The 144179-nt window shown below is 39.7% G+C and overlaps 2 protein-coding genes and 1 long non-coding RNA gene across 8 annotated transcripts; 1 reads left to right on the top strand and 2 right to left on the bottom strand.

Moving 5' to 3' along the window:
• Positions 1–22843: 22843 nt before the first annotated feature.
• On the bottom strand, positions 22844–63779 carry SEC11A (SEC11 homolog A, signal peptidase complex subunit). 3 transcript variants are annotated; one of them, XM_072619896.1, is made up of 6 exons: positions 63568–63779; positions 49923–50032; positions 38807–38956; positions 29846–29965; positions 23649–23706; positions 22844–23379 (listed from the first exon to the last, which is right to left on the bottom strand). In XM_072619896.1, the coding sequence occupies exons 1-6, from the start codon at positions 63616–63618 to the stop codon at positions 23329–23331; spliced, it is 540 nt and encodes a 179-aa protein (XP_072475997.1). In that variant the 5' UTR covers positions 63619–63779; the 3' UTR covers positions 22844–23328. The 3 variants fall into 3 exon arrangements, with proteins under 3 accessions (XP_072475997.1, XP_072476011.1, XP_072476003.1); XM_072619910.1 differs by lacking the exon at positions 38807–38956 and having other exon boundaries at positions 63568–63717; XM_072619902.1 differs by lacking the exons at positions 22844–23379; positions 23649–23706 and adding an exon at positions 27874–29740 and having other exon boundaries at positions 63568–63758.
• Positions 63780–66326: 2547 nt separating this feature from the next.
• ZNF592 (zinc finger protein 592) lies at positions 66327–131676 on the top strand. Of its 4 annotated transcripts, none has more exons than XM_072619850.1 (9): positions 66327–66425; positions 106429–108758; positions 112978–113156; positions 128162–128338; positions 128671–128830; positions 128936–129238; positions 129764–129876; positions 130418–130553; positions 131099–131676. In XM_072619850.1, exons 1-9 carry the CDS (start codon positions 66419–66421, stop codon positions 131585–131587), a joined length of 3894 nt encoding a protein of 1297 aa, XP_072475951.1. In that variant the 5' UTR covers positions 66327–66418; the 3' UTR covers positions 131588–131676. The 4 variants fall into 4 exon arrangements, with proteins under 4 accessions (XP_072475951.1, XP_072475977.1, XP_072475971.1 ...); XM_072619870.1 differs by lacking the exon at positions 66327–66425 and adding an exon at positions 72556–72693; XM_072619860.1 differs by lacking the exon at positions 66327–66425 and adding an exon at positions 72835–73230.
• A 1366-nt stretch (positions 131677–133042) lies between these two features.
• Positions 133043–140060, bottom strand: LOC140510938 (uncharacterized). Its single transcript, XR_011969402.1, has 2 exons — positions 139974–140060; positions 133043–133187 (listed from the first exon to the last, which is right to left on the bottom strand). It is a non-coding gene; the product is annotated as an uncharacterized lncRNA (long non-coding RNA).
• Between the last annotated feature and the right edge of the window lie 4119 nt (positions 140061–144179).

The raw sequence follows: 144179 nt of genomic DNA, 5'->3' as shown, positions 1-144179 counted from the left end.
AGAGGGCAAAATAAATATTGAAAGAATCCACCAATCACCTCCTGAAAGATATCCAAAAAGAGAAACTCCTAGGAATATTGTAGCCAAATTCCAGCATTCTCAGGTCAAGGAGAAAATATTGCAAGCAGATAAAAAGAAACAATTTGAGTATTGTGGAAACACAATCAGGATAACACAAGATCTAGCAGCTACTACATTAAGGTACTGAAGGGCTTGGAATATGACATTCCAGAAGCCAAAGGAACTAGGATTAAAACCAAGAATCACCTACCCAGCAAAACTGAGTATAATACTTCAGGGGGAAAAATAGTCATCCAATGAAATAGAGGACTTTCAAGCATTCTTGATGAAAAGACCAGAGCTGAAAAGAAAATTTGACTTTCCAACACAAGAATCAAAAGAATCATGAAAAGGTAAACAGGAAAGGAAAGTCTCAATGGACTTACTCAAGTTGAACTATTTACATTCCTACATGGAAAAATAATATTTGTAACTCTTGAAACTTTTCTCAGTATCTGGGTAGTTGGAGGGATTATACACACACACATACACACACACACACACACACACACACACACACACACATATATATATACAGAGAGACAGAGACAGAGAACACAGGGTGAGTTGAATAGGAAGGGATTATATCTAAAAAAATAAAATTAAGGAATGAGAGAAGAATATATTGAGAAAAGAAAGGGAGAATGGAATGGGGCAAATTATCTCTCATAGAAGAGACAAGAAAAAGCTTTTCCAATGGAGGGGAAAAGGGGGGAGGTGAGAGGGGAAAAAGTGAAACTTACTCTCATCACATTTGGCTCAAGGAAGGAATAACATGCACACTCAATTTGTTATCTTACACTACAGGAAAGTAGGGGAGAAGAGGTGGGGGGGATGATGGAAGGGAGGGCAAATAGAAGGAGGTAGCAATTAGAAGTAAACATTATTGGGGAGGGATAAGGTCAAAAGAGAGAATAGATTACATGGGGGGCAGGATAGGATGGAGGGAAATATAGTTAGTCTTATATAACATGACTATTATGGAAGTCATTTGCAAAACTACACATATATAGCTATATTGAATTGCTTGCCTTCTCAGTGGGGATGTGTGGGGAGGGAGGAAGGAAGAGAAGTTGGAACTCAAAGTTTTAGAAACAACTGTTAAGAATTGTTTTTGCATATAACTGGGAAATAAGAAATACAGGTAATGGGGTACAGAAATTTATCTTGCCCTACAGGGGAAGACAGAAGATGGGGATAAGGGAAAGGAAGGTGTTAGAAGGAAGGACACATTGGTGGAAGGGGCAATCAGAATGCAAGGCATTTTGGGGTGGGAGAAGGGGAGAGATGGGGAGAAAATTTGGAACTCAAAATTTTGTGGAAATGAATGTTGAAAACTTAAAATAAATTTTAAAAAAGCAAGACATACTCTTGGAGGATTCTAGAGTCAGCAGGAGTGTGACTTTTGGCATCAGAGAAGAGAGATGGCTATGGAAGAGGGGATCTATGGATCTAAAGGGAATGGCTTCTACCTCAGGGTTGTGGGGAAAGGATTTCTCTCTCTTCTCTCACCTTCCAATTAGTCGTGGTACTTTGCAACAAAACCACTCTCCCAAAAGAGGATGATATGTCTAGAAAGGCATAGGCCTAGTGAATCAAGATCTGACACAGGAAGAACTTGGAGTTCAGCTGTGTAGAGGAATGGGCCCAGGGGAACCAGATGAGTAACTTGTGTGGGAGAGTAAGTATAGTAAGAACATCACAAGAAAATAAAGCACATTGGGGAATGACTTGTATGGTTATTCTAGAAATGAGGCCTTTATCCCTGAGCTTAGGCCTCATTTCTAGAATAACCATACAAGTCATTCCCCAATTGATAAATAATCAAAGGATATGAACAGGCAATTTTCAAAGGAAGAAATTAAAGATATCTATAATCATATGAAAAAATGCTCTAAATCACTATTGATTAGAGAGATGCAAATCAAAACAACTCTGAGGTACCACATCACACCTATAAGATTGGCAAACATGACAGAACAAGAAAATGATAAATGCTGGAAAGGATGTGGGAGAGTTGGAACACTAATTCATTGTTGATGGAGCTGCGAGCTCATTCAACCATTCTGGAGAGCAATTTGGAACTATGCCCAAAGGGCTACAAAAATGTGCATACCCTTTGACCCAGCAATATCGCTGCTAGGACTGTATCCCCAAGAGATCATAAAAATGGGAAAGGGTCCCACATGTACAAAAATATTTATAGCAGCACTCTATGTAGTTGCCAAAAACTGGAAGTCAAGGGGATGCCCATCAATTGGGGAATGGCTGAATAAATTATGGTATATGAATGTAATGGAGTACTATTGTGCCATAAGAAATGATGAACAAGAAGACTTCAGAGAGGCCTGGAAGGACTTATATGATCTGATGCTGAGTGAAAGGAACAGAACCAGGAGAACTTTGTGCACAGCAATGACCACAGTGTGCGAGAGTTTTTTCTGGTAGACTTGGAATTTTGTAATAACGCAAGAACTTATTAAAAAAAAAAATCCCAATGGTGGTTTCCTAAGGCAAAATGCCTTCCACACTCAGAGAAAGAAATATGGAAGTCATTCGTAAAATGTAGTAGATCATGTTTGTGTGTGTGTGTGTTTTGGTGTATTAAGTTTTGATTTGTTATATGATTTCTTCCATTTATTTTAGTTCGACTACATAGCATGACTATAGTGAAAACGTACTCAGTAGGAAAGTATATGTAGAATCTATACAGAATTGTATGCTGTCGTGGGGAGGGAGGGGGGTAGAGGGGGGTAAGTACGGGGAGGATAAAATCTTAATTTTATGGCAGTGATTGTAAAACATTAAAAAATAATAATAATTAAATTAAATTTAAAAAAATAAAAATTAATATTGCACCTTTAAAGAAAAGAAAAGAAAAGAAAGCACATTGGGACCCTGTAGTGTATGTATGAATTGTCTGAGCCACATATGTTCCCTTGAATGTATGCCTTTCTACCTACATACTTGAAGTATATGTCCTCTCTCCCTACTAAAGCAATATGTAGTAGTGAAAAGATATGCCTCAGGTTGGGTGGGGGGGGGCAAGGCGGAAATGTTTTGTTATTATTGTTCTTAAAATGCCATCTCAGTAGCTCAACTTGCTTTGATCTAACTGTGTCTCTTGATCAACTATTAAAGGTAAGGGCATGAGTAGGGTTTCTAAAAGGAAAAGATCACATCTTTGAAAGCAACCCAGGCCCTGAATTTTCCCACACATTTCAGCTGCCCAGATCACTGGGTCTCACCCAAGGCATTTGGCCCAGCCCAGCCCACCTAGATACTTGACTGTCCTTTGACAGTGCTCTCCACCTATCCCAGATTACTTTACTCCTTTCATTATTGCACTTGGCCCATTGCAGACTCTTTACCACTCCTCAATCCCACCAAGATTTTTCACTGTCCCTTTTTTTGTATATGAGTATCAGTCTCACTCCAAGTAAGTTTCAGATTCCCTAAGAATTTCACCAGCTCCTGTTCCACTTTGACTAGAAGAAGGTTTGAGTGCATGAATTCATTCCAGGCAGAATGAAACCCCAAACCACCTCGCATCCATGGTTTGTCACGATTAGACATCCATGACTTTGATAAAGATCCAGAAAAGAAGACTGAGAAGTATTGATCAGACAGGTTAGAAAAAAACTGAGAGAAAACAGGGTCAAGAAAATCTTAAATGACTTGCCCTTGGTCACACATCCAATACGTGTCAGATCTGGAACATGAGCCCAGATGTTCCTAGTTTCAAGGCCACCACGCTGCCTCGCACATATAAACTAAACACAGTATAATCTCAAGAGTGTAGGTATGGGTTACCTGGGGAGATCAAGAAAGACCTCTTGTACATTATACTTTAGTTTGATTATACCATCATTATTTTTTGTCTGGAAGGTCATCTACATCTCACTTGTTTACTTTCACTAAATAGAATCTCAGAGCTGGAAAGTACTAAGAGAACATCCAGCCCAATCCATACCTGTACAGGAATTTGCCCTACCAAGGATGATATACCCATTTCTTGAAGACTTCCAGTGGTGGGGGAGACCACAATTTGCAGACACTGTTAATTCAACATTGAGGTGGCTCTGTTAAAGAAGTTTACTCCTTACAGCAATCTTAAATCTGTTTTTCTGAAGCTTCCCTCCACCTCCTTTCTCAGTGCTCAGATTTCTTCCCTCTGGGGCCAAGCAGAAATCTAAGCTCTGTTGGAGTTTTCTCTCCTTTTGTCCTGACTGTGTTTCCATCTCTTAACAGACCATCTTCTAGAACAGAAGGGAAGCATGTTTGATTATCTGTTGTATTTGTGTATGTTTATGGTCCCCCTTTGTAATTTTAAAAACTTGACCTCTTTCAATTTCCCTCTCCCTTTAAAACAATCAACATCACCCTAAGCTAGTATAGTTAATTTAGTTTCTTTTTTATTAAAAGGGGGAAAGACAGATACAGATATTTATTAGAAAACAACATTGAGAATCAATAGAAATAACAGTACTTGTTAAAAACTATTTACATCAAAACCAATCAGATGCAGCAAATCTTCTGTAAAGCTAATGGTCATATAGGATTAATCTCTGTGAAGTGTGTATATAGATTTTTTCAGCTAGTGAGTTTGCTTAAAAATGGAACCCATCTATTCCCACCGCAAGACCAAAAAGGTACATCAGTCTCCTACTTCTACAAAGGGTCCCTTTCTTGTCTACAGCTAACACTGAGCATGGACAGGACCTGGGAAGAAAGGAAGAAACATTTGCCAATGGTCTTTGTGCTGATTTTGAAGCTCAACCACCCTGCTCTTTGTGTATACCATGACACAGAGGACCAAGGCTGGAGTTGGAGTCAAGAAGACATGAGTTCTAATCCTTCCTCAGACAATAACTGTAATAGCCTTCTAATCAGTCTTCCTGCTTCAAGTTTCTCCCTACTCCAATCCATCCTTCCCTCAGATACTAAGATGGTTTTCTTAACATTGGTCTGATCTCCATAGCTCAATGAATGGCAGAGGTCCTCTATTGATTTGATTTGATATGATATGATATGATACAACATAATATTTACTATATTATAATATAAACTACTCAGTTTGGCATTTAATGATCTTTATAACTTGGTTTCTTCCCATCTTTGCAGTATTCTTACACTTTACTCCCTTTCACGCACTTTCTGTATTGACATTGATATCGACATTGGACAAATTATAGTTTCTATAACACAACATTCCATTTTCTATTTCCCAGCCTTTGTACTGGCAGTGCGCCATACCTGGAATGGTCTCCCTTCTCATCTTTGCCTCTTAGTTTCTTTAAATCCCATATTATGCAGGAAACCTTTCCTGGTCTCCCCAGTAGCTCATGCCTTCTCTTCTCATATTACCTTCCATTCACTTTGTTTATATTTGGTATGACCATTCAATATGTTGCATGATGAATATGTGCAGAAGAAGACATGAAGATTATTTCAACTAGGCCCCAACATCCTTTGCAAAGAATGTTAATGGAGGGAACTTATGTTAGGAACCTGATAAGACCCTCCAAATAAAATTTTATTTATAATAAATAAAATAAAAATGTTTATTTTTTTAAAAAATATTTTACTCCCCCCTTCCCACCCTGCAATAACATGTTAAAACAATTTTTTTAGTATTTGGGTTTTTTTTTTTAAGTTTTGAGTTCCAAATTCTACCCCTTTCTCTTCCCCTCCCTCCCTGTTCCCTCAGATGGTAAGCAATTAGATATAGGTTATTACAGTCATGTAAAACATTTCCATATCATTCATTTTATACAAGAAGTCTTGAATAAAGGAAAAAGAATGAAAGAAAGAAAGTGAAAAACAGCATGATTCAGTCCGTATTCAAACAATATCTGTTCTTTCTCTGGAGGCAGATAGTATATGCTTCATCATTAGTCCTTGGGGATTCTCTTGGATCATAGTATTGCTGAGAATAGCTAAATCATTCACAATTCTTCATCAAATAATATTGTTGTTACTGTGTACAACATTCTCCTGGTTCTCTTTACTTCACTTTGCATCAGTTCATATAAGTCTTTCCAGATTTTTCTGAAATCATCCTGCTTATGATTTCTTAGTAATGGTAATTTAAATGGGAAGCTCCTTCCCATCCATTAATAGGCCCCCGTCACTTGCCTGGGTCATATGGAAATTTGAGTCACATGGAGCCTGTGGTGGGAGGAGCTTACTGAATAGATAGAACAGGAAGAGGGGGAGCTAAAGCAGAGCTAAGAGAAAATTGGTCAGAGAGTTGTCAGAACTGAAGGATGCAGGCAAGCAGGCATCTGGCTAATGTGAGTGAGAGAGCTTGTTTGTGATTTTGTTTAAGGGAGCTGACTTGTGGGAAGGCTTGGGGTTGGTGTTACCCTCTGCATTGTTATTGTGTATAGATTATGCTGGATTTGGCTTTCTGGTGTTTGAATAAATCTTTTGATTCTATTTCCAGGTGGAGAGTCTGTTGTATTTTACAATTCAGAATTGTGCCAGCACATTCATGGCTGCTGTAGATGCTATGAATATCATGTTGGCCCTACATTCTTATAGCATAGTAATACTCCATTACAATCATATACTATAACTTGTTTATCCATTTCCCAATTGATGGGCATCCCTTCAATTTCCAATTCTTAGCCACCACAAAAAGAGCTGCACTAAATATTTTTGTACAAATAGGTCCTTCCTCTCCCCTCTTTTTTTGATGTCTTTGGGATATAGACCTAGCAGTGGTATTGTTGGATCAAAGGATATGCACAGTTTTGAGCATAGTTCCAAATTGCTCTCTAGAATAGTTGGATCAGTTCACAGCTCCACCAACAATGCAAGCCAACATATGTGTTAATATCCAGTGACTTCAGTGAAATAGTGGGAATAAAATTATATTGGAAAATGTGGTTCAGGAGTAAAAAATGAAGGTGGTGAAAGGCTTATTGACTACACATGGAGAAAGTTTAGTACAGAGTCCAAATACTATAGTTTTTATTTAGGTAACATTTTTCACTCCCCTCCCTCTCAGTTCATTATCCTCTAAATCACACTTGCATTTGAAAGTTGGAACTCCCAAAGGGGTAGCTATTATCTAGGATTCTAAGGGATAATGTTTCTAACACTAATTTCTCAGCTTCCTCTGGCATGCTTCCCACTAATATTCAGCCTGTAGACTTAATTCTTAGCAAAGTCATTTTACTTCTCTCATAAACCTTCTATGTGTTCAACACAGAGTCCAAATAGGGGTTCCTACAAAGAAAATCTGAAGAATCTCACCATTTGTAAGGAAAAATAGCCAAAAAAGTGGATGAAGAATGTTTACTGTCCAGACAGCAGTTGAATTAATAGCCCACAGCTCCTGTCCATCAGTATGTATTCTTGCACAGACATCGCAGATAGATAATAAGTTAGTCCCAGAATTGAACAGAAGTCTCATCTTTTTAACAACCATGTGCTTCCAGTGATGCTGTGTGGTTGGGAATCCCAGAATATCATGGTTTCTGGAGTATTAAAATTGCTGTTTACCCAAGGAGCAATGGGAAGATACATGATTGGAAGACTGCAGAATATTACCAACTAAGAATTGATGGGAATCCCCACATCAAGAACACAGATCTGTTGAAGTATTAAAGTCTCTGATTATTTATCTTTGTTCATTGTTAATAGGCTTATGTTGGTAAAACAGACCTGTTGGCCCAGGCACTGTTTCTCACTAAGTCTTAACCCTGGACTTAAGTGGACTGGATTCAGTCCCAAACTCTTCTCACACTTTCTGGCCCATTAGACTCCCACCTCAGAGATCCTAGGGAAAACTTCTTAAAGCTTACTTTTGAGTCTCCTTAAAATTAGGGATTAAAAGAATCAGTTATAGAAAGATACTCAATGTGCAAAGTAGATCAGGTATGGGACAGTCAATTTATTTCTTCCACCAAAAAAGGACTCATAATTATGATCTGGCAAATACTTAGAGCATGATACAGTAACCTTAACTACAAACTTGACACTTAAAAAACTTGAAATATATCAAACTAGAATATGAGTACCTCAGATATGCACTGTTTGAGCAACTCATTCAAGATCCATCCTTCTGGGAAGCCAAGGCATGGCATAAGCACATCCTCCTAGTAGGGATCACTTTCTCCTTAGAGAAGCACATATGTGAAGAAAGTATCTCTTGCTGCCAGTCACTTGGACCTTTCAATGACTTCAGAGTTCTTTAGGTAACAAGGTAGTTACCAAGGATGGAAAAAACTATTCTGGGATCTATGTTAAATTACCTATACTTAAGGAAAGAAACATAATGTACATGGGACAGATGGAACCCTGAGGTCCAAGCTCAGCTCTATCTGGGCAAATTGTTCTCTTACTGCCAAGAATAAGCACCTGCCATTGTGCTGGTGGGGTGGCATCTCTTCCTGCTTCTTCTTGATGGAAATCTGAAGGACAGTCCCATAAACTTAATATATGGAAAGATGGAGAGACTGAAAAGATGGATTCACTCCTTTTAAAATCTTCTGAATGTGAAGCTCTTCCTGACTCAGTGGCCAATCCATTTTGATGCAACCCTCAGTTTTGGAATATGGCAAACATGAAGACTAACCAGAAACCTCTGGTTGCACATGTCTAATATCCTTGTCCCATCTCCCAGTAAGCTAAAGCGTATGCTGCAACAGGGTTGGTTAACTGCTACATACTTTTAAAATTTTTTAAAAATTTAAAAAGGTACCTATGGACATTCTAGGATAAAAATGAAACAGAAACAACCCAAACTTTAAGGGATAGGAAGTAATTCTGAAACTAAAACACCTCAAATGTTGACCTCTGTTTTAAAATAGATTCTATCCCCTCTCACTTTTTTTTTTTGAAGAAATGATCTATATTTAATAAGGAAATGATGAAACCAAGGAATAGCAACTGCTATGAAAATTGAGAAACATCACAAAGCTTTAGACTCTGTACAGCTAAACATAAACTAGCTTTTAAGGAAGTTATGGAAGGACTCCAGAAGTCAGCCACTGTGGGGACTGGGAGGAAAGGGCTCTGATCGTCAAGGGAGAGTAAACTGTGACTACTGAGACCATGTCACAAAATAGTCAATGAGACACCGATTGTTAAACTCCAAAGAGCAATGAATGAGGGAAGGGGGGAGGAAATGCCCACTAGCATAAGCAGCTTTCCCTGATCCTTACATGTGTGTGCACATATGGGTATATGTAAACACATATATTCACATATACACATGTATATTGTGTATGTATGTATGTGCTTGTGTATATGTATGTATATATGTACATATATAATTTTTGGTTTTATGTCTCTTTTATTTCAAAATATATCCCTTCTTCCTCTCCTATCTTGAGTCAGACTTTCAATGCAGCCTGAAATGATCAATCAGACTTTGACAACACTTACAATCACTGGCATCACTGAGTGTGTACCTTAAGTGAAACAAATCAAAGATTGTAGAACCTGTTCCTGTCACAGAAATCTGGTCCTGTGACCCACAAATTAACTGTCCCAAAGACCTGAACAATGCTGTTCCCACAGAACTTCAGGACACCTGCACCTTAGTATTGTGGGATTTGTGGGCTGTTCGTGGGAAACCACTCTGACTCTAGAAATGATTATAATCCACCTTCCCCCTCTTTTCCCACTTGTGATTTATGTATATAATCTCTGTTTTCACTTCAGCAATTCAGTGGAATTCTGAACAGAAGAATTCCTGATTTACAAATCTGTTCCTCATAATAAAACTAATTAATTAAACAGCTACCTGATTGCTGACGCTTTGTCTCTGGCTCGCTGTTTCATCATCCTCAGGTTAGAGACTGGCTCAGTAAAATCCTGTTAACATGAGATTGTTGTGAAGATCAAATGAGTGGACATTTGCAAAACGCTTTGTAAACCTTAAAGCCTCACAGAAATGTTAGCTACTTATATTAAGTGGGAAATGGAGTGACTCCCTGTGTAGTGGATTGCCAAGGAAGTGGTATACTCAGGGGAGAGCTAGATTTCTGTTTAAGTGAGGGAATGGGAAAAATGTTGGCCAAAAAGATTAAGATTAATGAGAGTTGAGTGAGGGTTCCTAAGAGCACAGTGGAATTAGCCAGGGGTGGATAAATTGAGCTGGAGTATGTCTGGAGCAGTATTGATTAATATAGGGATAAGGAATTGGGAAGAGGTAGAGTAGGCATTGCTAGATCTAGGGTAGTGTGACTGGATGGAGGAGTATAGTATACCACAGCAGCAAAACTTCAGAGTTGACTTGTCTCCAAACTCAATGCAGTCTGGAGTTCTGATATTTGGGAATGATTGTGCCACACCTGATAGCACTTGCGAGGCTTCTAGTACTGGATTATGGGAGGGAAGTGCTTGGTTAGTAGGAGTCATGAGAGCTTTGCCTCTGGACTCTGTGCTGGGAACTGGTTGGAAAAGTATAACCTCCATCTTGGTTATGATTGGATCTGTGATAGAATTCCTTCCCTGTCCCCCCTCTTCACTCCTCTATTCCAACATGGGTAGGACCAGGATAGAGCTGTCTCTGGGACTAGATTGGCCCTAATTTTTTCTGACATAGCCTCCTGATCATTTAGGGGAATGAAACAATTCCAGCTGCAAGGAGTCTGGGCCTTTTAAATTTGGTGGGTGCCTAAGACCATGCAAATCACCATACCCTGATGACTCAATGGACCAGACACATTTCCAGATGGAGATAGGGAGGGCCATGACCAGAGAAGCTAAGGGCCATTCTCTTGTTGTATGTCCTCACTATATTAAGGCCAATTAAATCTTTTAAAATGTTCAATGACTTTTGAGTGCCTCATTTTGCCCCAACATAAACCTGACCTAAGTGCATGCTGGCATTAGATAGAGCTGGCCTATAACACTGGCCAAAGGTGGTCAGAGTAATTTGTAGATCCTAGCCTGTCAACTCATGCCAAAAAAAAAAAAAAAGACACTTTTATTCCATCTCCTGACCTGCCGTTTTTTGTACTTAATCTTATTTTGTTTTTTATCAGTCATTAGCCCATTTTTGATTTCCCCACCCCAAGTCCAGATTGCAAACTCCCTGAGAGTCTGTGTCGTATCTATCCTTGCATCCCCAGTTCTTAGCACAGCACCTTGCATGCAGTAGGGACTTAATAAATGTCCTTTGATTTGAATCGAACCTGAACAAATATTAGGAAAGAAAACTCACAACCTCTGGAGAAGAAAGAAATTCCAGAGACTCTGAAACTTTGAGGGTTTATGCTAAAGACAGCACTCCAGCCAAACTTGGCAGCAGTAAAAGGATAATGGACAATACACCAAAATTTCCATGAAGATTACCTTTCGTCTCCTACCAACTTCCCAAGGATCTGACTTCGCAGTTCCACTACTGATGAGAACCAGAGGATGATTGTCAGGAACCTCAGTACTGGGTCTTTTCCATTCAATGAAAGGAAAAACTTCCTAACAACTGGAACCATGGCAAAGTGTAATGAGCTGCTTCAGTGAGCAGCGTAATCCCCATCATTAGAAGTTATCAGAGAGGATGAATAAGTACTTATTTAGGGATGTTGTAGCAAGGATTCCTGTTCAGGAGTGGTTTGGACTAGATGACTTTTGAGGTCTGTCCTACTCTGACACTGATCATTTGGACAAGGACTGCACCAGGGCCAATACCACTTCCTCTGTCATCTGTTTCTGCTATCCCATCAGCTGGTAGCCATTTCTCTTTTTGATAAACTTTCTTCCCCACTCCCCTTTTCTTTCCTTTTATTGAATTATTTGATCTATTCATGTAAAATAATGATGGTTAAATCTGTGTTTTACTCTCCATATTTATTTCATATTGCTTTTTACTCCCTTCTTTAAGCCCCAACTAAAATTCCACCTTCCACAGGAAGCTTTTCTTGATTCCTATTAACTACAATGCTAGGCACATTAATAATACATTACTGATGGAGCTGTGAAATGGTACAGCCATTTTGGAAAGCAATTTAGAATTATACAAGTAAAATGACTAAAATGTCCATGTCCTTTGAACCAGAGACCATTGCTGAGTTTATATGTTAAGGAGGTCATTGAAAAGAATAAAGGCTCCATATACTTCAAAATAATTATAGTAACACTTTTTACTAATAGCTAATAACTGGAAACAAAGTAGATGCCCATCAACTGGGAAATGTCTACCCAAATTGTGTTACATGACTAAATGGTATATTACTATGTGTGATGGATACAGAAAAACATGGAAAGATCTAAGAGGTAAGCAGAAGCAAGAAAATAATATACACAATGACTATAACCATGTAAATGGAAAGAAAGAACAACACACCAAAAATTCAAGTCAATGTTACAAAATTAGAAAGATCAGGCAGTTTTCAAATGAAAAGATACGAGAAGAAACCCCCAAACTACCACCTCATGGAAGTGGGAGGTCCACAGGTATTACACATTGCACATTTTCAGATTTTGCAAATGTATTGTTCCATTTTGCTGAATTTTTCCTCTTTAAAAATTCTATTTGTCATATGGGATGACTTTCTGGGAGGAAGGATATTAGGAATAACTGTGGTGATGTTAAAAAAAACAGAAAATACCAAGAAAAACTTATTTTAAAAATTTTAGTGCTTTCCTTGTTAATTATTTTCTATTTATCTAGTATATAGCTTGTTTGTATTTGTTTGTTGTCTCCCTCATTAGATCCTGAGCTCCTTGAGGGCAGGGACTGTCTTTTGCCTCTTTTTGTATCTCTAGCATTTAGGCACATAGGTGGCACTTAATAAATTAAGTCAATATTTTGTCCCTGATACTAATTTTGCTTACACGACTTTGATGCTAAGTCTGTTTGTACAGGCTCTTGGACACTTGAGTTCAACATTGTGATTTAGTTTATTTGTGTACATCTTTTCTTCTTTGTTAAACTATAAACTTGTTCTAGATTATGCTAATTAGACTTATAAGATTGAAGTGATTAAGGCAGTGATTGCCTTAATAATCCTTATGTAATGAGACTCTGGACTTACTCTCCCAGCCTACACATGTACTACTAATAGGTTGGATCCCTAGAAATTAGCTGGCTACATCTCTGCCTCAAGGGTATGGGGGTAACCCTGAGAGAGAGTGGTATTCTTCTAATGTTGTCACCTAAAACTCCAATTCCATGTGTTCTCCCCAATATCACTGTTAGTGATTGGCCTACAACACTAATATCATTTAGCCTCTTCGTATTATTAACTTTTACAAGGGAGTAATTAATGAAAAGATATAGCAAGAACTAAAGTATAACCACCTTAAAAAATGAAGAACCCTCTTCCTTCAATATACTCCTTATTCCCTGGGGAGATCAGGCTCAAACTAAAAGTGATTTGTAGAAAAAATGTCAGTTCTGGTTGCAGCATAGCCAGGGGATAAATTGCTTCCTTGTTTACAGGACATTGTGTCTTGGCTATGGAGCCAATCCACTGCTGGGCTGAGTGAAGCAGGTTATTCCTCCTCAGGGCTGGTTCCTTTACAGACCACTGAATCTCTCATGGTTTTTTGGACCTTCTAAAGTTCACAACAGTACAACCTAGTCTAACGTCTCTGATATTCATTCACCTAAAAGCAGCAAAGAAGAAACACAACAGGGAGGGAAAAAACAATAAGACCATGCGTTGAAGGTCACACATTAGCCAGGATTAGTAAAGTAGGCTGCTGGTCCACTTCCCTCTCTTTCCCCACTCAGAGGCCTACCACTAGTGGTTTTACCTTCTAGTTCTACCAAAGAAGAGACAGATGGAGTTTCTGTTTTGAACCTTTTATATTCACTCGCAGTTTGGGTTCATTATCCAATTAAAAGGCTTTTTCTATGCCACACAGCAAGGGGCAGGAAATGGTCACAATATACTTGCACATGCTTTGAATTGAGGGCAAAGTCTTTCTGTTACAGGTCATCACACTTTCAGAAGCTGGCTCATTAAACTCCTCACAGGGGTGAGCAGCAGACAAAATCTCCTGTGCATGCTCTAAGACCTGGACCCTCATTGATCAGTTCTCAACCCCCTCCCCCCAATTTACATGTTCCCTCAAAACCTAGCACTGTGCTTTGCACATAATTGATGCTTAATAACTCTGTGGATGATCAAATACCCAGCCTTGTTAGGTGCCCTAGAAGACACAGGAGATGAAATGGTCCTTGATCTCAAAAAAATTACAATTCAGGAGAAGATGTGACATTTATGCAAATGAAACCATTAGAAAACAATTTAAGATAGTATATAAGCAAAGGGCTAACATGTGAAATTAACTCTACTTACTAGGGGTTAATGTTAAATTAAGGGGTATTAGGAACAATGGGAAAGACATAAATAACATCAAATGGACCAAAAAGAGGAAAAATATGAAGAAGAAAATGTGAAATGGAGGCAGAGGAGGGATATGAAGAAATATCTAGATTAAAAGCAGAGAATAAAGTTTCTGGTTGCAAATGAAAAGAGGGATGAGGAAGCAGACAGTTTTAGAAAGGTGGGAGGAACATGAGGTGGGCAAGGGGAAGGAGGAATATATCTAGAAATGAGAGGCTCAGAGGCAGACAGACGGAAAGAAGCCTGCAAGGAATATGCTTTCCTAAGAGGGAGTGTGCATGGACCCCGATTACAGTGAGGGGAGAAAAAACATGGCAGGACCGGGTTTAGGACTAAGTCTATAGTCTGGGAAAGCAAGAATCCTGAAGGAAAATTTTAGGAATACAGTATTCAGAATATAGTGAGTATTCAATAAATATTCATGTCTGATGAAGAAATACAAGCTGATTAGGAAGACAAAGGAATCAGGAAGAGAAAACTAAAGGGCCAGATGAAAAATCAAGGGAAAGAAATCAGAAAATGAATCTTTCATGAATAGAAAAGAGATGAGGAAGAAGAAAGTAAACAGTGAGTTAGAAATGGATTTCCAAGATTTGAGGAAAAAAACGCCCCACAAAGAAAACATTCCCCAAACAAGAGGAGATAAGAATAAAGAAGAGGAAGAAGTGAATATTTCACTAATAGAAAAATAACTTCCTCTTCCTGGGTTAGTTTTCTCATCTGTAAAATGAAGGAAGTGAACTAGATGATCTCTAAGGTTCCTTCTCTTCCACTTTCTAATATTCAATGATGAGATCATAAGATTACAGATTTTAGAGTTTGAAGTGGCCCTAGAGACCACTGAGCCTAACTTGTCTCATTTTACAAATGAGTAATTGAGGCACAGAGAGGTTAAATGACCTGACTAGCAGCACCATCTGAGGCAGGATTTGAACCCATGTCATCCTGATTCAGTGGTTAGAACTGTGGACTTAGAAACAGAGAAGCAAAAATTTAAGGAGGAAAATAATTTCTTGCCAACTAGAATTGGACAAAGGCAATTGCTTGAGTTCTCCTTTCCAGAAATGGTAATACTGATTTGATTACTGTTCCCATAGAGATACAAAGAAATGTGTCACCGACCAACCACAACTTGAGACCACATGATGAAACATGCCATCTACCTCCTGATAAGAGAAGCAATAGACTGAACACTGCAATTTAAGACAGAAATTTTTTTGGATGTGGCCAGTAAAGGAATTTATTTAGCTTTAATATCCACATTTGTAAAACAGATTATGTTTTTCTTGCTTTCTTACTTGAGGGGAGTGGAAAGAGGAAGGGAGAAAAGACAGATCTTTGTGAAAATGAAATTTAATTTAAAAAAAAAGGAAGAGAGGAGGGAGGCATTTGAGTCACAACATGGCAGGAAGATGAGCCTGAGCAGCATGGTGGGTCTGAGGCAGGCTAGATTTAGTGAACCTTTACCAATCAATCCTTAATTTCCTTCCACCTGATATTTCTCTCTCTCCTCCCTCTGCCCAAATCCTGTCTTTGTTTCATCTGTTATCCACAATCCATACCTTTAGCGAAACCCCTCTGCCTAGCTCCCTTCCCTCAGTCACATTTCTATCCATATACTAACCTTCCTAAGCCTCATAGGACATCTTACCATCATCCCCTTCCACTGCATCCTTTACAACCTTTCCTACTGCGCACCAACTCTCCACTGTCCTTCAGTTTTCCCACTTCTTTTCCTTTCCCCACTTCCCTTTTCATCTGAAGTGAAGTCTCATTTTCCTTAGATGGTGCCACTTTCTTTACAACCCTCACTTATGAAAGCTGCCATTTTTCCCGCTCCCTTTGACTCTGTGTGAGAGAGAAGCTGGAGTGAGGGGTAGGGACATACTTACTCTCTGCTGCTCCTTCTAGAGTATATCTACCATCTTGCAATAACTTATTCTCTTTTGAGGCCCACACTATCCGCTTTTATCATTCTCCTTCCATCTGGAAGTTTCCCATCTTCTTCAATAAGGAGGTATGAGTTTGAGTTTATTTTATCCTGAAGAATGATAGGTTCCTGGAGATCATGAAAACCAGGAGAACATCTGGGTGAGAAATGATGAGATGAATTTCCTGGGTGCCCTCACTGAATGGTGGAAGATCGGAGAAGACCTCTGATGTCACTCCTTCATCCTCTCCAATAGGAGGGAGGAGTCTCACAGACAATGTGAACAAACATTGCTAATATTTTTCGGTTTTCAATTCTGATCTGGGGTATTTTAATACGGTACTTCCAATTCTCCTAAGCACACAAAAATCGAGACACTAGAGCAAAGTTCTTCCTGTCCAGGCATCATTCAGTCTCTGAGAGCAGCATCAAGGGATGGGTTCTGGAGTATCATTGCTGCCCTCCAAATATACCTCAAAAACTTTAGGGGACGCAGTCTTAAACGTCCTTGTTTCTTTTAATAACCAGTTGTGGCCAGATATGGCGGTGCAGGCCTATGATTTCCTCCTACTGGGGGGTGGAAGGCTAAGGCCAGTGGACTACTTGAATTGGAACTTGTTTCTAAGTTGAAGTAGGGCTTCACACTAAGTCTGGTAAAAATATGGTAAACTGCTGAGAAAAAAAGGCCACTAGGTTTAAAAAAATGGAGGTATAACCTTCAATGTCAATCAGTATTGGGATTGGGCCTGTAAGCAGTTGCTGCATTTCTAGTGTGAGCTAGATAGTGAGGCCTAGTCTCCACCCTCAGATCTTCCCCCTACACCCCCAAAGAGATTATGGCATTGGATAGCCATGGTATTTAAGAATCTAGCACTTGTATCAGCCGTTGGAGCTATCAGGTCTCCCTATAGGCTACGTTGTAGAAACATCTGACTTGCAGTCAGGTCTGGGTTTGAGTTCTGACTCTAACCCTTGGGGGTGGTAGTAGCAAGGAGGGGGATGATGGGAATACATGGGAAGAAAGATCTGTTATGTTGTGTCCTGCAGGGCAGAAATAGGTATTATGAATGAAAAAGAAATGCCAAGATTTCAGCCCAGTGTAAAATTAAGATGTTTTGACACTTAGAATTGTTCATAACTGGAAAGGGCTGTCTCAAGAGTACTGAGTTCTAAAGTCACTGGAGGTTGTCAAGTGGATAGATGGCCACTTGCGAGAACATACACAGGATCCATGCTTTGTGGATGGGCCAGACTCCATAGCCTGAGGCATATTCCTTTTGTTTAATTTACCTAACTAATGCTCTCATCCTAGAATTTGGTGAACTAAGTGGTTTGGTTTTATTTTTAACCTCACTTAACGATTCAAGGCATGTGTTAACACACAAGGGCACTGGACTTGTGAGTCAGATGTCCTGAGTTTGGGTCTCAACTTTGAAAAAGTTATGTCACTTTACTCTAGGCTTCAGGTTCCCCATCTATAAAATGGGGATAACATCTGCTCTAACCACCTCATGCAAAATGTTGACCGGATCAAAGAAGAGAATGTAGTGCTTTGTACATTGTAATATTACTTGTATGTTCTCACCTTCTCTTTCCTCCTTTTCTCAGCCTTCATCTTTCCAGACTTGAGGGAAGAAGCTCCTCATGTTTTTGGTATGCCCTTACTTCTGAAGCCCTCTCTGTACTTCCCTGGACTTTTTCTATGGCCATTACAATTTTTTTTTTAAGAGTTTTGGTAATCAGACCTGCACACAGCATACCATTGCCTAGAGACAACGTGGAGAGGATTAGTGCTTCCCATTTTGTTTCCTGCAGCCCAACAATGCCTGGTATTTTGTGGATCTTTACTGGAAAATGCCATCAAGGGCAAAAGAAAAGGAAGAGAGATATTTATGACATTCAAGCAACACCTAAGAGGATTATATAATTAACCTTTAAAAAGGGACCAAATTAGTATACAGGTTTCCTTTTCTTTTTCTAAATCAAGAACAGCAAATAAAAGTTGTAAGTTTAAATAAGACTTCAAGGAAGGAAGGAAACTAGTGTTTAGTATCAGGAAATGGAAAGGACACAGAGTATAGAGTGGGCTATGTAAATGGAACCAGTAAACAAACACACACGCAGAGTTCGAGTTTAGATTTGTGAGGATGAGTAAACATTATGCTTGAATATTTCAAAATATTCATGACTTCACTGATGTAGCTTTTCCTTTCACCAAAATAGACCCATGTCTTAGTAGACAGTTTTTATCATGAGTTGCTGTGGCCAAAAAACAATTCTTATTAATGCTTGTGGCTCAGGTGACACACAGTCCTGTTGGTACAGCACTATACTCAAAGCCTTCTCAGTCTGCACCTGAGCCTGGGTCTGCCAAGGTTCACACTTATTTGACATAGCTTTTGAGAGCCCATGATCATCTCTATGTCACACTGAAATCATATCAGATGATGAACAGTTAAGATAATTTTGATGACTTGCAGGGACTGGTTCCAGATTTGCTAATTGTTAAATTCGTTTTTAATGATTCTCATCTCTAACAAACACTTAATGAACACTTATATGGGAGGCCTATGCTATAGGCTGTGATGCAGAGGGACTTACAACCTAAGAGGGAAAGCAGGACATATACATGAAAAGTGGACGATATAAGGCTAATGATGGTATATACAATAAAGGGGAATTCTGAGGAAGGAGGGTCACAAGAACTGACTAGTTGGGGGAATTGGGTTTGATATGAGCTTTGAAAAATGGAGTAAAATAGACAAGCAAAGATGAAGAAGGAAGGAAAGAAGGCATTCTTAGATGAGAGATAGAAATGTACACAACTCATTCAGAAGAACAGGAGTGGGAGAGGGTTTGTTCTGGGAAATAATGGCAGCTAAATTTGGAGAGGTAGGGAGAGCCCAGATAATTGAGAGTCTTAAATGCTAAGGACTTTTATCTTGGGCATGGGAGGCAGAGCAGAATGAACAACACAAAGTTTCAAGCTTTGGTTACTGAATTAATAGCACCATGGGTATAAATGGGAGTTCCTGGTTTTTGGAGGGGAGTGGTAGTGATGGAATTTTTTGTTTTAGACATTGAGCTTGAGGCAGAGAAGTGGAGATGAAATGAAGAGCTTACTAGGCTGGACTGCAGATGGAAATTTGGATGTCTGCTTTATGGAGGTTACGGATGAAGGATGGAGGGTGGATACTGCTGAGGAATAGCAGTGTGGCATTGTAAGAAGAGCCCTGGTTCTAGAGTCAGAGCACCAGGATTTAACTCCTGTTAAACGGAGGGATGGGACTAGACGGCCCTGAGCTCCCTCTGTTCTATCTTGAGATCCATGAACACCCAAGGGATATGCAGTCATCAAAATGGCTCTCTCAAGTTATCAGTGATTTCTTCATTGCCAAATCCAATGGCCTTTTCTCAACCCTCATTCTCCTTGACCTCTCGGTGGCCTTTGACTCTGCTGACCACCTTCTCATTAACACTCTCTTTCCTTTAGGTTTTCAGGACACCCCTCTCTCCTGGTTCTTCTCCTTCCTATATTGACTGTTCCTTCTTTGTCTCCTTTGCTGGATCTTCATCCAGATCATGGCCTCTAACAGTCTGTGTCCCATGGGTCCTGAGCCCTCTTCTCTTCTCTCTCTGTACCACTTCACCTAGTGATCTTATCGGCTCCTAAGTTTTTAATTACCATCTCTATGCTGCTGGTTCTTAAAATGACCTATCCTGCCCTAACTTCTCAGCTGACCTCCAGACTTGCATCTCCAATTATTTTTCAGGTATCTCCAACTGGAAGACCATTAGACATCCTGAACTCAATATGTCCAAAACTGAAATCACCATCTTTCCCCCAAATACTGTTTCAGCCAAATTCCTATGACCACAGAGGGCAACATCATCTTCCCAGTCCCTCAGGCTTGCAACCTGGATGTCATCATCAACTCACTCTCTCTCATCCCCCAAATCCCATCTCTTGATTTCACCTTTGCAACATCTCTCAAATACCACCCTGCCCCCCTTCTCTCCTGTGATACTGCCACTACTCTGGTGCCTGGACCACTACTGGGTCTGCCTGCCTCAAATCTCTCCCCACTCCAAACCATTCTTCAATCAGCCGCTAAAGAGATTTTCTTAAAGTGAAGGTCCTGACTATTCTACCCTCAACAAAATCCAGTGATTCCCTTTTGCCTCCAGGATCAATACAAAATCCCCAGCTTATGTTCAAAGCCATTGATAACCCAGCCCCCTCCTACCTTCCCAGTGTTCCATAAATAAGACACACCTAGGCTCTGAGCTTTTTCTCCTGGCAATCCCCCAAGCTTGGAATGCTCTCCCTCCTCCCATTTAGAAAGCATTTACTTTATGCTAGGCACCTTGCTAAGCACTCTACAAAGATTAAATCTCATTTGATCCTTGCAACAACCCTGGGAGATAGGTATTGTCATCACCTCCATTTTAGGGATGAGGAAAGTGAGGCAAACAGCTTAAGTGACTTGCCCAGGGCTTCACAAGCTAGCAAGTGTCTGAGGCAGGATCTGAACTGAGGTCTTACTAACTCCAAGCCCAGCCCTCTATCCATTGCACCACCTAGCTAAAAGACCACCTTAAATCTGTAATGTATTCTTCAAGAGTTTTTTTTATATCTGTATTTACTCATATAATCCTCTCTTCCTTCACCTTCTACCCCTTTCAACAGTATTTATTTAGTACTTCTACCAGAAAAAGAGAAAAGGGGAAATTATGCAACTAAGCTGCTCTTGGAAGGAATTATACCCACAAGACTGCTGTATTTGCCTAGAACCTGATTCTCCCGCCAAAAAACCTCTTCTTATCAGCGGACTGGGTCATGGTGCCTCTTTGTCTCCCCTGACCACACCAGCTGTTCTACTGCTGCTAACTAGATCAAGGGAAGAAAACAGATGGAGCAAGTCAATGAAAGATTTTCTCTATAAAAGTGAGGTGGACGGTGGAGAGATATGCAAGGGTGGGAAATAATGCCTACTATAGAAATTTTATCCTTGCAGCATCTTTGTGAGGTAGGTGCTTCATTTTTCTCATTTTACAAGTAAGGAATAAAATGCAGAGACATTAAATGTTTCATCCAGGGTCAATGAGGCCAGAACTCAGCATATTCATGGCACCACAATGGCACAACCCAAAGCACTGATGGATTATATGGGATTCCTAAGTAGCTTTGGTTAGCTAGGAGCTTTGATTCACTGGAAGGAGCAAGACGTTCTTCTACTTGGGGAAGGATGGACCTTCTTAGCTCTAACAATTGACCCAGGGGCTCATGGGAGGTTGTGTCTAGTACCTGTTTAAGATTCACAGTAAAGTTCAAAAATGCATTTGTCGGCAACCATCTGCCAAGTACAACTTCCAAACTCTGCTGATGCCCTTAAAAGCCCATACCCAAGGGTTGGAAGGCTAGCCTCTTGTTAATGGACTTCCAGTGGTATGGTTCCCTGTAACTGCAGTACTTCAAGAGGATGGATTAGATCACCCCTCCCATTCTCACTCCACTGCAGTTACAGCACAGATGGCCTTTTCCCTACCAGCACTGAACTTCTTGGACCAATGATCCAAAGCATTTTTGAGATGAGATATATAATACTGATCCACTGCTTTCAAATTTCTCACTAAAAAAAAAAGCGTTTTATTCCCTACTTGTAAAATGAGAAAAATGAAGCACCTACCTCACAAAGATGCTGCAAGGATAAAATTTCTATAGTTGGCATTATTTCCCACCCTTGCATATCTCTCCACCGTCAGCCTCACTTTTATGGAGAAAATCTTTCATTGACTTGATCCACCTGTTTTTGATGATGTTTTGCCCTAGAATCACACTGATTCAAATGACCAGAATTTAAAGACTGGTTCTACTTACTATTTATGATGCATGACAACCTCGGGCAAATTTCACCTCTGGATCTCAGTTTCCTTATCTGTAAAAGGAGGGACTAATATCAGATGATCTCTAAAGTCCCTTTCAACTCCAAAATCTGTGATCTTTTGCCTTCTCAAGTTTCCTCCCCACTCCTAAATCCCTCCATCTGTCACAACGTATTAGAAAGTGTCTCTGCTCTGGATATACTCATGTGTATCTTACCATCTTGCAGATGAACTGAGGAAGGCAAAGGCCAGGAGCTTTGAGTAAGTAAAAGCAGGCAGCTCCCCAGCAGCACTGGCACTACCTGCCTCCAGGCCTCTAATGCTTTGATGAGAGTCCAAAGGACTAATACGAATATGTGTAAGCTAGTGGGCAGTTCTGAGCCTCTCAGGGTAGCCTGCTATATGTACACTGGAAGATGATATAGTGAACAAGTAATTGTATTTGTATGATGTTTTCTTTAGAGCTAAGTGGATCCTTTTGGTTCACAAAGGGGAGCAGTAAAAAATACAGCCGCTAAACTTTGGGAGAAATGCTTTAACCAAGGAATTGTTTATAACCAAACTTCCAATCTCTTGAAAATTTCATAAAACAGCACAAGAATGCAAACTCGAACAGCTTTCCCGACAAACACAAGTCAGGGATAAGGGGTTCAATGTGCAAAGTCTTTTATTCAAAGTTTTGTAAAGTTAAGATTTATGATGACCTCAATATATACCATTCCTATTATCAAGAGGAATAGCAGTTGTAAACTCATCCAGAGCTATAGCATTATTTACAGAGTTCTGTAGGCACTTTAGAAGTGAAGCTTAGCTTCAAAATACAAACACTGAGGGCTTTGGCTCAACCTTTTAATATAAAAAAATTCATTGATGTACAAAAACGCTAAAATGTGACATGAGAACATATGAAAACCTGTGGCTGAAATTCCCTATGTGTGTGCACACAGGCACACATGCACCCACCCACACAGTCACCCACACTCTGCAGTGGAAACATAAACTAATCCAAATCGATTCGACCAAGAAGCATTGAAATCTGCATTTTTTGCTTCCACTTTCACAGACCAGGATCTGCTCCAAACATTTTGTAACAAAAAGCATAGCATCTTCCTCAGGAGCTATAAGGCAGACATCTTACTCCCGATGGACCAGCACAAATAAACCCAATAAAAAGAGGACTGCATACTAGAAAACAAACAGACAAAGGAACAAAAATTAGACTATTTGTAGATCCACATTTAGTTTTTCCCCCCTGCCAAGAAACTTAAACTAATAAATAGAGATCAATTTTTGTTCGCATGTAATAAATTCAATTTGTCAATTATTTTTCTTTCTTAATTTTGATTATTTTTCATATGTATGTACGTGTGTATGTGTATGTACGTACATACATATATCCCCCAAACTGGACCAAGGTATTAATTTTCTAAGCAAATAGTGAAGCACTTTCTTACCTTAAATTTAGGATAGTCATTCATAAGAATCGTCACAATTCCAATATATGGAACAAATCTAAGAGAAAACATATTTTATCACAACACATCCTACATAAAACAATCAACAAAGAAAATATTTGCTAAGCATCTCTGTGTCAGGAATTCAGAATACACACCCAGGCCCTAAGAAGCTTCCCAGTCCAGTGGGGTAACAGGACATGTACAAGGTTTGTAGGGCAAGGAGGCGTGTGCTGAATCCCAAATGAACTCCCACAGCCTTGAAAACCTCCTTTAGTGACAAAGAAAAGTTAAGCAACCCACCTAACAAATCAGCACCTTACAGCATATGCAACATCCTGCTGCTGTAATCCTTAGTTCTTTACTAATAGCAGGGGAAGGTATTTCCTCCTCTCTTCTCTGGGACCAACACAGTTCCCTAAAATTGCTCTCAGTTTAGCTCTTTTTCATTTACATTATTTTAATATTGTGCATATAGCCTAGCTCTGCTGGTTTCACTCTGCATCAATCCATACCAGTACTCTCATGTTTCTCTGAATTCCTTATGTTTGTCATTTCTTATGGTATAATAGCATTCCGTTATGGTCGTATTCCACAATTTGTTCAGCCATTCACCAATCAATGGGTACTGATTTCAGGTTTTTTTTGTTTGTTTCCAGTTTTTTTGCTACTACGAAAAGTTCTATTACAAATAGACCTTTCTGGGAGAAATGGAATGGGGCAAATTATCACTCATAAAAGAAGCAAGAAAAAGTTTTTTCAATGAAGGAGAAAAGTGGGGAGGTGAGAGGGAAAAAGTGAAGCTTACTCTCATCACATTTGGCTTAAGAAGGGAATAACATGCTCACTAAATTTGGTATGAAAATCTGTGTTACAGTACAGGAAAGTAGGGGAGAAGCAGACAAGTAGGGTGAGGAGATGATAGAAGGAAGGGAAAATGGGAGGAGGGAGTAATAAGAAGTAAACACTTTTGGGAAGGGACAAGGTCCAAGAATGGAAGAAATGGGGGGCAAGAAAGGATGGAGGGAAATATAGTTAGTCTTTCACAACATGACTATTATGGAAGTCATTTGCAAAACTGCACATGTATAACCTATACTGAATTGCTTGTCTTCTCAGTGGGGATGGGTGGAGAGGGAGAAAGGGAGAGATGTTGGAATGCAAAGTATTAGAAACGAATGTTGAGAATTGTTTTTGCAAGTAACAGAGAAATAAGAAATACAGGTAATGGGGTATAGAAACCTATCTTGCCCTACAAGAAAAGAGAGAAGATGGGGATAAAGGAAGGGTGAGGTGTGATAGAAGGGAGGGCACATTGAGGGAAAGGGTAATCAGAGTGCAAGGTGTTATGGTGGAGGGGAGAGATGGGGAGAAAATTTGAAACTCAAAATTTTGTGGAAATGAATGTTGAAAACTAAAAATAAATAAACATAAAAATAAACAGAAATTTTGCCCACTGAAAAGCATAAAAATAAAGCCACCATGACTTAAAAATTTTTTTTTAAAAAAGTTAGATTCTTTTTCTTTCCTGTTAAATTAACTGGCTAATAAATCAATATTGATAAAATTAAAGAAAAACAACAACAACAAAAACCAAATAGACCTTTCTTTACGTTTGATCCTTTTGTGGTATATGCCCATGGTTGGGTTACAGGGTCAAAAAGTATAACAGTTTAGGAATTCTTCTTGCATAATTCCAAATTATTTTCCAGAATGGTTGGTCCAATTTGCAGTTCTAATAATTATACTAGTATATCTGCTTTCTTACAATTCCTCCACCATTGGACTATTCAATATTTTATCAACTTGAGCAGGGGTTTTACAATTTTATCTATGCCAGTGACTCCCAGATCTATATATTGAGCCACATTCTCTCCCTTGAGCTTCAATCTCATATGACTGATTGCCTTTTAAGCATTTCAAAATGGACTTCTCAGAACTCAATTATGCCTAAAACTGAACTTATTATCTTTCCCCCTAAAATTTCCCCTTTTTCAAATTTCCCTGTTTCTATCCCACGCAGTCCCATGCTTCTAGTGTCTCAGGTTTATAAATCTGACATTATCCTGGACTCCTTACTCTCCCTCATCCCAAATGGACAATCAGTTACCAAATCTTGTCCTTTCCACCGCCATATTATCTTTTGCACTGGACTCTTTGCTCAAACAGCAACCATCTTAATTTCGACCCCCCAGTCCCTCTCAACTAGATTATTGTAATAGCCTCCTAACTGGTCTTCCTGCCTCAAGTTTCCACTACAAACTGCTACCAAAGTAATTTTCTTTAAGCATCGATCTGACCATGTGATGTGTTGCTTCCTATTGCCTTGACAATAAAATATAAAACCCTTCTGTTTAGTTTTTAAAGCCTTGCAAAACTGAGCCCCAACCCATCTTTCCAGCCTCATTGGATGTTACCCTCCATCTTTTGCTCCCTGAATTCTGCAATCCAGCTAAACAAACCTTCTCTCTGGTTCCTCACAGATGATACTCTATCCCATCTCCAATCTGAGAATATGTATTTCTATACATGTCTGGCATGTATTCCTTCCCTCCCTCTACTCAAGAGTCCCTCTCTTAACACACACACACACACACACACACACACACACACACACACAAACATATACATATGTATACATTGGTGTATATATGTACTTGTCTCCTCCATTAGGATGTAAACTGATGAGTAGGAATTGTTTTCCTCTTCATACTTGTATCACCAACATTTAGCACCTACTAAATAATTATTAATTTTTGATCATTGTACAAAGCACTGTTTTAGGAAGATTAATCTGGCCACAGTATGCAGCATGGAGTGGAAAGGACAAATAGGAAAAGAGAGGAGAAAGAAAGGAAAGGAGAAACTGAAACACTTGGAAGATTACTGTCCATTCTGTCACGAGTAGAGTCAGTCATGACAAACCTGGACCAGGGTGACGATAATGGCAAAAGGAAAGCATCTAAGTGTTCAAGAAGGTTGTCTCAGCTTGGCCTGCAAAGCACAGGCAGGGCAGAGAACATTGTGAACTCTTTCCAGCAGACCAATTGATTTCCACTGCTTTCACTTCTAGGCATTCATACTACACTTTGTGCTTTTATTTGAAAAAATATGTGCATCTAAAGACAGAAAAGGAAAGAGATTTAAAATCACAGCAGGGGTAACAGGGGAATATTTCCATGTGAAAGACACTAGAACAAGTTAATGAGGGAAAGAAGGATCCTTCTCTGGGCTCAAAGTGGGGTCATGTTATTCTACCTGAAACCAGGGAATAAGACAATAAAAAAAAAGTCATTTCAAGGCAAACAAAGGGGGAAATTAACAACAAACTCTGTGTTAAAAAAACATGAGATAAACTTTAAAACAAGAAGAGACCTTAGAAATCCTATACCAGCCTCACTTCTTGACTAATGAAGCTTTCTCCCTTTTCTCCTCCCATCCAAGGCAAGTGTAGGTGAGGGAAACATTCCGTAAAACTGGAGACTGGCCAGGAATTGGGTACAGACAGAGACTGAACTTGGGATGTCACTGGGATAGGGAACTATGCCAATTATGAATGAGAGAACTCCCTCTACCAAGGACATGTCAGCCCACCTACCAAGTGCATCCTTAGGGAACTGCCTAGAACACAGGCATCACACATTCTCAGTGGAATCAGATTAAAATGTAATTAGGAAATATTTAACAAAATAAGTAAAAAGGTAACAGTACATGTGGTGTTCTAAGTCCAGATGCCACCTTTAGTGTCTCCCTTTCAATTTGAGTCTGACACTACTGGCCTAAAGCACCAAAGAATTCAGTGTCTTGTCCAGTATCATACAAGCCATATGTGTCAGAAGTAAAACTTGCAGCCAGGTCTTCTTGGCTGTGAAGCCACATTTGGAATGGGGATAATGGGCTGAATTTGGGGAACTGGAGGTCCTCAATTTTCCAAACTAATCCTGAAGTATTAACTCACACATCCTAAAGAAGGTACCAAAGGCATAATTATCTGTGATACACTAACTGCTGCCAGGTCACTATATGTCCTGTCATCTTTACCTTTCCTAGATTCCTCAAGGTATCACTAATGGCCTCAGGTTACACAGTCTTCCCAATACCAGGCCTTAGCTGCCTTGCTCACCCCACTTCAATAGAAACTCTTATTGTAAGAGAGTCAGGGATCTTGGTAAGGTAAATTTATCTGATTAATCTACAATAACTTGTATATGAATGACAGATTTAATTATTTTTAAATATATATTTTATTTTTTCCCCAATTACATGTAAAACTATTTTCGAACTTTTTCAAAAAAAGTTTGAGTTCCAAATTGACAGCCTTAATTCTTAATGGGATTTCTGTACTTTAAAGGAGAAACTTAATAACACAAAAAACCTTTTTAATTGTTAGAATACATGGGTCAGAGATTTTTTGAGGTGTAGTGACTCACCAATTTCAGCTCTGCCTTCAATTTTTCTTCTTGACTTAACCACTTCATCAGGGAGCAAAATACAAGGAACAAGCATTGTGGCAACACATCATCTGTTTCCCCTTAACGCCCACCTTCTGTAAAGGGCTTGGAGGGGTTCAGGCAAACACAGTGATATTTGGGGAGAGAGCTGGCTGGCATAGCTCCTCACTGGGAATGTTAGAAATTCATGACTCCGAGGAGAGGGGCTACTGTGTTTTTAACACTTACTCTTTGTAATTCAATTACACCACTGGCATCTTACTGCACTTCTGCTTCATTTCAACACCCACATAAAAGCAACAGCTTTGAGAAACCCTCTAATTTAAGGATAGGGAAGATTTCAGCTTGGCACCAAATGCTTCAGTGTATAATGGAGACTAAGAACTACATCGTCAATACGAAGACTGACATTAGATTGTCCCTTGTGCTCTTTTCTTAACACCTTGGTGGTCACCTAACGCAATCTGGGGAAAGGCTTTCTCTGCTTGATCCATGCAGTGACCCCTCTGCCCAAAGATTTACATCCATGAACGTCTATAAAGATGGAATCATCTTCTCTGGCTTTTTTGAGTTGCCATGACTAATCAATTCACCAAGTGGCAGCAGTGAGGAGGCAACAATACATGACTAATTAAAAAATTGCATAAATGAAGTGGTATAAAGCATGTCACCTGAGTCTTGACTGAAGAGGGGATGCTGATCATGTCACCAGAGCAAGAGACAACCCACCAATAGCTGCCTGTTCTACTAGTATGCAGAGGCATCAAAAGAGCTAGAGGAAGGCCCCTCTAGTGAGCTCAGTGGGCATCCCCTGTGACAGTTAAACATAAGCCAATGAGAAGCCAGTAAGACTGGATGGGCTATGAGTTTAATCACTGGAGGTAGTGTCCACACCAATGAAGTAAAAGATCCAAAGTATCCAAAAAGTGCTATAAATAGTAAGAATTTAATGCAAGGTTGGCCTTTCCTTTCTATCCCACAGATTTAGATTTCTGAGCCATTTCCTACTATCACAGGGTGTGTAGGGAAATTTTAACATTAATATTAGCAAATACAAGGTAATCTTGCTGCTGGAAAACTGGTAAAAACTGACAATGAACATAGTCTCCACCCCACTGCTTCCCTGTAGGAGCAGAAACCTTCAAGAGTCACATGCTGTGTGACCCCATCTGATTAGGTCATGCAGGTACTCACTTTTAGGTGTGTGATGCTAGTAACTTTCTAACTAAATAGTTAAAACAGTTAGGTCATGGTTAGGAATGTGATAGCTCACTGCACTTGGATGGCTTACAACGCCTGTCTGTCTCTAGTACTCTTCTCCTGACATGACTTGAGATAAACTGGCTTCATGTCATCTCACTGTCTTTTCCAGTCTTCTACAGAATAAAACTAGCTGATCTATCACTAGCAAGGTAAAATGATCTGGAGGGAAAATCAAAGAGAAATGCTTTTTAAACAAAGAGCCAGTGATCAAAAGATTAACCCTTCAGTAGCTGAGAGCATATTCTGGAAAGGGAGAGCACACTTGGCCACCTTGGGGATTCTTTGTTCTATCATTCTTGGTATCTCTCTCTTCATTCTAGTTTCCTTGTATTGCAAAGTGGGATGAAATTCTTGAGTTCTCCAGGAGGCACAGCTTTCCTAAAGTCACCAAGGGGTGGGGCAAGGAAGAGACCATTCTTAGGATAATATTTTGCACTCTACGAAATATTTTAAGTAACCTGATAAACTCAAATTGTTACTTACCCTCTTGCTCGTCCTACTACATCCTTTTTCTCTAGCCAGAGCTGCCCTTGCTTATATAGCCCTCGATCATCAACAGCATTATTGTCTCCTTTGGTCAAAAACTTGACGTGTCCATCTTGCCTTATAAATAAAAGGAAAATCTCAAATCACCAGATTGTAAGCATGCTTGAAAACACAAAATTTGTGATTTGAAAACAAAAAACTGTCATTGTTATTTGTTCCTATGGATTTTAATAATTTCCTAATATCAAAACTAGATTTTAAATATATTAAAATGAAGTTGTTTAGGGGTTTTTCTAAAATGACTACTTGTTTGCAGTCAGGAGCACTAAAAGTTATTTCACAATCTGAAAACTGATTGCTTTAATACTGTTAAAGATATGATAGGCTTCTAATAATTTTTAAATTCAATAGAAAATAAAAGGATCTATTGTCTTCTATTAAAGTTTTACTCAATTTTTTTCAAGGAAGTTTGGAAAACCTGTTATATCGGGGAGAAGAAAGATGATTTCAGACTTGTGTATTCTACTACTCACCTTAGAGATTCCACCAAAGCTAGCTCTCTCTGGGAGGAGTTAAAATTGCAGACAAAACAAAACTGGAAGGTGTTGCAAACACTAAAGACAGAAAAAGTGCAAACAGGCACAGAAAGGAAAAGTGATGTCACTTATAAAAATGCAAATAAAAACAGAGAAAAATCATCCAGAGGTAGTTATTCAAAGGAGGTGATAAAAAGAACATCTGAAAATACATAGGGGGTGAAGGCAGACAGATGCCAAGAAAGGGCTGGCTCCAACAGAGACAACTAAGGTTGCTGTAACAATAAAAATATCACCAACCCCAAAGAGGCAGGAAATAAGGTGAGGCACAGGAAGGCAAAAACTGGGTGATGGAAAGGGGTTGGGGCTTTTCAAAGCAGGGAGGGGAGTTTTTACAGTGGAGCTCTCCTTAGTAGAATATGCAGTGTATAGGATGCACATAGAACATTAAAAGAAACAAGAACAGCAGCATTCACCTTATGAGTTTGGTTCTTCAGTCTGACACTGGCAGAACAGCTTTCTCTGACTTACTCTGTGTAACTGAAGTGAGTAATGATTCTCCCAGGGCAAACTTCACACTTTATGGGAGGTCGATTATGGATGGATGACGATGCATTTACACAGAGCTTTGTCAAAGACTCTACTGACATAACTACTAAACATTTAATATCAAATTCTGAGGAACTCAAAGCACTTATGATTAGCGCTTCACCTTCCAGTGATGGTGGGTCAGAGGAAGGAGGCAGAGAACATCACTCTCTATAGCAGGGAAAACAAGATGCAGAAAAACCAAGTGATTAAGTCTCTTCCACTAGACTGCTTTCAGTCTAAGGCAGCAGAAGAGCCCAAACTAGAACCGAAAATGTGTGATCACTAGATCATCACATCTCCTGTAAACTTAAGTTTTTTAATAAAGTTTCTGCTTTGGATTAAAAACTAGATGCAAAAATGTGCTTAAGTTGTATTTGTGAAAGCTCAGAACAAAAAGGCCAGAAACGCCAAACTGAGTCAAGGGATTATCAATGAGAATATGGCTGAGGACAGATCTCAATGGCTTATTATACTGCATACATTTCACAAGTAATTTTCTATGACAGAACACATCTTTAAATTAAATTTTTTTCAATCAACAGGCATTTATTTTTTTCTCCCACCCATCCCCTCCATCCCCACTAGAGAAAAAAAAGACAAACAAAAAGCTTTGTAACAGATAGAAAGAACACATCCTCAGTCATACAACTGACTAAAAAAGCATAGAGAAAACAAAATCCCACTGTTCGCTGACTATAAAAAAGCATTTATACAACAAAATGCAGCCTTACAGGCTCTCCTCCAACAAGATGCAAATGTTAAATTCATATCTATCAACCCATATGCATTTACTGAGCGGTTCCTAAGTGCCAGGCACTGTGCTAAGTAAGAAAAAGTAAAAATAGTTTAAAAAAAAGCCTTGAGCTCCTACCTTCAAGGAACTTACATTCTAACAGAGAAGACAACATATAAAAATCAGAAAAACAAGATAAATAGAGGGTAGATAGTACCCAGGGAATGGTAGGAACAAATGGTAGGGAAAGATCAGGAAAGTCCCCTTGAGAAAGGCTGGGATTAGAGGAAGCCAGGAATTCTTTGAGAGATGCCACAGAGCAAGCTTTGTTCAACAATCATCTATCAATCGTTAAGAAAAGCATAAAACAGGGAGATACATATAGTATGCTGTATACTGATATAGGTGATGTCCTGCACAGAGTCCCAATGGAAAATAGATTGGGAGGATCCCATTCGGACAATAAGTGACAGTGTACCGACAAGAACAAGTCCCAGAGTACTACATGACTGCCTCAGACCACTCAAAAAAAGCCCAAAAAATCCGCACAGGAAAACCAAATCATAGGAGAAAGTCCATTGAGTTTACACACTGATACATATACTTCAGACAGGCACTACAGAAATGGCTTAGTAAGAAAAAGGGGAAAAGCTTGACAGTAAAAACTGTAACATTAAGATAGGTTGTCAGTTAACTTGAGACATCCTTCACAGAATGCTGAAACGTGGACTGGGCGGTTTTTTTTCTTTTAAAATTAATCCATTTCTAACTCTTAGAGTAGACAAGAGTCTTTCTGGAACAACAGATAAAGTCTAAGAAAGGCTTCATGATAAAGGACAGAACACAATGAATATGAAATAATATAATATGTCAGAAGACTGACTCTTGGCACAGAGAAAACTCTGTGGTTTTGGCCAACTTAGAACCTCCCTGAGCCTCAGCTGACCTACCTGTAAATTGAGGATAATATGATTTATCTATCTCATCGGATTACTGTGAGATTCAAATGAGATAAAAATACATAAAGTACTTTATGATGGAAAAGCACTACATGAGATTGTTAGTACTGACAGTCATTCAACTATAGCCTGTTGAATCTCTGCTATGTAAAAAATATCATAACAAGTAAAAACTAAGACATAGTCAGTCCCAGCACGCATGAGGCTAACAATATGATGAAGAGGTAGAAGAGATAACGCATACAACTCTAGACGACAAATTTAATGCAAAACTGACTTACTGGGATGAACAAAATGCTAATCCAGGGTCCCAGGAAAAAGAAGGGGATAGACTCAGGGGAGGGGAGGGGAGGATTCAGTTAAAAGGGTTACTAGCTTTGGCATCAATCTGGACCACTCATTTCTTCATCTGAGAACTAAGAGCAATAAAGAGTAGAGAACAGGTAAAGAACTGAGGTGTGTGGAGGTGGGAAACTGAGAAAACTCATGATGCATGCGTAGTCTTAATCTTAGTGAAATAGAAGAGGCAAGGTATTCTGCAGATGAATATAGAGAACAGGAGAAGGGCTTAAGGGGAGAAGAAAAGTTATTTTGGGAAATGAAAGTATGATTTGATAAAAGAATGAAAGCATGGCTTAGTAGTAGTAAAAGCCCAGCAAAGACTATGAAATACAAATTTAAAGGGAATGAAATCAGTTCAATTTCATTATTTTCACCAGCAATATTAGACTAGTGCTTAACTTTTTCCTGGGAGACCTAAGTACCAGGTTTCCAACATTTAATCCTTCTAAAAAATTTCTTCCACTCAGCTCTTCCCAATTTGCTTTTCTTCTCTGACATTTACCCAGCTCCATTCTAGGGCAGGAGTATAAGAACAGAGGTTAGTCTGTTATGTGCAGATAAGAGCACCAGGTTCCTCCTTCTTCTGTCGCCCAATCAGGAAGCTTTTTTGTGCCTATCTCAATCTCATATAGAGGAGAGTCTGCAAAACTACACTGTTAACTGGGCTAGGCACACAAGGATGCTCCTTCACAACTCCAAGTTACAATTGTAGCAGAAGCTGACAAGCAGATGACTTCTTTCTTTTGGCTCAAAGATGATGTGGTGATGAGCTGTGTATTTCTCCAAATAGCTTTTAAAATTACTAACCACAACAACTTTGTAATATATAGCACTATACAAAATTATAAGTGACCAAAACCTAGGGGTGGAATGAATTAAGGTATGGAGGCCTTAAGCTGTATGATAGGCTGCCATGGAAAAATGAATAATAAGCACAAATAGGTTATGGCATATTTCCAATGATGATTTGTTTGCATTAAGTGTCATAAAAGACATCATATATTTCCTGGAAGACTGGAAAAAGTGGATCTGCTAAGGTGAGACTAAGCGATAATGGATACACAGTCCAAATGTACAGATATTCACAAAATGTTAAACAACCTAAAGCAGAAGTTCTTATCTTGGGGTCCAGAAACTTAGATGTAAATTTTTTAAATTTTGTTTTTATTTTTTCTAATTTCTAACATTCAATTTTTGAAAATTTTGAGTTCCAAATCTCTTCCTCCCTCTAGATCCTTCCCCACTTGCTGAGAAGACAAGCAATGTATCAATTATACACGTTGTCAAGCAACACATATTTCCATATTAGCCATGTTGAAAAAAAAAAGCAAGAAAAATAAATAAGTGAAAAAAGTATGCTTAAATCTATTCCAAGTTCATCAGCTCTCTCGCTGGAGGTAGATAGCACTTCTCCGTGTGAATCCTTTGTAAAGTCATCTTTACAATACTGCTGTTATTGTGTACAATGTTCTCCTGGTTCTGTACACTTCACTCTCCATCACTTCATGCAAGTCTTCCCAGGTTTTTCTGAAACCATCACCTTTTGTCATTTCTTATAGCACAAAATCACAACATATACTATAATTTGTCTAGCCATTCCCCAATTGATGGATACTCCCTCAATATCAAATTCTTAGTCACCATAAAATGAGCTGCTATAATAATTTTTTCTTTTTTCTTTTATCTATTTGGGATACAGACCTAGTACCAGTATCACTGGGTCAAAGGGTATGCGGTTTTATAGCCCTTTGGGCACAGTTCCAAATTGTTCTCTAGAATGGCTGGACATGAACTTGAAAAAATATTTTGATACCAATATGACTGATTTCCTCTGTAATCCTATGTTATATTTTATGCATTTAAAAACATTTTTATGAGACGAGGTCAAAAGGCCTCATCAGACTGCCGGAAGGGTTCATGATACCAAAAAAGGTTAATAAATCCTAATTTAAAGGAAGGCTTCTAACATACTAGGGGAATCTTCTGCATGAGATTCATGGGAGGATATAGTTGAGAATCATAAAGATTGAGAAAATATGGAAACATATGCCATTTGAACACCTGAGGGGAATATCCACATAGATGATATGAATGTAACAGTTCATTTACAAATGGGTTAACATAAAAGAATAAAACTCTATTTATTATTTGCATATATAAAAAGGCATTTTACATTAAAAGAAAAGGGAAGAAAGTAGGAGAGTTGAAGAAAGGGCAAAGGAATCAAGAATGGAAGAATTCTTCCTTAGCACCTTGTTCCCCATCCTTATTCCTAACCTGACAACTTCATCTCTGTTCTAAAGTAGCCCCTACCACTACCTTCTTTTATTCTGCCTAGTCTACTGCTTAAAGGAGATAATTTAATATCAAAATAAATGGCTATACTACTAAAAGTAACTCATAGGAATTTAGGAGAGCCAAAATCACAGCTCTTTAATTAGACCCCTCAAGATTTACAAAGTAAATCACTAAAAGACCAAGCTTTTTGCTACATACCAGTGTGAAACTTTCAGAATTCCACCAGAATTTAAAAAATACATTGTGGTGCTGTCTTTCTTAAGCTCATCAAATTTTGAAAAGTTTGTAAAAACATATCTCTGATACCAGGAAATAGAGTGATACCAGGATATAGAGAACTTCTGACCAGGCCAGATCAAGGCCCTGACAATTTTATAGCGTAAATTAATGCCATTTTATCCACAGTAATGGAACCCAGAGAATACTGGTAACAGATAAGATAAGCTGGCAGCTTTTGAATGTCAAGGGGACCTTTTGACTATTGTAAAAACTGTAGATTGTAATAGTTCCAAAGATAATTCATAAAAATCTAAGTTACCCCTTAATTAATATTCAAATCCTTCAGAAGTCTATGGAACAATAAATCTTTACTTCTAATATTCAAGGTTTATTTTTGAAATAAAGACAAAGAAGTTATTTCTCAGTAGAAAAAGAAATGCTCTAAATTACCAAAGAGTTAAAAAAGAATTTCCAAGTGTGGTGATAACAACTGGACACTCACTGAACAAGTAAAGAGTTGGGTGCCAAAAAGTTACAAGTTTGAAATTTACCCTCATTCAAAATTAAAAATAGGCAAAACAAAATTCCAACAGATTGAAAAAAAATTATATAGGCTTCAATACATATTATATTCTAATTAATGGTCAAGAGGAAGGAACTGGTGAAATGGAGAAAATGGGAAGGAGAGCGATAGGAGAAGGAGGAACAACATAGGTGACACAGAAGACAAGGAAAGACAGAAAGAGATGCAGAGGTGAGCATGTCGATCTAAAGGAGTCCAAGTGATCAACTATTCTTACTATTTTAAAAATTCTAATCAGGTTTCCAGAAGCATAGAACAATCTTTTCTATGATGAAAAAAACTTTATTTACTTAAAATTTCTCTTTGAAATAAAAGTTTATTTCCCCATTAATATTCTAAATGTTTTGCACAGAGCTCAGTATTCAAATGATAGGACTGTGTAAAGTAGAATGATTAGATGTGTAAAACTGATTTAGGCTTTAGAAACTCTCTCTGAACTTACACAAACTGATGGAAGCAGAGTCAGGAAACCAATATACATGACCACACAAATATCCAAAATAAATGATGTGAAATTACAAAGAACAAGCCTGGCCCCAAAGAAGAGATCACTCTTTCCCTTGGATGTGGAACATTGAAGAGAACATTAGATATTTTGGATGTTCTGTTTTGTTTTTTTCTTCTTCCTCTTAAAAAAATAATTCTGTTATAAGGAATAACTCTCTATGAAGGAGGAGGAGGAAAAGGAGGAAAGAAAGGATACAGGAAGAAATCTAAGCAATGTAAAAACAAAAGATGTCAATCTTAAATCAAGGAAATTCTACAAAATCCTAAGAAATTATCATTAATTGAATAGCTATTCTTTTGTCAGTGTAACAGGGAGGATGTGTTGTCACACATAGAGGCAGGGAAAGGACCAAATCGACTTTATACAACACACAGGACACTCCCCTGGGATGTTGCTTTGGTGTTAGGGCTACAGCTATGGGAAATCAAATGCCCTGGAGCAGACAGGCAGCAAAAGAAGCTACTTCTGGAGCAACCATGCCACCATATCCAAAGTACAGAGGTGGCAATTAGCCAGGGTATTTAAGGAGAAGAGAGGGCAGTTACTATTCCAGAAGCCAATAAGACTGGCCTTAACTGCTGCCTTTGGGCTGAATAAGATTAACAGTAAGGGAAGAATTGACCCTTGCAAGCTTTCAGCAAGGGAAAGAAAGACACAGCTGCAGAAGTGTGGGTGGGTGTTGTTTTACTCCACCTGTGTGTTGACTAACTTGGGGAGAGGGTGCCAAAATCCCTGGAAGGGGAAGTCTGATGACACAGTAATTCATATTCAGCTTGGGCTGAGAGTTGAGAATGCACCCCACCCTATCCTTCTAGGGGCCTACTGGAGAACATTTCCCCTCAATTATCTAAAAGGTAGGACAGCCTCAACCCACAATATCTGAAGGCTATATCTCACTTGGCAGAACTTTTACCTCCTCCCTTCCATCCTCCTAATCAAATCCAGTTTTTTGGAGCAGTTCAGGGGTCAGTAACTAAGTACATATCCAAGGCTCTCTTAGCCAAAATAAATGAGGAGTCTGAACTTGTGTGGTGATTCATCTCATTATTACTCAAACATATTACATACTATGAAGGGCAACTTTGGAAGCAAGTGAACTCAGGATCCTCCCCTCACCGTACCAATGAGCTCAAGGCCAGGCCCCCCTCCCCTACCCTGGGGATGCCACATTTGAAAATCCTTTACTTAGTTGCTCCCCCTCCCCCACCCCACTGTTACATTTCTATGACTAACTCACATATCTTACCCTCCCAGAGTTAGGTTTCCCTGCTTCCCATTTCCAATATGATACAGTAAGTAAACTCATGTTACTGAAATGTTCAAGGGGCAAGGCTGAAATGCAGCTACGTTTAAGAACACATATTCATACCCCTGCTCTTCCAAGAGCTATAGGCCAAGAATATGACCAAATATGGCTCTTCTCTTTATAATTCACATTTGAAAAGCACCTCCTATGTACAAAGCACTGTGCTAGGAACTGGAAAGGCTGCTGAACCCTTATGTAGCCAGACTCTGGTGTACTTGTGGAAATCAGCAAGCAGGGAGGTGAAGAGATAACCTGTCTGAAAAAATGGCTGGGGGTTCAGTGGAGTGCAGCTCAGCAAGCACACAGTGACATGACCATCAGAAAGCTAACATGAGCTGAGGCTTCAGTAAGAGAAGTGTCCAGGATGAGGGATGTTAAGTATCATCTCTGACCTAATCACGTCACATCTGGAATACTATGCTCAATTCTAGACTTCATATTTTAGGACAGGCACTGACGACCTGGGGAGAGAGTCCTCAAGAGGAAGGCCTCCAGAATGGTGAAGGGCTGGCTGCTAGACCCTGTGAACTGGGGCAGGAGGAGGAAGGTGGTACAGAAAACCACCAGATGAAAGGAGGTATGTGATTTATTCTCTTGGACCTTAGCAAAACTAAGGTGTGAACAGAATTGTGGAAAGGCAGAACAATGCTTAATGCAAGAGAAACATAGTAATGAGCACTACCCAAAAGGGATGGGTAGTGGACTTCCTGAAAATTCCTCGAGAGGTGGATAAGGTGGGTTAGGATGTGGGTTCTTGCTTCAGTTTGACAGGGTGGCCTTTGTAGTACCTTCCAATTTTGAGATTCTAGGAAAATAAAATCCAACACCACAAGACACTGAAAATACTTTAAAAAAACCCCAAGCATCCATGCTCTGCACATACCTTTCATGAATTTTCAAGACTCGGTGAACAATTGGAATTTCCCTTCCTTCTATCTTAAAGACAACAATCTCTCCTACTCTTATGGGATCTTCAATTCGATTGGTTAAAAAGAGAAGATCCCCTCTGTGAAATGCAGGTTCCATGCTTCCACTGGGGAAAAAAAGAGCAATATCATTAGCAAAAAGAAATACTTAGTTGAGCTTAAACATATTTCAAAATTAGATGACTTAAAATTCAGCAGAACATCTTTGGAATATTCATCTATAATTATAACTGTAATAATTTGATTAAACAGAGTTTGGGCTTAAAATGTAGCTTCCTTTGGCTTCCACCTAATGAGTTTTACATTAAAGGTTTGTCACATTATTAGTCCTCATTCGAACTAGCCTACTTCAAGCACTATTATTTGGAGCTTTCTTTTATCTTGAAAATGGCACAATGTTACTAATTTCTTAACCTTTCTAAATTTCAAATGAGTAACACAGTAGGAAAAGAAAGAATGAACTTTAAAAACAATGCCCTTATTACATCTGAAAATCACTAGATATATTCTGGTATTCAAATAAGCACTGGATCATCTTTTACTGCCAATTAGGAAGATATGGCTAAGATGACCTTATGGGTTTAACTCAAGTGCTCATCAAGGCAAAAGAGCAGCTCACTTAAGAAATCACATCTTTATTATCTCTTTGTCCCTGTTTTGCAAAGAAGCACAACGGTGGGAGAAAATGAATAAGGGCTGAAGAACAGAGAAAGTGGAAAAAGACAGATTAATAAGAGAAGGAGCTGGATTTTAGGTTACTCCATGCAAATGACTCTTATCGGTTATTCAAGACATTCAACAAATTTGTCTATGAATTATGGTGACAGGAGTGGATTTCATTACAAACGTACTTCAAAGGGCAATGTTAGATATTAACATAATTCAATTCCATAAAGAGAACATCTGCTTGTTCACCATTCCCTTAACCTAAATTTCTAGGTAAAATTTCTAATATTCTTAGTTTTCCTCAGTACTGATAAATAAAATCTCTTTTATACTCACCCTATGGATTGGTATCACATAAACAAAAATTTTTTAAAGTTCCTAAATCTTCCCTCTAGTACCTTAAGGTCAAAGTTGAAGTGACAATAGATTTGTCCAGGAGGGAGGATCAGGAATTTAGAAAGGGAACCAAATTCATGAGGAAGTTTGACATGCCCCCAAATAGAAGCCCTGGCCTCTTCATTTGCTGTGTATAACTTTCCACATTACCACGTAAGAGGGAAATGGTTTTGCCTCTTGAAGATGTGACACCCTACTTCCTCTTTCACTTCCATTTGGTCCCTCTTTTCCTTCACTGCAGTGACTTCCCTGCAGAATACTAGCTCGGTTAAGTGCTTACACTGAACAAACTAATTCACTCCATCAAAGAAATTTCTGGTTTAAGCTAAAGGAATATTATGGTCTCTTTAAATGTGTTTGTTACAGTTTTTCTGGCTCATTGATCAGGCTCTGGACAAGCTGCACTTTACACCCCAAATGGTCTGGTCTACACTTTTAGATCAGATCTTGGAGACTTTTAGTTCTGCTTTATTGGTTTTCACTTCTTATTTCTAACCCCTAGAGCTAAAAAGACTTGAGGGGAAAAACACTAGAAAAGTAGGAGAAAATAACTGTTTTTACCTGAAAAATGAAAACATTTTAGATTATAAAGCTTTTAAAAAATTATGCATTAAAAAAGTATGCATTTAAAATACTGAAGAGATTTCTATATGGCTATTAATTCAGGAGCAAGCAAATGGACAGGTATCTTTAAATATCTCACTATATGATTTCTGGATTTGATTGTGGGAGTGGAAAAATGGGGGGGAAGGGTGTCTTTTCCATAGAAGATAAGCCCCTCACAGATAGAAACAGATGTAGGATTGCACAAAGTAAGCACTTACGGTTTTCTGAATTAAACGTTGGCACCTAGTATGTTACAGGATGTGGAAGCTGAACTGAAGGTAGATAATGTGAGCATCTGAGAAGGGCTGGTGGAACAGGCTTGTCTATAAGAGCAGTCTATGAGCAGCAAGCACATATTATGGGGGGGAAGCAGTTGTAGGAATCTTCAGAAGATCCACAGAGGATGCAGACTATTTTCTTTAGTGTAATATTTTGTTTTATGGTTTCTCCCATTCATTTTAATTCTTCTATTCAACATGACTATGGTGAAATTGTATTTAATAGGAATGTATGTGTAGAACCTATATAAGATTGCAAGTAGTCTCAGAGAGGGAGTGGGGAGGGATAGGGGAAGGAAGCGGAGGAAGGAGAAAAAATGTAAGATATGTGGAAGTGATTATAGAATACTGAAAACAAATAAAATAATAATTAAAAAAAAAAGATCCACAGAGGATGTAAGTCCACTAGAGAACTTGGACTCAGGCCCTATCGCAGGGTGTTATTTTAGGTCCTTTGTTGTGATTGTACTCTATGTGTATTCCTGCTGGAGACAATCACCAACTCTATATGTATTTTAAATGCACTTTGGTGTCCCTGCTAAAGGAAAAAGCAAAAGGGTTTGAGGAATGTGACACTTTATTCTTACCTAATAGAAAAAATGAAAAATTTCTAGACTGCACGGAAGAAATAATGAAAAAACTAAACAAACCAGGAAGCTATTCCTACACAGGAGGTGGAAGGAAATTAAACCAATGTCATTTAGTTGTAGGATAGAAGAATGTGTCACAGAGGAAAGATGTAGATGCTAGAAAAGCTGAAACTTTGAAGAGTACCACTGTATAAAGTCATGAGATTCTTCCCAAAGGAGGTGGACCTGGACCTTCTGAGGAAAAGGCATTCCATGCTCCAAAGAACAATAAGGAATATTCACTGGAACCAACAGCTACAAACCCAGGACTGGGCCACAAGGGAAATTAGTAGTGAAAGTTTTTAGGAAATCCAAAGATGGAGTGATATTTGTCTGCTACAGAGTACAGAGAGAGCCATATAACACAACAAAAGATATGCCTTCTTCTGAGAAGATACAGCCTAGATGTAACTAAGATGTATCAAATCTGCCAACGACTACTTCTTCAATACATATTAATGAGGATAGCATCGGAAAGCCAGAAAGAATATTTAGGGATTATAAAGTTCTTGGTAAAAAAACTGGGGGGAGGGGAGGCGGGAAGCAGGGGAGGGTGCCAGAGTTGGAGCATTAATCAACTTTTCTCTTTGAAAAGAAAAAGAAGCATATTGGAAAAAAAAAATAGCTGTTAAACAAAAGAAAAGCATTTCATTTTCTCATCTATGTGTTAAAACAACAGAGTGATGGAATCTTGGCCAGGGTCAAAGAAACCTATATTTGATGGAGACTTGCTGATCTCATCAAGAAAGGTTGAAACTGAAAAGAAAGATAAATCTCTCTCTATAACTGATATCATATAGAAGACAAATACCTCTACATAACTATAATTATTGAATGGCAATAGGTATGACAAAGAAAACAGAATAATGGTAGAGAATATGCCCCAGTAATTTACAGAAGGTACTGGATAAAGTACTGAACTTGGAATTAGGAAAACCCAAGTTCAAATCCTAACTTAGTAACTTACTAGCTGTATGACTCTGGACAAGTCACTTAACCTCTGCTAGTCTCAGTTCCCTTGCTGGTAAAATGAAATAATAGTACCTCCCTTACAAGTTTGTTATGAGGATCAAATGAAATAATAAATGTAAAGCTCATTGCAAACTTTAAGGCCTTAGATGTACCAAAATATATCAGATGAATACTTTTAAAAAGTGAACAGGAAATTTTAGTACAAGCAGAAAAATATAATCTTGGATGACTAAGACTTAATGGGATAAGACTTACAACCAGAGCATGGCAATAGAGTGGCATATCTTATTTAAAAGAAACAGATCTGATAGAAAAAAAAGAATGTAGGATTATATGACAAAAATATATACATATTCTTGGATGGAAACCTATGAACCTGAAATAGGGAAGGATATTTAAATGCAGATAAAATGAGAACTACAGAATACACTACCTACCTCATGACCACAAGGGAGAAATGGATGATGAGTTCTCAATTTATGACAGATGCAAGATTTAGGTCTTATTGGGAGCTTTCATTCCCTAGATATCTAATGAAAGCTGACCATTCAATTATCCAATGACCTTCTCTATTGACAATTTCATTTTTCAAAAGGAAGAAACTGCAGTGAGAAGAACTGCTGACTGGATGTAATTCTCACCTACAAGAAAGAACTAGTTGATTTCAGGAATTAATGGGAATTGAGGGAGAAAGTGACCCTGTTGAATCAGAATTGTGATTACCAAGGAGGGCAGCTCTAGACATGGTCCAAATTATACCTTAAAGTTTAAGAAAGCAGATTTCAAAAAGTTCCCGGCAAAATCAGGTCTGGTATGATGGCCTGACTCTAAAACAGGAATTCTATATCAACTTCTAGGTCTGTATCCCAAAGAAATAGTAAAAATGGGAAAAGAACCCACATGAACAAAAATATGTATAGCAGCTCTATTTGTGGGGGTCAAGAACTGGACATAGAGGGGATGTCCATCAATTGGGGAATGGCTGAATAAGTTGTGGTGTATGAATGTAGAAGAATACTAAAGAAATGATGAGCAGGCAGATTTTAGAAAAATCTGGAAAGACCTACATGAACTGATGGTGAGCGAAGTGAGCAGAACCAGGAGAATGTTGTACACAGTAACAGCAACATTGTGCAATGACTGATTTTGATAGACTTAGCTCTTCTCAGTCATTCAAGGATCTAAGACAACTCCAAAAGACTCATGATGGAAAATGCTGTCCTCATAAAAAGAACTATGGAGTCTGAATGCAGATCAAAGCATACTATTTGCTCTCTATTTTTTTGTTTTTTCTTTCTCACATTTCTCCCATTGGTTCTAATTTTTCTTTACAACATGACTAATGTGAAAATATGTTTAATATGAATGTATATATAGAGCCTCTATCAGATTGCATGCTATCTTGGGAAGGGGGAGAAAATTTAGAACTCAGAATCTTATGGAAGTAAGTGTTGAAAACTAAAAATGAATTATTTTTAAAAAAACGCAGAAATTCTTAACCTTTTATCTCAAGAACACCTTTGGTAATCTGGTGAAACCAATAGATTCCTTTTCAGAATAACAATTTCAAATGCATAAAATAACATACACAGGATTACAAAGGAAAGCAATAGATTTAAATATATATATATATGTATATGTGTGTATAGAGGTATGTATATGTGTGTATTTATTTCATGGACCCCAGTTTAAGAACTCCAGTTTTAAAAGAAAAAACCACTGCCCAAGGGGGATAGGAAAAGGAGTCTGATAACAAAACTGATGGCACGATCCCAACGAGGAAGGAATGGGGGAGGGGAGGCAGAAAAAGAGAGAGATGTGGTTGCACAGGGACTGTTCTCTGGAGCCCAGATCTTAAAACCACATATATACATTATGGAAGCAATTTACATAACCCAGGACAACTACAAATGACTAACACCAAGCAAAGGCATTTGAATCATGTCAAGAAGACCAAAGACAAGAATGAGTTAAGACTTACAGAAAATGTTAAGAACAAAAAGGGCTTTGTAAAAGCAATGTCTGAAGAAAAAAAAACAAGGAAAGCCTAAGTCCAATTCATCAATGAGAAAGAATTAATTCTACTCCTCAAGGAGAATGATCTACTGATTTTTTTAAAAGAAATTAAAACTCAAGATAAATGAAGCAACAGAGCTGAATTACATTAAAGGATGCTGAAAAAACTGCAGAAGTAATCCATGTACCAACACTAGCAATCTTTAACAAATGATGAAAAGAGGGGATGGACCAATGTCCCAATCTTCAAAATTGATTAGAAGACAGATTTTACACACTATAGGCTGGTGAGTTTAATATTTATTCTCAAAAAATTCCATACCTAAATGTTAAAAGTGAAGTAGTCACAAGAAAACAGTATGGGTTCATTAAGAACAAGTAATGTCAATCTAACCTCCTTTCGCCTTCTGACAGGGTTATTAGACTGGCAGAACAGGAAAATCTGTTAAGACACAGTATATCTAAATTTCAGCAAGTTAAACTTAACAAAATCTCTTGAGATCTCCTTATAGGAAAAATGGAGAAACATGGGCTGGATGGCAATGTTGGAATGATGGAATCATAACAGGTTGAATTAACGAACTCAAAGAACGGACAAGTGAGCTACCTGGCTGTTTTGTTTGACATTTTTGGCAGTGCCTTGGGAAGATCTATTTGGCATGCAGATCAAAGTTACAGATGACAAAGCTGAAAGGGACAGCTAACATGGACAAAAGATTCAAGAGATAAAAGACTCAGCTGACTTAATAGACTGTCTCTAACAAGAGCTCATTTAATAAGGATAAATATAAAGACTGGCACTTAAAATTTAAAAACCATTTGCAAAAAGATATGGCTAGATAGCAGTTCATGTGCAAAAGACTTAGGAGTTCTTATCAACTCCCTGCTAAATTAGAGTCAATAGAGAGACAGATCTGCCAAAAAAAGCTAATTTGATCTTAGGCTAGCTACATTAGTAGAAGTATATTGTCCAGAACAAGAGCATTTATGTTCTGATTAAATGATATCTAGATATTGTGTTCAGTTCTGAGTACCAAATAAGGGACATTAACAAACTATAACATGTCTAGTGGAGGATAACCAAGATTCCAAGGGGACCAAAAACCATGCTACATAAGGCAAATAAGTTGAAAGAAATAAAGATGCTTGACTTGAGGAAAGAATGATTTAACAGGGAAATATATCTGAAGAACCATGAAATGAAAGAAAAATTAAATTATTCTCTGTGGTTCCAGAATGCAGACATAGAACCTAAGAGGTGGAAGTTACAGAAGCATATTTCAGCTCAACTGACTAAGGAAGAACTTCCTAAGAATAAGAATTATTCAAAAACAGAATGTGCTACCTCATAAGGTAGATAGGGCCCTGTATGTAGAAGTGTTTAAGCAGAGACTGGATAAGCATTTGCTCAAGATCTTGTAGAATGAAGGAGTCAGACATAGCCTGCAGGCTGCATGCAGCCCACAATACTTCCAAGTGTGTTTCAAATCAGATTAAAATGTAGTTCCTATCTGACTTTAATATGCTGATATAGTAATAAAAAAGTAAACATGCATGGTTTTTTAAGTCCATATGTGGCTTCTGTATGGTTCAGAAGTAGCCCCCATTTCCATTTAAGTTTGACACCATTGATACAGGTCAAATTAAACTTGTAGGAATCATTCCAAATCTGGCTTACACCTAACTTAGAAGAAAAGTTGGATAGGATCATCACAGGTTTCCCCCAAATAATTTCTAAAAACAACAAAGGAAGAAAACTAGCTATGGTATTAGATTTTTATATTTCTTCTACATTAATGACAAATAGACCATTGTAAGTCCAAAATACAAAACAAAGATATAGCTCAGTCCACCACTGTTATAGTTCACTCAATAAACCTTAACTGTACTATGTGTATTTTTATGTGCAATATGCTCTGCAAAAAAATACCAAACCAAACATGACATAGTACCTGCTTCCAATAAACTTCTATTCTACTGGCAGGGTCTACCATATACACATATGAATAAATACGAGACAGTCTAATGAGTGGGGACGTCAGGGAAGACTTCATGAAAGAGGTGGAGCTTTTGATGAGCCTTGATAGAAGATAAGGATTCCAAGAGGCAGAGATGAGATCAGCCAAGGCAGGGGTGGAGATGGTCTGAGGGAAATCATGGAGATGAGAGATGGAATCTTGAGCTGGGGAACAGCTAGCACGCTAGTTTGGTGGTAATGTGGAGTAAATGAAGGGGAATAATATTAATCAGTCAACAAGCACTTGTTAAGTAAGTGCCTTACTGGGATACAAAAACAAGTGACATAAAATAAGTCTAGAGAGACAGGCTGGAGAGCTAAACTCTGAAGTATGTTAAATGCCAGGTTGAAGATTCAAAAAAAAAAAAATCCTAGTACAGACAATCTGGGAACCATTAAAGACTTTTCAAGGTAGAGAGTAGTAACGGTAAGAATTGTGCCTTATGAAGACTATTCTGGCAGCTCTGTGAAGGATAGATTAGAAGAGGGAGAGACTAGTAGCAGGGAAACCAATTAGGAAACTATTACAATAATCCAGATAAGATGTAATAAAAGTCTAGACTAGGATAGTATCATGGGACAGATATTTGAGATGTTGTGGAGGTAGAATCAACAAACTTGGTAATTAATTAGGATGGAGAATGAGAGATGGAAGAGTGAACCACGAATATATATGTAGATTTAGCAACAGGGAGACAGAATTGAGTGAAGCAGAAGGATTAAGTCTGTAAACAGTACATACTCTGGAAATGAGAAGAAAAAGGGGAGAAGACACAGAAACTTTTTCATAGAGAGGTAACCCCAGATTTTGTGGCTTCTACAACCATTTCAGGCATGGTCCCTGCTGTGAAACTCTCACATCTTCCATTGTCTCTCATTTTTCTGCAAATGTATGTCACCCTGAGAGTAATTCTTTTTGACTGATTTTGGATTAAATATTGTTTGTCAAGAGAGTTAGGGGATGAACTAGTCAGCAGAGACCAGAACACATGAACAGAAATGGAGAAAAGGAAGGTTTTCTGAGATCATACTGTATCATATAAATTCTTAAATCTTTAGTCATTCTATCCAATTTTACTTCAAATCAGTATAGATCACAAATAAGAAGGCAGAACTCCAATGGACAACTAAGAACCTAGGAATTTATTGGAAATTTCTGCTTCCTAGTAGCCATGAGTGCCAACTTTGTAGTATACTACATGGATAAAATAAAAAACTTCATTCTAAAAATATGGATTATCCTCATACACCAAGGAGGTCACTGACAAAAGAAAGCCTCCACAAACAGTAAAGTATTTATAGTAGCACTCTTTGTGGTAGCAAAGAACTGGAAATGAAACAGGAGTCCATCAACTGGGGAATGGCTCAACAAAGTATGGGATGTGAAAGTAATTGAATATTACTATGCTCTAATAAACAACACATATGATGAATATGGAGAAGTATAGGAAGACTTCACAAATTTACATAAAGTGAAGTAGCCAGAGGCAGGAAAACAATACTGTATACACCATGAGTACAACAATGTAAATGGAAAGAACAATTACCAAAAAACAATCAAAACCAAATATTTCAAAATTACAAAGGACAACCTTTGCTGTAAAGAGACATAAGAAGACAAATCTTCTCACCACTTCCTTGACAGGGTGACGTATCCATAAGTGTGGATAACTGCATATAATGTCAGATTTCTTTTCAATATGTAATTGGTTTTGTTGAATTTTTTTTCTCTTCTTCCCCCCCTTTAAAAAAAATTCTTTATTATAAGCATTGGCTCTCTAGTAGGAACTAGAAGTAAGGATATAGGAAGAAATTTAGGCAATACAAAAACAAAAAAATATCAGTAATGTGTTATACACATATATAAGATTTTTATTGATATCTTTTGTTTTTACCTTGACTAATCAAAGGATGTGTGATTAAGATCACAAAGTAAATGATCTAGAGGAAAAATTCTGAATAAACAGCAGACTTGGGTCCACATCCAGTAATGTAGAGTAGTAAAGGGTATAGATTTTGAGTCAGAAGATGCAAGTTCAAATCTTGCCTCTGCCACTTACTACCTGTGTGACCTCAGAGAGATCAGGTATACTTCAGTTTCCTCATTTGTAAAATAAGAGGTTTGTACTAAATGACTTCTAAGGTACCTTTCAATTCTAAATCTGTCATCCTATGATCCCTACGTAACCATTTCAATGCAGTGTTGGGTTCAACAAAGAACATGGATTATTGTTGAAATCATTATCACTGAAAATGGAAATGGACTAACCAAAAGCTCTTAATTCACAAAGATCTAAATAAGATTTCCTAGTCCAATCCATTAGAGAGCCCGAGGGAGCTGGGGACAGATATAATATTAATTTTTAAACAAGAAAAATAGGAAGAAGAGAGTCTATTGACAATAAAGCATTATGAAACATTTTAATTAAGAGTTCCATAAAAATAGTAGTTTTAGGAGACACAGTAATTAAAAATGGAGAGGAATAATCTGAAATAATAAACTAAGAGGCACTTCAAAGTCCTACCTTTGTTACATAGCCTCTTGGAGACTGTTCTTAAAGGCTAACTTTACTCTTTGACCCAGAAATATCCCCAAAGAGATCATAAAAATGGGAAAAGGAATACCACAAACAAAAACATTTCTAGCAGATCTTTTTGTGGTAGCCAAGAACAGGAAATTGAAGGAATGCTTATCAACTGGGCAATGGCTGAACAAGCTGTGGTACATGAATGTAATGTAACGTAATGAATGTAATGGCAGAACAAGTTGTGCTATAAAAAATTATGAGCAGGCAGATTTCAGAAAAACCAGATTTATTATGAACTGATGGTGAGTGAAGTGAGCAGAACCAGGAGAATGTTGTATGCAGTAACAGCCACATTGTGTGATGACTGACTTTGACAGACTTAGCTCTTCTCAGTAATGCAAGGATCTAAAACAACTCCAAAACTCATGATAGAAAATGCTGTCTACATCCAGAGAAAGAACTATGGGGTCGGAATGCAGATCGAAGCAGACTATTTGCTCTCTTCTTTTGTTTTGTTTTTCTTTCTCATGGTTCCTCCCATTCATTCGAATTTTTCTGTACAACATGACTAATGTGAAAATATGTTTAATAAGGATGTCTATGTAGAGCCTATCTATATCAGACTGCGCACCGTCTTGGAGAAGAGAGGGAGGTGAAGAAAATTTAAAACTTATGGAAAGGAATGTTGAAAACTAAAAATAAATAAATATATATTATTATTTTTTTTTTTTAAAAAGATACAGGGCCTCTGGGGCTCTGGAGAGGACAGCTATCAAGGCTGCAATTTCTAACAAGTCATTACTAGCTATTAACTTTCAGCTAGGCTCTCTGAAGGAAACAGAGGCAGGCTCCCAAAGGAGTGAAATATATATTAGTTATTTAAAACCTTTGGTTTTTTTCCCCACTAAGATTATTAGTTCAGTGCAATTCTAGACTTTAAAAAAAGAAAGAAAAAGAACTTTTACCTGAGTACCACTACAATTGGGCTTTCACTTCCAGTTACTACCATGAGTCCTTTCCAGATCATTAAAGCTGAGGAGACAATCATCCCAAAGTTGAGGACTTGATAATATAGCTGTAAAAAAAAAAAAAGATGAGATTAGTCATAGCTGTGCCTATGAAAGAAGATTATCCAGTATCCACGATACAATTTCAAAGAGTTCCCAAGCAGTTGCCTTCTGTAGGCCATTGAAGTTAAAAGATTTCCCTAAAAATGGCTAGTATCATGTGTTTTTTTGGCCTAGTTTTTCTCCCTGAAGATTCTTTCTTTCTAGTCTTACATACTCTCCTCCACTTTTTATCATCCATTTAAAACAGTAGCTCCCTAATCCAGTCTCTCTGCTTCCAATCTTTGCTAATTCCAAATTTTTACTGCCAGATTAAACTTTCATCAGGTCACTAATGGATTCCAGGACAAAGCATAAGGTTCAGCATTCACAACCCTCCTGAACCCTACCATTTCGACCTTTATCTCCTACCAGTACTCTATATGAATTTTTTTAGGTGACTCAGTGGATATGGCATTGAACCTAGAGAATGGAACTGATTTCAACCTAGCCTTAGACACTTACTAGATGTGTGACCCCGGGCAAGTTACTTAACCTCTCTCAGCCTTAGTTTCTTCATCCGTAAGATGGGAATAATAATAGCACCTCACTCCCCCTTTGTTGTGATGACAAAATAAGAATACTTATCAAAAAAATACAAAACTGTAAAATTTTATAAACCTTAAAGTCCTTTACAAATGCTATTATTACTTCAAGCAGACTGAGTTTCCTATGCCCCAAGCACACCCCAAGTATATAGCTCAAACTTTGTGCTAATTATCCTCTAAAGTTGGAATACTCTGTGTCCCATATGGCTTACGTCAATAATACCTGACACTTTCACAATGCTTTACAGTTTTCTAGGTATGTTCAGATGCATCATCTCATTTGACTCTCACGACAATCAGTTACTTCTGGGAAGCCTTTTCAGAACATCCCAGGTCAACAATCTTTCCTCTCTTGGTCATTTAATGTCTAACACTTCTTTCACACTTAATCCTAGAACTCAGGAGCTGGAAGGGATCTTAGTGATTACCTAATTCCCTTAGATAACTAGTCCCTGTCCAATTCCCTTAATTTTATAAATAAGGAAACTGAGGTTCAGCAAGTTAAATAATTTGCCCACAATCCACAAAGTTTTTTAGTAGTAGATTTTGAAATAGCGTCCTGACTTCCAGAGTGGTACTTTTCCTTACTCATTGCATCACATACACAACTGTTTGATTTTGTATATTTAGAAGGTGCAGGAAGCACATGTGACTGGCTTCTTATAGGGCCCAGGCAAACACCATGCAGGTCCAGGCAGTAAATGCACTGTTTATAATGATGATTATTAATTATAGGTTATGGATGATATATACACCATTGGTGTTCCCATAAATGTTAATGATTACAAAATACCAGCTAAATTTCATCTGTTTTCAGTAATACAACTATTTTCCTAAAGAGGTGTTGAATAAATGAACTGAACAACATGTAAGAATCCCAAATTTATAATGTTGCCAATTAAAAAAAAAATCCTGGCTTGCTAAGGTTGGTTCTCAAAAAGAAGCTCTTGTAAAATCATAGATGCCCTCTTATAAGATCTCTTGCATGACTGTTTTTTAATTGTCATTTAATTTTTCATGAACATATGTGTAATCTCAACTGAACCCCAGAGCCAAGTAGAAACTGCATTTTCATTCTCTATAACTCCTCCTACAGCATGTGACACTAGTACAAACACAGCCTGTACTCAAGTGGTATTGGAACTCCACTGCTCAGGAGCTGGAAGTAACTGTAAGGACAATCTTGTCTAATCCCCTTACGTTGCAGGTGAAGAAACTGAGACTCATGAGTTAAGAGACTTGCTTATGGAAGGAAGGATGATAATGAGAATTGGCAACAAGTGGCAAGGAGGTCAGGTGGTTTCTGGATGATTACCATTATGGTACCATTAGGTCACTTTTCAGCTTAGATCACTTTTCTTCGCCTTTCAGGCCAGCCCACCTATGAATTCCAGGCATTATATGTGTAGTCTGTTTAACATTAATAATTAATCTATTAACAAGTATTTATTAGCCCCTATCCTAGTAAGATGTAAATTATGCATAAAAGGGATAACCTACCCACAAAGAGCTTACTAACTAGTTGGGGAGACCAGATATATGTCATGAAATAATTAGGGGAAAAAAGACCACATAAAGGCATATAGTACAGTCATTAAGTATAAGTCAATTGGAGATGGAAGAAATCAACATACGCTAGGCAATCGGAGTGAGAGTTGGGACTTGAACTGGGGCCTAAAGAACTAGCAGACTTTTCAGATTGCTTTATGCTCTAAACTGTTGATTCTGTGACATGTGCACAGGTAGAGAAAAAGATAGAGGGCATTTCTGTATGCTACTGGATGAGTACACTGGAGGAGTGGGGTAAGAAGAAAGGACAATAAGACAAGCCTTATTGGAGTAGAAGGTTTATGCTGGGTAGCAATGGCAGACAGATTTGGCTAGGTAAGATAGGGCCATAATACACAAATGACTTTAAGTGCTTGATCAAACTTAGATTTTACTTAAAGGGTAAATTAGGAAGCCATTGTAGGTTTCTTTCTTTCTTTTTTTTTTTTAATTTTTTTGAAATTAAATTATTTCATTTGTTTTCAGTGTTCTACAATCACTTCCACATATCTTAGATTTTTTTTCTTCCTCCTTCCTCCCTACTTCCTCCCTGAGATGGTGTACAATCTTATATAGGTTCTACACATACATTCCTATCAAATACATTTTCACCTTAGTCATGTTGCGTAGAAGAATTAAAATAAATGGAGAAATCATGAAAACAAAACAAAACACAAAAGAAAATGGTTTGCTTCATTCTGCAATTCAATTCCATAATTCTTTCTCCGGATGTGGAAGGCATTTTGCCTCAAGAGTCCATTGGGAATTTTTTAAGTCCTTGCATTGCAATGAAGTACTAAATCTATACTGTGGTTGTTGCTGAACAAAGTTCTCCTGGTTCTGCTCCTTTCACTCAGCATCAGATCATATAAGTCATTCCAGGCCTCTCTGAAGTCTTCTTGTTCATCATTTCCTATAGCACAATAGTATTTCATTACATTCATATACCACAATTTATTCAGCCATTCCCCAATTGATGGGCATCCCCTCAATTTCCAGTTTTTGGCCAGCACAAAGAGAGCTACTACAAATATTTTTGTACATGTGGGACCTTTTCCCATATCTATGATCTCTTTGGGATAGAGTCCTAGAAGCAACATAGCTGGGTCAGAGGATATGTACATTTTTGTAGCCCTTTGGACATAGTTCCAAATTGCTCTCCAGGATGGTTGGATCAGCTCACAGCTCCAACAATGAATTAGTGTTTTAAGTCTCCACATTTTCTCCAATATTACATGTTTCTGAATAAGGGAATAATGGAATGAAAGTGACTTTTTATATAGGTAGGACAGATTTGAATAGGATGTATTAGAGGCAGGAAAACCAGGTAAAAAGCAATCTTAGTAATGCAGGGGGTGACAAGATGAGGGACTGGGCAGAGATGGTGGCTATGAGAAAGAGAAGGAACAAATTCAGTTTAAGAAAGAGACAGATGGGAATAGGCCAAATAAATGCAATTAGGAATGTGTTAAGTTTTCAAGAAAAGCAAAACATTTGAGCAGCAAAGTTCGATAAGCAGCTAGAGCTCAAGTTCATTTATTCATTCATTCAGCATTTATTAAGATGGTTCAGGAGGAGAAGTGAGGCTGGTGACCTGCACAGCCCTCCCTCACTCAAAACAAAGTCAAGTGTAAGTCATGTCATCATTTCTGTGATGGCATAGTCTTCTTCGGCAACGAAGGATGAACATGATTAAGTGACTAATATGTGACAATCATTACGCTAGGACCTTGTCCTTGTCAAGGAGATGACATTCAGCTGAAGAGATCTTAGTTGAGAAAATGTGTGTGTGTTGTTCGTTCTTTTTTTCAAAGAAGACCAATGACATCTTGACTTGGGTGCTATCTTGACTTGCTTCTGAACTGGATTTTAAGTGAGGCAGCATTGCACAAAGTCATCAATCTTACTTTCTCTTTCAAAGTCACTGAAGTCCAGTGGCAAGACAAAAGCCAAGATGATCGGTGATGGCCCGGGGTGCAGTGGGGATGACCTTGGTGTCTTCCATGTCTGACCAAGCTCTAAGCGCTCCACATCATTAGCTTCAGTTGGAACAAACTATTCTCATTTGCCCATTCTGCCAGAGGAAGTCTTCACGTGTTTGGGATAAATACCCCCTTAACACACTGATGGGTCTGAGGCCCTCAACCTAAGTTAGCTGGTCTGCCAAGACAGTGTTGCCAGGGTGTGGCTGCTGCACAGCTTCTTGAAGCCACAGGTGAGTCAGGTAACAGGTGGACACCAAAGGTGGAAAGTAGCCCTGAAAAGCCCTCCCACCACAGGTGCTAATCCTCCCTGAACTACCTATCTGCTAATATATATACATATATATGTGTGTGTATACATATGTTATGTATGCATATACATATATACACACATATGCATATGTTACTATATATTTGGCATCAGGATTGAGATAATAAGTAGTTCAAGTTGAGCCCATGGGAGAGGGCAATTTTTCTCACGGGTATGCAGAACGCAGGGTAAGGGGGTGAAAGAAAGAAGAGGGAGAGAGGAAGGGAAGGGGGAAGAGAAAAAGAAAAAGAAGTAAGGAAAAAAGAGATGAAGATTAAAAATTCTATCACACAGTACACTTTATAGTCATTTAAAGTACAGAAGTGGGTCACTTCTCTATCTCTAGGATGACCCTAACCATCTGTAATCAGGGAAGAGCCCAAGAACCCTGTATTCTACAAATGTGATTTATTTTGTGTAGTAGGTGCTTTGAAAAAGTTGCACATAAACCATAGCCTGAACAAAACACATTACCCTGAAGAACCAGTCTTTTTTTAATGGTTTATTTCTTCCTTCCTTAATATTCTCTTCCTTTTCCTCAAAGGAGTCATAGGATACTCTAGTTCTAGAAGGCACCATAACAGATCATCTAAACTTCTTAGCTTAGAAATAAGGAAACTGGTTGGGGGGATGCTCATCAGTTGGGGAATGGTTGAAGAAATTATGGTATATGAATGTAATGGAATACTATTGCGCTATAGGAAATGATGAACAGGAAGACTTCAGAGAGGCCTGGAAAGACTTATAGGATCTGACGCTGAGTGAAAGGAGCAGAACCAGGAGAACTTTGTGTACAGCAATGACCACAGTGTGCGAGAGTTTTTTCTGGTAGACTTGGAACTTCATAGCAATGCAAGAACTTAAAAAAAATTCCCAATGGTCTTCTAAGGCAAAATGCTTTCCACATCCAGAGAAAAAACTATGGAATTCAATCGCAGAATGTAGCAGGTCATTTTTTTGTGTGTATATTACGTTTTGGTTAGTTATATGATTTCTCCCATTCAATTTAATTCTTCTACACAGCATGACTATAGTGAAAATGTATTTAATAAGAATGTTTGAGTAGAATCTAACTAAAATTGTATGCAACCTTGGGGAGGGAGGGGAGAGGTACGGGGGAGGGAGGGAAAAATAATAATCTAAGTTATATGGTAGTGATAGTAGAACACTAAAAATAAATAAAATTAATTTAAAAAAAAGAAGTAAGGAAACTGAGGTCCAGGTCTCCTGGTTCTACTTCTCCCCCTTTTCTCTCTTCATTACAATCATAAAAGATATACTTAGCCACTATCCTTCCTTACTTGCTGGTTGGATTAGCATGGCTGGTCAGCTGCCATATTATATAACATATATGAGCAATGTTTATCAGTCTATATTATGCTGGGAGATGCCTTATTTACTATTTCTGGGGTTAGTGGAAAAGAACCAGAGTAGAGAGTAGATAGCCTTTCACAAACAGTTACAAGTTTAATTTGGTATCATTAGCTTATGGAAGCAGTGAGGATACAGAATTGAAGAGGTAGCATGGTGTGGTGAAATATGAGCTGACATTTACATAGTTTTAAGGTTTATGATGCACTATATATTACTTATATTCCAGAAGGCAGGCAATGAAGCACTATCCAATTTTAATGATGCTCAAAGAACCTCAGTAATCAAGAGGGCCAGGAAGCAGCTTGAGACAGTGGAGAACAGTAGATCTGGAAGAAGACAGCAGCTCCAGTCCTAGCTGCTTCTTTCTGGCTCTCTGATCCAGGGCAAGTCAGCCTTGAACCCAGGGTTCTGGGTCCAATTAGCTCACCTATGACATGAAAGGCTAGACTTGATAGCCTCTGAGATCACCAGTCAATTCTACATCCAGGATCCTAGACTTCCGATAATCACACAACTAAGAAACATCAAAGATTTAAACAAATCTCTCCTAAATTTCAAGGCCAGCCCTTTTTTCACTATAACATACCAGCTCTCTTTGCACTGGGCATAGAGAATGTCTGAGTTAATGACTCAATTTCACTAGAAATTAGCTGTGACTTTGAATGAGTTATTTAACGTCTATAAGCTTCAGTTTTCTCATCAGTAAAATGGAGATAATATTTGCACTACTTCCTTAAAGCTGTTGTGAGGATCAAATGAAAATGTGGAGGTAAAGTACTTTTTTTTGTAGTCATAAACCACTAAGAAATTACAAGTTAAATATGTAAATACTTGAAGGATATGATTTGATTTTGTAGGGGCAGGTATTCCTTCCACAGATCATAAGCATTCTATAGCCAACTTGGTGTTGAGGGTTCTAAATGTAGCTGAAGTGGTCCCTGGACAAATTTGTTCCTATTACTATGATAAGACCTGAGAGGGGACCTGTGGTGAAGTTTAAGCTATGCAACAGCGTACAAACTCTAACAATGTTGAATGGAAGCAATTCTATTGTGTTTCTTTGTGCTTTCTTGATACTAGATCAGCCTAAGCAGCATTCCTAAGCACCAGGAAAGAATGTGTTTGTTGCACCAGTAAACAGGAGTGTGTTAACAAATACTACCACATAAGGCTCCTTTGGAATGTATATTTCAGGTTTTTCTGTATATTATTTTTCTTAGTCTCCTTCTATCCCTTGTCCTAGAGTAGAACAACAAACAGTTGTTTGTCCATTCCACAAATGGAATATTTCACATATTCACTAAGTGACAAATCCACTACAAATATTTATAAATGCAAACCGGGGTTTAACAGTTCTTATCAATATGCACTAAAACTATTCATACTAATTTAGAATGACAATATAATTATCTGTAACATGGAAAAAAATCACCTTACATGCTTCATCTACTGTGATTACTGAATCACCAAATCCAATGGCCTTTTCTCAATCCTCACTCTCCTTGACCTCTCGGTGGCCTTTGACACTGCTGACCACCTTCTCATCAACACTCTCTTTCCTCTAGGTTTTCAGGACACCCCTCTCTCCTGGTTCTCCTCCCTCCTATCTTGATTGTTCCTTCTTTGTCTTCTTTGCTGGATCTTCATCCAGATCATGGCCTCTAACAGTCTGTGTCCCATGGGTCCTGAGCCCTCTTCTCTTCTCTCTCTGTACCACTTCACCTAGTGATCTTATCGGCTCCTAAGTTTTTAATTACCATCTCTAGGCTGCTGATTCGTAAACTGACCAATCCTGCCTTAACCTCTCAGCTGACCTCCAGACTTGCATCTCCAATTATTTTTCAGGTATCTCCAACTGGAAGACCATTAGACATCCTGAACTCAACATGTCCAAAACTGAAATCACTATCTTTCCCCCAAATACTGTTCCAGCCAAATTCCTATGACCACAGAGGGCAACATCATCTTCCCAGTCCCTCAGGCTTGCAACCTGGATGTCATCATCAACTCACTCTCTCTCACCCCCCAAATCCAATCTCTTGATTTCACCTTTGCAACATCTCTCAAATACCCCCCCCCCCCTTCTCTCTTGTGATACTGCCACTGCTCTGGTGCACAGACCACTCCTAGGTCTGCCTGCCTCAAGTCTCTCCCCACTCCAATCCATCCTTCAATCAGCCAACAAGGGATTTTCCTAAAGCTAAGGTCTTGACTATTCTACTCTCTCTCTCTCAAATCAGCAAAATCCGGTGGCTCCCTATTGCTGCTAGGATCAAATACTAAATCCTGTGCTTATATGTAAAGCCACTGATAATCCAGACCCCTCCTACCTTTCCAGTCTTTATATTTATTTCCTGCCACCTACTCTTCAATCCAGGGACACTGGCCTCTTTGGTGTTCCATGAACAAGACAGCCCATCTCCAGGCTCTGGGCATCTTCTCTTGGCAATCCCCAATGCTTGGAATGCTCTCCCTACTTAATTCTGCCTATTGTCTACCTTGATTTCCCAAATAAACCCTTATCTTCTACAGGAAACCTTTCTTAACCCTTCTAAATTTCAATGCCCTCCATTTGTTAATTATCTCCTATCTATCCTGTATATAGCTTCTTTGGACATACTTGTGTGGTTGCTTATTGTCTCTCCCATTAGACTGTGAACTCCCTGAGGCCACACACTGTCTTTTGCCTCTTTTTTAAAGTCCTCAGCAAAGGTTCTGGGGGAGAAAGTGAGGCTGGTGACCTTGCACATCCCTCCCTCACTCAAATCAAAGTCAACTGCAAGTCATGTCATCCTCTCCTTGATGTCATGGTCCTCTTCAAGAATGAAGGGCAAATATAACTATAAGTATCCCCAGTGCTTAGTACAGTGACTGATACATAGTAGGAGCCTAAAAAATGCTTACTGACTGACTAAATAAAAGATCATGTTTCCTGTTCATAAGTGAAACCTGAAATATACTATACAGAAGTAAAGATCTTGAAGCACTCTCAAATGACCACCACTATGAACCCAGAAGTGGGTGAAAAGGGCGTCTAACACCAATAAAATAGCTGTCCATGAACTTTGCTTCTATATAAGGCCCTCAGTTAGAGACTTACTTTTATTTAAGACATGATTCTAAATCATTATGTGGTTTATATTAGAAGGGGTAAATTAGTATGGGGGGTAGGAAAGGGAAAGATACGACGAGAGACAAACTAAACAAAGCAGGAAAATGAACTCAAGATGGTTGTCTGTAGCTGTTTGAAAAAGCAGCCAACTCTACCAACATGGAAAGTCCTGAAGTCACCATAGTACAATAATTAAAAGCTTATAACAAAGAGAGCCTGAGACTTCAAGAAAAAGATATCTTATTTCATGAACAATAAAAATATTTTTGAAAAATTTCCATCACAAGTGGTTCATTAATGAGTTTTATTTTTTGTGAGAATTTTAAAATTTAAAAATACAACAAACTTTTGATGCTTAAGGCGGTAAATATTACTTATTGAAGCATAAGAAAAACCAGAACATTACAATATATTTCAAAGTAAACTTCATTTTATTCCAATATATTCAATTGATGTATGTATGTATGTATGTAAGTATCCTATACTTTAAAGGAATCCTTTGGGAAAAGGGGAAAAAAAACAAATGCAACAAAGGTTTAAATGAGTACAGGTCTGCAGCTTTTTTTTCTTTAAATAAAAAAAATAAGATTTCCTTGCAGAAGAAAAAGACACAGCCACTGGCTTGTTTCACAGAGAATTGGAGTAAGGGATGGACAGAGTCTGGAGCTACTGTATCAGCACAGGCAATTCCCACTGTGGAAACTTCCTCCAGGTATGCAGACGAGCATCTATTAATTCATAGTTCCACTACTTGCTCAGGGTCACTAGGCTGGAAAGGATTTAGAGCTGGTCCTCTAATTACTGCAGCACCAAATTTCCTCTCTTCTATGAGACACTGAGATATAATATTTAGAAACTACTTTAAACTCTTCACCCAAAGGCACTAGAATATGTCCTCAGAAATGTTTTGCTTTATAACTAACAATTTTTTTTTTTACCATCCATGAAAATGTAAAACTTAAAGCCAGTATTAGTTATAGTCAAGCATTAATTCAAAACTTTTAAAGCGTATACACATTGTCACAAATCAGCATGTTACAGTGGATAAAGTCCACCTCTGGCATTTAGGGTTAGGGAAAGGGTTAGCTGTTTTTAACCCTAAACAGTGCCCTAGGTAATTCTCAGACTATTTAAGTCAAAGTACACAGTAATCTGCATGGGTAAAAGTTTCTAACTGGTGAAACTGCAGGTCCTGTCCTCAAAAGCATACACATTAAGACAAAAAAAAATTCAACAATATTTCAATTCATCCAGTAGAAAACAGGAAGAGCAACTGGAATGTCAGTGCTTTTGTAAAAGAAAGATCACAGAATCCAATTAAAATCAATATTTGGAACTGTATTTCTATTAATTTGTAGATGAAATTCAAAATAACTCCTTCATAGCCACCTGGCAAGGGCAAATAAAAACCAAGAAGTAGTTTATTAAAGGGTGTTTGAAGTTTTTAGCGGTGTGGTAACAAAAGTACAGCCAGGGCTTAATTCTGTAGGAGATTCCATTTTGCCATCATGTATCACTAATCACCCACAGTGCAGAGCTGGGAAACAGCTACTGCCCAAACCACCACACCCTATTTTACTCCCTGCTGCTAGCAGAATAGTGGTTACAAAGTGAGGAGTATGTAAGAGATGGCCCCTGTAACTTTAAGGGGATCAGGGAAATAGAGAATATCTGGTAGGATAGCTGCTTCTCATACGTTTAAAAAATGGCCTAGATAGAATAAAGAGGGTTGGAAAAATTATGGGCTGGGGAATTCTGAATATTACAATGCTGATTTTAGAATATGTTGCCTAAGTTTCTGAGGATTTCCTGGCCAGTTTTTCAGAAAACTTCAAATGCGATCACCATATTTAAAGTTGGAAGGAACTTAAGTAATCATAGATAATATCTATGAAAGCACATGATATTCTTAGGAGTAAAACTACAAGGTAGAGAGCATACTACAGAAAAAAGAAAAAAGTCTGGGAAAGAAATGAGCAAAATACTTTTCTAAACTGATTCCTTTACAAAAACTAACCAATAAATATTTATTGAACATCTACTCTTTAATGCACTGAATTCAGAGAGGTAGAAGATCTGACCTCTACCTTTAAAGGAGCTAGACTAAGAGATAAAATTAATGAAATAACATGGTAAAAATAAATCTCACAGATACTAAGTGTTAGAAGAAAAGATCATTTGGAGCTGAGGTAGTCATGAAAAGTCTTTGAATAATAGGTGAGGAAGAGCAGAGAAGGCTTCTCAGAGATTATCACATAAGAAACTACAGAGAACAGAGAAAGCACAAGAGATAATGTGATAGTAAGTATACTGTTTTGGCTGTAATAGGAGGTTCATTTAACAGGAGATAAAGTTAGAAAATTAGTATGAAGACATTATAGAAAGCCACCAGTACCAGACTCCTTACTCCCCCACTCCTCGATGTGATGGGGAGGTCAATATACCTTGTACACTGGCACTACAACCAGATTAATGACCATATTTCCTTTTCATCTGAGTAGTAAGCTGACAATTATGCTATATAAACAAAGTGTAAGAGCTGAGAATAGTTTAATGTTGTAATAAAAAAAATCTTACATATGCTAATGTGCATATTTAATATGTATACTGAATTGATTTATATTTATATCTAATATTTAAATTAATGATTTAATTATATATATTTATATTTATTATATGTGTATTTATATGATTTATAAATATTTAATGATATGTAAGTAATTCAGGGTAATCAGGCAAAAGTTAAACTGTCCATGTAATTTACATTATGCAAAGTTCTTTAATTTTTCCTCTTCTCATTTAGTTAGTTCTTCAATATCTACCATCAGAGTCTATGTTAACATTTTCTTTTGACTTCATATAAAAATGTCTTCATTTTTCAGGTACTCACAAAAGTCCTGAATACAACCCTGATAATCAAGATGCTGTTTGCTCCTTTCCCTATGATGTCCTTCCCCTTTTGAGGGGTCCCTTTAGTAGTTAGCAGAATCAGCTGTTCCTTTGTAGAGTGTCCCTGGGTGCAACTGAAACTTTAAGCCAGGAGTCTATGGATGGCCTGGCTGAAAGCAACTACACAATCATTACAGTGTGACAGGAGGCAAAGGAAACCTAATCATGGGGTGGGATCACCAGGGAGAAGAAATAACTAAAAATAGGCCTTGGATTCCTAGCAACTGAAGTCTTAGATCAGAGAAAAGAGCAGGAGATAGGACTGGAATCTCTCCTAGACAGATCTGTGGTCAAGCCAGGTGAGCTTCTTCCCCCACTCCCCAAATCCAAGGAGATTAAGAAAAGTGTGTTCCTACTCCTATAAACTGTGATAGTAGTAGAAACAAGAAAGCAGAAATGATTTCATTAATAGTGATGAATCAGAGTACCTCAATGTGAAGTTCTAGAACACAACCAAATGATGTATGAATAGGTTTTCGGGGAACAAGAGTCTACACTATTATAACCTGATGACTGTGTGCTTAAGACACTAACATTAATCTTCTTTGTTAGCTGCAACTAGTAAATGTCTACCAGACTCAACAATGAATAAAGTCTTATTATTTAGACAAAAAGGAAGAGTTTAAGCTTATCATTTAGAAACCAAAGGTCAAGATTCTTGGAAGCTAACACAGAACCTAAGGACTCTTTAAAGGGCTGTATCTTTTATCTCTAAGCGAATACAAGGTCACACTTGTGCGTGATAGTGCTCCAACTCTGAATCTTAAAAGCAGCTTAGATACATGTATAAATAACTGTAGCACGTTCCAAATACTGTATCACGCACAGAACCAGTATCGAATAAAGGTCTGCTACTTTGTCCCAGAGGAAGGGTTTAAGTTTGCAGCTTTTGCTGCTCGCAGGACCCACAGAAGCATGCTCTGAATCCTGCAGCTGACACAGCAGAAGGGATGCTGCGAAGCTGTTGGGCTTCGGGCCAGCAGTCCTAAAGGCCTGACAAAATAACTAGAAGCTCCTTCTATCCAACGACTCCGTGATCCTCTTGGGAAGGGGATTTGGAGACGGTCCAGACTGGCACATCCTGCAGCTCGCCACCCACTTGGAGGAATCTCTGGGCCAGCCCACCTCAACTCAAACTTTACTGGTCGAACTGACCCTCACAGGCCCTGAGCAAGCAGGGGAAGTTGGGTCTGGGGTAGGATAATCTGACCTCAGAAACCAAAACAGAAGCGTGTAATGTCAGAGGAACCTTAGAGGTCACCTGGTTCAGCCCTCTCATTTTACAGAGGAGGAAACTGAGACCCACAGAGGCGAAATGACTTGCTCAAGGTCACACAGGAGCAAATCCAAGATTTGAACCCAGGTCCTCTGCTGCCATGTTCGTGACCCTATTCCACATTACAGGGTGCCTCTTAACAGGGAGCCCGGGGGCGGCGGAGAGCGGCCTCCCTCCCCCATCCCTTGGCAGTACTGGGCCAGGCCGGGGGGAGCCCTGTCCCAGCCTCGGGGGGCTCCAGGCTGCCTCTCACCCTCAGGGGGCCAGGCCGAAGATCGGCCCGGCCCCAGGTGACCCAAGGGGAGGGGAGAGAGCGGGGAGAAGACAGGCGGCACGGCTGGAGCAGACGAGGGGCGGGAAGAAGGGGAAGGCGGGCCCCGGGATGTGGGACCCGGCCGGCCTCACCTGCCGCTTGTTCATCCGCCGCACATCGTCCAAGAAGTCCAGGGACAGCATGGCGCGGGCGGGACGGAAAAGAGGGCAGCGGCCGGACCGGCGTGTAGGCGGTACACACTCTGGACCGCCCCCTCCCCCCGGTACCTCACACTTCCGCTTCCGGGCTGCCGGGGCCCACCCCGCCCTGCAGGACGAGGGAGGAAGACAAAGGGAAACGGAGAGAACGTGCGACCTAGCCCTATGCAGGCCACGCCCACCCTGGCCCCGAACCCACAGCCCCACCTTCCATTGCGATACAGCCGACTGGGAAAAGGAGGGTGCGGGAAGTCTGCCCACCTTCTATGGCTCCGCCAATTAGGAGGACGCATTCTTGCCTCGGCTCTCCTCGGATTGGCTGAGGGCTGGGACGTTCCCCGCCCAGCCTGGGGCCACACATTCTTCGTCCCTTACCTCCGGCTTTGGGTCTAGATAGCCCTGGCCGGGTCTGATTGAAGTTGGCACGCACGGTCTTTGGGGTGGCGGGGTGGGGGTGGAGGAGGGATCCAAAGGGTGGTTCTCTGCGCTCGTGAGACTAAAGTCTAACTGGGAAGAGGGAATATAGGCAGACAAGAACTCCGATGCAGTACTGAGGCTTGCTGAACTGGGTCTGCAGGGCGCTTTACCAAGCGGACTTGGGCTCAGCTTCCTTCCCCGCGCGAGTGGGCGGTGCAAACCCCCTCCCGCAGATGTCAATCATCTTCATGGAGTGGAAGTTGTCCTCGGCCCCAGTGCAGACGAAGATCATTTATGGTCTCCTAGGAGTAACTGTAGCCAAAAAGTTCATCCCCTGCGGCCAAGCTGGTGACGAGCCACTCCCTAAACTCTGCATGGACGTTGCGTCCATCGCCAGTCAGTGGCCGCAGCCTCTCCAGCCTTATGGACGGACCTACCGGAGCAAGCTCTGTGGGGACAGTGGTGCGCCGTGGCCAAGAGGGCGGGACTCGGAGTCAGCAAGATCTGGGAAGCAGGGAGACCTGTTTCTCAATCTTGCTTCTCAGAGATATACTAGATGTGAGACTCTGCTCAAGTCACGTAACATTTCTCAATGTTTCCTCATCTGTGAAACAGGGATCATTATTATGATAATATAATTACATTATATAATTAGATAATATTTACATAGAATCGAATTTAGAATGATTATATAATTATGGTAATATGGGCATCTACCTCAGGCCTGTGGTAAGGCTTCAGTGAGATATATATTTCATGCATATTTGTACTATGTGTAAATAATAAATGAATAATAATTATGAATAATGAATATGTATGTATAATTTATACTTATGTATCTATAATACAACACTTTGCAAGCATTCAAGCCCCGTAAAAATATGAAATGTTTTAACCTTCCTCTGGATCTATTTCTTCCGTAGGGTCCCGGCCTTTCCCCAGTAAATTGGGACTAAAGTTATGCCCTTCTAACTTTTTAAATTGACCTTGCTATTGGTAAAAATAAAATAAAATTGAACACCCCTCCCAACATGTGTTTATTTATCACTTGCAAATCACATGCATGAATTGGTAAATATGTACATTACAAAACACAAAAATGGATATTATAAAAGGATAAGATAAAGATGAAATAACATTTGATTGTAGAGCCACTAGAGTTTACTAGGTAGGGGAGTGATGTGATTAGATCTGCCCCTTAGGAAAATTGCTTTGATATCTGTGGGTGGGTTGGAGAGGTGAGTCTGACATAAGGAAATCAATTGAGAGTCTATTGCAGTGGTCCATGGGAGAGGTAATGAAGGACTAAACTGAGATATTGAAGAGATACAAGGGACATTTTGGCCATTGATTGGATACGTGGGATGAGGGAAAAGGAAGAGTCCAGTATAATTGCAAGGCTGTGTGATTGTAAGGGTGATAGTACCCTCAAAAGACATAGGGAGTTCGGAAGAGGAGTGTATTTGGAGGAAAGATAATGAAATGGGAAATATAATTTATGGCTCATCCCGGCCATAAAGAGTGAAATAGAGGGCTCACTCACTGGTAACACTCTCAGAAGCAAAGAATCCTTCATTGAGGGGTACCAGCTGTAGCTACAAGGTGCCAGCTTGAGTAGCAAAGTGTGGGAACCGTGAGAAGATGAAGGGACCAGAGGAATTTTGCCTGCCGTCGTAGGTATTTAGATTTCCAGTGAGTCAACTAATATTTATTAGATTAGGGTTTAGCGTGTGTTTAATGATAAGGATACCAAAAAAAGAAAAAAAAAATGACGGTCTCAGCTCTCAAGTTCACAGTCAAATGGGAAAAACAACATGAAAACCTCTATGCACAAACAAGACACAGAATAAATTAGAGATGACCTACAGAGGAACGACCCTGGCGGTAAGGTGCATATTGAAAGGAGATTTGCAGGAGGTAGGACTTGGAATCGAAATTTGAAGGGTTCTTATCCTGCTTAGAAAAATTGGTTTTCTGAATTTAAAAACTTTGTTCTGAGAAAGGGCTCATAGGCTTCACCATACAGCCAAAAGGGTCCTTGACACAGCCTCTACGGTAGATTACAACTGCCCTGAGGAGCCCACGCCCCAAGAAGCCAGGAATGTCTGTGGTTGGAGGGGGGGTGGGGTGGAGTGGGGAATTATTTAAGAGGATGGCGTGGTCATGTGTGCCTAGCTCAATATCTTCTAAGAGGTGTAGGGAGGCTGGGATTTGAATCATCTTCCTACCCTCTCATTGGTTGATTACAGACCCCTGGGGGCGGTGTCAATCCAGGCACTTCTGAATTTAATCCACCACCTCCCACATTGGAAACCACTGGACCATAAGACTCCAAGGTTCCTTCCATATTCATATCTCTGAGACTTGGATGCCAGGTATGTGATTACTTACTGGCCTCACTGTAATGAAATGCCAAACTTTACGGTATAACACTTATTTGACTTATTTTGACTTAAATTATGTCAAAAGAAGCCAATATCGGATAGTAGTAAAAGAAATAATAAATCCAAGGGACAACGTTGGTACTACTTTTACAAAAGTTAATGTGTACGATATCCGTGACTTTTATTCAATAATAAATAGCAGAAAGATACGGTTGCAGTCTTTTTTTAAGGTTGTGCTTATTTGTTTTGGGGCTTTGGAATGTTTGTTTTACATTGTTTGTAATTAGTTTTGTTGGAGGAAAAGGTAGTAAAATTTTAAAAAAATGTATGGCATGTATGGTATAATGGAAACTACCCTGGCTCTGGGCTCTTAGGTCAGCTGTTCAATTAAACATTTACCAGCAAACCCTTCCTCCCATTCCTGAATTCCTCATTCCCCTTTTATTTGCATTCTGCTTCACAGGTAGTAGATGCTGAATAAATAGTTGTTGAATCATTAGTACTGGCTGGGGAATATTAGGAAAGATTATATTGAGGCAGAGGTGGGGTTTCCTTATAGATTGGAAGACAGGTAAGGTTTGGATAGCCACAAAGGAGGAAGGTCACAGAAGAAGCAAAAATGAGCACTCCATATAGAGGAGTCAAGAGAAAAAAATATTGGGGAGTAGAAGAAAATAAGTTTAGATAGGTAAGATTCAGGTTGCAGAGAGCCTTGAATGTCAGTCCATGGGGTGTCATTTTGGATTCTTGAGAGGGTTGGGGTAATATGCTTTCAATTTAGTATAGGCTATTTTGAATTTGACCATTATAAAATAATGAATATACATGGATAAGAAAAGTTTTCAGCAGCTAGGTGAAGAAGTGGATAGAGCACCTGTCCTGGAATCAGAAAAACCTGTGTTCAAATCCAGTCTCAGACACATCAGACCCTGGGTAAGCCACTTAACCACTGTTTGCCTCAGTTTCCTTATGTGTAAAATGGGGGTAATAATAGCACCTATCTCCCACAGTTGTTGTGAGGACCAACTTAGCACAGGACCAACTTAGCACAGTGCCTAGCACATAGTAAGTGCTATGCAAATATTAACTATTATCATTATAAGTGAGGTTGACAGGTAAATTATGAGAAAAAATGTCCCCTTCATTAGTATTAGTTATCAAAGTGTTGACTGTATTAAGCAACCATAGAGCAAGCACAGAGCTTTGAAAATCAATTAAATGGGCATTCTGACCCATAACTGATAGGCTAGATGCTCTTGAGAAAGTCACCTACTTCTCTGGGCCTCAGTTTCCTCACCTATAAAATAAAAAGACTGAAGTAGATGATCTCTCTTAGCTCTAGTGTTCTATGTAAATGGAAAGAAAAAAGCAGAAAATCATATAAAATCTAGAATTCGAGGCAGTTATATGACATGCTTTAATATATCATTACAACATATAATATGTATTATAATAAAATGTTATATGTTATTATTCTCACAATATGGTATTCAGCAGTATGGTAGAAAGAACACTGTCTTCTTTATTATATTATTATATTATCCCTTGAATCATAAATATTATCATCAAAGTGAAAAAATTTCTTCATTAAATGCTGGAGTGGGGGGACACTCGTAGTTTCAGTCAGTTAAGTTTAGAAAAATAAAAGGAAGTAAAATTATATTATTTGATGTTAGTCAAAATTTATACAACCAGGGCAAAAGGCTATGGAATATTTGTATTTCTAACTGGGCTAGAGCAGGCTCTTGGTCTTTTTCAGTACCAAGCAAACCAATAAATTAGCCTCTGATTCTGAATCTGATGGAATTTAGAATCCTTTCCTTTTTTATTTCTCTCAAAATTTAAATTCTTCTGTTTGGGCATTCAAAGCCCTTTATAACCTGCCCTCCCTCTTTCCAGTCTCCTTATATCTAACACCCTACTACATACTCTTTGATTCAGTGATACTGGCCGCTTTGCTGTTCCTTAAACAAGACACTGGTTTGCTCAATTCTTTGCATTTTTACTGGCTGGCTATTTCCCATGCTTAGAACTTTCTTCCTCCTCATCTCCATCTCTTGGCTTTCCTGACTTCCTTCGAGTTCTGGCTAAAATCTCCTTTTCTATGGGAAGTCTTTCTTGATCCTCACTAATGCTAGAGACTTCCTTGTGTTGATCATCTCCAGTTTATTTTGTGTCATTTTGTTTGTACATCATTGCCTGCTTGGGTTTCCTTAGACTGTGAGCCCCTTGTGAGCAGGTACTGTCTTTTGCCTTGTATCTCTCAGTGCTGTGGTTCAATTGTGTCCAACTCTTCCTGTTGGTGTCTTCTTGGTGAAGATAATGGAGTGATTTTCCATTTCCTTCTCCAGCTCATTCTTACAGATAAGGAAACTGAGGCAAACAGGGTTAAGTGACTTGCTCAGGATCACAGAACTATCAAATGTCTGAGGCCAGATTTGAACTCAGGAAGATGAGTCTTCCTTACTCCAGGCTCTGCACTCTGTCTACTTTGCTACCTAGCTGTTCATACCTAGCACATAGTAGGCTCTTAATAAATGCTTATTGACTGACCAACAAAGCACATTTTTGCCATACCATGGGAATCCTTCAGGATAAATTTATTGATCTGAGCTTCAGCCACTTGGGAATGCATTTGTGGCAGTGAAACAGGGACTGGACACGCCCTTGCCCTACCATGCAGGCAACTAATGATGTTGGTCATACCGTGAAAGAGGCCTTAAAACAGGGGCTCTTGACATTGCTTGTATCTTTGAAATTTGACTTTTGGCAGCAAAACAAAACTTTAGGTAAAAACCATGGATCCTCTTCTCAGGCAGGCAATAAGTATTTCTTAAGTGCTTACTAAATGTTATGCACATATTAGAGGCAATTAGGTAGTCCAGTGGATTGAGCACTGGGCCAGGAGTCAGGAGGGCCTGAGTTCAAATCCACTCTCAGACTCAGTCTAGGTATGTGACTCTGGCCAAGTCTCTTAATCTCTGTCTGCTTCAGTTTCCCCAACTGTAAAATGGGGATTATAACAATAAAGTGTTTTGCATAGCCTGGTACACTGTAGGCACTATAAAATGCTTATCCCTTTTCTGACCATCTCTCTTTCCCCCTCTGGCCCCCCAAGTGTTGGGGACACAAAGAAAGGCAAAAACATGATCCCTGCCCTCAAGGAACTCACATTCTAATTCTCAGAATAGTGTTTGTTGCCTACTTTCATAATGAAAGGAAATGCATATTTCAGCTGGAGGTTAGTAAAAAATGAAGATGTGGTTTTTTTTCCCATCCAAGTGCATTGACTTCAGGTTAAATAACTCTGCCTCATTGTTACAGTCAAGAAAATTTTCTTGATGCCATTACTGTATTAGCTATTGAATTTTTTTTTTGTCTTCCTTGATTCATTATCTTTTTTTGTTCATTCCTATAAAAAGACTTTTAATCTGCAGCCAGAGGTCACTTACATTCCCTTTCAAGGCTAGTCACACATTTGATCTCAGGTAAATTATCAGACCTCTGTGTCTTATCTTCACTTGAAAGTCCCACAATCACCTCAAGCTACATGTATAGACTCTTCTGCTAGCTAACTTTAGATTCCAAAATGTCCCTGAAATCAGGGCTTTGTTTTTGATGGAAGCTTGTCCATGGTTCCTAGTGCTATTGATAGGGGTGGGAAGGTCTGCTAATGTAAATTATCTCAGTAGTGTGGATGGCTGGGGTTGAGGAAAGGGAACCAAGTACAGCCTTGTACTGGGATCAAGAATAATAGCTAATAATCTGTCACTCAACTAGAATTTATTAAACAATTACTGTGTTAACTGGCACCATGGTAAACCCTGGGGATACAAAGCAAAGCAAACCAAAGAAAAATACCTGAACCAAAACAACACAATAACCCCGACCAGACCACTCAGTCCTTCCTACCCATACATATAGCCTTTAAGCTTTGCAAATTGCTTTATATATCCTATCCCATTCCATCATTACTACAACCCAGTGAGGTGCTATTATTATCATTATGGTTTTACCATGGAGGTACCTGAGGCTGAAAGCTATTAAGTGACTTGCTCTGGGTCACAGAGTTAGTAAAATCAAGGTCTTCCTAACTCCAAATTCTGAGCTGTAGTCACTATTCTATCTACTGATCTAAGTACTAACTTGGTTTTAAAGCACTCCTTTTATTTATTTATTCTTGGACTTCGTGGGGGGAAGGGAAGAGGGGGAATGATTTCAAACCCAGGTAAGAACATTTTTACTCTTTTTATTAGTAATTTAAACTGACTTCTCCATGCTGCAGGGCAGTTCCTAGGTTTATCTTTATGGTCCTCTTTGCATTCCTCAAAAGCTTCTTTCAATTTTTTCCCCCCTAAACTTCCAATCTAATCTCTAGGCTTCTACTAGGAGACTTGCACACAGTAGATAGTTAAAAATGTTTGACTCATATTTTGATTAGTCGGACGTCTAGCACATTCTCACTTCCATTATCTTTCTTTACCTTTGTGATTGTCCTACTTGGAATGTCCTTTCCCGCTGCACTCTCATAAATCCCATTTTCCTAGGCCCATTTCAGGGCTTATCTCCTTCATAAAGCCTCATTTAATTACTCAGCGATGCGGTGGTCTGTCCTTCCCCTAAATTCCAAGGAAACTTATTGTATGCTCACGTGGTATGTGTTGCATGCTACCTGATTTTCCAATATATTGTTTTACCTACATCCTGGTTTGCCAAATGTATTGTAATCTCCTTGAGGGCAGGTACAATAAATAAGTTAATTCTTTCGGGTTCCACAGTCCCCAGAAAATCGTCCCTGTCCAATAAACATTTGTTTTTAGGGTCATCGGCTGAACACGTTCTTAAAGATCCATTAAACAGAGTAAACAGGAGGTGAAGGAGAGGGGCCCCTTACCACGGTAAAGTACTACAGATAGGTAGGATTCCAAGGATGGAGGCCCTTTAGTCCTAATAGTTAAACTCCGTAACTAAACTGAATAGCTTTTGCTTTTCAGAGCCACACCCAGACTGCGACCCCCTTCCGAAAGGGGGAGGCGTGTGTCACCAGAGACCGGTAGAAGAGCTCTAACTACCGTCTGCCCCCAAGAAATAAGAAGGCCCTGTGGGCGCTAGGACCTAGCGGGCTGGCCTGCTTTTGGAGAATGGCAGCATACTCCTTAGGCACTTTTATGCATGCTTGTTTTAATGTGCTCATCGGCCCTCTTAGGTAAGCTTATTCTAAAGTACATTCAATTTACAAGTGTCTAGTTTATTCGCTCCCACCTCCCACTCTCAGTTGCAGGCCTCTAGAAGATAGGAACCTATCCTAATTTAGTTTTGTATCTTCCCAGGGTCCATCCCTTCGAGATGCTTTATATCCGTTTGGTACTAGAACGAAAAGTTTTCTCCTTGAAGCGTCGCTGTCTAGAGGCTGAAACGCACAGGTTCTGGTCCTGAAGTCTGTCACTAACGTTGGTCTCACTTTCCCCAGCTGTCAAGTGAGGGCTTGGATTCTGACCTCCACTGAGCAGTTTGCTAGGCTTAGCTCATTAGGGCCCCTTCCAGGCTCTCCTCCAAAAGTGACCCCGGGACCCAGAAGGGAGGAATCAGGGAAGACGGGAGACGGGGTGTCGGGCTCCTCCGGGAAAACGCGTCCCGTCCCGAGGAGCTGCAGGTTGGTGCCTCGGCAGGGTCCCGGGGGGCGCGCGTGTGCGCGTGTGCACGAGTGCCTGGGTCCGTGTCCGGAGGGGCGGGGGGCTGGCTCGCGGCCCGGGAGTGAGTGCGCGCGGCCGTCGGAGTGTGCGCAGCCGGGCCTGGCTCCCCAGCGTCCCCGGCGGCGGCGGCGGCTGCGGGCCGGGGCCGGGGCCGGGCGGAGCAGGGCGCGGCGCGGTGCAGCGCGGCGGGGCCGGGCCCCAGCGGGCAGGGCAGGGCCGGGCCGGGCCGCGGCATGGGGAGGCCGGGGCCCAGATCGGGGGCTGCCCCTGCGCGGCCGAGCAGACGCGGGGTGGCCGGGAGCCCCGGTCGGGAGTGGGCGGCCCACCCGCCCGCCGGCCTGCCTCCCTGCTGCCCTTCCTCTCCCCTCCTCCCGCTCGACGTCCCTCCCCGCCGGGCCGCCCCAGCCAGGGCCCGCCGCCCGTCCGGCTCCCGCCCCCGCTCCGCCCCCGGAGCCGCAGCCCCGCCCGCCACCGCCGTCGCCATGTTGTGGCTCCCGCTGCCGGCGCTGGGGACTTAGTGAGCGGCCGAGCCTGGGCCTGACGCCGCCGCCACCGCCGCCGCCAGGGTAAGTGACCCGGGCCGGGGGGCTGGGCGCGGGGAGGGAGAGAGGAGCATGCCGCCACCGTCACCGCCGCCCCGGCTCCGGCCCCGCGGGGGAGCCCGCCGAGGCGCGGCGCTGCGCCGCGGCCCGCCCGCCAGCAGGACCGATCCCGCCCGGTCGTCTTCCCTGCCGGCGGGCCTGACTGCCCGACCGAGCCGCCCCGAGTCCGGCGGCGGCCCCGGGCTGCCCCAGAGCTGGCGCGCCGCAGCTGCGGGCATGCCCGCCGACCCACTCATCCCCTAGCCCCCACTGCACCTCTGTGGGCGCCCCGAGGGCGGCGCGGAGCGATCGCCGACAGACCCTGCCCACATGGACCCCAGGGGCCCCCAGCCGGGCAGCATGCGTCCGGGGCCCGCGGGCATCGGAGGGGCCCCGAGGGGTGCGCAGGCCTGCTGAGCTGGGAGGAAGTCACCTCCTCCGGGGGCTCTTCTGCTAGACGCGGGATAGACCGACAGATAGACTGCTCTTAAGGTGACTTCGGGAAAGGCAGAGCTATGTCAGGTAAATCACATCCTGGTTCCAGATGCCAGTGCTGCCCAGATCCGGGTGGGCCCAGGAGTGGGGAAGTGAGTGGTGGTGGGGAGCCAGGAAGGGGGCGGTGCACGTCTGTCAGCCTGTCTGTCCGACCATCTGTCGAGGGGGAACTCTTTCAGTTTGGAGTATTGGCTGCAGACCCAACCTGACCTGACGGAGGTCATCGCTGCTCAGGAAGGCTCCTCTTCACACACAGATTTGGCCGTTTCTGGGACCGCTTCTGGGGTTTGGAACAATTCTTGGGTAGGCCAGAGGGGGCACCAGAATTCTGGACAAAAAACCGAAACCTCCAACTACCTAAGCAAGGGAACCAGACCAGCCTTAGGGCCAGGCCCGAAGGTCATGGTCTTTGGGCATTGGGGCTTTTGATTTTTGTCCCAATTTGCACTCACTTCTGTCTGGGGCTTTTGTGGGCTAGAAATGCTGTTTCCTGTTCCTCATATCAGTCCACTTAAGCACATTCCATATAGTGTGTCAGGGTAGCTGGAGTTTCATCACAATTCTTTACCAACCTTTCACAAGAAAGTAGAGGTTTGAAGTAAAGGTGAAGGGCTTGTTTCGATGTCTAAAATGTGGGCCATATATGGTCATAACTACAAGCTCATGGCAACATCTTGGATTGGAAGAGGTAAGATAAATGACCACCAAATCTACCTTATCTCTTGTGGACTTGTTTCCTCACCCAACTCTTAGGATACAAACCCTCTTGGTAGAGTGTCCATCTTTAGTGGGTTTTTTGACTGATCTGATTATTTAGATTGTCTTGTTGCCCCTCCCTAAGGTGACAATGTGCAGTACATGTATATTTGGGGGGAGTGGACCTTGATCTTATAGCAGGACAGCCAAGGTTTAGGGAATTTTAGGATGAACTCTTTCTAGGAACTAGTGTACATTAAGGCCCATTGACTTTTAGCTGGAATTGGACTGGGCAGGTGCAGGTCAGTGTTGAGAGGAGGTATTTAGAGCTTTGAGAGCTTGGGTCAGTAGCTGAGTGAGTTAGAATTTAAAGGGGCTATCCATTTCTACAGACATAGAAATCGTGGTTTTGTGGAGGTGTTTTTTGTTGGGGAAGGGAGGATTTGGTCTCTTTTTTTGGCTCATGTTGTGAGCCATATCTCCAGAGGATATGAAATGTTTGGAGGGTACATTTGTCAAGGGTTTGATAGTGTAATTAGTAGTAATGTAGAAGGGGATTGTACTTTATTAAAATCAACAAATATTTATTTAGAGGCTTTTCTATGCAAGACTCTATAAGATTGAGTTGATGCAAATATTTGAAAAGTTTGGGTTTTGGAATGTGATTTTAGGTGATTGGCTGATTGTGTGTGTGCTCATCCTTTGTTGCCAAAGAAGACCATGCCATCATAGAAATGATGACATGACTTGCACTTGACTTTTTGTTTTGAGTGAGGGAGGGCTGTGCGGGTCACCAGCCTCACTTCTCCTCCAGAGCCATCTGAATCCAGTGACCAGACATTCATCAGGATGACTGCAGATGACCCAGGATGAGGCAGTTGGGTTCAAGTGAGCTGCCCAAGGTCACACAGCTAGTGAGTGTCAAGTGTCTGAGGTGAGATTTGAACATAGGTCCTCCTGATTCCTGTACTGGTGCTCTATCCACTGCACTACGTAGCTGCCCCTGATTTAGGTGATAGCCATAATTGAAGGACCAGCCTTGCTAAGTCTTCAGAGGCTTATTAGTAGAAAGTTAAGGGGCAACTAGATGGTGCTGTGGATAGAGCACCAGTGCAGTAGTCAGGAGGACCTGAGTTCAAATCTCACCTCAGACACTTGACACTCACTAGCTGTGTGACCTTGGGCAGCTCACTTGACCCCAACTGCCTCATCCTGGGTCATCTGCAGTCATCCTGATGAATGTCTGGTCACTGGATTCAGATGGCTCTGGAGAAGAAGTGAGGCTGGTGACCCGCACAGTCCTCCCTCACTCAAAAACAAAGTCAAGTGCAAGTCATGTCATTATTTCTCTGCTGGCGTGGTCTTCTTCGGCAATGAAGGACAAACACAAAGTAGAAAGTTAACCGCTACATAAGTAATTCATTTTGGCAACAGTGACTTCTTTCTGGGATTCTGTATAGGTTTCTATAATACTACTTTCCTTGTTTTCCTCCTGCCTAAGTGACCCTTCCCAGTTTCCTTTGTGCTAGATCTTTGTCCAGCCTCACAGCAGGTGCCCCCAGGCCTCTGTCCTGGGACCTCTTCTCTTCTCCCTCTATACCATTTCACTTGGTGATCTTCTTAGCTTCAGGGGATTCAATTTTCATCCCCAAGCTGATGATGCTCAAATCTACATATCCATCCCTAATGTCCAGACTCACATCTCAGACTTTCTCTCTATTTATTGGACTTCTGGAACTGGATGTCCTGTAGAGGGGAAGTGCTGGCATCAAATATTGATCTGATTAAAGCACAAGTCTGATCATGTCACCACCTTATTTAATTAACTTCAATAGATCCTTATCACCTACAGCAGCTAATAAAAAATTCTCTTGGTGTTCATATGCCTTCATAACTTGGTTCCCTCTTGCAGTTCTAGTCTTACATCTTAATTCTCTCACATGCCCCATCCCCAGTTATCTTTGATCCAATGATACTGGCTTTGCTGTTCCTCCCATAAGGTATTCCATCTCTTGGCTTCATACATTGCCCCTGTGCCTGGAATTCTCTCCCTCTTCATCTCCATCTCCTGGCTTCCCTTAAATTTTCAGCTAAAACTCCACATTCTACAAGAAGCCTTTTCTGATCCTCTTAATCCTAGTGTCTTCCCTCTGTGATTATTTCCAGTTTTCCTGTATTTATCTTATTTGTGAATAGTTGTTTTCATTTTGTCTTCCCTATCAGACCTTGAGCTGCTTGGGGGCAGGGTTTGTCTTCTGTCTTTCTTGTATCTCCATCGATTGGCAGCGTGCCTACCACATAGTTGGTGTCTAGTAAATGCTTTTTGACTGACTTATCAGAGAATTTTAGGATTGGAAAAGATTTAAAATATTTCAACCTTTTTTGGATCATGGACCCCTTTGACAATCTGGTGAAGTTTGCAGACCCCCTTATTGGAATTATGTTTTTAAATACATAAAAATACAAAGGAAACCAATTATATTGAACTAAAGATAGGCTTTTTTTCCCAGTCTAATTATGTGAACTCCCTGGGATCTGTCCACAGACTTATTAGGGCATTAAGGACCTTATACAAATGAGATCCAGATTTGTCCAAGGTCTTAGAGAGACTTGACCAGGGTCAAAAAGGAGACGAGAGATAGAGACGAAGCCAAAGATCCAGACATGTTGATTCTTAGTCACTACTCTGTTTTCTGTACCAAACTGTAATGATACTGTTTGGGATTGAAATAAGTGAATGATTAAGTGACTGTGAGTACATGTGTTGGGGAAGAGGCTGTTAAAAGATCAATGACTTTGGGAACAACTGGAGAAACTTAGAGATGGACCTTGGGAGAAAAGATTAGTTTGAAGCAGGTATAAATCATTCAGAAGATCTATGATCTACTGATGGCAAAAGTACCACTCTTCCATGCCTTAGTGCATTATAGACTACAACTTAGAAATGAATTGCTTTGGCTGCAAAAATTACCAGACAGGGAAACATCTGGTAATAAGCTATTCTCCTTGGTTGACAGCTCCTCATCAGGCCCATATTGGAAGTCTTTCTAGTTCGGTAACACCTGGAATAGCTTCTTCTCTGCTGGCACAATGTTTGATTCCTCACTGTGGTATGGAGGTGAACCCAGGTTCTTATAGTGAGATAGTAGAAGCATAAATAAGCACAAAATATTTTCCTTCTGGAGAGACTGGAGGAATCTAATCCGTGGCATGAGTGTACATTTTTACTCACTCTTGGCAACTGGTCTCGGCAAGACCTTGATAACTGCATGGAGCTTGAAACCAGGAGGTAAGAATTGGATTGTGTGGGTGACAGTGCCTGGGGAACCTGGTGGAGCTAAGCTGGAGAGAAAAAACTTAGGTTTGAATGGGGCCTGAGAAGCTATAGCATCTGGGTAAGTCCTAGGTAGAGATCTTGTTAATGTTAATCTGTATTCCTTGAAGTGAATTAAACATTGTAACCCTTTAGATGAAGTATTCCAGTTTCATTTTTTCTATATTAACAAGTAATTCATCATGATGTTTTCATATATAGTCATTTTAGAATCATGTAATTTGCCATTATTTGAGGATTTAAAAAAAATCTTTTGCTTTCCTCTTATTGTCCTACATGTTTTCATTATTCTTCTACTCTGTCTCTGTAGTATAGTGGAAAGAGTAGTGGGCCAAGATTCAGAATTCAGGTACTATTCTAAGCTCTATCACAGAATAGCTGTGTAATTCTGAGCAAGTTGGTTTCCTTTTTGATGTCTGTTTCTTCCTGTATAGATGATCTCTCGGGTTCCTTTCCAGATCTTAAGTTCTGAACCTTGCTTAAGAAGAAGGTTTTTGTTTTTTTTTTTTGAATAGAATCCTCTTTTGCATGTAGGCAGGCAGTACGTGGCCTTCTGAAGTGTGTGCTTTCAGAACTTTTGACTGGGCATTATTTGTATTGGAGTTTAATCCTATTCTGCCTTTAGATTCTTTGGATTAGATCTGTTGTGATGTCCTTAATAAAATAGTACCTTTTGTGTTCTAGGCACTGTGTCTCATTTGTCATGTAGGGTTTGGAGTTTGTATCTTTTTATAGCAAAAAGAAAAGTTCAGACCAATTTTTGACAGATACATGAATGTTGATGTTTCCCTTTGTGTGTGATATATGAAGTACAGCATTTGAGAAGGCCACTTGTTCCATATGGTTTCTCTTTGAGGGCATCTTGTCCATTGTATTGCCATGCTGCTTGCAATAAATACGTGTTTTGTGATATTAACTAATTTCTTTTGAGAAATATTTTCAGCAGAACGGAGTAGTATCACTCAGCCATATGTTCACTTTATTTGATAATGGGGAAGTAATATTTGTGAGGCAGGGAAAATAGATTTCAGAATTTCTGTGAGCAAATAAGTAGAATACCATAGACAGTGGTCAGGTTAGAGGAGTCGTACTCCCATGCCAGCTTGACTCTTCCATTGACTCTCCTAGATGTAAAGATAGAGGCAGTTTTGTTGTAGATTTAAGGGGTTCAGGGACCCCTCAAGTACTGAGGTATAGTACAGTGTCATCTGGAATGAATTCAAGGACCCAAGCATTCTTCAAGTCAAGGTGGCAAAGGTTTATTGTAACGCCAATATGGCAGGCAGAGCTCTTTAAGGAACTTAACTGGAATGCAACTTAACTGGAATGATGCTAAAGCTTATTTAGGAAAAGTAGTAGATTATCTGGCATATGTGATAATTTGCAGCCTTTGTCACTGGCTCCATTCGCTACTGGGAACCAGGGGAAGAGGTTTCTCAGGGGTATATTTTGATCTATTATGTCTGCAGCAAGATAGCTTTGAGAGTTGGTGACTATAGCTTGACCTCTGGATTGTATACAGTAACTGTGAGAATCAATACTAGATAATTCTGTGGTTACAAGATAGTCTCATTTTTACAAGAGAATTTCTTCAGAGGTCAGCTTGTTCTTGTGATGGGAAAAGATAGTTTGTTTTACTGGGGCCCACTTATGAGTAATTGGGGGGAAAGGTAGTTTGTCTCACTAGGGCCCACTTGTGAGTTTTTGCTAGGCATAGTGTCCTTGGGCTTGGGAGAAACTGTCAGGGGTAGTGTTTTGAAGCTAGAGAGAAATGTGATCTTGGAATTGGGGTCAAGCACAAGCACCCCATCAGTTTCATTTGTTATTTGGATATCAGTTGTCTGGAATTTAAAAATAACATAAAATAAGAGCTTATTTGCCTAAGACAAGCTGGGAATAAGGATACCCCTTGACTCTTAGATGATCTACTTGTTTAAAGTTGCAATATTTGGGAATGCCCAAAGATACCCACGATTTTAGAATATGTGACTTTGTTGTGATGTTTCTGTTTAGCTGGTATTTGTTTAGTTGGTGAATTTAGTAGTCTTTGGGAAATAAGGGTTCCCATTCAAAGGCCATATAATTTTTTCTGTGATTTCCTTGATTGGTGACTAGTCAGGAAGAATACTTTAGTTTACTTTAGGAAGGAGTCACCATTTTATAATACTTTGTTCCCTTGACACCTGAATCCTCTTGGACTAGACATGGCTTTTCAACTAGTGTGTGGATACAGGGTCAAAGTTTTTTCTGGACTGGTTAAGTGATTCTGAGATCCTCTTTCTTTCTTTTTCTACTTTGCAGCTGAGAATCTATCATCCAACTTCTGTCTACTCTGTCTGAAGGTACTTTCTGAGAAAACCTTTCTTCGTAGTTGACATTGATTGCCGCCAAAAGTTAGATTTTAAGGTTTGAGAAAGAGGGTACACCATCAACTGCAAGCCATCCTCCCTGGGGTGCATGCTGACTCATGGGAGCCTTGCTGGACAGGATTTGATCATCTTTAAAGAAGAAAAGGAAATGGGGATGATATGAAGTACTTTGGCCCATGTTGAGATATCTCATTTCAAAGCTTCTTGGAGTTTTAGCAGGACCAGGCACCAGCTTTCTCTGGTTTAGGTATACTCTGCATTCTTACCTTGCCATATATACCTTCCAGACTTAACTAAGCTAAGTTTGGTCATCAGAGTTGTTTCATTGCCTAAATACATCATTAAGGCTATAAATCTTCAAGCCCTAAAAATATGTAATTAGTATAGTTATCATTAGTTAGAAGCCTTAAGTATGTTAAAAATCACTCATAGCACAACTACTTGGAACTGCTACTTATCAATCAGTTATTTATTTGAGTACTTGCTACATATAGATGCTGAGCTTTGTGCTGATAGATATTAGAAAAAAGAAGCTTTATAGGATGAGGGATCTTGCCCTTAAGGACCTTATTTAGGGAAACAAAATTAACTCCTAGGAGCCAGAGAGCAATTAAGTGCTAAACTGGGGTTTTCTTCATTTTTTAAACTTCTTAATTGTGTGTGTCTGTGTGTGCGTGTGTGCATGTGTTTATGTATATAGTGTGCAGTGAGTGGGATGGTAGTCATAGCACCTACTCATAAATTTATACCTGACTCTCTCTTCACCAAACCGCTCCTTTCACTCCTTACTTTTGAGGTTTGAGGCAGCTTCCTTGGATTGTGTTCCCCAGTTCTTCTTTCTTTGGCATAGTTTCATGATCCTGCTGGTCGATCCCCCAGTCTCCAAAAGGGATTTGTAGTACTTTCAGAACGACATGGGAGAAATTCACCCCAGAAATTAGTTGACAGCGGGCTAAGGACATGCTTGGGATTCGGTGTAGGCCCTTTCTGTGGTGGTTTTGGTGGCAGTTGGGGCAACGGCAGGAGAGAGGAAAGTAGTTTTAATTGGGGGAGGTTGGGAGGCACTAAAGACAAACTTCACCTATTTAATAATTTTGCCTAGAGCCTACCCTGGCTGTACTAACTTATTTCAAAGATGATATACTTTGTAGCTGCCAAATTCTGGTACTAACTAAAAGTGCTAAGAGGCTCTTTACTGGTGCTGTGAGTTGAGCAACAGGCCACTGTAACATTCAGAAGGCAAACAAGTACAACTTAGTGCTATGATCTTTCCTCAATTCTATTATTTTTAAAACCTAGTTGAGCTGTGTGTTTTTCAGCTTCATAAGGTTAAATGAGTTTTCTTTGTAACAGACTTGAAAATAAGCAGTGCTTGTTGATGATTCTTTTGTTTGGCATTCTGATCTCTCTCAAACAAGGTGAAACATAGTAGCTTAAATTAGGGATACTTTCTTCTTGGCCTGCAATGAGTTTTTTTCCTACCCTATGTGAGTGACTCTGCACAATTGTCAGAACCCTCTGGAATTCTTTTGAATAGAAACATACCAAGTTTAATACCTGAGATGTATTGCTTGAGATCACTATAGAATTTTATACTTTTTATTTCTCTCTCATTTTATCTACAACAGAAGAGTTCCTTAGCATCACATGCCTACCTGTAATTTGATTTACTGACAATAAGTATTTTCTCTAATGGTTGCTGTTTCATTAGCTCGGTTCTGAAAGGGGTTTTTGCCAAGACAGAATTGAAGAAGTGTCTTTAATATAGTCAGCAACTTTTTTTTTATAGGATACTTTGGCTAGTTTCTCTTTGAATTTTTCTATGTATGTTGTTGAAAGAAGAGAAATATTTTTCAGCCCCAAGAAGTCTGAAGTTTCTGGGACAGAGAGGAGAATAATTGGAAGGAGCCAGTCCTGATGTCTTATTTGCCTGGTAGTTGTGCTTAGGACAATCATTAAAACTTCTGCAGTGTACCCTAAGTTTTTGTGTTTCTGCTGCCCTGCAACTTCCTCTATGTTGAGAGACAAAAGGTTTATGAAGGTTTCAAACTCCCTGATTTCTTCAGCAGCTCAGAAGGGAGAGCATGAACAGAGATTGGTCTCCATAGCGGGAGATGGGGAGATAGTGATTTGTGATCATAGTGAAAATTCAGGGAGAGAGAAGCCAATGAAAAGGTGGTTAACTTCTCTTCCTGCCCTGGGAAAGATGTTGTGTCTGCTCTAGTTTATACCTTGTGGGCCACCTGGTTGGTATTATCATGCTGTTCTTAATTAAGCCATTTTTCTTATTATGAATATAAAGTAAGGAGCCAAAGAAGTTAATGAATATATGTTGAACACCACTGTAACTTGCACTGTGCTCTATTTTGTGGGAGAAACAAGGAAGCAATGGTTATTTTCAAAAAGGAGCTTAGTTGGGGGTATGAAAAACAAGCATACTAAGAACTAAATACTGACATGGTGTTTGGAGGCTGCATGTGTGTCTGCCTGTGAGCAAATGTGGTTTCTAAAGCCTAGGGAAGATCACCAATGCATATTTGAACCCTGGAGTAGAGGTGTGACCTAAAATGCTCAAATCCGAGGTCCTTATGTGAGCAGATTTATTTACGGGCTAAAGGTTATTTTATTTTATTCCCCCCACATAATATTATTTTATTTTTTACACGTAAAGATAATTTTCAACATTGACTTTTATAAGATTTTGAGTTTCAGTTTTTTTCCTCCTTTTTTCCTTTCCCCCTCCCCAAGCCAGCAAGCAATCTGATATAGGTTATATATGTACAATCATATTAAACATATTTCTACATTAGTCATATTATGAAAGAAGAATCAGAACAAAACAGAAAAGTTGATGAGAAAGAGAAAAACAACAACAAAAAAAGAGAAAATAGTGTGCTTCAATCTACATTCAGACTCCATAGTTCTTTCTTTGACTGTGGCTAGCATTTTCCGTCATGAATCTTTTGGAATTGTCTTAGATCGTTATATTGCTGAGAAGAGCTAAGTTTATCATAGTTAATCATCTCACAATGTTACTGTTACTGTGTACAGTGCTCTCCTGGTTCCACTCACTTCACTCAGTATCAGTTTATGTAAGTCTTTACAGGTTTTTCTGAAATCTGCCTGCTCATCATTTCATGTGGCACAGTAGTATTCCATTCCATTCACATACCACTACTTGTTCAACCATTCTCAAATTGATGGACATTCCTTCAATTTTCAGTTCTTTGCTACCACAAAAAGAGATCCTATAAATGTCTTTGTATATGTGGGTGCGTTTTACTTTTTTATGATCTCTTTAGAATAGAGACCTAGTATTGGTATTGCTGTATTGAAGGGTATGCATAGTTGTATAGCCCTTTGGGTATAGTTCCAAATTGTTCCTTTATGAGGGTGGGATCAGTTTACAACTCCACCAACTATTCATTAATGTCCCAATTTTCCCCACATTTTCTCCAGTATTTATCATTTCCCTTTTCTGTCATATTAGCCAATTTGATGGGTGTGAGGTGGTATCTAAGAATTGTTTTAATTTGCATCTCTAATCAGTAGTGATTTAGAACATTTTTTCATATGACTATATAGATAGTTTTAATTTCTTCATCTGAAAACTGCCTGTTCATATCTTTTGACCATTTATTTGGGTAATGACTTGTATTCTTATAAATTTCACTGAGTTCTCTATATATTTTAGAAATGCAGTTTTCCCCTCCACTTAACTGTTTCCCTTCTTATTTTAACTATGTTACATTTGTTTGTGCAAAAATTTTTAAATTTTATATCATCAGAATTGTCCAGTTTATTGTTTGTGATGCTGTGTCTATCCTTTGGTCATCAACTCGTCTCTTATTTATAAATCTGAAAGGTAATTTCTTCCTTGCACCTGTTTGTTTTCACTCTCATGTATCCATTTGGAACTTATCTTGATATGCTGTGTGAAATACTGGTCAATATTTAACTTTTGCCAAAAAGCTTTCCAGTTTTCTTAGCAGTTTTTATCTAGTTACTGGGGTTTTTTGGATTTTCAGACACCATCCTTCTTTATGTTGTGTACCTAATCTGTTCTCCTGATTGATCTCTTTTTAAAACAATATCAAATTATTTTTAAAGATTATTACTTTGTTGTATAGTTAGATATATGTTACAGATAGACACCTTTCCTCTCTTAACTTTTTTCTTTATTACCTTTGCAATTTTTGACTTTTTGTTCCTTGGTATAAATTTTATTATTTTTTTATAGTTCTGTAAGAAATAATCTTTTGGTAGTTTACTGTGATTTTGAGTAAACTGACTTAGATAATCTGTTTTATCATGTTTTATATTGGTTCTATACCCTAAGCAACTAATATTGCATAATTATTTAGGTTTGTACTTCTGCAAAGAATGTATTTATTGTTGAATTAATAAAATTTCTGAGTGTATCCAAATATTTTATTGCTTCTCTAGTTACTCTGAATGGAATTTCTTTTCCTAGCTTTTCCTATTGGACTTTGTTAGTAATATACAGAAATACTGAAGATTTCTGAGGATTTATTTTATATCTTGCAACTTCACTAAACATTATTTAATTTCTTATTTAAATAATCGTTATCATCTGTAAAAAAGCAAGAATTTTTGTATCCTTTTTGCTTTTGTTTATTCCTTTGATTTTTTTCCTCCCTATATTATTGCTGTAATTTATATTTCTACAGTTTGTGTTTACGCTAGTCCACTATTCTACTACTGCTATTGCTGCTAAAATACAGTTTCTAGGACTGTGCTAAATAGTATTAGTGATAATGAGCATCATTGCTTTAACCAGGATCTTACTGGAATGGCCTCTAATGTTTCTCCATTACATATAATGTTTGCTCGTGGTTTTATACAGACATTATTTACTATATTAAGGAAAAGTCCATTTGCTTTCTAGAGTTTTTAACAGAAATGAATGATAGGTTTAAAAAAAATCTTTTCAGCATCTACTGATATAATTGTACCATTTAAAAAATTTATATTATTTACCCCATTCATGTAAAAACTGGGGAAAAAAGGAAATTACACAACAAATTAAAACTAAGTAAAAGGTAATTATCAGAAACTATTTTGACCCAATTAAATAAATAGATAAATACAGCTAGGTCCTGATTAGCAAATAAGAATTCTGTGACAGTTTTCATGTTTTTTGAAAGCAGATGAACTTTCAATTAAACAACAACAAAACCCATTTCCTAGTTTTATTTAAGGATTCAATGTAGTGGTGAGTTTTTTTTGTTGCAGTTTTATTAGTCTCTTATTGAATTTTCAGAATTTCTACTTTGTTTTTTAGTTGAGGGTTTTTGATTTGCTGTTTTAAGTTTTTTTTAAATCTCCTGTCCAGTTCGTTGATTTGTTCTTTTTCTCTCTTGTTGAGGAGAGAGTTCCTTTAGAGATATAAAATTTTCCCTAAGAACTGCTTTTGTTCTCTGTTCATCTACCTTCTTCTTGTCTTTTCTCCCTCCTTCCTTCCTCTTGTCCCTTTTCTATTCTATGTCTTTCTTCCCTTTCTTTTCCTCTCTTTTCTCCTCTACCTTCCTTCCTCCCCTCCTCTTTCTTTTTTTCCCTCTACTTTCTCTGTTTTTATCAGGTAAAAGAACAGTGAATTCGCTCAGACTTGTTTGGGTTCACACACCTGATAGGCTGTTGACTAATAATGCAAATTCCTTCCTCTTAATTTTTTGCTCCCATCCCTTCCCCTTAGTGCTGCTTTTTCCTTTCCCTTGCCTGACCTCATACATAGCACTTTTCCCCCTCATCTCTTAGATCCCTTAAATTCAATTGATTTAAATTCCTTTTATTTTTAGGATATTTTATTTTAGTCATCCAAGATTTTCCTTTTCACCTTTCCACTCCAATCTCCAATTGAGAACACAAGAAAAATAAAACTACACAAAGAAGTATAATGAATCAAAGCAAATTTCCACATTGGCTGTGTCCAAAAAAAAAAATCTCATTCTGTGTACTGAGACCTTTACCTCTATCAGGAAATGGGTAGCATGTTTCATCCTTAATCCTCTGGAATCCTGGCTAGTTATCACACTAAGGGTTCAGCCCAATGATATTCCATCTCTCTCTCTCTTCTCACAGACAGACAGACAAATACACACACACACACACACACACACACACACACACACACACACACACACACACACACACACACACACACCCTATAACTTGTTGAACCATTCTCCAATTTAGGGATACCCCCTAAGATTCCTATTTATTTTTTCCAGCTACAAGTATTTTTTTAAACATTCTTAGAATTTGTTTTGCTTAGGACTCAGCCTTCCCATAATCTGCCTTCTAATTCCCCATACTCCCTTTTCCCTTTCCCTCTTATTTATCTGTTGAGTCAAATGCATTTCTGTACCCAATTGTGTGTGTATTCTTCTTTTTGACCAGTTCAGCTGAGAGTGAGGTTCAAATATCAACTGCTCCTCCCTTCTTGTGTACTCTGTTAGGTAATGTTCTTTAAATCTTCCTTTCCTTTCCAGTGTATGCCTTTCTCTTTCCATTCTTTTCTTAAGATCATCAAGACATAACCACTCCCACAACCACTGATGATGATCGTATTTGGAGGGAACATGTATCATTTTCCATATTTGAACGGTGTGTTTACCTTTTTATGTTTCTCTTCACTCCTGTGTTGAAACTTCACAGTTTCTCTGCAACTCTGTTCTTTTCATCAGGATTGCTTGGAAGTCCTCTTTGTCATTAAAGGTCCATTTTTACCCCTCTGTAGCATAATACCCTGTTTTACCAGTTAAGTTATTCTTGACTGTAAGCCAATATCCTTTGTCTTCTAGAATATCATATTTAGAATTCTCAGATTCTTTATAGTATAGCAGCTAAATCATGCGTGATACTGACTGTGGCTTCTTGATATCTCTTTCTGGGTGCTTATAATATTTTCCTTAATCTGTAAGTTCTGATTTTGGCTGTAATATTCTTGGGAGTTTTAATTTGGGGGCTTGTTTCAAGATGATTTTTTCTATTTCTCCTTTGTTCTCTGACTCTAAGAGATCTGGGCAGTTTTCTTTTAAGAGTGCTTGAAATATGATGTCTGAGTTCTTTTTTGATCATGGCAGTAGTACTACAGTCCAATTCTTAAATTTTTTCTCCTCCATCTGTTTTCTGTCAGTTGTTTTTGCTATGAAATACCTTACATTTCCTTCTACTTTTTCAGCTTTTTTGACTTTGTCTTAATATTCATTGTTGCCTCATGAAGTTGTTGGTTTCTATTTGGTCCACTTAGTTTTCAGTGTTTTTGTTGCTTGGACACGGTTTTATATGTTTTGTGCCAACGTATTCCCTTTCCAATTCTTTGTTCAATAACTCTTATTTCATTTTTTATTTTTTCCTCAAGTGCTCTCATTAAATTAATAAAAAAAATTTTGAACTCATGCTTAGTTTCTTCCAGGAATTCTAGTCTTTTAAACCCAAGCTGTGTTTTTCCTTTGAAGTATTGCTTCATGTTTTTTTCTGTCTGTGTCCTGAGCTTCCCTTCTACCATAATAGCTCATTATAGTGGGGTTCTTTTTTTGTTCATTCTTCCATCCTACTTCCTGCCTTCCAATGTGATATTAGGGCTGGCCTTTGCAGCGCTTCTGCAGGGAAGGTCGGGTCCTGTTGCTGCTACCTTGGGGTACTGAGTATAGGGTCAGACTTAAGGCTTTCAGTGCTCCCAAAGTAGTTTGATCCAGTGCAAAATCTGATTGCTTAGCTACTGGTATAGGCTATTTCTTACCTAAGTTGGAGTCTGAGAAAGAGTTGCTAAGCTCTGCCCATATCAGCCAACTGGAAAGCTCTGTTTGTTCAGAGTGGCAGAAGTATAGGTTTCCCTTTGGTCTGGGATTCCTACTCTGGTTGTTCCTTTGCAGACTGGGCCAGATACTGGAAATGAGACCCTGCTTTCAGCTTGGTGTCTGAGCCACACTGCTACTGTTGCTGTTGCTGACTTCTGAACGTCTTCCTTTTTCTGTACGCAGTCTAAGACTTCCCTAACTGGGGATCCCACGCTTCCTGGTCAAGCTTCCTTACCTGTCCTGGATCTGTGGCCTAGAATTGGGTAATGGGTGACAGAGTTGCCAGTTGGCACCTGTCCTTGTTGCAGTGTCTCCATATGGGTCTATCAGTGCTGTGTATGAGTCTGGGATCTCCTCTAGCCAGGGTACACGGCCTCTCACTTGACAATGCAGTCCCCTACACATGGTACACTTCTGACCTGATCTGTCCCCACTGTCTGCAGACCACCTTTTCTAATTCTCTGTACCAAGCTGGGCTAGACAAAGGACCCACTATGACTTTTTCTGGATTTCCTTATTAAGATTCAGTCTGGTGCATTTTCTAGATTTTTGGGGTAAGAATTTTGTGGATAGGATCTTGCTGCCCTGCTTTTTTTTTTTAACCACTTGGCCATCTTGGCTTCCTTGATTTGAATTTTTTATCCTCACTTCCTGGTTTCTTTGTAATCTGCTTCCCTCTGACACTTAATTCAGTTCAATTCAGCAAATATTTCTCAATGTCCTACTATGTGCAAGATATTATTCGGAGGAGATTGTATTTTGAATGAAATAAAAATTGTTTGAAAAAAATCAAACATTGAATCAAGCATTTGTTAAGCATCTACCGTGTTCTAACATTGTGCTAGGTGCTGGGGATTTAAGCAATAATTCTTACCTCCAAGGATGTTACATTTTAATAGGAAAAACAAAGAGTATGTAGGACTAAATATGTACATATGAACTAAATATAATAAATAATACAAATAAATATATAAATAAAAACTAATAACCAAATAAATCTATACATATGAGCTTAGAGTGACTCTAAGGCAGAGATAAGTAAGGGAACACATTTTACTTGTGGAGGATGGCCAGTGCCGAGGAGTAAAGGTGAGAGGTAGGGTATCACTCGTAAGGAAGAGAGAGACCAGTTTCGTTGACTTGAATTGGAGAGGCAGAATAATGTGAGTGAATTTGGAAAGATAGTTTGGGGCCAGTGTGTCTGTGTGTCTGTGTCTGTATCTGTATTTTTTCAAGCTGAAAAGTTTGTGTTTTATCTTAGAAGCATTAGGAAGCCACTTGAGGTGATTGAGTGGAGAACTCACATAATCAGAACTGTGTTTAAGGAGAATTACTTTGGCAGCACTGTGTAGGAGAGATTGGAGAAATTTGAGGCAGGGAGACTAATTTGGAGGCTGTTTCAATAAATTAGGTGAGAGATGATGAATGCCTGTCCTAAAGTGGTTGCTGTGTGAGAGAAGTCAGACTTGAGAGATGAGAATAAATCAGATATGACATTCCTTCCATCAAAGAGTTTATAAGAGGGAATAAGACAAATACACAAATAACCATACAAAGCAGAATGCAGTAAGTACTTCAGGAAAGTATACAATTGTATGATAGTTTGTAAGCTAGAGAAATCATAACTAATTGTCAGAGAGGGAAAGCTCAAGAAAGGCAATGACAGAAGTAGCGTTTGAATTGAATTTTGAAGGACAGATACAGTTAGAATGAGTTGGGAATTGGTGAGTATATTTGAGGGAGAAGAAACAGTATGAGTAGAAGGGTGTTTAAGTGTTTCAAGGCTATTCATGTTCTAGACCTAGACTCCCTTTCTGCTTTCTTCTCTATAACTTCTCTGAATGTAGTGTATTTGCATTTTTGAACTATATGCTTGGATTTTCCAAATTAGAAGATGAAATATGATTGTATTGAGGGTTTCAGTCACTAAAGTTCTTTGTGGTCTTCTGTCTGCTGTGCGTTTTGTCATAACTTTTTTCCTTTAGAGAGTAGATATTTGAGTGGTTAGCAAACTGGTGTGTCAGTTACCAAACAGGAGAGATGTTCTTAATTTAGTCTTGGCTCTTTTTGAAATTGGTGGTTGTAGTGCCAATTTGATATTCTCAGTGCCTATGGTGGCTGCAAATATCCTAGTGCAATTCTGAATCACAAAATACAACAGACTCTCCACATGGAAGACAGAACCAAAACATTCAAACACCAGAAAGCCAAATCCATCATAATCTATACACAATACCAATGCATAGGACAGTACCATCCACAAGTCTTCCCTCTGTTAGGCTTCCCACAAACCAGCTCCATTAAACAAATCACAAGCAGGTTCCCTTAAACAAAATCACAAACAAACTCTTTCACTCACTCTAGCCAGCTGCCTGCTTGCTTGTATCCTTCCTATCTCTGATTGCTCTCTGACTCACTCCCTCTGAGCCCTGCCGTAGCTCAGCCATCTCCTCCTACCTCAGGCTCTATGTGACTCAGACTTCCATATGACCCAGGCAGGTCACATGGGCCTGTTAATGAATGGGAAAGATCTTCCTATTTATGACCATTAACAGTGGTCTAATAGGAGAGAACAACTGGGAGAAGGGTGGAACATAATAAATCTGTATCTCTTTGCTCATATTGGGAGCTTGCTTTAGTTTTTTTGTTTGTGGATTGTTCTCCATCACAGGCTGTAATACTTGGAAAATTTTTTACTATTTTCTCTCCTCCCCCCTTTCCATCTTTCACTTTAATCTTTCTCCTTCAGGTTTGCTAAAAGTATATATTTTTCTTTTTTTTTTCTTTTCTCTAGGAGGTATTTATAGACTAGATGACATGCCTGGGTAGACATTTTTACTCTTCATACCTCTTCTTTTTACTGCTTCATACCTCCAGCTATGCTCACTAAATCCTTCCTATTATGAGAGCCTCACTAAGATATGATATTTGGCCTAAAATGAACTGGTCCTATCTTTACCTGGGAACCTTTTTATGTAGACAAACTTAGAGTCTGGTACTTGACCAAGAAATCCAATTCTGTGTTAGAATGAACCTATTCCATTTTTTCATCTATGTTATTCAAATGTTTTAAGTATGATTATATAGTACTGTTCTCTGGGGGCCATTGGTTGAGATCTATTTTATGGTCTTTTTGGATCAGTCTTTTGTATACAGATGAGAAACTTGGTATAGAGAAATTGTGACTTCTTCATAGTACTGAAAGTTGTCTTTGTTCAGACTGTCCTTTCCCACCCATCACTTCCCCAAATCCCTACCTCTAACAAGGAGTAGATATTTTTGCTGTGGATTGTCTGAGGGAAAATACGGCGTAAACATTTTAGGATCATCTTTTTAAAATTCCTTTTTGAATGTGGTTAGAATTATAAATGAGAAGATCTGATGTTTTTCATGATTTTTAGGTTGGAATATATACACATGATAACAAAGCTCATTTCCTTAGTTATTATCACAGTTCAGGGAATTCTCAAATTCTCAAATTCTTTAATTACTCTCTTTCTTGAGCTCCATTTCTATTTCTAAAGCTGTCTTTTGGTCATTTCCAGTTTCATGAGATATAGGCGTTTCAGACTCTGCCTGTCCAAAAGAAGACTCACTTTCCACCCTCCTTCCTGTCTCTCTTCCAAACTTTCCTACTTCTGTCAAAGATGTTGTTAATTTGTTCAGTTTGTGTCCAACTCTTCATGACCCCATGGGCCATAGTAACATCATCCGTGTTTGTAACCTCCGTTATCCTTGATGCTTCACTCTCTCCTAGCCTCTCCCCACTCCCTTCCAGAGTTACCAACTCTTGTTGATTTTAACTATACAACATCTCACATTTGTTTCCTCTATACCCACACAGCCTCTACTCTATTCCAGCCCCTCATTACTTCTTATCTAGACTATTGCAATAATTTTGACTTGGTCTTTGGTCTCCTTATTCTCTAAGCCAGGATTTTTAACCATGGGGTCTTGGAACTTAGAAACATTTTTTATAACTATATTCCAGTATAATTGGTTTCCTTTGTAATCTTATATATTTTGCTTTATACATTTAAAAACACTTTTAGAAGGGGCTTATGTGCTCACCAGACTGTCAAAGGGATCCATGTGTCAAAAAAAAATTTAGGGACCTCTTCCATACTCCTTGTCAAGTAATATTCTTAAAGAAAATGTTTTACCATGACACTCCTTGTTCAAGAAGTTCTAGTTACTTGCTTTTGCTTCTAGGATCAGATGCACACTCCTTTGTTTAGTCTTTAGAGCTCTTTAGAACTTTCCTTTCCAGGGGAACCTCCCCACCCCTCTTAGCTCTAGCCAAACTGGCCTTGTTTTTTCTCATGTGTGACATTCTATCTCCTATCTTTGTGCCTTTGCAAAGGTTATCTCCCCATCTTTAGAATGAACTCCTTCCTCACCTCTGACCCTAGAATCCATTGCTTTCTTCAAGTACTGCCTATTTCATGAGGTCTGTCCTGATTTTCCAGTAGCACCTAGTATCTCCTTTATGAAAATTTCCTTGCATTTATTTTATTAAGGACGACAACTTTGTATATATGCCTTTATATGATTTGGCTGATGTAATGCCCTCCTTGAGGGCAGGAACTATTTTATTTTTGTCTTTGTTTGCCGAGGGCCTCACACAGTGCTTGGAACTTTTAAAAAGACCCTTACCTCTCTGCTGTTTTTATAATAGTAAGCAGAGAGGTAGGGTCTTAATCTTCAATTAAGATATCATTTAGCCTGTTTGCCTCTTTAATCAAACTTTCAAGTAATGGTGAGCCACTGAAGTTTATTGTGTGGGAAAATTCCAAAAGCAGAATCTTACACAGCAGTGAGCAAAGGAAAGCTTTATTAATTTTTATGTTCATTCCCCTTGAATGAATGGGTATTTCCTAATGGGCTGCTACATTTGTTTAGACCAGTGCAAGCCTTTTTATGCTCTGTTTTCAATTCATATTTCCCACCTGCCTCCCATTGGCCAGCATTCTAGGGTTCACTCCACCCCATGTGGTTCTACATTACTGCCACATTCCTCATTTTCTTTGTAGAATGACATCATATAAATTCTTTTAAAGGAATTCTTAATTGATGTATAATCTTTCTGGTCTTGACCTGAAAGTTTGGTTAAAGAGACAAACAGGCTAAGTGATATCTTAATTGATAGGTGGTAAATACAGTAAGATAAGAGAGTTGACAAAGAGTCAATTGGAATTATGACCATTAGCATGCCATAACATAGTATGTATTCATAAAATATTAAGAAAAAGTCCCATTTTTCAGGAGAGTGTCTGGGGTTAAGGTTCTCATCGTTAGTGATCATAAACAGAAAGAATGCTCTTAAGTCAGCCCCATCTGGCCTTGTTGACATAGGAAAAGGTATTTTCCGAGTTTATTTAGAGAACAAAGAAGCTGTTAGGTCCAGGCTCTTCTGGTTTATTAGTTCAGGCTCTGGCCCTTATTAAAGTCCAAAAATGATATTAAATGATTTTCCCTGGTGTAATAGATATTCCTTGTTTTCTATGGAAACATCAGTTCATCTCACAATTGAGTGTGTGTATGTATTTGGGATGGGGGATTGGGGGTAGGGGTAGAGGTTGTATGTATGATGTGATTGACCAGCACTTTAAGAAAATCACTGTAGTGGCAGAGTGGAGGATGAATTGGAGTAGGGAGAGACTTGAGATAGGCAGTGCCATAAGCAACTATTGTAGTGGACCCAGATATGAGGTGATGAGGGCCTGCACCAGGGTGGTGGCAGTGTCATATGAGAGAAGGGAGGCATATTTGAGAAATTTTGGCGGTAGCTGGGGTATGGGGGTGTGGGGGGGTTAGAGGTATTGCAGCATGCAGGATGACCAGTGAGTTGCAAGCCTGAGGGACTAAGAGGATGGTGTTGCTCCTACTGTAGTTGCCCTATCATAATATGGAAGGTAGGAGTGCAGTGGGAGGGCTGAGGGGGAAAGATAATGAGTTCTCCAATTTCTTTTAGTCAGTGACAGAGTACTTAGACTCTTGGTAAGAATGTTTACTCTCTGATAGCCAGCTATGAGACTCCTGATGACTCAAGAGAAATCTTAGATTGGTTAACATTTCCCTTATGCACCCTAAAAACCTCTTAAATATTGAAATCATTATGGTTTCAATTTGCCCGGAGAGGCACATAAAGCATATGTGTGATTAGTAAGGCCAGTTTAATTCTGGGTGAGTTCACCAGATACATTCCTACCAAAGATAGGAAAATGATCACAGCCCAGAATTACCCCCTTTCCTTCACTGTTGTTCCATATCTGTAGTTCCCAGGAAGCAGCAGCTTTTTTTGCTGCAGGCCTTAGGCTACTTGACTTCTATCTGCATTTGTGATGTCCTTATGCCAAAAATTTTGCCTAATTATCTTTAGCTTTTTCTTACTCTTTCCACCTAATATTGCAAAGACCATTAGACTACCTTTCTGGCTTCTGATTATATAATAGTACAATGAAATGAAAGTGCATCCTAAAAGATAATTCTTTTGATGAGAAGTTTCAGGGAAGCAGTGTGATGGGATTGTTGCTTGGGTATTACACTAAGGCACTTTTGACCATTCTGCTCCTTCAGGCCCTGAAGCTCATCTGGCTCCAACCAAACTGGTTGATCCTTAGCTCATGTGTCTTGGCATTAAAGTCATGCATGCTCATTGTCCTGTTCCAACAATGTTCATGGGCCCTAGTAATTGGGCTGCTCCTAGCTTTGGTCATATGATCAAGCCTCTTGTTTTGTATCCCAGTTCCAGTAACTGAGTCCTTATTTCTTTCGTCTGTGTACCTTGCCCTGTACCCCAGGTCTTCATCGACTGGGATCCTGTTTATTTCAGGGCGCTCTGCTCCGACTCCTGGTTCCTGTGGCAAAGTCTTCACTTCTTGCCTGCTTCCAGACTACCTTGAGGGCATTTGTCTTCTGTCTTACAGACTACCATCAGACTTTTTTGAGGCCAGTTGCTTGCCTGTTGTCACACTCTTCTATCTTTCAACCTGCTTGTTTTAGCTTTCTTCTTATGTCTACTTCTAGGACCTTCCTGGATTAGTTGTCTTTACTAGAGAGAGCTCTCTAATCTCAGGGATGTAACTAGTCACTGAAAATAGTACAGATTACAACTCCTTTGTGACTTTTCATCTTGTGCACCCCTTGTCCTTGTCCTACTATAAATCTTCCATAGGTGTTCCATCCAATGTGTTGAAGGCATTCCTCTAGCTATCTTGACCTTAAATAGATACCAGAGGAACTTACAGGTCTCACAGGTTTTACCGTGCTCTTAAAAGATGAATGGCTCATCTCCTTTTTTGGTCTCTTATCACTCTGACAATATCCTTTATTGTACTTGTCTATTTTTTCTTTGGTGATAATGTTGCATCCCTCGACTACCATGTAGCTCTCCACTGCCTTTTGGGTGATTTATTTAGAGATTATTATTGGGTAATTATTTAGAGATTATAGTGTTCTATGACTTGCAACAATATAATATTATTAGAAAAATGCTGATATTAAAAATGGTGGCCTTTGTTTCAGGAAGAGAGAGTGCCTTAAGATTCCTAGACCTGGTCTATCTTGAACTTATCCAAGCTCATATCATCAACTGCCTGTTGGATGAAATTGAATGCCTCAGAGACAACTCATACTCAATATGTCTAAAACAAGAGTATATCTTTATGCCTGAACCCATTCATCTTCTGAACTTGCTTATTTCCATTGAAGACACTGCCATCCTTTCAGCCAACTAGATTGACAGCTTTAGTATAATCTTGATTAATCACTCTCTCTCACCTCATATATCCTGTCACTTACCAAATCTTGTTATTTCTAGCTCCACAATATCTCTTTCCTCTGTCCACTTCTTTTCAACCACAGAGCCACTACCCTAGTTCAGGACCTCGTCATCCTTTGCCTGAACTATTGCAGCAGCTTCCTTATTTTCTTTCCTTTCCTTAAGACTGTCTCAAATCTCTCCCCACCCCAGTCCATCTGAATTGTAGGTCTGTTCTGACCATGTCATTTCTTCTCAATAAATTCCAGGGACTCCTTGTTATCTTTAAGATCAAATATAAATTCCTGTTTGGCTTTTAAAGACTTCACAGCCTGTCCCTAACTTGTCTTTCCAGCCTTGCTAAGCCTTGACTGTGTTCTAGTCGGATTGGCCTCATTATTCTTCCCCATATGTGGTATTCCCACTTCCCACCTCTCTGTTCCCCATGCCTGGAATATACTTCCTCCTCCTCCTCCCTCTTAGAGTCCCTGGGCTCCTTCAAAGACTGAGCTGCAACACCACCTTCTACTTTTGCAGGAAGCCATTCCTGATTTCAGCTGCTCTGCCCACATCATTGTGTTTCTATTTTGTATTCTGTTTTGTGTAGACTTTTGGTGTACAGGTTGACCAATTCCCTTGATAGAATGTAAATTCCTTAAAGGCAGGAACTGTTTAACTTTTGAGTCTCCAGTGCCCTGCACAATGCCTGGCACATAGTATGTGTTTAATAAATTACTTCATTGATGTTAGGAAGTTAACTGTGTGGAAATTCCTACTGATGTAGATATGTAACTGAGCAGCTTATGGACTTAGTCCTGGGACAGAGAGAGATTCAGTGAATAGGCCTGGTCACATAGATGTGCCTGAGTGTTAAGGATTGTTAAGGGGTCCCGTGAACTTTTTTTTTTTTTCAGTTGTCATATTTTCCAGAAACATTGGACCCAGAGTGTGTAGGAGGCCCTGAATGAGTCAAAGATTAAACCCCCTTTCAGCTGACATAATTTGTTGCTTGCATCCTGAACTGGACATTCTGTATGTTCTTGGGAGTCAAGACAGGCCTTGGAGAGTCTGCACTAGGACCCTTGCAGATAAGGAAACCATCATATCTTCATGGTCTAACAGTTCTCAAGGGAAAAGAATGTAACTTTTGCTATTACCTTTCTTCTCCCCTTGGGAGGGATTTTGTCCTTTTCCCACCTTCACTGCACCTTTCCCCTCACATGCCACACCCCTTTAAGTGGAGGTTCTGGCATCACCTCCTTCTTTTATCTTGGTGTTATAAAAATGCCAGCTTTTGTATGAAAAAGCAAAGTCCTGTGAACTCTTTGGGTTCCACATGCATATTGATTTCTCTTATAATAAACCTAGTTTTCACATAAGTTTGGTGAAGTTGTGGCTACCTATTGATTTGAGGCAAGACCTAAACCCAGGTCATCTTTACTTTGAGACCAGCTTTTATGCATAGCACCCTGCCATCTTTCTTGCATTGTTCTCTAGACTACCAGGGAGGCTTCTTCTGTTGATGCCATTGACCAAGACAGCCAGAAAAATCATGTCCCCCTTTTACAGCATATTTCTTAAGAATATAGGGCACATTCTCCCTTCTGTTTTTAACTGTCCCCCTAACAGCATGCCAAGTTAGATTATTGCTCAAACCTGTTTAGCCTTGGCAAAAGGGAGTGAAGGGAAGTAGCTGACCAACTGTTGGTACATATCTGAGTTCCTTACCCTGTGTGAGCTGCGTGGGTAAGTTTCTAGTCATCCTCACTTGGTTCTCATAACCTGGCATTAATGCCAATTTCAGTCATAATTGTGACCTCCTTTCTTGCTAATGTCTGACTGGATACCCTGTAACACCCTTTTTCTTTCTCTCTGGTGTCTGAGCCAACTTCTCTCGAGTCAGTTGTGCTAGACAAATTTTCACAGGTCTTCAGAACAAGATTATCTTTTTGCAAGGACTATGGCTACTAACTAGATATTCCTGTTTTTTTATACTGGAGAGATTGTTTATTTAATATATGTTTGCATGGGAGAGAAATACTTGTCATTCTTTTTCCGCAAACTCAGTTGGAAGAGGTATGCCACTAATAAGATAGAAGCTATATAACTGTGACCTTATGGATAATTTTAGAATCCATGATTTCCTTCCCCCCCAACCATGATTTCTTTGATAGGGGTGTTTTTTCTGCCATTGAAGATCATTGCCCTTCTATGCTTAGTAGAATCTTTGAGTTGCTGTGGCCAAAAATTAGTCATTTTGTGGTTATCCTTTTATTGATAAGCTTCTCCAAACTTAGTTAATCTGGTCCTAGGGCAGCAAACAGTTGATGATATAAGTGAAGATTTGGCTTATTATAGGAAGCCTTTCCAGCTGGATAGGACTTGCCAAACCTTATGCCCCTTTGCATATATTTCAACAACTCAGAGCCACCACCATGATATAGTGAGGCATACAAAACTTTGGTGAATTTCTTCTTATGGACTTACTCCTGAGACATAGGACATAGTCCATTTCTTCTTCTCACCCTTTGAAAAATCTGTTAATATCTCCAAACATTACTAGATTCTGAAACAAATATTTTGTTTTGGCTTTCCCAATGGAAATTAGACCTTCAGGATTAACTAAGAAAGTGGTATCATATCCTTGCTCTCCTAACCTTAACTTGGGATAGACAGGTATTGCAAATGACTTAAAGTGGTAATGACAGGGCCTTGTCACAGTTTTCTTGTTACTTTCAAGCCTCAAGGAGGACAGAGTGTTGTTTTTAGCCTGGGTCAGTTGAATTCTTGTGTTGTGTTTTGCCCGCATTCAGCCTCTGCTCAAGTATTTCCCAACTCTTTTCATTTTGTAACATTTCTAGATGTCTAAAATTTCCACCATGTCTTATGGGCTATGGTTGGTGGTAGTCACCCAAAAAAAGGTGTTTTGTCTGCTAGCTGCTACAGAAAATAACAAATTGGGAGAATAAAAAAATAATGGAGAGAAAGGGAAGTCTACTAGGATGGAGAAAATAAGACCAAGGAAGAAATTATAGGCAGAATATTATAACAGAGTACCAAATTTTGTTAAACCAGTGAGCCATTTATGCTAGTATTCTTTTTCTTGATTGTTGGTAGTAGGGAACATATTATGAGAGGATTGCTTGGTAGACTGTCAGTCTAGGTTTAGGAGTATTTGATGGCTAGATTCCCTTTGCTATAATTACTAGAGCTCTTGAGACTTTGGCCTTAGACATGTGTCTCTTTTGCTTATCTCCTGTACCTTTTCAGTAGTTTGTCCACAGGAACATCTTCTCAGGCTCCATACTATTGATGGTTGGTTTACCCCAGATAGGATGATATGAAAGGATTAAAAATTACAGTCAAACTCAGTTACACGGGGGATATTCTTGCTGACAAGTGTGATGCCACTTGAAAATGCATAACTGAAGTCACTAGCTCTGTGGTGGTTCTGAGTGTGGTCTCAGGCAGTAATTTATGGGTATTTCTCTGCTGGGTTTTAGGAGAAAGGATGAGGATGGCAGAAAGGGTATCAGAAGGTAGGAGGATACCCTCGGTAGTCTCTGTGCCATTTCCCTATTCCAAGAGAATGGAGAGGGATTGTGGTCATAGACTCTTTAAGATGGAAGAGTCAAAGACCCTAATATGTCTACCTCCTTCATTTTGTCATAGAAAACAGAGACCCAAAGAGGAGAATTCACTTGTCCTGGGCTGCACAACTAGTTGGTGGTAGAACTGGAATGAGATGCTGTTCTACTGGCCCCAACTCTACTGCTTTTACATCCCAGGGATAGTAAAAATGTCTCTTCTGTTTGTAATTCCTTGATGAATTGAGACATTTAAGCAAAAAACCAACTTTTGTTTTCTGATTAATTATAAAGGATGTTCTTTTAAAATGATTCCTTTCTTTGGAAAATGAAGCCCACAAGGGAGAGTAACCCTATGGCCCCTCAAACAATTTTAGTCCTGATGTAGAATGTCAGGGCAGTAGTTTTTGAAGACTGATTAAGTCTGGGGCAGGCCTCTTGTTAAAAAATATTTCCTATACATAATAACAAACTTCACTTAAAATGCATATGACAAAGGAGATTACAGAAAGAAGAGAAAATGTATTTGGAAATGAATGTGATATTAAAATAAAAGGCATCAGTAAAAACCAGAAAACATTTGAATAATGCATGTATCTCCGTGGGGATGGTTAAATTAAAAAACTAAAAGCTCTTCTGGAATGGAAGTTTTGGCTAGTAACATTTGGGAGGGAGGAAAAAGCGTGGAGAGATAATTTTGGAACATGAAGCATTTAAGAGGTTTACTGACTTGTGTGTAGTGGAAGGTTTGGAATCAGAAGACAATAGAACAATAGAAGGGTGCTGGGTGTCTAGTTACTAGAGAAAAAACACTAGTGGAGGAGAGAGAAGTTCCTAAAGCCTGATGAGAAGTAGCTAACCGTTTTGGATTTAGCATTTTGCCTACACTCTGTTGTTACTCTGTGACTGTACACCACAGAAAATAACATCTTGATGTAGGTTTCAGATGTTTCAAGTATAATAGAAATATGAAACTGTATCTTGTCAATTGAGTCATGAAACACACTATACTACAAAGTGAATATATGAATATATGAATCAAAGAAAATTTTAATTGGGGGTCTGACCACATAGGAAGGAAGCTAACCATTGATATTATAAGATTAGAAATTAGTGCAGCTTTGTCCAGCTTAGGAAAAAAACCTAATGTCTTCATACATGTCTGCCCACCTACTGTATCTAGTCAGTTCCCAAAGCAGGTCTTTTCTTGGTGTTCCCAACATACCTTTCTCTTCTGTCTCTTGATACAACTAGGATAAGAAGGGGAACATTCACCTGGGAAAAATCTTTGGATCAGATATATTTTTTAAAATAAATAATTCTAAAAAAATTGAAAATGTACTAATAATATGTTAAAGAATGCTAATAGTTATTAATAAAGAGAATGCAAATCAAAACAGCTCTGAGATTTTACCTCACACCCAGCAAATTAGCAAATGTGATAAAAGTTGGCAATCATTAATGTAGGAGGGGTTGTGGGAAATTACTCACACAAATGTGTGATTGATGGAGTTGTGCACTGGTCCAGTCCTTGTAGAAAGCAATTTGGATTTGTTTATTTTCCTTTAAAATAGTTTAGAATCTTAGAATTGTAGAGCTAGAAAAACCCTTGAAGGCATATGACAGTAGAGCTAGATGGGGCTTTAACCAAAATCTAAATAACCTTCTGAGTTTACAATTGAAGAAACTGTGCCCAAGGTCAGATAGAAAGTTGGTGTCAGAGCCCAGATCTTCCAAGGGCTAGTCCAGTGCTCTTTGCTGAACATCATGCTGTTCAGTGCTTGAATTTTAAAATTAATTACTTATTTTCCTGCTTTAGCAAAAACATAAAATATTGACGTAGGTTCATTATTAATGAATATATGCTATTATACTGGGGATATGTGACTTTTAAGATTCTACATTATTACAGTTTTGAAAGTATTGAAGGGTTTACTTAGCTTGTGCTCTTTTAATGTAGATTTCTTTCCTTCACTCCTACTGTCATCTGTCACTTAGTGTGTTGGTTCTCCCTTCACCCCACAGGCCTCTCAGATTTACTCTTGCTCTAACTAGGAACTGCTAGATGTTGTCACACAAACTTATTAAATCAATAAGCTAAGATTTACATAAAATTCAAAATCAATAGACTTTGGCTCAAGTTAAAAAAATGCATGGGTTTTGTGATTCCCTCCCACCCACTCCCCTTTTATTGTTTAGAGTCCTTTTTTATTTACTTCTAATTTCAAGTTGGTGGGTCATTAGTATATTTATATTTTTAGCTGTTATCACTTCTTGGGACAACAGGTTCCATAAATTTGCTGCCAAGATTGCAAAATTGTACTTTTACTTGTTAAAAAGCAACTTTTCCCATCTTTTAAGGATGTCTTCTTATTCTAATGTTTTGGAATTTGCTGAACAAGTTTATATTTTTTTCTTTTTTGGCCCTTCTAGAATATAAAAGGCTATTTTAAAAAAGTTTTTCTTAAAAATGAAGTCTCTTATTGCTTTGATCATTTTAGATCCCTTTTTCTGGAATTCTTCAAAATCTGGTATGTCTGCAGGTTGTAAAATTATAGAAATTTAAAGCTGAAGCGAACTTTAGAGACCATCTAGTCCAGTTTCCTTTATCTTAAAGTTAATGAATCCAAGATGGAGAGAGGATGTCATTTTTCCAGGATTTCAGAGTTAAGTGGTAAAGCTGGGGATTAAGAGCCCAGGAATTAAGTGAAAAGAACTGGGTTTAAATGAAGACTTTGACACTTTCTAGCTATGTGATTTTAGGCAAATAACAAAAGATTTCTGATCATCTCTTTTTACATCTGTAAAGGAGAATAATGATACACAAGACACAAGAGCTGATTGTGGAACTCTCATACTGGTCTGTTCAACCCACAATCAGAAGCCATTCTGTGATCAACCTTTCCTGTTCACAGCAGAAAAACAAAGGATTCCATTTTATTATACCACTTTAAAATAGTTTAGGAGGTAAACTATTTTAAAGAATTAGTTGTGTCCTGGTATCTCCTTTTCATTTCTTATTGTAACTTTTGTATAACTAAGTGGTTACATTGATTTTCATGATTTGTTACTTCCCTTTATGAGAACTGTATTTAAAAATATGTTGGCTAGTTCCCAGTAGGTTATTTACTTTCTTTGTTGTGGTTGTTTTGAATTTCCCTTCAAAGTAATTTAGACGATGGATTTCTTTTCTTTCTTCGCTAATGGCAGAATGTGGAATTTAATTTGTATTCTTTCACTGTTTGCTTTCACTTTAAAAAGTTTAGATTTACAAATTCAGTCTTAGATATGTTGAAGGTTTGTAACGAGTTTGGGTGACCTGAAGTATACTTGCAGGCTAATTTTAGGCAGACATGCTTTGAACTGGAGGGAAAAAGGTATGTAGCCCAGATCTACTTAATTACACTTTTAAAAAATAAAAATATAACTTTATTTAAAATAGCATAGATATTGATTTCTACTTTCAAACGACATGATACACAGTTTAGAGAAAGTTTAAACATGTAGTTGTCAGATATCCTACTTGCGTAAATCCAACTATTATTAATCACTATTTAATTTAACTCTGGTTTTTCTTAGTAAGTCTAAGTAGAAAATTTTCATTCATTCTGACCTATTTCTTAGAATTTGAAGCCACCAATGGTTTTTGTCCAGCCTAAGCTCATACCCTGCATACTAGTATCAGCTCTTCAACTAAAAAATCCATACAATACTTTCTACTGTTTAATAGCCAAGATTTTCCTGCTCTTCCCTTTAATTTCCTTAGTAACTGATCACTATCTCTAATTGTTCTCTGCTTATCCTAGGAACCTCAAGTCTCTGTATCATCTTTGCAGCAGGAAAGTTACCTTTTTCTGTACAGCTTTGCTCTTCTCTCTACCCCTCCATTTTGTTGTCTTAGAAAAAATTGAGGTGGGGGGGAATAGAAGCAACTCAACTTGCACATGGCTTCCCAAGATGGTCTTTACCCAACATTATTACATGTTATACTTATGGAGCTTCCCAGTTGGAAGATTATTTTTCTACATTTCATAAGAACTCCTGAGCAAGCAATTAATTATTCTTTAAATGTAAATGTGTTCTTTAAAGGAAAAAATCTATCAGTGCCATAGGTTTGGCATCATATAAATCTTCCCTTTTCCTTACCCTTTTCATAGCCCCTGCCCCACTTCATTCTCCCTAATTCAAGTAGATTTTTCATCTTAAATTTGGTCTTAAAATATATGAACTCTTAAGGAATGCAGGATGTTGAAATGAATGTAGAAAAAAAAAGACAGAACAGGTACAGGTAAAAGATGGCATTTTTTTTTTAACTGCTACAGATTTGAGCCAGTTGTCTTTGTGGCTGGTGTAAATGTATCATAGTCATTTTTCCCCTTGGGGCAAAGGTTCCCTCCACAATGAACAGCTCCACAGCTTCTCTTTTTCATTTTTAATGTTATTATTAATGCTTTTTGAAAATATATTATCACTGTCACTTCCTACTGATTCCTCTTTCGTTGCCCAATTGAACATTTCCTTACAATAAATAAATATCACGAAGCAAAACAAATAAACACATGGATCATATCTGAAAAATCTCTCCCTCTAATTCAGCACTTTCCTGCCAAGAGGCAGGACCCGCACTGGAGAACTGATTGCTCACTGTGCTTTGTCTTATTTTGTTGTGGTCATTGTTTAGATCATTTTAAAAAACTGGTTTTGACATCAGTTCATGTAGGTCTTGCCAAGTTTTGTCCTTTCTTATAGTGCAGAAATATTCTTCTCCATCCATATAGCTACTTTGTGCAGACGGTCACTTTGTTTCCAGTTCTTTCGTAGCTTTTCTTCTTACAATCATGCTAAAACAGATACAGTTTCTTTCGTTAGAGAGATTTTTAAAACTTAAATTTTGTTAAATGAAAAGAAACAAAATTATTTTCTATTTCTTTCACTTATCTACCCCTCCCCCCCACACACCTTGAATAAAAAAAGAGAAAAACTAAATCCTTACAGCAAATATGCAGAGCTAAGTAGAATGAATTCCCTCATTGACTGTGTCCAAAAATGTGTCATTCTGCAGCTTGAGGCCGTTCCCTCCGCCTCAGGAGGTGAGTAGAGTGGTTTGCTATTGGTCTTCAGGAATCGTATTTGGTCCTTGGTTTGATGACAATTCTTAAGTGTTTCAAGATTACTTGTTTTTTCAGTGTTGTCATTGTGCACATTATTCTGGTTCAACCACTAGGTGGTATAATGGATGGAGGACTGGGTCTGGGTTCAGGAAGTTTTGAATGAACATTTAGCTTTAGACACTAGCTGTATGACCTTGGGCAAGTCACTTAGCCTCAGTTTTCTCATCTATAAAATGGGAATAATAATAGTAGCTACCTCTTAGGGTTGTTTTGAAGATCAAATGAGATATTTGTAATGTGCTTTTAGCACAGTGTGTCTGGTGCGTAGTAGGTATTATATAAATGCTGGCCATTATTATCATTAGAAAGTAGATGCTTAATAAATGTTTAATGACTGATATACAAGTCTTCTCAAGTTTGTTTGAACTATTTTGCCATTTCTTAGAGTGCAGTGGTCATGTACCATAATTTGTTTAGCCATTCCCCAGTTAATGGGCACTCCTTGGTTTTCAGTTCTTTGCCACCCCAAAAAGAACTGCTGTAGATGTTTTTGTCCACATGTCAGTTTTTTTTCCTTTGTTCTCTTCAGAGTATAGGTCTGGTGATAGGGCATAATATATTGTAAAATAATTTTTGGATCAGATCAAATCACTTTCCAGAAAAGCTGGACCAATACACAACTCTACCAGCAGTGTGCTAATGTGCCTGTTTTCTCACAGCTTTTCCAATATTTATTGTTTTCCTCTTTTTTTCAACTTTACTATTATTATGTATGAGAGGGACTCTCAATGTTTCTTTAATTTTCAGTTTTCTAATTATTGGTGATTTGAAATACTTTTTCACATAGCTATGGTTAGCTTGGATTTCTTTCTTAGAAACTAACCTGTTCATAGCTTTTGACATTTATCCATTGAGGAATGCCTCTTAAAAATTTGAATAAGAAAATGAGCCCTTTATCAGAAAAATGTGCCACGGAGATTTTTCCCCCCACCTGTTTCCCTTTAAATTTTAGCTTAGCTACATTGTTTTTTATTTGTACAAAAACTCTTAAATTTTGTCATCAGAATTTTCCATTTTATTTTCTGTAATGCTCTCCATACCTGTTTAATCATAAACTTTTCCTCATCCGTATATCTGAAATGCAGTTTCTACCTTGCTCCCTTAATTTGTTTATGATGTCACCCTTTATATCTAAATTATGTATCCATTTGGAACTTATCTTGATATAAGGTATGAGATACTAGTCTATGCCTAGTTTCTGCCACACTACTTCCCAGCTTTCCTAGCATTTTTTTGTTGAACAATGAGTTCTTAGCCCCAGTAGCTGGGGTCTTTGGGTTTATCAAATACTACACTACTGAGCTTGAACAAATTTTTAAAAGTCCAAGTCTAGGATCAAAGACTTAGAATTGAAAGTTATTTTCTAGTTTAATTCCTTCATTTTACTGGTTAGAAAAGTGAAGTTTAGAAGGAAAGGGACTTGTTAGTAGAACTGAGATTTGAACCCAGGACCTCTAACTGCAAATATAGTATTCTTCTATATTATAATGCCTCTCAAGTCTTTTCCAGACCTGTATATTCTAATTACTCCTGAAAATTGGAGACCTTATATGTATGTGTGTGTGTGTGTGTGTGTGTGTGTGTGTACATACACACATATACGTATATAGCCATTTTGCTACTTATTTCTATAAACTTTTACCTCTAAAACATTTTGCATGAAACCAGAGGGATTGAGAATATTGACTTACTGGGATACAAAGTGCTACTGTGCTACTGTGAAGGTAATTTATTGAATGAGAATAGCAAATTATATTAAGCAAATTCTTTTAGTATTGAACTTAGGTGATAATGTAATTAGCCATGTAATTTTTTTTGGTTGGGTCCTCTAATTTCATTGGTGTTTGGAATTCTTCTAAAGGAAACACGCTCTCCTAATGCAGATCTGCAACTGTAATCGCAGAGTCTGGTAGTTTTGTAAAGTGAAGTAATTTGCCTGGGTCTTGCAGCCAGTATGTATCTGAGGCAGGACTTTAAATCCAGACTATTCTGACTTGAAGCCAAGTTCTTATCCACCATGTTATGTCATGCTTCTACTAATTTAATTAATAAGAGTAAATTAGCATGTGATAGCAATAACTGCTTTTAAAGTAAGAATTAGACTTTTTCCTAAGAAAAGAAAGTGCCACATCATAAGTTTTCTTAAGGGTGGAGTCATGTACATCTTTGGAATGAATGATTTATTTCATGTTGGAATTTGAGTCTCCTTGAGAGAACAGTAGTATGAGTGCCCTTCAGTCCAGTCTCAGACTTAACACCCTTTCTTTTGGATTCAGGATCTGTTTTAAAAGTAAATATATTTTCTCCCAGCTCCTCTTTCCCTAGGAAGCTCATAAAAATGGAATTATTGCCTTTTATCACTCAATTTTGATGAGTTCTTGTTTGCTAGTTTGTTCCAGATAGATGTTCTAGTGTCAGTATCTAGAGTGATCCTGACCACTGAAGCAAGCACTCACTAACCTCATTCTTTATTTGTGTTATAGCTGGCATCCAGCTTCCAGTCATGGGGGACATGAAAACCCCGGATTTTGATGACCTTTTGGCCGCCTTTGACATCCCAGACCCAACTAGCCTTGATGCCAAGGAGGCAATCCAGGCCACCAGTGAGGAGAATGAAAGTCCTCTGAAACCAGCAGGAATGTGTATGGATGAAAGTGTGTCCTTGACTCATTCAGGGTCAGCTCCTGATGCCCCAGCTGTGAGTGTCATTGTTAAGAACACCAGTCGTCAAGAATCATTTGAAGCAGAGAAAGGCCACGTTAGCCCCAGCCTTTTACATAATGGCTTTCGGGGCCCTGAACTTCCCCCAGATCCCCATGGCCTGGGACATAACTATGGGAAATTTGATTCAAGTTTTATGAATGGAGATCATGGTAGGAGTTACTCTGACAAGTTGGAACCACCGAAGTCAGAGCCTTTACCAACATTTAGCCAGTTCAGCCCAATCTCCAGTCCAGAGCCGGATGATGCTCTCAAAGACAATGGGTTTGAAGAGAAACAGAAGCATTCTGAAAGCCCTTACTTCCCCCCACCATCTGTATACATCTCCACAGGGACTTCAGCGCTGGAGGTGCTTGGGAAGTTTCCTGTTCCAGAACTGAGTATGTTTGATCACTACTGCAAGAAAGAAGAAAAGATGGAACTCCAGGACCACCAGGAAAGTGATCTGATTGCTAGTGAGAAGGAACATGATCAAACCATTGAGAAGGTGGTAGAATGTAAGAAGGAATTGGTAGATGAAGATGAGTTCTTTGGAGAAGCTCTGGCATTCAATAACGTCCCTGGCAATAAAACTGGGGACCCCAAAGGTCTTGTCCCTGAGCTCAGTATTTGCTCATCAGTTCCTCCACGACAGCGCCTTAAACCAGCTCATTCGAAGTTGTCTTCTTGTGTTGCAGCTTTGGTGGCCCTTCAGGCCAAAAAAGTGGCTGGTATTTCAAAGGACGATAAGGCTAGTATTACAAAAGAGCATTTAGGGCCTATTAGAGAAGGCTCTAAGGGTAGCCCCAAAATGCCCAAATCACCAAAGAGTCCCAGAAGCCCAACAGAGACCACAAAAAAAAGCATCAAGCCTCCAGACAGCCCTCGGAGCGTCTGCAGCGACAGCAGCGGCAAAGGATCCCCATCTGTGGCAGCCAGCTCCCCACCAGCAATTCCCAAAGTGAGGATCAAAACCATTAAGACATCATCGGGGGAAATTAAGAGAACTGTCACGAGCATCTTGCCAGACCCAGATGACCTGAGTAAGTCTCCAGCTGGGTCCCCCGTGGGCAGCGCCGCTGCAGAGGAGACCGGCGTTAGATTCTCTCCGTCAGTGGCACCCAGGGACTTACCAGAGTGTGAGACCTGTAGCATCTCTACCCAGACTGCAGATGACCTTTTCTCAGGGTCTGTCATGGATGCAAAGAGCCCCCAGGAGGATGGCAAAGGAGATGAAAGCATGAGCAAGCCTGATGAAACTTCATCACCTTGCCTCAACTCTAGTAGCAGGGTTACAAAGGTGACACCTGTGGTCCCTCAGCCGAGCAAAAAGCAGCAACAGCAAAACTTGACAGTGCCAGCATCTCCTGTGGCCCCTGCCAGCCTCCTCCCCAAAGCTGTGCATCTGGCAAACCTGAATTTGGTCCCTCACAGTGTTGCTGCATCTGTTGCTGCCAAGTCCTCTGTGCAGAGACGGAGCCAATCTCAGCTAACACAGATGTCAGTGTCTCTTGTCCACCAGGTGAAAAAGGCTGCTCCTGTGGTGGTGGAGGTCTTTAATAAAGTTCTCCATGGTGCCAATCCTGTGCCCATATATGCCCCAAACCTCAGCCCCCCTGCTGAAAGCAAGATTCGATTGCCATCCAGTGGTTATTCCTGCCTGGAGTGTGGGGATGCATTTGCCTTAGAGAAGAGCCTGAGCCAGCACTATGGCCGGAGGAGTGTCCACATTGAGGTTCTGTGTACTCAGTGCTCTAAGACCCTGCTCTTCTACAACAGGTGCAGCCTGTTAAAACATGCCCGCGACCATAAGAGCAAAGGACTTGTTATGCAGTGCTCCCAGCTACTCATGAAACCCATCTCTGCAGACCAAATGTTTTCACAGCCCCCTGCAAACTCCCCAGCACCAGCACCCCAACCTCTCCCTGTCTCTCCTAAAGCCAGTCCAGTTCCTGGGAACATCAACCCTGCTGCCCCTGCAATGCCACTCTACCCAGACCCACTAAGACTTGTCCGGTATGGGGTCAAGTGTCTTGAATGTAACAAGCAAGTACAGGATTATATAGCCCTGGCTTCTCATTACCAGAGGACAACCGAGGAGACTGAAGGTCTGGTAAGTGAGCTCTGCAAATTAGGCTTCCTGGCTCATCGGCAATAAGTGTGTGAATAAAGGCTGCAGTAACAAGCAAATGGGCATATAATCTTGGTTTATGATCTCTTAGGGAGAACACTAAGGCTTTAGAAATTCATTTCTTAATGTGGTTGGTTTTTCTTGGGAAAAGTCACCTCTGTGTGATTGAGGAACATCCCTGTGTAAATTGCAAGTACAGGCTGGTTGATTTCTCCTCTAGTTCTGCTCCACTCCAGGACAGTTTTTGATGTGACAGGGATGGTATCTTGAGCACTGCCTCACTAGCCAAGAACCAGGATGGAGCTTCTTTGCTGTAGAGACAACCCATCTCACCTCAGCTGCATTCACTACATTTCCCCCTTCAGCCCATAATTGCTATAACCTTTCCACATAAGAATGAAAATCTCATTCTTTTTTTCTTCTAGCTTTATAGTGGATGTGCTTATTTTTCAGAGAAGGGAGCGCCTGAGTCTAATGTGAATGTGGATAGAATTCGTATAAATAACTTGTTGCCTTCTGAGTTCTGAGGCGAAGTCTTGTTCAGGCTGTTCTTCACTGTGGTCTGAGCAAATTGTCTTTCCTTGTCACCCATGGAAGCAAACCTCTGTCACCTTTTTTGCATTCTTAGTTATCCTTGATTTGATGTGGGGAAGAAGCTCTTTGAGTGATGAGTTCATTGCTGTTATCCTGTCACAGACATCTCTCTGAAGCAGGGTTCTAGATTGACCAACTGAGGTCGCTTGATGAATGTGTATCATTGTGTGTGTAGGTAATCAGCCATTTTCATTTTTTTCCTTTATCCTTTCTCACTAGGGCATAATTCCCCTCCATTCCTTAGCTAGGGTTCATCCTACATTGTGAGCTGAGGTTTGTGTATCCCAGGAGCAAAGATAAGATAAAGCTATTTCTTCTTCATCTCATAGCAGCCTGTTCTAAATTCTTAATAAACTTTCCTGGTCTTTCTAGTGAAACCTAAGGTTCCTGGGGCAGCCAGTACAAAGTGTGTGTGTTGGGGGGAGGGCAGATGAGAGACAAGTAATTATAGTAAAGCCATATTTATCTTATACCTAGATCTTTCATTTCTTCAGTTTTTTTCCTCTCTCAGATATTTAGCAGACATATTTTTGGTCTCCCACTATAACAGCAAATATTCATTTACTATTTATTTAGTCCCAGACACATTGCATACAGAGACAAAAATAAAACAATTTCTGCACTCGAGGAGTTTACAGTATGCTGGGGAGTTAAAACCCATATGTGATAAGCATAGTATGAAGAAAATGTAGGTGGGAGTGAGAGTAGTAACTAGGGAGATCTGGGAAGGCCCTATAGAAGGGACACCTGAATTGAACCTTGAAGGGAGAGGTGGACATTCAGGAATTCATCCCAAGTGTGGGGAATAGTTTGTGTGAATGTCCCCAGGAAATCCCTACGAGAAGCTTTTTCCATCTTGGTACTTATTGTACATACTCTCCCTCCCCTGCCCATTATTCCTTTCTATATTCAAAAGAAGGGAAGATTCCATTTCAGGAACTGAGGGCTGAAGCTGATAGCTATGTGTTTCAGTTCCAGATCAGATGGTAAGCTCAGAGTACTTAGGTAGGGATCAAAGGCAGGAATAGGTTGGTACCTCTTTTTTTCCATTCTGGGGGCTTACACATCATGAGAAGCTAACCCCTCCTAGAATGAATCCATAAGTGATCTCTGCTGTTTTTTATGTTTTCCCTAAACCTCAAAGGCACCTATGTTGAACAGAGATATTAGTAAATCAGTTTCCCTAATTGTCTTCTTGTATGCTAGGAATAGTTGACTCTTTGCTGGTTCAACTACAGTTTCTCTTTACTGATTCTTTGGCTAGGCCATACCCATGACAGTTCTTCTACCTGGAAACACAGACAGTAGGATGATCACTGACCCCAACACAATTTTAATGAGTTGTCTGTAGGTCTTTGTGGTTGAATTGGGTAACTTCTAGATGTTCTGATTTTCTTCAACCTTGTGTGAGGAAATCAGATTCAGGGAACCTCAATGGTGAGAAATGGTGCTCAACAATGGAAACTAGAAAGGTCTTTGGATTTAGAAGAGATTAATAAAGAAGTCTGAAGAGAGGGAATACGTCAAGCAGTAAATTATCTTGATTATCTACTTTGTGTAAGGCATTATGGACCTGCCCTGAAGGTCAGGTCAGACTAGGAGCTTGGGAGATGGAACATGAGGACACTAAGGTCTAAAGAATCATTTTCCTTTTAAGTTAGGGAGATCACAGAATTTCCTAGTTGGAAGGGATTTCAGTAGCTATCTCATTCAAACCATATCTGGAAAAAAATGCTGAGTACAGCACATCAAATAAATTGTCCTCCAATCTTTGTTGAAAGTTTCCAAACCACAGCCTTTGAGGTGTTCTAATTGTTAGAAAACTTTTTCCTGACATCAGACTGTTTGTCTCTTTGCTCCTGGTTCTGAGGGATCCTGAGACCAATGAGAAGTTACTTTCCTTTTACACCTGGGTCTTTCCAGACTTTGAAGCCAGCTAGAGTTTCCTTCCTGAGTCTTCTTTCCTCTAGGCAAAATGTACCCATTTCCCTCAGCCATTTATTCCTCATGTGGCATGGACATCAGTTCTTCAGTATTCCAGTTGCCTCCCTTCATATATACTACAGCATACCAGGGTAGTATCTGGAGCTGAACACAGTGCTCTAGATCAGTGGTATCAATCTCAAATAGAAACAAAGGCCATATATTGACTTAGAAAGCCACAAGTTAACATTATCTATGCCTTATTGCATTTTTAATTGGTTAAACATTTTCCGATTACATTTTAACCTAGTTAGGGCCACTTAGGAGTGTTGTGGGTCTGGTGTTTGACCCCTGTGCTGTAGATACTGTCTGACCTGGGAAGATTACTTTGCAACTTTCACTTTCTTTTTCTTTTGGCTTTCAATGCAGCCTTAGAATAGCTTTTTGGTTTGGCATGGCACACTGTTGACTTATTGAATAATAATAATAACTAACATTTAATTTACATGGTGCTTACTATGTACCAGGCATTCTGCTCAGAGCTTTACTAAGATTTTCTCGTTTGATCCTTACAACAACCCAGGGAAGTAGGTACCATTATTTTTCCCCTTTTGACAGATGAAGAAACTGGCAGAGAGATATTAAGGGACTTGTCTAAGGTCACATAGCTCGTGTCTGAGATTGGATTTGAACTCAGGTCTCCTTGACTCCGAGCCCACTGCTCTTTCCACTGTACCACGTCACTGACCTGCTAAAAACTCCTAACCTGTTTTCTGACAAATTGCTGTCTAACCATGGCTCCCTCATCTTGTGCTTTTGAAATCAATTTGAGAACTTACATTTAATCCTATAGAAGCTCTTCTCCTAGGTTAAGCCCAGTGTCCTAGCCTGTCATGGTCTTTTTGAATCCCTGTTCTATTATCCAATGTATTAGGTATCTCATAAAATTACTGTCTATACCTTTATTGAAGACACTGCTAAAAATGACTTTAAACAGCTTAGGGTCAAGCCCAGATCTCTGGGACACTAGACTGTTCACCTATGCCCAGGCTGATACTGAACTATTAATGGCCACTCTTTTGAGTCCAGACATCCAACCAGTTCCGAATCTGTCTAATTGTACTATCATTTAGCACACATCTCTTCATCTTTCTCACTAGAATAGCATGAGATGTTTTATCAAGTGCTTAGCTAAAATATCCATGATATTGTCTTGGTCTGTCTAGTGTGTCTAAAGTGTGTGTCTAAAGTGGCCCAGTTAGATCTTAAGTTCAGCATTCTGAGACTCAGATATTTATGAAATTCAACAGAGTAAGGAAGAAGAGGTTTAGGAATGGCTTTTCCCTGTGCTTAGTGGGAAGAGAATCTTGCTCTTCAGAAGACTATACTCCCCTTTAAATTTTTAAAAATTAATTCTATTGATATCTTTTGTTTTTACATTATCTTTGTTCACCTACTCTTAAGGGAAGTGCAGTTTAGTTTTATGATCAGTAAGTCAGGGAGGGGCACAATTAAAAGACAAGAGAAGAAATGTTGAGCTTGGCTTAGGAGTGGATAATCCAGGCAGTTCGATTTGCTATTTCATTATTTTGTGTCAGGTGGTGTTGAAGCCCGCTCATTCAAACTGGAATACAAGCTTCTTATAGATGATTGACTTTTGTGATCTCTTCTCTCTTCTTTCCAGACTTGTCAGGTGTGTCAAATGATGCTGCCCAACCAGTGTAGTTTCTGTGCCCACCAGCGCATCCATGCACACAAGTCTCCTTACTGTTGCCCAGAATGTGGAGCACTCTGCCGCTTGGCCTATTTCCAGACCCATGTGAAGGAGAACTGTCTGCACTATGCCCGAAAAGTGGGCTTCCGGTAGGTGCTGCTGGACTTTTACATCTCCTTCCTTTTGCTGCTGTAGCATCTTTCTAAGCCAAGGCCATCCTTCACTGCTTTCTGGCATCTGATTTGAGAGATGCATTAGGGTCTGACTCTAGAGACATTGCATTGCAGGTACCCTCACATTTGGCTGACAAATGACATCTGATGGGAGTGAGGGATATGGAGCTAGGGACAAACCTGTTTCTTGGAAGAGAGGGTGGTTGTGAGGGAGCTGTTCTGCCCGATGTAGTGGGAATATGCGGCCACTTATCCTGAAGAATGAGGTTTCTACATAGGCCTGACTTAATTACCTAAGACTCTGCCTTCAGGAACCCCCCTCTGGACTGGCATACTCTGCACTGGTAAGACATTTTCATTTTCTCAAGAGGAGGGAGATGGATGTATATGGAAATATATGTCTTTTTTTTTTAAAAGGACATTTGTGGAAAATATCGAAATACTTGCAGTACTTTAAAAATTGCTTTTATATATCTGAAGTTACTTTGTTGCTTTACATTGATGTATTGTGTGCAACTTAGTTTGCTTATAAAATTATGTTTGACATGTAATAATCTTAAGTGCAGTCTTATCAGAGCTCTGCTGGTCTTATAACTCCATGCCCAGTGTTCCTTCCAATATATTGTGCTGCATTCCTAGATGGCCTTTTATAGTACAGTTCATTGTACAGTAATAATGATTCTGGCAACAATCACAAGTCTATTAATGTAACCTACTTTTTAATGTTTTTAAATGTTTTTCTTAACAAATGGAACTATAAGCTACTGTACGCTAAGGACCCTCATGTCAGTTTTTGCCACTTTATCAGAAGTGAGCAAAATCCTAAATAGAAGAAAATCCACATTCTCTAATAAGACAAAACTGTCTTGGTTTTTAAAATTCTAACTTCTAATATGTTGATAGTGATTTTCCATGAAGGAAAGCAGATAAAGATACAATAGTATATCAAAGGCCTTTTAGACCAGTTTAAGTGTGTGTTAAACCTCAGAATGAGCTGAGGCTAGTGAGGAAGGCTAGCATTTGGCAGTGAGGTGATGCAGTGGATAGACCTCTGGACCTGATATCTGGGAAGACGAGTTCAAATCCAGCTTCAGACACTTACTAACTCTGTGACCTTAGGCAAGTCATTTCCCTCGTGTACCTCAGTTTTCTCATCTGTAAAATGGGGAGGATGACATCCATCTCTCAAGAGTTATTGTGAGGATAAAGTGAGGTGACATTTTTAAAGCACTTTGCAAACCCTAAGGCTGTATATATAAATTCTAGCCATTGCTAGACAAGAGAGGATGAGCTGAGTTACCCAGCTAGCCAGCTCTCCGTTCAGGCACCTGGGTCTGTTCACAGATTGTGTTCATCCTTCGTTTTTGAAGAAGACAATGACATCAGAGAAATGATGACATGATTTGCATCTAACTGTGTTTTGAGTAAGGTCACCAGCCTCATTTTATTCTCCTGAGGCATCTGGATCCAGTGACCAGATATTCACCTGGATGACTTGAAAGACAAAGTAGGCTTAGCTAAGCAACAGTTTCATCTGAATAAAATCTTAGATGTTTTAGTGCCCTGTAAGTTCTGTATTAACCAGTAGCCTAATATGACAGACAAAAGAAAGCTAATGCAAGCTGCATGGAGAAGTGCATTATCCAGTAGTCTTGCTTTACTTGTTCTTGTCCAAACACATTTGGGGTATCGTGCTCAGTTCTGGATTCTGCCTTTTAGCTAGGTTATTAATATGCTAGAGAGGACTAACATCCAGAGATGTTGAAAGGCTTTGATTTCTGCTCTTTGATGGAAGGAACTAGGGCTATTTTACCTGGGAAAGGGAAGACTTAGAAGTGTAAAGAAATGAAAACTTCAAATATTTGGAGTGCTATTACATGGAAGGGTGACTCTGTCCAACCTCTGAGGCAAGAGCTAAGAACAGTGGGTGGCAGTTGCAAAGAGGCAAATTTAGGTTTGATATAAGAGAAAACTTTCTAACAAATTGCACTGTTTAAAGGTGGGATATATTGTCTTGGAAGCTAGTGCCCCTTAGCCTCATTGGAAATTTTCAGGATGATTTTTTTGTATGATGTGTCATAAAGGAGGAGCCTTTTCAGGGATGGGTTGGACTTGATGATGAACTTGGAGACCCATTCCAATTCTGAGATTTTGTGATAAATGGAAGGACATGTTGACAGTTCTCCTTGAATGAATTAAGAAGTGGGCAGAGCTGGTTTCATTTTCTGTCCAAAAGTAATAAGAAGTTTGATTTCATGGGATATTTGATTTTCTTGCCAAACCAGGACTTTCAGAAAACATTTTTATATACCAGTGGAAAGGCAACCATAAATACAAAAGGATGTCCTAGATTGTTAAAAGCAGTCTCTTTTCACTGGTTATGACAGGGAGTTTGTATTTCTGCACCCAACAACAGAGTACCTCACATACTTTTTGTGGAATCAGTGAAAGCATTTAAGAACATGAACCTGGAGTGTGGGCCTGAGATGTAGAAGTGATCTGTGCTAGAGGTGACACTGTTTTAAAGGCATGCAGGGGTGGATTTTCAAAATATCTCAAACTGGGGAAGATTATAAAAGAAAGGAAAAAAATCACAGGTGGTGGTTCCACTGAAAAATCTCAAACACGATGACACTGTCAACTTTCCACTCATGACTACTGTCTTGTTTTTCTAAAATATTTATGATGAATATTTTATGCATGCATCAAGGATATCCTTGAGAACTTAAGACAAACAAGTTTTCACAGCCAATTTTCTATAGTAGAGCACACATTTTAAGAAGCTGCATAGAGTAATGGTTATTTTTGGACATGTTGTCTAACAGACTTCCTCCCTTTAGCCTCTGTTTCCTCATCTGTAACAAGAGGGCATTAGACTTCTTGGCCTCTGAGTTCACTTAGAGCTCTGAATCAATGGTCTTGTGCTGCTCAGAGTTGTATTCAAATCTCACTTCCAGCATCTATCTGCTCTCGGATCAAACTGCTTAACCCAAGAGGTTCAGATTGCTTTTCTGTAACAGGGCACTGGTGAGGACAGCCCTTTGCAAATTTTAGAATATCACACAATGCGAAGAATTACTTATTAGTTTCATATAACTTTCTGAGAAGTGTATGTCTATAGTCTATTTTTTTTTAAAGCGTTTGCCTAACACAGAGTAGAGAGTCTCAATATGGTAGCTTTCATATCTACATTCAGTTTATGCTATGACAGATGGACTTTGTAGTAATTTTATTTACTAATTCATCAGCTGTTGAAATCAAGACCAATGTAAAACAGGGGGAACATGTGCTCACCCAAGTTTTTTGTCAGTTTCATGGTAGATATCCCACACAGAAACCAAACAAAGGAAGGGATTTCCTGTCAATGTCAAGATTCTCTAAATGGATCAGCTGATAACCTGGCCCCATACCAATTATATTGATCCCTGGAACTCTACAACGCCTTCAGATTGTAATGTGAAATAAATCATTTTAACCATCTACACTGCAAAATGATGGATAAAAAATGTCTGGGGCCCAGACTATGACATACGGTTGAGGGGGGTAACCTGTTGAGAGAGAGAGAAGATAGTACATATGTGCATTCATATGTATATAAAATCTTGGACAAGTGCTGTAGGTAGAAAGTGAAGTAGACCTGGAAATGAGTAGAAAAGGAAGGCATTTAGGAAAATTTACACTGCTTTTAATGATCCCAAACTTTTCATTGCAGCAAAATCCTCTCCTTAGCACCAGTTATTCTCTCAGGGATGTATATTGCTGAATCATGGAACACATGATCTTGGAAGATCCAAAGTGAAAAGTATACCAAAGAGCAATGAAAAGACATATTGCCTAGGTAAAGTGGTTTAAAAGATACTGAGGACCTTAACTTCCTCATCTGTAAGTGACCTTCCAGGTCTAACGTCTTGTGAGTTTTATGAGGCTATATGTATCTTTGATAGGAAAGGAGGTAGGCTAGTTACAGAGGATAAGAGAAAACAAATATCCCAAGCACTGTTTTGGTACCTGGAGAGATTAAGAGGTCTGAGAGAGGCTTCCAACATACTGGGGATATAAAGACGAGAAGATGGGGAACAGTTGTGATCTCTGTGTGTGGAAGGCATACTCAAACATGAGTTGTGCCAATTTGCACTATGAGGCAGCTTGATTGTGGATAGAATGCTGGGCCTGAAGTCAGAAAGACCCAAGTTCATTTCTGGCCTCACATGCTTAGTAGCTGTGTGACTCTGGGCAAATCACTTAGCCTCTGTTTGCTTTAATCCAGTGGAGAAGCAAATGACAAACCACTCCAGTATCTTTGTCAAGAAAACCCCATGGACAGTACTGGTATGCTATGGTCTATGGGGTCATGAAGAGTTGGACATGACTAAAAAACACCTAGTTGGCACTATACCCTTAGTACTTTTAGGTCTGATTACGAGGACAGAAACACATTCCCTGGCCCCTAGATCAAAAGATTACCAGAGGAAACAATGAAAGAAAAAATTACTGAATACATATTCTTGCTCTTTAAAATGTCCATTCCACTGGAGGTAAAATTAATATTTTGTTGTGAGGTAATGTGATATAGTACAAAGAGCACTATATTTAGGAACAGGAAAAGCCTGAGTTGGAATCCCACCTCCAATACTTAATAATTGTGATTATGAATGAGCCATTTACTCTGAGCATATCTGTGGTATGTGCTTACTTAGAGAAGGCAGCATGACAAGGGATCAGGGATTCACCTTGAAGTAAGGAATCTGTGAGTCAACAAGCATGTTCTGAACTGAACATATACTAATGATGTGACCATGTGACTTGCTAGTCTTCTGCCTGAGGCAGAAGATAAAAATTACCAGCCTTCTTTGGTGAAGGAAGTTTGCGCACCATGGAGTTCCTCATTCTGATAAAACTATAGATCCAAACCTCCCTGCCAAATATATATATCTTACAGGGTTCTCATGAGGGTAATATGTGTAAAGCATTTCATAAATCTTAAAATACTATTTCAGCTGTCATTATTATTATTATTATTATGAGTTATTTTTGTAGGCTGAGGACAAACAGTACAGGAATTTGATTTGATACTGTAGTTTAACATAAAGTTGTTGTTTTTTTAATACTGTAGTTATTTATTGACCTGATGCTGATCCAGTCTAACAGTCAGGCCATCATCTAAAGAGTGATGATAGCTTGAAACCACTCTTGAGGTAAAGCCTATTCTAGGTTCTCAAGACTGTGACTAGAGAGGGCAGAGCCAAGATGGTGGAGTACAAGGACAGACCTATAGGAGCTCCCCTCCATAGCACATAAAATACCTGGAAAAAATGACTCTAAACAAATTCTAGAGTAGCAGAAGCCACAAAATGACAAAGTGAAAGAGACTTCCAGCCCAACACAGCCTGGTAGGCCGACAGGAAAGGTCTATTGCACCAGGCGCGGAGTGGAGCACAGCCCGGCTTTGGCTACAGCACGACAGGGACAGAACCAGAACAGGCTTCAGGGGCCAGAATCCCTGGCAGCAGTAGCAGTTCCCAGATTGCTCAACCCACAAATGCCAAAGATAGCTTCACAGGTCAGTGAGAAAGCTCTTTCACCTGCGTGAGAAGGGAACAGGGTCTGGTGAAGCCAGAAGCAGCCACTGCAGCTGTAGCATCCATTTTTGGAGCCCTTGGCCTAAAGCCCCTGGGGGAATTGAGCCGCTGATCTGGATCTCAGCCCTGAGTGGCAGACCTGGGGTGAGGAGGAGGAGCACTGGCTGGCGTGGTGGAGCTGGAGGCAGTTGTGGAGAGGGAATTGTACTCACAGATCCTGGGCAGAACAAAGTGCTTGTGGTTGCTCACAGACAAGAGCACAGGCCAGGAGAGGAGTAAACCTCTCTCCCTTGATTGTGCCACCTTGGAGGAACTGAGAACTTACAAGTCCCCAGAGTATACCCTCCTCTTGACAAAGGACTCAAAAGTCAAGTAACTGACTGGGAAAGTGCCCAAAAAAGGGAAAAAAAATAAGACTATAGAAGTGTGCTTTGTTGGTGAACAAGTATTTTCTTCTATCCTTTCAGATAAGGAAGAACAATGCATACCATCAGGGGAAGACATAAAAGTCAAGGCTTCTGCATCCAAAACCTCTAAAATAAATATGCAGTGGTCCCAAGGACATGAAAGAGCTCAAAAAGATTTTGAAAATCAAGTAAGACAGGTGGAGGAAAATTTGGGAAGAGAAGTGAGAGAGATGTAAGAAAATCATGAAAAGAGAGTAGCTTGCTAAAGGAGACCCAAAAAATGCTGAAGAAAATAACACCTTTAAAAATAGGCTAACTCAGTTGGCAAAAGAGGTCCAAAAAGGCAGTGAGGAGAAGAATGCTTTAAAAAGCAGAATTAGCCAGATAGAAAAGGAAGTTCAAAAGCTCACTGAAAAAAGTAGTTCTTTAAAAATTATAATGAAACAGATATAAACTAACTATGAGAAACCAAGAAATTACAAAACAAAACCAAAAGAATGAAAAAATAGAAGATAATGTGAAATATCTCATTGGAAAAACAACTGACCTGGAAAACAAATCCAGGAGAGAGAATTTAAAAATGATAGGACTACCTGAAAGCCATGATCAAAAAAATAGCCTCGACATCATCTTTCATGAAATTATTAAGGAAAATTGCCCTGATATTCTAGCACCAGAGGGTAGAATAAATATTGAAAGAATCCACCGATCACCTCTCGAAAGAGATCCTAGGAATATTGTAGCCAAGTTCCAGAGTTCTCAGGTTAAGGAAAAAATATTACAAGCAGCTGGAAAGAAACAATTTGAGTATTGTGGAAATACAATCAGGATAATACAAAACCTAACAGCTTCTACATTAAGGGATCAAAGGGTTTGGAATATGATATTCTGGAAGCCAAAGGAGCTAGGATTAAAACCAAGAATCACCTACCCAGCAAAACTGAGTATATTTACTTCAGGTAAAAAAATGGTTATTCCATGAAATAGAGGACTTTCAAGCATTCTTTTTTTTTTTAAATTTTTTTTAATTTTTTTTATTTTTATATTTTTTATTTTTTAATGTTTAACAATCACTGCCATACAATTGAGATTTTATCCCCCCCCACCTACCCACCACTACCCCCCTCCCTCCCCACGACTGCATACAATTCTGTATAGATTCTACATATACTTTCCTATTGAGTATATTTTCACTATAGTCATGCTATGTAGTCAGACTAAAATAAATGAAAGAAATCGTATAACAAATCAGAACATGATACACAAACACATACACATACATAAACATGATCTGCTACATTTTGTGAGTGACTTCCATATTTCTTTCTCTGAGTGTGGAAGGCATTTTGCCTTGAGAACCGCCTTTGGGATTTTTTTTTTTTTATAAGAAGTTTTTGCGTTATTACAAAATTCCAAGTCTACCAGAAAAAACTCTCACACACTGTGGTCATTGCTGTGCACAAAGTTCTCCTGGTTCTGCTCCTTTCACTCAGCATCAGGTCATATAAGTCCTTCCAGGCCTCTCTGAAGTCTTCTTGTTCATCATTTCTTATGGCACAATAGTACTCCATTACATTCATATACCATAATTTATTCAGCCATTCCCCAATTGATGGACATCCCCTTGACTTCCAGTTTTTGGCCACTATGAAGAGTGCTGCTATAAATATTTTTGTACATGTGGGACCCTTTCCCATTTTTAAGATCTCTTGGGGATATAGTCCTAGTAGCGATATTGCTGGGTCAAAGGGTATGCACATTTTTGTAGCCCTTTGGGCATAGTTCCAAATTGCTCTCCAGAATGGTTGGATGCGCTCGCAGCTCCACCAACAATGAATTAGTGTTCCAACTCTCCCACATCCTCTCCAGCATTTATCATTTCAAGCATTCTTAATGAAAAGACCAGAGCTGAATAGAAAATTTGACTTTCAAACACAAGAATCAAGAAAAGCATGAAAAGGTAAACAGGAAAAAGATATCATAACTGACTTACTAAAATTGAACTGTTTACATTCCTACATGGAAAGATAATATTTGTAACTCTTGAGACTTTTCTCAGTATTTGGGTAGTTGGAGGGATTACACACACACACACACACACACACACACACACACACACACACACACACACAGATAGAGAGCATAGGGTGACTTGAATAGGAAGGGATGACATCTAAAAAAATGAAATCAAGGGGTGAGAAGAATATATTGGGAAGAGAAAGGGAGAAATTTAATGGGACAAGTTATCTCATGAAAGCTTTTTCAATGGAGGGAAAAAGGGGGAAGGTGGGAGGGAAAAAGGGGGAAGGTGAGAGGGAAAAAGTGAAGCTTACTCATCTAATTTGGCTTAAGGAGGGAATAACATACACACTCAATTTGGTATGAAAATCTATCTTACACTATAGGAAAGTAGGGGAGAAGGGGATAAGTGGGGTGGGGGGATGTTGGAAGGGGGCGCAAATGGGAGGAGGGAGTAATTAGAAGTAAACACTTTTGGAGAGGGACAAGGTCAAAAGAGAGAATAGAATAAATGGGGGGCAGGGATAGGATGGAGGGACATATAGTTAGTCTTATACTACATGACTATTTTGGAAGTCTTTTGCAAAACTACACATATATAGCCTATATTGAATTGCTTGCCTTCTCAGTGGGGATGGGTGGGGAGAGAGGAAGGGAGAGAAGTTGGAACTCAAAGTTTTAGGAATGAAGGTTGAGAATTGCTTTTGCATGCAACCTGGAAATAAGAAATACAGGCAATGGGATGTAGAAATCTATCTTGCCCTACAAGAAAAGAGGGAAGATGGAGATTAGGGAAGGGAAGGGTGTGATAAAAGGGAGGGCACATTGAGGGAAGGGGCAATCAGAATGCACAGTGTTTTAGGGTGGGGGAGAGGAGAGATGGGAAGAAAATTTGGAACTCATAATTCTGTGGAAATGAATGTTGAAAACTATAAATAAATAAATAAACAGGAAAAAAAGGCTTTGCCTAGAATCCCTGGAATTGAAATAATTGAAGCAAGTTGGCTGTTTTGTTATCCTTTACTGAGCCCACCCCTTCAGGTCTCCAAGGGAACTAAGAACTTGAATACATTTGTATAACTAGCTAGCCTGGAGTATTTACTAAGCAATTCCTGTGTGCCAGGCACTGTGCTCAGCACTAGGAACACAAGCGAGCCTGCCCTTACCCCAGAGAAGCTTAAACTCTAAAGGGAGAAAACAGAACCTAAAGGGGAGCTGGAAAGAGAATGGGAGAGGGTCCTTGCAAGGGGTCAAGGCAACCATCAGAAGAGAAGTCCAGGGAGTTGAGTGGGGAGTGAAGTGGAGCATGGCTGGGACCTGTTGTGAAATAGCAGCAGCAAGCAAGGTTGGCAGTCACTAGTCAAGAAAGAGAGCTCTGCAGTTCACAAGGTTGAGTATCTTAACAACCTTGTGAGATTGGCAAGGCACGTATTAGCTGAACTTACAGCTGTAGAAACCAAGACCAGGAGTCATTAAATGAAATCTGGCAGAAGTCATACATAGCTAGTTAGTGGCTCAAATAGGGCTTGAATCCAGATATTCTGATACACATTTCAGTCAGTATCCTTTCCACTGTATATACTATCTCTAAGAAGGCATTTGTCTCCAGAGATCTCAGATTCCCATGGTCTTAACTGTAAGCAGCTATTGAATATACCTTCTGTTAAAGGGAATTTCACAATATCAATTATTTATACTGAATATCAGTTGATTTACTGAGTGAATCGAATTGAGCAACAAGAATTTATTCAGCTTCTGCTTTGTGTTTGTGTTCTAAGTAGGAACCAGATCAAATTTTGGTAAGGACATAATTATCTTTTTATGCATTCCTTTACTCAAATAAGACACAAGTATGTATATTATCAGTCAACAAACATAATCAACAAATTCTTATTGAGCACCTGCTTTTTCTATAGCCCCATGTTTTATTTTGGTAATATATCTATGTCTAGTGTATGAAAAATTGGCAGGATTGCCACATGACCTGCTATTTTGTGGAGCTCCATTCTCTAATGGTGGCTTTGCAGTGATTGGGGGGAACAGTTATTTAAAGAGAAGGTGATAATTGCCAGCTGTCAAATAAAGGATTGGAAGTGGTTCTCATGGACACAAACCTCAGCACTCTCCCCTAAGAGACAGAAAGGAAGAACTCTTCCCCACCCTACAAACCCTCACTGCTCAAGGCTAACTTTGTTGGAGGTTGGGGTGGGGCTGTCAACTTGGGATGGTCCTGGGTTCTGTGTGCCTTCAGTGCTGACCTTCTGTGGAGATGATGAAAAAAAATTGAATAAGTAGTTCTTGTTCTCAAGGAGCTTATGGTCTCCTTGGGAAGATGTCAAAAGACAGAGATGGCAGACTTCATATGAATGACACAGGTAATTGAGTCCAGTATACATTTATTGAAAGATGTGCTGTTTGTGAAACATTGTAATGGGCATGAGGGGAGATGAAAAGAGAAGTGAGAGAGTTCCCATAAGGAACAAGCAACTAATTAGTAGAGAGATCATATGTCTGCAAAACTGCAGTATGAGTTAGAACATAATATGTGCATAGAAGCTTAAAATGCTTTAGAGTTCTGAGGAAGGAAGACGCAATTTCCAGATGAGGGAATTGGTTGACTAAATAGGTGTCATGTATCTTTTTTAAAATTCAGTTTTATCTTATTTTCAGTTCTATATTCTCTGCTTCACTCTGCTCCTTTTCTCACCTATTGGGAAAGCAAGAAAACTAAACCCTATTACAATTGTATAATTAAGCAAAATAAATACCCAAATAAAGAATGTGATGTGCCCCCCCCCCCCGACATTCTTCAGTGTGCTCTCTTGAGTTCATTGTCTCTCTTTCTGGAGGTGGGTACCCTGTTTTTATCTTGCGTCCTCTAGAACTGTTTGTTTCTTTGTGTTGGTCAGAGTTTCTAAATCATTCACAGTTATTTGTCTTCATAGTAATGTTGTTATTGTATAAATTGTTCTGTGTACTTTAGTTTATGTGTTCACTTTCTGCTCTGCATGGAGAACAGTAGATCCCTTCACCTTATTTGCTTAAGATATGACCATCTGGAACTCCATTTCTCATTCCTTCAGTCCTTTTTACAGCTTCTGGAGGAAATTAGAGGTCTCAGGAGGGACTCATCAAGTCAGCATAGTAGGTGCAAGCTGAAACCTAGTGTATGACCTGTTGTTTTGAACTGCCTTTGCATATTTTGAGACTTCAAAATAGAGCTCATCCATCCATGTATCTGCTCGAGGGATACTAATCACAATCTGATAACTTTTTATGCAGTTCTTATCTACGTCCTACCAGATTTCCTTCATGGGAAGTCCATTTGATATGCTGATATGCCAGAAACCATCTTCTAGATCTCTTGACATTGAGGGGGTACAAATAGTGCCCTGAGGTTGTCTATCAGTGATCCGTTACTCTCACTAAATAACCAGCCTGCCTCCTTTTACAGCCTTAGTTTACTTTTTATACCATTCCTTCAAACTAGCTCTTCATTATAACTACTTGTACCCTTTTTTTCTTCTTTCCAGTCCCAAGATTATTCTCCTTGTCTGAGGAAGTAGAAGCAGCAGAAGCAACTCTGCCTTCCGTCCATCAGCACTTATCATCATTCTGCCTACCCCGCACAGATGCCTTGCTCCTTTGTTGATTCTCCACTTCTCAGAAGAGATTTGTTTTTACCCTTTTGTCCAGCCTAGCACTCATTCTAAGCTTCAGAATTTCTGATACGATTCTTAAAGAACCATGCCATGCTATTTGTATTTATCTGCTATTACCTATCCCTGCTTTTGTCTTCTATATGTGACTTTTAAAAACTAGGATTGGGCCACATAAACAGCTATCCTTTTTCCTCTCTTCTAGAATTGTTTCTCTTTGTAGCCTCAGAATTTCATTCTTGAGAGCTTCTCATCTCTCCTGGGCTTATTCCTCTGATATAAATTTAATTCAAAGGACCCTGTCTGCTTTTTCTAAATCCTAAAAAGTTGCTCTCCCCAAAATCTCAGCTCATGCCATATCTGGATTTCTCTGTTAAAGGACTGCAAGGACCTGGATGGCCCAGTGAAATCTCCTTTATCACAAATTCTGAGATGGAAAAGGGGCTCTTCTCTCCCCCCTCACCCAGGATGTCTCCCCCCCTCTTCCATTCTGAGCCATTTTACTGTCCATGCATGGTGTATCCTTGAGTTACGTGTACTGGTGTTCTGGCTGTACACACTCTACATCTCATTGCATGTGATAGTCTAAACAGTAGACATTCTTTACCTCCTTGATTTTTCTTGTGAGGCCAAGTAGGGTGAATTCTATTTGAGTGATTACGGATCTCATTTAGGAAATTTTGCTGTGTTGCACAATACCATCTGCAGACCAGAACGTCTGGTGGTCTTCAGCATCAATAGAGAATCCCTCTTCTATTTAGACATTTCTTTAAACACCCTTTGACTGTGGTAAATACCTTTATCTCCTTCTTTTAAGCTTTGATATTTATAATTAGTCATCAAACAATTGATGCTTGTTGTCCATCTTTCATGGAATTTTGATTTTCCTTTTGCTTTGTGCATGGAATTCATTTTATTGAAGGAGAACCTTTAAGGTAGTATTTTGCTGTACCAAATCAGTTTTTTATGGTTAACAAACAATAAGCCCAGTAAAATCTTGTATTTTCTTCATATTTCATTCACTCGTGTATCTTTAAAGATATCCTTTGTAGCATGTTGCTTTTGAAAGCCCACTTGTTCTTTTCTAATTACTTCATGCCTTCAATGTAGGTAAAAGATTATTCCTATAAAATTTTTATAGAAATGGCAAGGTAGAGTAGGCACGTAATTTGTTAGTTGTTGATGTTTTCTTAGTCGCCTTTTTTTTATAGTAAGATTGCCAGTTAAGCTAAAAAGATGGGCATTATTCTTTCTTTGAGGTAGTTGAGAGTTGATCCCTCACACCTTCAAAATTGTGGCACCTCCCTCAAAGGATGTTCTTTGTGTCTGTAAGTCATGCAGCCAGTCAGGGACTGAAATATTATTGTTTGTGTTCAGTTGCTTTTTAGCCATGTCTGACCCTTTTGGGGGTTTTCTTGGCAGAGGTACTGGAGTGATTTGCCTTTTCCTTCTCCAGCTCATTTTCCAGACGAGGAAGTTGAGGCAAACAGGGTGAAGTGACTTGGTCCAGGATCACCCAGCTAGTAAGCGTCTGATGTCAGATTTTAATTCAGGTCTTCCTGACTCCAAGCCTGGCACTCTATCCACTGTGCCACCTACATGAAATATTAAGAATCCAAACATGGCAAGCTCTGTTGTCATTAGTAGAGAAAATGGTATGAGAAAACTGCTGAGTTTTTATTTTTGAATACCTAATGCTGAGCACAATGCCAGTGACGTGGTTTAATAAATGCTTGTTGATTGATTGATTGATTGTATAGAAATTGAGAAAATATTTTTCCATTTTACGTTTGTTGTCCTCATAGAGTCATCATTAATTTTCAGTGATCTGGCTTAATTGGACCTCTTACCAAGCTTTATATATAAACTAACAAATTTAGTTTATTTCTTAGTCTTGAGCCATATCGTCCAACATTTTTGTTTTTTGCCATCCTTTTCTATGTATTGCTGATTTAGTTTGGAGGCTTTATGAAATATTTTGAAGAACATCAACACCTCTTCTGCAACAGGAGGGAAAATCTTTTTATAGATTCTAATAATGAGTACTATAATTATCAACAATTGTGTTTGTTGTTGCTTTCAAACATATACTAAAACCAACTTGCCAGCACCTTTGTTTGCTTCTTTAAGGAGGAAGAGCTGTAAGCCATCCTTCTAACTTTGTTTTCCTTTTTTCTTTTGGTCTCATTTATGAAAATATCAGTATTGATACATTTAGTTCCTTCAATAGTGTTTATTCTTTGTTCAGTGAACAAGAATCTCACATTTGCAATCATCACCAATAGTTTAAAATATGTGATTCTTAACGCTCTGTGTTTCTTCTCTTTCACCATTCTATTACTGGTGCTGCAGTAGTATTATAATGCACACGACTTAGGGGAATATTGTATTTTTCTTTGTCTTATGAGTTGCTTTGGTCAAGGAATTACTACCTAAACTCTCTGTTTTCCTTAACAAATACTTTGAGTGCCTGCTGTATCCAGTTCAGTTAAGTTGACAAAGTGCTGACTATGAGTTAGGGAAGAGCCGAGTTCAAATCCAGCCCCAGACTTTTCCCAGTAAAACAGGATCCTAACAGCCCTTGCCTCTCAGGGTTGTTGGGAAGCATATGCAAAACCATTTGCAAAACTTAAAGTGGTAGAAACATACATACACACACATGTATGTTTGTGTGTATCTACTACAGTTACTCCTATGACTCATACTGTGATGACTACTACCACCACCACCACCACTGCTGTCACCACTAATACAACTACTACTACTTCTACAACAACCACTGCAACTGTTATATACTTTGGGGCCATAGCTCTATTGCCTGGCAAAGGACATAGGCTGTGTACACAAATAGTATGAGGCATCATGTTGTTGGTACCACTTGTGCAGAATAGACCACATGAAGCACAGTGGAGGCCCGAGTCCAGAAGGACGGAACAAGCCACATGCTGTTGACACTGGCCAATCTCTGGGACTATTTTGAAAATTTGTTCTAATTTCTACCAAGTTCATTGTCCTGCAGTGTCTTCCCATTGCCAGTACCCCCACCCTTATGTGGACACACTTCCTAAGCTGCTTCTGAAAAAGCATTTGGATTAGGTATAGAGAGGTGAGAAATCAGAACCGTGGCCTATGAATGACCGTTCTTGACCTTGTCCTTTGATGTTGTAACTTCACCGTGAATATGACTAGTGGCTCTCATTCTCTCAGCGCTTTAATTGAAGGATGGAGAAGAAGGTGTTCAGTGAACTGCTGTGCCCATTCTTATGTCTACCTCTACACATGCTCTCAGCCTGACTGCCCTTGTCTTTGCTACCCAGGTGCATCCACTGTGGAGTCGTCTTTGTGACCTTAGCCTTGCTGAAGAGGCACATCCAAGAGCGGCACTGCCAGGTTTTCCACAAGTGTGCATTTTGCCCTATGGCCTTCAAATCTGCTAGTGGCACTGCTGCCCACAGTGCTGCCCAGCATCCTGCCCAGCCACACAAAGCCTCTCAGTAAGTGCATATCACTGGTTGGAAAAGGGATGGCCAAAGTGCTATGTAGGACAGGGGGGCAGTCTGGATGGAAGATCCTTGAGAGAGGATAGGGAGAACCACTTAGGGTCCAGGGGTATGAAAAGAATTTAGAAGGAAAAGGTTTATATCCCCAGATGTCCTTCTGGTTCTCATGTGGCCCCAAGGCCCCTCTACCTAGATTCTCCTAGCAGCTGTTATACAGCCCCTCCTTTGAAATAAGTAGTTCATGCTTTATGCCTGTAGGACTTCTCAGGGTCTTGCAGTCTTTTACACAAAGAGATGTAATCCTGGTTTTGTTCTCATTCCCCTAGACTGATCTATAAGTGTTCTTGTGAAACTGTCTTCAACAAAAAGAAGCTGATGCAGCAGCACTTTTATCAGAACAACAACAAATTGCTGGTGGGAGTTTTCAAGTGCCCTGAGTGTCAGCTCGTGTTCACGCAGAAGCAGCTGCTGATGCAACATGTCAAGGTGGGTCAGGAGACCTGGGTGGGGAGGTTCACAGAGAGCCAGTGCAAGTATGGTACCCTACATCCATCTGCTTGCTCAGTTAGTAATCACCCTCCCCATCCCTAGAATGTCCATGGTGTCCCACGCAATGTGGAAGAGCTGCCCAGCCTACGGTCTACGACTGAGACACCCTCTGGCCGTCCAGGCCCTGGGAGCCCTGCTGAGCCATCAGCCACTAGTACTGCTGGGCAGAGTGGTGCCCAGACCTCAGTCCGCTGGGATAGGCCTGGGGGACGCCGTGCTGAAGCCCAAAACAAGGCTGATATGAGGCCCAAATTGAGAAGCACTGGCTGGACTTGCCAAGATTGCCACGAGTGGCTCCCTGATCGTGAAAGCTATGTGTCTCATATGAAGAAGAGCCATGGCCGGGTAAGTGTCCTGCAGCTGTGTTTGGAGGCCTTGGAAAGTGAAGGGGAAGGGAGAAGTGTGATCAGGTCCCATCTGTGCTGAAGTACAGCTGCACAGCAACAGATAGACCTGAGTTCCTTTAACAGGTTGAGAGAACAGAGAGCCAAGGGGGGCAGAATATTCTGTCATTCTTAGTTCTTGAACTCCTTTGGTAGTATAAGGTCCCAAGGAGAGTCAAAGGGATTATGATGCCCAAACCCAAGCCTTGACTACCAGGTCACACAGTCCTGAATTTCAGTTGTTTCTTTCTGTATAGTTCAGAACCCATTCAAATCCTTTACAGTGTCAGCTTGATGTCCCATGGATGAGCCCTGTCCTCCAGGGTTAGGTTGGATCATCAGGTATATCAGGGTCTCAGAATACATAGGAGTCACGGGGTCTAGACAAAGCATGCTCTTCCTCTTGCCCTCTCCTTCCTCCCTTTAAAAACAAATCTTTCTCAGCTCTCTGGGGTCTGATGCTTTGTGTCCTGTTTTATCTGTTCAGATAGTGAAGCGCTTTCCATGTCGGCAGTGTGAATGCTCCTTCCATACCGCCATTAACCTTCGACGACACAGCAGAAACAACCATGATACAGCCAAGAAGGTTTACACTTGTTGGTGAGTTCCCTGTTAGGCAGTTCTTCGCTAGAGGTTGTGGTTAGAAAACAGCTCTGTTGACGGCATACAGAGACCTGTTGGGAAAAAACCCCTTTGAAAGGGCTTAGCTTTAGAAATTGTGCATTTTTGCTAAAGCTTGGTATTGGAGGCTGGGATGCTAGTTCTTATAAAATCCTTGGCCTCTCAAAGTGACACACTTGAATATTCTGTTAGCTCTCAGAGCATCCCTGGTTTTTTCCTTGACAACCACCATCACACCTGTTCCTGGGCCAGGAGCAGCAGGAACCTGGAGAAGAACAGGATTCACTCTTCAGTGTGCAGTTCCATTGGCCTTGATGTTATTGTCTCAGCTGTGAGACTGAGTTTGTTAGGCTCATTGTATGTTGCTGTGATGCTTTGGGGGAATCACTTTGATCTGCTGAGGTCTTTCTTAGTGGCAAACCCTTGCGCTGGGAGTTGCTCCTGTCTGCCTCTCCTTTCCCACTCACCATTGAGTTCTAGAGGCTCTCATTTTTCTTCTCTCCTGGCCTGGTTTTTGAAGGTATTGCACAGAGGACAGGCCCAGCTTCCCTCAGCTCTCTATGCTGGAGAACCATGTCAGCCTTATGCATGGCATCAGAGATCTAGACTTGAGCCAGACGTCCAAAGCCAGAGCTCCTGCTGGAGAGTCCTCCCAGGTGAGTTTCCCTTACAATGACAGCTTCCTGGGTGGAGTTTATGTACTGGGTATTAGCCCACATAGCTAAATGGAGATGGAGATTGTTGGAAGACATGGGTAGCCTTTAAAGCTAACTCAATATGGGCAGAACAGAAACTTTGTACATGGTGTGAAGTTTACCGCCTTGTTGGAATGGAGAGAAGTTCTAAGGCCAGCTCGATTTGTTGCCACAGTTCTTTTTAGGCACAGTAATCTCCTGTTCCATATTCACCACCACAACTACTTCTTGTCCTCCCCTGTCTCCTTTCCCCCCACTTCCCCCCAGCACACATACAGCACACACCTGGGGTCCTGTTTACTGAAGTGGGAGGCTGCCCAGAAATAAGAGGGACAGTCTGGAAGGCTTGAGGGTTGCTTAGAGCTCCATGGTTCTCAAGGTAATCATGTGGGCCTGACTTAGGCAGTAATTCCTTCTGTGCCCTTAGGAGGGCTAGTGGTGATAACTGGGGTTATTCCATAGTGACCTTCTCCCTTGGACTTTGTTCCTTTTGTTTTTTTTCTTAGGTGAAAGCTCTGAAGAGACCAGCTGCTCAAGGTGAAGGTGCCCTAGGCTCCACCAATGGAGCAGCTGTCCCCACCACCAAAAGACTCAAGGCCCTCTACCAGTGTGCAAAGTGCAGCTTTGCCACAGACTCGGGGCCAGAATTTCAGAGCCACATACCTCAGCATCAGGCAGACAGCTCCACGGCCCAGTGTCTGCTTTGTGGCTTGTGTTACACCTCATCAAGCTCCCTCAACCGACACCTGTTCATTGTTCACAAAGTGAGAGACCCAGAGGAGGCTGAAGAGCGAGAAGGGTCTGGGGAAGGAGCTTCTCGGGAAACTAATGAGAATGGGTGTGAGGACTATCACGGGGAGCCTGCCTTGGCTGGGTTGGAGGAAAGCCAATGGAAGAAGGGTCAGGTCTCCAAGGAGGACTGTGAGCAGGACACAGTAGGCCATCTACAGGCCACTCAGGACCAGAAGAGCCACATGACATCTCCTCGGGTGTAACAAGTGGTTTTGAAATGTGGGAGGGCAAGGGAGGACCATACTGTACCTGCCTTGTGGAGAGGACAAAATAAAAAAAAAGCTGTGCCCCATTTTGTGTGTGTGTGTGTGTGTGTGTGTGTGTGTGTGTGTGTGTGTGTGTGTATGTGTGTCTGTCCTCAAAGCAGTGTCTGTTCTGGCCTGGAGAATTCTGGGTCCCTGAGACCTCAAGGGGGTTAATAGGTAGTGCTTCGAGCTGCACTTGGGCCCCCAGGATTTCCCTTCCCCAACTTCCTAGCTCTGAGATTTAGGATGTCATACTCTTAGGTCTGATAGGTTTTCTGCCTCATCTTCTCCTGCTCCAAGTTTCTGTGCTTTGGAGAAGTTGTGTGTGGTGAGAATGTTGGATGGAATTAGGAGAGATTCAGGTTTGAGTTCCAGCACCAGTGCCTCTTACTATAGTGTGACTGTGAGTGTCTTCAGCTATGAATCGGAAATGATCCTCCTTGTAGGACTTTGCTTACAGAGTTATAAGGGAAATGCCTTTTACAGTCCCTACAACCAATGGGCATTATTATATGATTTCCCAGGGCTGCTAAATTGCATAGTTGAAACCTGCAGCTTGATAGCTTTCAGACTACTGTTTGTTGTACCTCTGTGAATGGGGGACCTCAACAAGAGTTCCTTTCTCAGCTTGCCTGCCTCAAGTCTAAGACCTCATGTGAGGGGAGAGAAAGAAGCAACTAATCTTCCAGCAAGCAGTTCCTTTTTCCACCTAGAGGGGAAGAATCAGAATGATGATCAAGGTGGGTGGTAGTTAGATTGGAAGCCTGAAACCCACGTTCTGAGAATTCTGCCCAGTCTAGTCTTTAATGTCATGCCTGCTATATTGTTGCCTCTCATCTCTTTCCCTCATTTCCGTGCTTCCCTATAAATTACTCTGTAGAAGTCAACAGACACATTGCATTGACTCCACTCAACCAATGTCTAAATAGCCCCCTGCTGTATTGCGCGACTATAATAGTTGCTCTGGGAGATCTGGCAGATAAAGAAGTCAGGGTTTCTGCTGTCCAAGAGGTTACTATCTGGTGATCAAAGCTGTATACAGATAAATATAATGCAAATTAGGGTCTGATAAGGAAAGGACCAAGAGCCTTGAGATCAGATGAGGGGGAGTTCCTGTGCTCCCTTGTGGGCTGTGAAGGACTGTGCCCACCCATCATTCCTCTCTTGTCTGTAGCCAGAGCTGGTCAGGGGGTACAGCCTAATGTACACGCTGACCACAGTATTTACGGGCTGTCTCTCCTTCCCCTCTCCACCAGGGGAAGGTTTTTTTGGTAACCTTTGGAATAGACTTGGTACTCCAACCACCGAGAAGGCATGGAGTGGGGGTGGGGGCACAATCCAACCCCCTTTTGTAGGCAGTGCACTTGTTTGCCAGGTAAATATTTCAAATAAAAACTTCTTACATTGCTGGAGGTAGGCTCTCTCGTTCTTTATTAGCCCAGTCTTGCTTAAGAAGGCTTTTTCAGGGTTCCTTCCACTTTCACTTTGATATCTTTCAGGGACTGTGAAAGAATGAGGCCTCCATAGATGTTTGTTCCTGGATGTTTTCCCCAAAATCCTACAAGAAAGAGCAGGATTTTTTTTTTTACTTTGGTTCAAAGTTTTTTTTTCCTGGACTAGCCTGAGCAGTTTCCCAGAAAGTAGGAAGTCCATCGCATTGTTCCTATGGAAGCACTGCATCCTTCATTTGCTGAAGAAATTCACATTTTACCGAGTCCTTTGGCCTAGGGTCTCTTAACCTTTTTTTATATATCATGGACGCTTCTCAGAATAATGTATTTAAATAAGGGTTACAATGAAACCATTTATGTCAAAGTATAGTTATAAAATTTTTTTTTTTGAAGTTCACACACCCCACGTTAAAAGTCCTCTGCCATAGGGGAAGTAGAGGCATTTAACTTCTCTTATAAAAAAGAAAAGATTTGAGATTGTCATTTTAAAATATAATCTTGAATTTACCAAATGGAGGAATCATAAGGCCATAAATTTATAGCTAAAAATGAATTTAGAGATCACCAATCCAATCCCTCAGTTTACAGATGTGAAACCTGGAACCCAGAGAGGTTAGGGGTCCCTGTTCACACAGGTGGTAAGGCAGCAAGGCTGGCGTTCAAATATCGTAGGGCTTCTGGTTCCAAATCAGCGCTATTCATCACACAATTAGAGTATTGAAAATGCTAAAGAAGTTGTCCCAGGGGAGTTCCCAAATTTTTTCTTTGCACTGATGGGGGATCAAGGTCTTGAGACAGTCAATTTGATGTAGTAGAGTGCCAGATTTAGAGTTAGGAAGACCTGAGTTCAAATTCTGCCTTTTCCACTTAGTTACTGTGTGACTCTGGTCAAGTCATTAACCTCGATCCTCTTTTCCTTACCTATTGTAATGCTGATGTGACACCTACTGCAGCTGCTATGGATATGCATGAGTATTTCCAGGGCAAATTCACAAAATATAAACTTTCTTCCCCAAAGATGAAACCAAGATATTTATTTAGATAACAGAAAGCCAAATCCATCATGGTAACAAAGAAATCCATACATATTATCAATTCTGGGAGCACAGCCATCCCCAAGCCTTCCCACAAACAAGCTCCCTTAGACAAAATCAATCCCTCTCTAACACTAGCTGCTCTGCTCTGCTTTGCCTGCTCTCTCCGAGCTCCACCTCACTTTCTCTTCCTGCTACACTTTTCCTGCTCCACCCATTAAGCAAGTTCCTCCTACCATCAACTCTTGTGACACAAGCTGTGGGCTGGGCCAGAGCTCAAGGCAAGTTTAAGGAGCAAGAAAGATGTTCAAATTCCCTTACTATTACACCTGTAAATGGAGATAAAGCTCCTATCTCACCAGGTGTTGAGAGCATCAAATGTAAATGAGAGCACTCATTGATGTATGGGCTCTCCCCAGCAACAAGATTCACAAGAAAGACCTTGAGGGGAAGGAGCTGTCTGTAGCGAGCGGTAGCCTGTGTAGAGGTGGCCTCTGGATCCAAAACACAGCAGTTTGGAAGGGAGAATACAAGCCGTGTGTGTTGGAGTTGGAGGAGGACAGCACCCAAGACTGCATTTCTTGTGAGTGCTGATCATGTTTTGAGAGGTGACTTCTCTAGGGAGGAATTGAATAGCAATTACAAAATATTAACTCAGATAAATGTACTTGACCTTTCCAGATTCAAAGGACATAGACTTTGAACCCCCCTATCAAATGCCACAATTTTCAGGGAAAATGCTAATGGCAGTGGGAAAGGTTAGTGCTTGCAACAGTTACAGAGAGGTTGCTGTTGTTTATACCTTTAAAAATTATTGCTGTCTGGAAAAAGCTTAGACCTCTTTCTTTGTTGGGTCTAGCAGTGGATTCAAGCTAGGAGCTTGATATGTGCTTCCACTGAAGCCAGACAGCCTGATAAGCAACTTCCTTGAGCTGTAAGCATTTTCATCCCTCAAGTGATATCTGCCTCTCAGCAGCCATAGATAAGAAAAATTGTCTGGCTCAAAGAGGGTGAGGAAAGAAAGTCAAACTCTACTTGAATGGGTGACCTTCTAGGACTCAGAGTCATGAGGTCCCCACCAATAATTAACTGCAAAAAGCTGAGTACTAATGGGAGGGATGGAGCAAGCATTAAAGCACTGATGGTTTCACACCAGCTGATTAGCAGGAGCTAGCACAAAGAGCATCAATGTACCCAGATGTAAAGATGCTCAGAGAGTCCCCTTGAAGATACAGCAGTTAGGCCTTTTAACAATCAAGATCAGTAGTCCTTCATCAGTGTCCTATTCACGAGAACAGATCCTGGAGGGGGTGGGCTCTGAACAGGAAGAGTTTATTAGAATGGGTGACTTTAATCTCAAATGACCACCCCATCTCCAAAAAAACTTGGTGAGAGTTTCCTGAAGTCCTTGAGAGGAGTTTGATGTTTTGACTACCTTACTTCACATGAGAATGGAAAAACCTATCAGTCCAAGGTGCTCCTTGGGATGGACTCAGGCACATTTGCTCTGAGTAGACACTTATTTTCTGATTCTCAAGTGGATTTTTGACTGGAAGAATGCCTTGTATTTCTCACTTGGGTTCTGTTTTTCTGAGTTGTGTCTTCCTTAATCTTTCCTACAGTTAGTGGTCTTGAATTTATCTTATTTCTAACTGTCAGCTCCTAAATTTTGTTGTCCTTCACAATCCCAAACTAAGTAATATGTCTAAATGAAAACCATGTTCAGATGCATGTGCTATACCCACTTACTGGCTGTATGACCTCAAGCAAATAATTTCCTTTTCTGAGTTTCAGGTCCTCATCTATAAAATGAGGTTAACCTAGAGCAGGAGTTCTTAATCTGGGATCCATGGATCTATGTCCAATGAATAAGGGTCTGTGAACTTGAATAGGGGAAAAAAATTACATCTGTATTTTCATTAATCTCTAATTGAAATTTGACATTTCTTTCCTTCATAGATTAAAAAAAATATTCTAAGAAAGGGTCCATAGGCTTCACCAGACTAAAAACAGTGGGCCATGATGCGAAAAAAGTTAAGAACCCTTTGCCTAGAGGAGTTTTTAGCATAGATCTAAAATTAGAATGGACTTCCGAGTCTGTCTAGTCCAAACTCATTCATTTTAAAAATGATAAAACTGAGGCTCAGGAAGATTTAAGTGACTTCTCTGATGTTGCATGACCTTTAAGGTCCCTTGGGACACATTTTATTATTCTTAAGTCCCTGAGTGTCTTATATCTGCCTAGCTATTATTTACTTGTCTTATAGTTCATAGAGTTAGAAGGGACCTTGGAGATAATTTAATCTAAATCCTTCGTTTTACAAATGAAGAAATTGAAGTTCAGAGAGTTAAGTGTAACAAAATAAGAGGTCTTTCTGAAGACAAATGTAATTTTATTTCAGTTTGTGTGTGTATATTATATATACGTATATATACACACGTGTGTGTGTGAGAGAGAGATAAATAGATACATTTTCAAAATATTCCTCACCCACTTCTTAACTATCCACTCTTTGGTTGTCTGATTCTTTTATGTTTTCAAGCCTTTCATAGCTTTGAAATACCTGGCTACTTGCCACTACCTGGTTTGGTTTGGTTTTTTTCCCCCAAGCCTGTTTTCTGGGTCTGTTCAATACAATGGAGTATCTGGGTCAGGTTGACCTCTTGTTCTTTCAAAATTGAGCATCATTTTGTATATTGGCCTCATCTTGTGCTGTTCCCAGATTTTCACCAGTTCCTGTAATTTGCAATTGAATTCTTACAGCATAATTGCTAACAACAAATACTCCCAGGAAAATCACTCGTTGCAGACACTGATAGTGTAATTTTCCTTAGTAGATTATTGATCCATAGACTGACTGAAATACCTAAGAAGGTTTGGTAGATGCAGGGTCCATCCTTTATCCCAACAGCCAGCATTTGCTGAGGGCTCATTTGTGTCTGGGAGAAGGAGTGAGAAAGAACAAGCTTCTTTATTCCAGGGCTGGAATCTAGGGGAAAATAAAGTAAATGGGTTCAGGTACCTGGGCAGAATCTAATGATAAAGTAGAAGAGTTGTTTGTGGGAGCCAGTATGTCTTCCTCAGGTGAGTCCTTCATCTCTACCCTCAGTGTGTAACTTCTGAGCATTGCATGACCTTGAGGAAGGACGGAGCAGACAGAGTACTCTGGACCTTCCAACTTAATCCAGTAAATATTTATTAGAGTGTCTACTCTATTCAAGGCACCATGCTAGGTGCTAAGGATGAAAATGAAAAACAGTCCCTACCCTCAAAGAATATATATCCTATTGGGGTGGGGGTGGAGGATACAATATGTAAATAGATTAGTATATACCTGACCATTTGAGGAGGAAAAAACATTAACAATTAGGGAGATCAAAAAGGTTTCCCATAGACGGTGGCTCCAGGAGCTAAATTTTGGAGGAATCTGGGGATTCTAAGAGATGTAGAAGAGTAGAAAAAAAGTGGCAAACTACCTGTGTAGAACCATAGGATAAAATACAAACTCTTTGACAGGAGATAGAATGCCAAATTTTTTGGGAAAACAAATAGGCCCTTTGTACTGGAATGTAGAGTGCATAAAGAAGAATAATGTGAAACAACTGTGGAAAGGAAAGCTGAAGCCAGATTGCAAAGTGCTTGAAGTGAGTTGAAGAGTTTATTTCTGTTTTGGTTTTTTTTTTTTTTTTAGGCACATGGGTGATGTGGTCAGATTTGAATTTTAGGAGGATTATTTTAGCAGCTGTGAGAAGGATGGATCAGTGAGACTAGAAGCTAGAAATTATTAGAAGGCTGTTGAAATAGTCCAGGAAAGAGCTGATAAAGGCCTGATGGAGTGAAGAGAAGGGGATTGATATAAGAGTTTGTGAAGGTAGAATCAGTAAGCTGTGTGACCCTGGACAAATCACTTCACCCTGTTTGCCTCAGTTTCTCATCTGTAAAATGAGCTGGAGAAGGAAATAGCAAACCATTCCAGTATCTTTGCCAAGAAAACCCCAAAATGGGGTCACCAAGAGTTGGACATGACTGAATAACAACCAAGAATCAGTAAAACTTGGCAAACGATTGGCTATGAGATAGTGAAGGAATGGGAGAAATTAGGAATGACTCAGAGGTTGGAAACCTCAGTGACTGAAAGAAAAACTGATTAGAGGCTGAGGAGAAGGTGAAATTTTGTGGAAGCATATGATAAACATGTAGAGGCATGGGCCTTGTGCTATATGAAGGCAAGCTGAAGAATCTAAGGTTATTTATCCTGGAGAAGAAAAGGCTTCAGAAGGTCATGCTAGCTTAGTCTTAGTATATTTGGAAAGTTAACATAGGGAAGAAGGAGTAAGCATTTATTAAATACCTACTGTGTGCCAAGTGTCTTTTTTTTAAACAAATATTTGAGAAGGGAAAAGGGATTAGACTTATTTCTCTTGCCCTCAGAGGGCAGGACTGGGAATAATGGGTCAGTTATAGGGAAGCAAATTTAAACTCTTATGTAAAGTAAAACTTCCTAACAATGAGAACATTCAGAAAATGGAAGAGGCCCTCCAAATTACCTTGACTGGGCTCCCCATCACTAAAAGTTTTCAAAGAGGTGGTTGTGTTCACTTGATGAGGCTGTTTCTGAAGGCATTATTATTCACCTTATAGGTTCTACTAGATGAGACCTGAAGCCCTTAAAAAATGCTTAAAAAAAGAGTTAAAAAGCTTTGTGATCTTTGTGGTTTGGGGAGAGATGAATAGGGAGTTTTGAACCTGGGGAAGAAGGGATCTCATTTGGAGTATGCTGAAGCAAGGGAGAAACTGAGTTTGTAGGTCATTGTAACTAGGGATCATTGACTAAGGGCTGGAATGAACCTTAGAGATCATCTAGTCTAAATCCTTATTTTAGAGATGAGGTCATAGGCCTGGAGGGAGGGGACTAAGTGTTCCCAAGGCCACATATATTACAAGTAGTAGAGAGCCAGGATTTGAACTCAGGCTTTTCAAGTATAATATGGGTAACGTGTGGTGTGTGCTGGAAAGGTCATTTGAAGATGACAGTTGTTTTCATTATTTTCCTTATGTTAATACCTCAGTCATCTTGACTTGTGGGTTGACATTGTCAGCAGCCTGGCCTTCAGCACTTTGGGTGTGGCATCTGGCAGATGTGCCCTGGTAAATAGACTGTATGAAATGCTGTTTCTCACTTAGGGAGATCAAAGTGACAGCCAGTGCTATAAATAACTGGCAGGTTTCCCTCATTGCTGGTTATTGCCCTGCTGAGATCAGCCTCCAGCTTGAGCCATAGACCCATAGAATCATAGATTGAGAGCTGGAAGGGATCCTTGGGCAGCTGGATTATAGACTATAGTGATAGTAGTAACTGATGCTGTCCCATCCGCCGGCTTCCTTTTAAGTCAACATTTGGCTACTTTGTTTCTAAACGACTGGCACCAACTTTGGGCAGAATTTATCATTAGCTAGAAGAGTGGGGTTCTTCCTGGAAGCCTCATATATCTATTTCTACTGGGAGGTCCGTTGGGGGTCTTCTAGGGAAATGGTCATAGAAGACCCATGAAGAGACTGACACCTGAACTTGGTGAGAGGTTTTAACTACGAAGTAATTTAGCATAGGTATTAATCATGTGGTAGCTCACCGTGACAGATTTTGAAATTGTCTGCATGATTAAGATATAATTATATATTAATCTTCACTGGAACTCTCCCAAGAGTGGCCTCAGAAGGCACTGATCTCTTGCCGCTGCACAGTCTCAGAATCCTTCTGGGATGCCTGGGTGGTAGGAATATCCACCACTATTTGAGGCATCCTTCCTCCCTGTATTCCCGCTTTACCTTTCACTCCTTGCATCTGCCCATCCTCTTACCTGACTTCTCAGAGAACTTGGATGAGATGGGAGTCAATCAACTTCATTCCTTCCAGTGTGATGGAGGACCACCAGGAGGTACCATATACCACTGCCTTCTGAGGTCCTGCAGGCATTGCCGTCTGCCTTGCCTCTGAACCCTACAGTCCTCTGACACTCTCATCTGAGCTATTTATGGACTTCTTCTATCACTGCATGCTTAGCATTCCTGGGCCCGTCCTACAGCTAAATTTTCTACTTTAAATGTTGTCTCTCCTAACTAGAGTGTGAGTTCTTGAGAGGAGAGATTGTCTCCATTTTTCTATTTGTATGCCCTAGTGCTTTGCCCAATGAACACAGTTCTGGAGACATAATAAGACTTAATAAATACCTTTCCATTCATCCATCCATCCATCCATCCATCCATCCATTCATTCATTCATTCATTTATTCATTCATTCATTCATTCATTCATTCATTCATTCATTCATTCATTCATTCATTCATACATGCGCACACAGCTTCTGTTAAGTCTAAAAGTGCCAATTCCAGAAGGGCTGGATGATCCATTCCCCACTTTCTTCCCTTTCTCTCCTAGGTGCTTACCACAAGAAAACCTATTTTCAGAAGAATGAAACACTGGCTTGGTTATCACTAACATGCTTATTGGGGGTGTTTCTTTCTTAAGAGCAATGCCCTCTAACGTATACCTTCTTGCCTGGAGAAGGCTTTCAAGTTGCCTCTTGCCCTTTCTGGTACTAGTGAATGTATCCTCTGTTGCACAGCCTTAGACTAGCACATAAGAATTAAAATATAACTTAAGTTCATGTCCTGAAAAATGAGTGATTCTGTTTTGTTTTTGTTTTTTAGGAAAAAAAAGATAATGATAACCTAGGTCATCACATTAAGTTTTCCCATTGGTGTGGGATCTTCCAGTGTGTACAGGCTTACCATTCATATTTATTACAGGAGTAAGAAGATTACTTGAAAATTCTGAAGAGGGACAGATCTAAACTATGATCTAAAGTGAGTTGGAGTATACACATATACTCAGGGAAGGTTTCGTAACATATAACCCATATCCTGGCTGGAGGCAGCATCCTCTGGTTCCTAGAAAAGGAGAATTTACTCTTACTAAGACATCAAAATAGACAATTGTTAAAAAATGCCAGGCCCTTAGGCTGCTTGGAAGGGAGAGATGCCTACCACCCTTGGAGGTATCAGAAAGCTGTGGTACTTTGCTTGGAGAAGAGGATGTCTCTACAGTTTTAATACATTTTTAAAGGGATGAATCAATGTCAATTTTGTTTATGACTACTCTTTTATGAACAAGTAGGACAGGCCTTTTCTTCTTGTCACTCCTGCCTGCTTGCCTATGAGGCTGCTGCTGTGTAACTTCACATGTGACTGTGGATGCACCCAAGGGCTCTAAGAACTCAACTAGCATGCACTTTGTAAACATTTCAGAATTTCAGGTCGGTCATTAACCCAGGTATTATTATTGGTAAAATCAGGATTCTCTACCACTGAAGCTTTCTCCTTGCAGGCAATCTTGTTTACATCACACAAAAGGTATCTAACTGCTGAGGTGTAATTGCTTCCTCTTCCAAAACATGAATCTACACATAGAAATATTGCAGCTACTGCCAACAGGACCTCCAAATTGCATCTGGAAAAGCATGCTTCCCTTTCCCTAACTGAGTAATAGTACATCCAAATATTTTTGAATGCAAGTATGAGGAAGATTAATACAACCCTCTGATTGTACTGCAGATTTTTCCCCTTATTTTTCCTCTTTGACTCTAGTGTTGATTTCTAACCATTGTCTTGGCCTGTGTACTTAGCATACCTCATCCTGTAGTTCTTGAAAGGTTTTGTCCTATTTTTCTCTCTTCAAGAAACAAGATTATATAACCTTGGTATCTCTCATCAAGGACATCTCTTTGTTTTGTAATATCAAGGGAAAAAACCAGGTAAAATCTTTTCACTTAAAAGAGCCATATTTACCTTTTGGCAGAAATTAGGTATAGACTAGTAACTTATACCATATAGCACAATAAGCTCCAAATGAGTACAATAACTAAATATAAAGGGTTATATCATTTAAAAAGATAGAGGATTCTAGGGGGAGGGATCTTTTACAACTGGTTAGGGGAAGAATTATTTTCTCAACAGAGGATAGAGGTTTTCATAAAAGACACTGAACAATTTTTATGGCATAAAACTAAAAAATTTCTAAAAACCAAAATCAGTAAGTTAGAATAACAAGAAACTACTGAATGGGCAAAGAGCCATATTTGTAGCTGGCAGGACACAATTTTAATTAAAAAACCCTTTCAAACAAAGTAACTTTTTCCCCATATACACTGTCCCCAAACTAGAATTTATATTAGAGAAAAGAGACTATTCAGTCTCCTTTTTGCCGTAGGCACTGGTTGGTTAACCTGCCAATCAATGTCAGTCCAGCTACTGATAGTTGTTACACCATGGATGACTTGCCTGAGTGTAACTAAAAATTCAACCAGGTAGTAATAGTGGATATAATAATATGGGAAACAATGGATAGATAGATCCTTCTCATCCTCACCTCTGTTTATTCAATATAACAAGTATGTTTAAGGGTTGCAAGATGTCTACCAGACTCTGAACAGCATCCAACACTACTGAATGTATGGACTGTTAGCCAGTGAGTGTTTCTACCATTTTATAATTAACTAGAGGGGAGGAATTTTCCAAATGCCTCAGTTATGACTACAGCCCTAGAGTATTATAGTAATGACATAAGTACAACTGGGTCTGTGACAGGAAGATATGAACAAGTTACAGAATCATAGAATATAGATACCATCATAGAATGTTGATGGTAAGAAAGAATCCTATTATAGTCATTTAGTATGCTCCAGTCAATGTAGGAATCTCCTCTATATATTTGGAATCCCTGATGGATGATCAGGATGTCCGAAGTATAAGATGAATGTGGGGAGAGTAGATATTATATTCCTTCTATATAAGATGATATAAGGAGTCCTGAACCTGGAGAAGCCTGGAACATTTGTAAAACATTTAGCACAGTGACTAGTACATAAATACTAGATATCAAGGCAGACAGATAGAATAGTACATAGAATGCTGGGACCACTCAAGAAGATCCAAATTAAAATCTGGTCTCAAACACTTAGTTGCTTATGTGACCTTGGGCAAGTAATTTAACTTGTTTTTGCCTCAGTTTCCTCCATGTATAATGAGGATAATAATAGCACCTATCTCTGAGGGTTGTTGTGGAAATTAAGTGAGATAATAATTGTAAAGTGTTTAGCACAGTGCCTGGCATGTAGTAGAAATAGAAATATTGGTTGCCACTATTATTGGCTGGACTAAGCCTCCGAGTTTGTATCCTGGTCATACCTAAATGTTTTACTTTGCCTCAAATCTCATAGTTTTCAACCTCCTATTTGGTAGTTCTTTCCTTTTGCAGAGTCTTTATGATGTGGTGTTGGACTTGAAGACAGGAAGATATGAGTTCAAATTCCCTCTGACATGTATTAGAAATGGCATGGGACAGTCAGTGGTCACCATGGGCACGTCAGTCTCTGAACCTCAAGCAGCTTCCTAGAACTTCTCCATTAAACAGCTTGTTATCTGCCTTGGAGGAAGGAATTCCCACCCCACAAATTCCTCATATTGAAAAAAAAATCACAAATCATTTATGTATTTTACAGGGAAAATGCATCTAAAAGGGGCTGGAAAGCTCTCAGAATTAAACTCTGAACACATAAAGACAAAAATAATCTCAATGAGGGGGGAAAAAGAGAGGTTGCCTGAACAGACCCTGTATGGATACATGGGGAACTCATCAACCCATTTAGATTTTTTAAAAATGAGAATAAGAATAGTCCCAATTTATATAGTCCTTTAAGGTTTACAAGATACTTTGACATACATTCTCTCATTTTAGTCTTAAAATAACCCTATGAGAGGCACTGTCACTCTCATTTTACAAATGAGAAAACAGAATCAAAGAATAAGGAACAGCGAATGAATACAAAAGTTGAGCATTGGCTTATAAAAATCATGCCAGGAGCGCTGACACAAAGAATGGCTTGAGGCTGGCAAGGAAATCCAAGAACAAGAGGAATATTTTATTTATTACTATATATTGCATTTATTTATATTATTCATAAATAGAAGATCATCAAAGAAGGGATGGGACCACTTCTTAGGACAGAT

This window comes from Notamacropus eugenii, chromosome 1, assembly GCF_028372415.1.
Source record: "Notamacropus eugenii isolate mMacEug1 chromosome 1, mMacEug1.pri_v2, whole genome shotgun sequence".
Classification (NCBI taxonomy): Eukaryota; Metazoa; Chordata; class Mammalia; order Diprotodontia; family Macropodidae; genus Notamacropus; species Notamacropus eugenii.
The sequence above is the reverse complement of the archived record's forward strand: the minus strand, read 5'-3'. Positions and strand labels throughout refer to the sequence as shown.

What these genes read in the sequence shown, in the direction of transcription:
- ZNF592 (XM_072619850.1), top strand. An exon ending in GCCCGAAAAGTGGGCTTCCG is followed by an intron (nt 113,157 to 128,161) that starts GTAGGTGCTGCT and finishes TTTGCTACCCAG; the next exon opens with GTGCATCCACTGTGGAGTCG. An exon ending in AAGAAGGTTTACACTTGTTG is followed by an intron (nt 129,877 to 130,417) that starts GTGAGTTCCCTG and finishes TGGTTTTTGAAG; the next exon opens with GTATTGCACAGAGGACAGGC.
- SEC11A (XM_072619896.1), bottom strand. Translation starts at nt 63,618, where the DNA reads ATGCTGTCCCTGGACTTCTTGGACGATGTGCGGCGGATGAACAAGCGG. An exon ending in GTCTTGAAAATTCATGAAAG is followed by an intron (nt 29,966 to 38,806) that starts GTATGTGCAGAG and finishes TTTATTTATAAG; the next exon opens with GCAAGATGGACACGTCAAGT. An exon ending in ATGACTATCCTAAATTTAAG is followed by an intron (nt 23,380 to 23,648) that starts GTAAGAAAGTGC and finishes TTTGTTTTCTAG; the next exon opens with TATGCAGTCCTCTTTTTATT.